Below are 126,860 nucleotides of genomic sequence, written 5' to 3'. Positions count from 1 at the left end.
GACAGCCTCACACCCACCACGCCACATTCAAAAGTCTGGGCTACATTTAACAGCATTAAAGGTCGCCCAACATTCCCTTCGTTTCCCCTGATGATCAACGGTTCACTCTGTCAAACACCTCAGGAGCGTGCAAATGTTCTTGCTGAATATCTTAAAGTTACCCTCTCAACACCCTTCCTTCATGCTCAAGAACTCTCCCTCAGACAAGAAATTGACCGTGCCATACTGCTACCCATGCTCGGCGTGGACAACATGTACACCTTGAGCGAGCTACAACTAGCCTTAACCCGCCTACCTCTTGGCAAGGCACCTGGAGAGGATGGAATCCCATATGAACTCATCAAATATCTTTCATCAACTGCACATAGTACTCTTCTAACCTATTACAACCTATGCTGGACTCACGGAAATATTCCCTCACAATGGCAGACTAGTATAATTCTTCTCTTCCTTAAACCAGGAAAAGACCCATCCCAACCTGCTTCATACAGACCTATCTCCTTACTATCATGCCTCAGTAAAGTCATGGAAAGGCTAGTACATACTCGCCTCCAATGGTACCTTGAGTATAATAACATTATACCGTCACTCCAAGCTGGATTTCCACACTTGATCAAATAATCAAATACTCTGCCTTGAACATGAAATCCGCACCTCCCTCAGAAGCAGCAATTTTTGTATTGTTCTCTACTTAGACCTTAAAGGAGCTTTTGATAGCATTCCTCATACTTGCCTCCTGGCAAAGCTTGCACGTTTAGGCGTACAGGGAAGATTACTTCTATGGTTACAGTCCTATCTTACGAACAGGACCTTTGAAGTCTATATACAAGGCGAGTTTTCCTTTGACATCCCAATACAAACGGGTGTCCCACAAGGCTCCATACTAAGCCCAACCCTTTTTGCTGCATTCTTAGCAGATTTGCCTAACACCCATCCTGTTCACCTCTCGGTGTACGCCGACGACTTAACATTGTATTATTCAGACAATGCCTTACCTAATACAGTCTCAACAATGCAAACAGCACTTGATCACCTCATAGATTGGACACAACAATGGGGCCTTCAAGTTAGTACTACCAAAACCTATTATCAGATTTTCACTAAAAAAAGACTTGCTCATCTACCCACCCTCACAATACACAACACTCCCATCCAACATGTACGAGAACATAAATACCTTGGCATGCACTTAGACACGCCCTCACTTACCTGGAAAGCACACATTCAACACCTCAAACTGACGACACAACCCCGACTCGCCATACTTAAAGCCCTCACTGGCACCACCTGGGGAGCATACCATAAAATCTTGCTCCGTTTCTATACAACCTACATTCGTAACCAACTAGACTATTGATGCCAAGCATATGCATCGGCTGCGCCTACTAACCCATAGAGCCTAGGTCATTCAAAACAATGCCATGCGACTTATATGTGGCGCAATGTGTTCCACACCTATCCTAGGACTTTACGAGGAAACAGTCCTCACAAGCTAACTACCAGACGAGACATAATGTGTACAAACTATCTGTCACACTGTAGCACTGCTCACCAGATACACCCATACAGATAAAAAATTAACCCAACAGTTAACCCATATAACTCCCGCTTTCCATAACTACGGGCTCACCATAGCCCGTGCAACTTGGAACTTTTTGTTCCTAGTAGCGAATCTTAAACAACAACAACAATTTAACCCGCTTTCCAACTAATCACTCGCAACCTTTCCTCACACGGGCTACCAGTAACCTCAATATAGACCCCTCTCAACTCCAAAACTCGGAAACCCAACTTACTGTTCCCCCCTATTCCACCTTGGCTTTATAGTAGTAGTAGTAGGCATCCTTCAGTCTCGGAAGGCTATGGAGTTGCGCCTTGACCGGGCGCAAAGCCTGGGTAGGTAGATATGGAGAAGCTGTTAACCATGCAGCAGGTCCCCCCTCTCCACGTTGCTGAAATTATCCAATAGAAAGACAAATGCCAATACACATGGTTCCAGCAACGTCGCAGGAGCTGCCAGAACGAGATCGACGTCAACAACGAACTGCCTTAGGGGCTCCAACTCCGGATTTTTCCTCGAGGTTGACTCCTGAAGCCTTTCCCAAAAAAGGGCTATGGCCGCAAGGCAGCGGAGGTTTAAAATAAGGGTTTTAAACATTCATGCATGCACCATGCTAATGGTGTACTGTCGTCACTCCTGCGCGAGGTTCGGAATAACATCCATCGGGCGAGTAGCTGTTGAGTCTCCATATTCTGCTCTTTGGCAGGGTCAACGATGCGCTTTGGCCTGCTCTGGGGAACGACGCCCGCCACTGCCCCCCGAATGAGAAGGCAGGAGGCAAACCGGGAGTCCCCCTAATATCGTCATGCACAGGTGTTGGCAGTGGTGTGAAGGGGGGGGGGGGGGTGGGGAGTAGGAGCATTACCTAGGGAGGGCGCAAATTTAAAAAAAATTAGCTCACACATAATGAAATGAATAGCTTTATCATTTCATAAGAAAATTTTTTGAAAAATATTGAAATAATGGAAAACTTGGCTTATTAGGCAAATCGGGCCTTGCATAGTAGGCCAAGAACTGCATGCATTCTGGCTACTAGGTACATTATATATATATATATATATATATATATATATATATATATATATATATATATATATATATATATTATTAAATATGACCGAAAAAGTAAGATTAATAATTCTAACACGAATTTTCTCAATCTTTCGTACATTACGCTTCACTGTTGGAGGTAAATCAAAAATCACTTCTCCAAAATTCATTTTTATTTCTAGTCTGACGCGACACGGGCGCGTTTCGTAAAACTTATTACATTTTCAAAGACTTCACAAATACACAACTGATTAGAACTTACGTATCTCTGATTTTATATCTACATTTGAGTGAGGTGGGAGGGGTGATGTGGCATTAACACAAGACAGAACAAGAGGGGATATTAATAGGGTATTAAAAGTATCAACACAAGACAGAACAGAAACAATGGGTATTGAATAGAAGTGTTTGTAGAAAGCCTATTGGTCCATATTTCTTGATGCTTCTATATTGGAGCGGAGTCTTGAGGTGGGTAGAATATAGTTGTGCAATAATTGGCTGTTGATTGCTGGTGTTGACTTCTTGATGTGTAGTGCCTCGCAAACGTCAAGCCGCCTGCTATCGCTGTATCTATCGATGATTTCTGTGTTGTTTACTAGGATTTCTCTGGCGATGGTTTGGTTATGGGAAGAGATTATATGTTCCTTAATGGAGCCCTGTTGCTTATGCATCGTTAAACGCCTAGAAAGAGATGTTGTTGTCTTGCCTATATACTGGGTTTTTTGGAGCTTACAGTCCCCAAGTGGGCATTTGAAGGCATAGACGACGTTAGTCTCTTTTAAAGCGTTCTGTTTTGTGTCTGGAGAGTTTCTCATGAGTAGGCTGGCCGTTTTTCTGGTTTTATAGTAAATCGTCAGTTGTATCCTCTGATTTTTGTCTGTAGGGATAACGTTTCTATTAACAATATCTTTCAGGACCGTTTCCTCCGTTTTATGAGCTGTGGAAAAGAAGTTCCTGTAAAATAGTCTAATAGGGGGTATAGGTGTTGTGTTAGTTGTCTCTTCAGAGGTTGCATGGCTTTTCACTTTCCTTCTTATGATGTCTTCGATGAAACCATTGGAGAAGCCGTTATTGACTAGGACCTGCCTTACCCTACAGAGTTCTTCGTCGACTTGCTTCCATTCTGAGCTGTGGCTGAGAGCACGGTCGACGTATGCGTTAACAACACTCCTCTTGTACCTGTCAGGGCAGTCGCTGTTGGCATTTAGGCACATTCCTATGTTTGTTTCCTTAGTGTAGACTGCAGTGTGGAAACCTCCGCCCTTTTCCATGACTGTTACATCTAGAAAAGGCAGCTTCCCATCCTTTTCCGTCTCGTAAGTGAAACGCAGCACGGAACTCTGCTCAAATGCCTCCTTCAGCTCCTGCAGATGTCTGACATCAGGTACCTGTGTAAAAATGTCGTCAACATACCTGCAGTATATGGCCGGTTTCAAGTTCATGTCGACTAAGACTTTTTGCTCGATGGTACCCATGTAGAAGTTTGCAAACAGGACACCTAGGGGAGAACCCATGGCGACCCCATCTACTTGCTTATACATGTGCCCATCCGGGCTCAAGAAGGGTGCCTCTTTAGTACAAGCTTGGAGTAGTTTCCTCAGAATACTTTCTGGCATGTCAAGAGGAGTACAGGCTGGATCACGATACACTCTGTCGGCTATCATTCCGATTGTCTCGTCCACAGGTATGTATATATATATATATATATATATATATATATATATATATATATATATATATATATATATATATATATATATATATATATATATATATATATATGTCGTACCTAGTAGCCAGAACTCACTTCTCAGCCTACTATGCAAGGCCCGATTTGCCTAATAAGCCAAGTTTTACTGAATTAATATATTTTCTCTAATTTTTTTCTTATGAAATGATAAAGCAACCCATTTCATTATGTATGAGGTCAATTTTATTTTATTGGAGTTAAAGTTAACGTAGATATATGACCGAACCTAACCAACCCTACCTAACCTAACCTAACCTATCTTTATAGGTTAGGTTAGGTTAGGTAGCCAAAAACGTTAGGTTAGGTTAGGTTAGGTAGGTTAGGTTGTCGAAAAAACATTAATTCATGAAAACTAGGCTTATTAGGCAAATCGGGCCTTGCATAGTAGGCTGAGAAGTGAGTTCTGGCTACTAGGTACGACATATATATATATATATATATATATATATATATATATATATATATATATATATATATATATATATATATATATATATATATATATATATATATATATATATATATATATATATGTCGTACCTAATAGCCAGAACGCACTTGTCAGCCTACTATGCAAGGCCCGATTTGCCTAATAAGCCAAGTTTTCCTGAATTAATATATTTTCTCTAATTTTTTTCTTATGAAGTGATGAAGCTACCCATTTCATTATGTAAGATGTCAATTTTTTTCATTGGAGTTAAAATTAACGTAGATATATGACCGAACCTAACTAACCCTACCTAACCTAACCTAACCTATCTTTATAGGTTAGGTTGGGTTAGGTAGAAGAAAAAGTTAGGTTAGGTTAGGTTAGGTAGGTTAGGTAGTCGAAAAACAATTAATTCATGAAAACTTGGCTTATTAGGCAAATCGGGCCTTGCATAGTAGGCTGAGAAGTGAGTTCTGGCTACTAGGTACGACATATATATATATATATATATATATATATATATATATATAACTTTAGAACACTTTCCCACCAGGAGACTCGAACCCTAGCCAGCACAGAAGCCTTCCAGCAACTGGCATAACAGGTACGCCTTAACCCGCTCCACCACCCGCTCAGACCCTTAAAAGAGATGGTAATTTCGGAGTATTTAAATACCCCAAAGATCAACACCTCCCAAGAGCACCAGAGCAAAGGTGTTGATCTTTGGGGTATTTAAATACTCCGAAATTACCATCTCTTTTAAGGGTCTGAGCGGGTGGTGGAGCGGGTTAAGGCGTACCTGTTATGCCAGTTGCTGGAAGGCTTCTGTGCTGGCTAGGGTTCGAGTCTCCTGGTGGGAAAGTGTTCTAAAGTTGTATACTTAACTCTCGTGTTTAGGAGAGTTGTGCCATATATATATATATATATATATATATATATATATATATATATATATATATATATATATATGACAATGTCAGACCACGGAGGAAAATGAAACAGGAATTTCCTTAAGTACTTTCGTATATTAAATACATCTTCAGAAGGAATATATTCCTTCTTCAGATTCCTTCTGAAGATGTATTTAATATACGAAAGTACTTAAGGAAATTCCTGTTTCATTTTCCTCCGTGGTCTGACATTGTCACATTCTTAATCACGTGTTTATTTTCGTGATATACACACACACACATATATATATATATATATATATATATATATATATATATATATATATATATATATATATATATATATATATATATATATATATATATATATATATATATATACACATATATATATATACACATATATATATATACACATATATATATATATACATATATATATATATGACAATGTCAGACCACGGAGGAAAAATGAAACAGGAAATTTCCTTAAGTACTTTCGTATATTAAATACATCTTCAGAAGGTCATTTTACAGATCGAGTGATGGGTATAAATAGGCAGGAAGGAGTGGTGAAGTAAGGTGAGGTACAACACTTGGACAACGCAGAAGGCCCATTGGCCCATCAGATGCACCCAATTGGCACATCCGATGTAGCACAATGGCCCATCTGATACAGCAGACATACAAGCATAATATATAGGTAATTATAACATAAAGAAGTAAATATATACAATAAATTAGTGAGACAAATGTTTTTCAATGATTCTACTTAAATCGCCCTTTAGCTGATCTATTAGAAATGGATCTAAGTTATATAGACCACTGCTAATATTCAAATTACTTTCTTTGGTGATCTGTATCAAAGCAGATTCAATTATGTTTCTGTTATAGGTGCTTTTACAATTTGTTATTGAAGAAGCACTCTCCCAATCAATTTGGTGAGCTTTTTCTGACAAATGCACAAACAAAGCATTAGACAATTGGCCATGTTTTACAGAGTATTTATGTTGCGATATTCTACATTTTAAATCTTTAGATGTTTGCCCGACATAGAACTTATTACATTCCTTACAAGGTATTTTATAAATGACGCAATTATCACTACGAGGGCTGTTCCTTACTAATAGCTTACCAACAGTGTTTTCGTAGCTAAACATTACATCTATATTAAAAAGTTTCAAGGCCTTGACAATATTCTCAAACCCAGAGAAATATGGTAAACATAACACATTCTTTGGGCGAATCCTTTCACTGCATACATTATTATAATATGTACGACGAGCTTTGTTACGACAAACTTCCAAAAAATTCAGTGGGTAACAAAGCTTAAGACCAATCGAATCAATATTCTTAAATTCTTCATCTAAGAATTCTGGACTCACAACTCGAAGAGCTCTTAGATACATTGAAGAAAAAATTGACTTTTTTACATTGTATTTATGCCCTGAAAAATAATGAACATAAGATAAATTGTTCGTAGGTTTTCTGTAAACACTAAACTTTAATGAAGAGTTTTCCCTATGAATAAGCACATCTAAGAATGGCAAACATTTATCAATTTCAGTCTCCATAGTAAATTTTATGGAGGTAACTTGGTCATTAAGTTTGGCTACAAATTCGTCTGTGTTTACATCTGAAGGCCAAATACACAAGATATCATCAACATATCTAAACCAAGGAATGATTCCAGGAGTTATTTTTGAAACGAATTTCTTTTCAAAGAATTCCATGTACAGGTTTGAGAGCAATGGCGATAGAGGATTCCCCATTGCCATTCCAAAAGTCTGTAAATAATACTCATTATTAAAGGTAAATTTACATTCTTTAATGCACAACTTAACAAGACTGACAATAATATCAGCAGAAAGAGGTAAGTCATGGCTCATTAGTTCACGAGCAAGATAATCGAGAATATCATCGACCGGTACCTTAGTGAACAAGGAACAAACGTCAAAACTGATTAACTTTACATCAGGAGTGACAGGAACACTATTCAATTTGTTAACTAAATCAAGAGAATTTGTCAAATGAGAAGAGATAGTTCCTAACAAAGGGGACAAGATTTTGGTAAGCCATTTGGAGAGTTTGTAAGAAATGGATCCCACAGAACTGATGATAGGTCTCATGGGATTGTTAGGCTTATGCGTCTTGACAAGACCATATAGATATGGTAATGAAGGTGATGAAGTAGTAAATTGATTAAGAAGATCTTTATGTTTACTTAACAACTTCCTCAAGCTACTATTGAAGAACTTGATGATGTCCTCAAGAGGATTTTTCCTAAGCTTAGTGTACGTTGAAGAATCAAGGAGGAGATCATTCATTTTCGAAATATATTCCTCCTTGTTTAAAATAACAATAGTGCTGGATTTATCAGCCTTTGTTATATGAATGGAAGGATCGGCTCTTAACTCCTGTAAGCTTCGTCTGAATCTTTCGGGAAAATTGCTTGTTTGGGGCGTCAACATTGAACCATAAACAATACCTTTAACCAGGTTTAGGTTTTGTGAAGACAGAGAGTTATGTTTTTCAAGCTGTAACAATGAACTAGCAATTTTAACTGCAGAAGGTTGATTTGAAATGGCAAAAGACATACCGTAACCCAAAGCAGTAACCACATTTTCACATATCGTTTTGGACGACAGATTCAACACGTTGTTAGGATTAGATTTCTTGTTCCAATCACTATTTTTAATCAAACTTTCTAACTTGCGCTTAAGAATTTTCTGTAACTGATTAATTTTTCCGCGTAAGTCACTATATATTTCATCCATCAGAAGATTTCAATAGTAAATCAATAGTAACATTTTTCCTCCGTGGTCTGACATTGTCACATTCTTAATCACGTGTTTATTTTCGTGATATACACACATATATATATATATATACATATATATATATACAGACACACATATACATATACACACACATATACATATACACACACATATACATATACACACACACACACACACACACATTTTCGTTTTTTTTCATTTTCGTAGGTTTTTGATCTGGAAGATCCTGTGTATCGAATTTACTCAGTTTCTATGATCGAGCCACAGAGATATTACAGGAAAGAGATAGTTGGGTTGACTGCATCTATCTGGACCTAAAAAAGGCTTTCGACAGAGTTCCACATAAGAGGTTGTTCTGGAAACTGGAAAATATTGGAGGGGTGACAGGTAAGCTTCTAACATGGATGATAAATTTTCTGACTGATAGAAAAATGAGGGCAGTAATCAGAGGCAATGTTTCGGAATGGAGAAATGTCACAAGTGGAGTACCACAGGGTTCAGTTCTTGCACCAGTGATGTTTATTGTCTACATAAATGATCTACCAGTTGGTATACAGAATTATATGAACATGTTTACTGATGATGCTAAGAAAATAGGAAGGATAAGAAATTTAGATGACTGTCATGCCCTTCAAGAAGACCTGGACAAAATAAGTATATGGAGCACCACTTGGCAAATGGAATTTAATGTTAATAAATGTCATGTTATGGAATGTGGAATAGGAGAACATAGACCCCACACAACCTATATATTATGTGAGAAATCTTTAAAGAATTCTGATAAAGAAAGAGATCTAGGAGTGGTTCTAGATAGAAAACTATCACCTGAGGACCACATAAAGAATATTGTGCAAGGAGCCTATGCAATGCTTTCTAACTTCAGAATTGCATTTAAATACATGGATGGCGAGATACTAAAGAAATTGTTCATGACTTTTGTTAGGCCAAAGCTAGAATATGCAGCTGTTGTGTGGTGCCCATATCTTAAGAACAACATCAACAAACTGGAAAAGGTGCAAAGACATGCTACTAAGTGGCTCCCAGAACTGAAGGGCAAGAGCTACAAGGAGAGGTTAGAAGCATTAAATATGCCAAAACTAGAAGACAGAAGAAAAAGAGGTGATATGATCACTACGTACAAAATAGTAACAGGAATTGATAAAATCGACAGGGAAGACTTCCTGAGACCTGGAACTTCAAGAACAAGAGGTCATAGATTTAAACTAGCTAAACACAGATGCCGAAGAAATATAAGAAAATTCACCTTCGCAAATAGAGTGGTAGACGGTTGGAACAAGTTAAGTGAGAAGGTGGTGGAGGCCAAGACCGTCAGTAGTTTCAAAGCGTTATATGACAAAGAGTGCTGGGAAGACGGGACACCACGAGCGTAGCTCTCATCCTGTAACTACACTTAGGTAATTACACTTAGGTAATACACACACACATATCCACTTGACTATCACGACCGGACAAAAACTGATGGTAGCCGAGGCTAATATATTATATATATATATATATATATATATATATATATATATATATATATATATATATATATATATATATATATATATATACATACATACACATACAATATTCCTTATGTAGATTTCTACTCATTCATTTATTCCTCAATCTGCAACCATTGGCAGGGTCATTGATCTGGCATCACAGGTAACAAGCTACACTCTTAGTGGTAACCTTATTCGACTAATACACAATCGACTTGAGAATGGTCCTGGACGGACCGAAACGTCGTCGTCCCTTCAACTTCTAGTGTGTGGTCTGGTCAACATACTTCAGCCACGTTATTGTGACTCATCGCCTGCGTAACCTTATTCCCTTGGCCTTCTTCCTGCCACCCGCCTGTATCTCGATAAAATCCTTGGTGAATCGGATACTTGTGATATTGCTCCCCTCATGTGCTTTTGTTCCCTTATTGGCATCCTTGGTGACAATTAGTGCCTTTTGATTATCCTTCGACTTTGATGTGCTGTGTAATATCCCCGGCTTAATGCTTTCTGTTCATAATCAATTACTTCCTTCTGCTACTGTAATAGATGATGGGAAATACCTCTGTCTAGGTTATGCATTGGCCACACATGCTTCTTAACTTGTGGGCACTTAAGGGATTGTTGTCGTTTTCCTTAATGCTCCACTTAGTTGTGCACCTTCTTGTAAACTGTAAATTTTCAGGGGGTTTGTATATTTAGCTTTCCTAATGTCCCTCTGGGTCATTTTGTTCATACTTTTAGGAAGAATAAATACTGAATGCATTATGTACACATTTATTTTTAGCCAATAAAACCAAGATTAGGCCATTCAAGTGAATGATCATTTAGGTTAAAAACAGACCACAATACAGCATTATTTCAGGGTAGTAGTTGGACACTGCCACTGATTAATATTTCTCGACTTAAATATACAATACCAAACAATTTCAATTATCTTCAACTGGCACTATAGAAACTTGGCATATGATGTAAACTTGAGAAACAGTTTTTGGAAAATTTTAAATTAAAATTCATTACTTTAAACTTTTCTACAAGTTATCCCATATGTCAAGTTCTGAATAGTACAGTATCATCAGTTTTGTGTATGATTTTTCCAAACCAATAGTGTATACATTATAGCAATCCAGCTGTAATTCATAATATATAGTTCATAGCATCCAAATTGTTTATTTTAACATAAGCCCTAAACTTTTCACAAACTATTAATCCTCTGTGTACAGGTAAAAGAAAAATATATAAAAAGAAATGAGACACGTATATCTTCCACTGTTTCCAGTTTCAAACATAGAGCAGAAGGATAATAAATGTCACATACTACCAGATATGATCTAAGTAAATAAATGTATTATAACACTTTCTGCCAAACTGACAGTAATGCCAACATTTTCCTCAGTGAAATTTAGCTTAGAATAATTACAGTATAAAAATATCCAAGATGGTTTTCATTTGAAAAGTTAAGAACTGAGTACAAACCCTGCTGCCTACATATTTATTTTGTCATAACCACATACAAAATATAATAAGATTTTGTCAATAGAATACAGATGTTGGAGTCGGACATCATAGTCATAAGACACCAGAATTGATGAGCTACTAGTATCCAGCTGGCCACTAAGAGCCAACACAACCATTATTGCCTATAAATTAACAGGCCCATCATGGGTAACCGTCCACAGGTTCAAGAAACTATCAACTAAGGGACTGGAACCCACTGACTTGTAAACCAAGTCTTAATTATATCAGTAATGTTTTTCTGATTATTGGACAGGATAGACTGTAGTGCAACATCCCATTTTACAATTGAGGCAAGCAGTGTAATGTAAAGTGTGGATGGAAGAAAAAAAACACGCAGAAACAAGACAAAGGCAGAGAGTGTCACTTGTATTTCTGTGTGTGATCTGACTTCAATATGTACTGTCACAACCATGTAAGCAATGACTCTAGAGTCTCAAGCTATATGGAGCATTTGAAAAAAGAAATGCAGTTCTATATTATGACAACCATTAGTTCAAATTTAACATCTGTTGCAATATAAACTCGAGCCATGTGCAGCTTATATGCCTATGTGAGTACAACAGAAACAGCTTTAACATAGAGAGAGCATCAGGACTTGGCATTAATCATCCCCCCCACTGCAGTTTCCTATAGCATACTTTCAACTCGAGAGCAAAAGAAGTTAAATTCACTGAAGGGTTAATGTACAAAACAGCTAAACATAGGGTTTGATTATGACTATGGCCTTGGAATGGGGTAAGCCAGTTTACAAAGCCCAGCAGCACATGAATAATTATGCAGAAAAACAGTCTTGACTGCAATTACTTTCACATAAAAAAAAAAAAAAAAAGCTTTTAAAAATTACCACTATCATTCAAACCTTCAAACAAAATGGGTAATTTTTGAGGTACACAAGTATCCATGATGAGCAATGTAACCTGGTAAACTCCCCTACACGTGATGAGCAATATAACCTGCTATATTTCCCGACGTGAATTCCACACCAATGACTGGAACACAGAAGCGGTGACTGAACACAATACAGTACTGATAAAAAATGATAACACAGGAGTATGGTTACAGCTTCAGGTAATCTCTACATTGTAAACTCGCCAACAGTAACACTTGTTGAGGACACCATGTATGGACAGGAACTATTCTCTGGATAACACTTTAATTAGAAAACTCATAAACCTGCTTGGATATGAATAAGCACTAGGAGCTAAATGTTAACTATAATAGGTTCTTATTCTTGCATGGTATACTCAACAGTACACTGACTGGTTCTCTGGCTGAAAGCAACAATGACAAATATTATATTTTATGTTACCTTGCTCCTGGGGGCCACCGAGTCACCCCGTGACTAGGGTAGAGCTTTAGCCAATTACATAGGCTGCAGCTAGAGGACTTTTCATAAATCTGATTCATAACTCACTATCATTTATGATACTGATTTTTTTCTCATTATTTATTACCTGAAATGATTGTAATTAATGACAAGGTTGAGATTTCAATCTTATGTAAAATACAGTACATAAACAAATTTGTACATTTTGTTGTATTTGAAATATTTGAATAACAATGCTGTAGAAAATTAAGTTAAATACTGTAATATTTTAATAACTAATATTCACATTTGTAAAAATAATTTAAATGAAATATCACCAGATACATAATTTTATAATCTCAACTAAGCATACAGTATATCTATTAATCTTACCAAAACTCGTTCATTTAAATTACAGTACAGTACTATATGTGAAAAAAAGAAGAGCCGCTAATAGATTCCAAAAAAGATACAGTATACTGTATGTATTTAGTCTTCAGTACACACTAATTACTTCAGCTATACACTTGAAGTTGTACAGTTGCTGTAACAAAATTATAATCATATAGCAATTGTATGTGCACAGACGACTCCACATTTACACTTGGAAACTGGGCTTGTAAATTTTATGTTGAAATTTTTCAAGAGTCTGAAACACCTTTTTAAAATTCATAAAGATAATATGCTTCCATGTGTAACACTTAAGTAGAGTTCCAAAACCACAAAAGTGCATCTCCTGGCACAAAATTCATAATACAGTACAATTATTGAACAATACCCAAGTTGTTGTTCTAACCATTTAAAACATTATGTTCTTGTACTGTATAGTGTTTTCCTGCTTAATCTTAAATTTAGTATATTAAACAAAGTTCTGCATAATGTATGGCATTCAGATTCCTTACAACTCAAGTGTATAAATTTTATTCTACTGTTGCTCTTCAACCAAAGGGATGTCAAGTTTTCTTGGCTGTGTTGATACAAAATATTTAAAGAGGTTTACACAAGCCATAAAACAACTCGAATATTAAGTCACACATATACCATTCATGGCTATTACACATCAGTGTAGCATAACAGCTGTCACAAAATTGTCACTGATGATGGATGCGAGTGATGAATTGACCATGAAGGTTACATACATAAAAATCACTTAAGTTGCATCCTTTGTAAATACAAAATTTGGCTAAATAGTCTCATCTTCATAAACAAATGCAAAGCATCTGTAAAAATATTACTGTCCAGCATGTGCATTCAAGAACAAAAATCTCCTGCACACACACTGCACGAAAATGTTATCTCCTTATCCAGAAATAACTTAGGGTTTGAAATGTGTAATCTACCAATTATTATGTAGTGTACTTCCAATAACACACGTCATTCTTTAAGTTAAATTTGTGAAAATATTCCCACTACATTAACATGCATACAATATAATAAAACCATAACATTAAATAATCATGATATATCTCCAAACATTACATTACTGTACTAAATTAAACCCAATGTCATGCCCATACTGAGTTAACACAAGCAGTGTCATTTACAGTACAATATATCATGAGGCAGATGATGCCATCTACACAATTTTCTTTGTGACAATAAATTCAACAACAATCACAAGTCACTTTCCTGATGACTTATGTGGCTAAATATTACTTGCCATGACTAAGACTAGGTATTAATTTGTTCATGGATACATTTGACGACAAATTAAAATTGTACAAGGCGTATAAATTAAATATATTGTACAATTATAAATAAAAAAAATATACACAAGTACAATAGAGTACAAAGTGTTTATTTTTTATTCAACAATTACCTTTTCAATGGTTACTGTTACAAATTTGTATAAAAATTGAATTTTATGGAGGGGGGTTACTTTCACTTTATATATATTATTTCATCATATATTTTCCATTTAATTTGCTCTTCTTCTGAACTTAAACTTACACCACTGACAGATTTGTATGACCCTCATTCTCTTCCTGAGTTCAATGGCTGCAGATGTGTCATACCTGCAGAAGCGACATGGATGTGCCACAGTCATTAATTTTGAGCTTGATGGATTATTCTGCAAGTCTGATTATATATATAATATATATATATATATATAATATATATATATATATATATATATATATATATATATATATATATATATATATATATATATATATATATATATGTATATTATATATATTTATTTTTTTGCTGGTTCATTTAGTTATACAGCATATGAAAGAGCAGTTGTTACTGTATATAAATTTTCTTTGTGGATCATGGCAAGTCACAGCACTGATATGGTCTCGCACTCATTCACAAAAAACAATTCTGTACTTGCATCATTCTTCATATGGGCAAGACTAATGATGCCAAGTATAAGTGCCACATTTAAACCCTAAAGTTTCATAATTGTATTTTCTAATTTTGACATTTATATAATCATTAAATGCAACAAAAATTGCCAGCTTATGCAATTTAATTATTTTGGTTCTCAACGTGCAGCTGAGCATCAAAAATTGTTGCTCCAGATTGAGAAAATCTGATTTTTATGACAATTTTTCAGCAGTCGATCTACGATGTATTGCAGGTGTTCAGGACATTGAAGAGCAGGGAAGACATGGAGAGCCCATCTGTGTCAAAACACGATCCAGCCACTGCAATGGGCCATTTAAGTGCAGCTCTATCCAACATGGTGTTGATGTTACTGTTTGACGTCTGAAAATTATAAATGTGCTAAGATAAATACAATACTCCTTCCATAAATCAGTTATGTTGCTGCTGTTGTTATTTTAATTTCAGCTACTCAGAACAAAAAGTTCCAAGTAGCACGGGCTATGGTGAGCCCGTAGTGGACTTACCTAGCACAGAAGCGGCAAGTAGCACGGGCTATGGTGAGCCCGTAGTGAACTTACCTGGCACAGGAGCGGGGCTGTAACTGTTGAGTTATGTTGCACAATTACTGCCTCTATTGAGGACCCTGCTCTCTCCTTTTCACTCTTATTGCATGGATAGCCTGTCTGATAGATTCTCTCTCAGTACATATAACATAATCCACAATGGTTAGAGATAGATGATTAAATATCTGCACACTATTAAATGTGACCTATACCTGTGAACTTGCATCAAGAACTGTAACAGGTGGCAAATGGCATAGATTTTCAGGATAACTGGAAATCTTACTTTCCTAATGTCCGAGTCATTTGTCTCTTGATAAAATCCTTTATGAACCTGATAGCACCAATAAAAAAATTCTAGGTTTTTACTGATAGTTACTTACTAAATCAGTGAGAATGGCCCAGTGAGGAAAGGATGGACCAAAAACTGGGAACTATTAATTAAAACCCCTTCTTCCTCACCCCACAACATGCGATTTATCAGCCCATTAAAGTCATACGTACTGTAAACACGACTTTTTTAATAAATTAATGAGTTTGTGAAAATGTTTAGGTACAGTATTATTACTGTGCAATTCTCTGTTTTGGGTCACTTTGGTATTTTATTTCACCACATGAAGTTAGATCATTTTTCTATAAAAATAAAATTTAAATATTAAGTCATTGCAGTAAAAAATTGTTTGTTTTTTTAGTTAGATGTTTTGGTAACTGCACTGCAAATGTAAATAAGCAGCTGAACAAATAATAAAAACAATTTTTTATTCCAAAAAAGTCGAGCTACAAATTTTTGCCATAAAATCATAAGACTACATAGAAATGTCGCTTACCTGTATTGTGCTCCCCATCCTTTAACAAAAGAGATCCGTATGGTACACATCCGAGTTAGTTGATACACAGCCTCAAAGCCTTGGCTGACACTCTGAGCTAGCTGATGTGCAAACTCTTGGTTATTGAAGATTTTTAGGTTACAACCTGCAGGAATGAACAAAATTAGATGGGTACAAATGGGTCTACAATGAACTAATTCATGAAATGATCTTCCATCAAAGAACCTTGTAATCTGTGTTCAAAGAAACATTTTAAAAAATTAAGTGAAGTTCAGAAGAAAATCAGGATACTGTAATTACAATACTTTATTCTTAGAATTTACCTAAAATAAACATTTTTTTATAGTCATCTGTCAGAAATTTCCAACACAATTTACTAACTCTTTAACATGATATGCCAAGAAACAATTGCCATTTCATGTTAAGAAAATACTAACCATAAATACCTTAGTTAACCATGCTAAGAAATTTGGGTTTCATGACTGAGAAAATGAGATACTGTTACGTCACCTGATTTGAATTTACCCATAAACTTAAACTGTACCATAAACAATCTTTAAAACACCAATCTGGAGACCAGAATGAATAATTAAATCACAAATAAAATCAAGGTCTCCTTCCCGTTGTCAATAAGGGAACAGGAACAGAACTGTTCCTGGGACGCATCCCTAGAGCGGCGGGGGGGGGCTTGGGGGGAGGGGGGGAAGACGCCATTATTCACACAGTCTGGCCAAAACAACAGGCTTGCACGAGCACAGAAAGGAGCCTCCCGCTGGTCACTGTTGCTGAACAATGCCAGTCTCAAATTTTCAGCACGACTACACTAAACCATTGTTATGTGCTTCAGTTCCGATTAATGTATATACTGTATATTATTTCATATTTGGCCATTAATGTTTATTGTTGACTGGTTATGATGCATGGGAAGCCACCTGGAATAGGTAAGCTTCAATTAACAATATTAATCACCTTTCTTATCATCATGTCTGCCACATGTTGTTATTGACTTTCTACAATGTAACCCTTTGGCAGGTGAATTGTGACAAAAGGAAATATTGGAAGCATCCTAACTGGGTTTCACATGACACGCGATGACGCCATTAAACTCATGGTCAACAAGAAGACTGAGCTTACGTGATCTGGATGGGTCCATTATTGTCAACCATATGGCATTCTACAAAACCAGCTAAGCCTAGATAAAATCATTATTTAACTGTTCATATAAATGTAGAATAACAATAGAATTTACCTATCAATTATTTTTGATTTGGCAAACCTTATAAATAACCCCCCCAGGCCTGTGAAGGGAAGCTACTAGTGGGACAATTATAAATTATACAGTCTACACTCTATAAAGTAATAATTAATGATAAATAAATATCATAAAACTTGCTAGTCAGTTTTCCCCACACCATCAAAACCATAAACATATTGTTAGGTTCTCAAGTTTATATCTTGGTTGATTGTATGCATCTCAACTTCTTAGAACACACCTAAAATACCTCCAACTGGTTTTAATTCTCTCTCCCATCTCTTTATTTACAATAATTCTAATTCTTTAGTGTTACGTTATTTAACGGGTAGCGTTAATTATCCACATGCACCATCTATATCCCTATGCACATCCCTCTATAAACCCTACAAAAAGAAAGGGTTAAGAACAATACACAGGAAACAGTATAAAATATATTCATCAACAGTTCTGTTAAAAACAGTTCTCCACATTTGTTTGAAGTATGTGCAGCCTAATTTATTTTAGCTATGTTGACTAATCACTAAAACATGACGAACAGATAGGGTTGAAGGAGAATCAGTGGATGGGAGAAAGATGGGAAGTAATGTATTTAAGGATGAAGGCATGAGAAAGGGGGAAGGAATAGAAGGGAATGATTGATCAAAGAGTTGGAGGAAGGAAGAATGTAGTTAGGAAGGGGGAGAGGATCAAGGGATGAGGAAGGAGAAAACGATGAAAGGGGGAGACAAAGTTATACACAGAATCATATGAAAACCGTCACTTGTAATAAAAAGTTTATAACTTTAGTATTACAGTAAAGTAATAATTAATATTACCTGGAGGGATCTTCACCACAGTTGCTGGATGCCATCCATAACGTTGATTACAGTTGGGACTCTGCACAAAGATGGAGGAGTCAGAGAGGCACTCTGCAAATACCTCTCCACCAATGTAATAAAGACGCACGCCCTTGCCAATGTGACGTCTCGTTTGCTCTACCACTGGATTTCGATTTACATTAGATAGGAGGCCTAAGCAGAAGCGTTCACTGTTGCTGGGGTCTGTAAGAAAGAGTTTACATTTAAAATGGTAATGATCATTTAAAGAAGAAATTTTCTTTAAATTTCTGATGTTTTGTCTCCTCTGGAAGTTTAAGAGCTAGGCTTTGGAATAATGTTCCTTTGATATTTCAGTTAACGACCAACTCGTTAACAATACAATACTGTAATAAGAATACAAAAATTTAAGTTCCATGACAGCGAAGGCCCACCAAACACACTTGCACAATTTCAAGCTTTGTACTTTCTTTTTTAATAGGTGTGTCAAACTGTTCCAGCAGGTGACCCTGTTAAGGTTATATATCTGGCACAGAATGATAGGACAAAGGAAGTTGCCTCATGGGGGCTTGAACTTCAAGAGGATGCTATAAGCAATGTAAAATACTGAGCATCATGGTAATGCTCTAAGCAATATTAATTATAAAATTCAAGCTCTGCAACCCAAGACCTGAAGCAGTAATGCTTCAACATTTTCCTGAAGATAAGGAAGTTTGAATGGATATAAATAGGGTCCACTCCTAAAGGTTGCACCATTTGAGTGATGGGAACCCTAGAATGTAAATCTGCCATCAGAATACATTTTCCATGTAATTACTGTATATGAAATATTACGGTGGCTGAAAAGCTCTGGAAACTAAAATCCTACACTTCAAAAGACATCATGCATGTTGTGTTGGGAGCTGAACCTACTTAAATGAGAACAATGGGGACAATCCTGACCCGACTATGACAATCCACCAACACCCATTAGTCACCCTGTACAGTTGGGTGAGGCTAGCCTCAAGCATTTGACCTTGGACTGACATGCATAAACCTTCGTTTATAGGTATAGATGCGTGGTGAAAAAGCATCTGTTGTGTGTTCTACACTGTGACTCCTTGAGCTTGGAGCTGTTGCCCATTGTGTCAGTTACATTGGACCTTTTAAAGAAGTGGTCTGGATTAATATAGTCTAATCTCTTCAGTATTTTAAAGGTCTCAAGAACAGCCCTGTCATGTATAATTTACAGAGTTGCTAGTCCTGCAGCTCTCCACTTTGTTATGAGAGTTGACTTGGTTCTGGTGGTGATTATCGTAGCTCTGCACAGAACTTTTTCTAGTAGTTTTTAGTTTTTTTACTGTGAGGTCTCCATGATTGCATACAGTAGTCCAGTTGGGGAACAAATCAAATATTTGTACAAAAGAATAACCACTTTTCTTTTGTACAAAAGAATACCACAGGTAGTATTAGGTGATAGAGCCACATATTATTTTTCATCACTTGCGGTTAAGGTGTAAATTTTCGGGTAAGCAGAGGTATCAACAAGCAATAGCAAAGCCTGAATTTCACTTGGCCTCATGCCATGTTCAGGAATTTCCTTGCAAAATACACTAGGAAACCAAGGAAGAAAAATATGCTGTGTAAATCATGCATTCTTCAAATTTAACATTCTTCATCTAACACAGGATATGCATGCTTCAAGGATTATTCTGTTACAATCCCTACTAGTGCTTGTTCCTTAACTCATTGCTAATGAGGTATTGTATGTAATTTTCCCTTAGTTTACTGATAAGAATCACAGTTGTCATGCTTACCCCAAAATAATGGCAACACTGGCAGCAAAATGGCCATTTTCACAAAGTTTAATGACTCTAAGCTTATCCTTAATTGATTGCATACCTTCCTTCCTCTTATCACCTCCATATTGATTACTATTTCTACCAAATATGCTTTTAGCAAAACATGATCTAAGTCAGTATTAAACAAAAAAGAAAGGAAAGAAATGCTTTCAGTAACAGTTTTAGGAGTCACAATTATTATGTGAAGGAAAACATAGATTTCATGGAAAACGATTACATTTTCACACCATTCTTAAGTATGTAATGAGCAAAACTGACCTGTGAAGCCATCAACAGTGAGTGATGGCTGTGATGCATGGAAAGTCTCACCAACGCGTGTGTTGAGCTCGTAGTAAGAAATTGAACACCAGAAGGCAGGTTCACAATACGTGACTGGCTGGGCATCCAAGGGGGGGCTTGGAGATACAGGGATCATACCTGCAGATAAAAAAATAAGTCAGAACTGCATTGTCAAAATATTTAAATGCACAAGAGTGGATTAATAAATATAAATTCCATATCTACTGCTGTAGACAAACAAGTTACACGCAGAGCAGGAATTTGTATGGAGCTACAGTACTAAGATATAACTGCTGTCAGACAATAACAATGGTATTTAATGCCACAGATCAGCTGTGCTTACTATGGGTGAGAGGTAAAATAATGTGTCAATATTGCATTGTGTAAATATATACCAAATAAATAAGAATTAGGAAGCACTAAAATAAATCTGTTGATCCCTCTTAACCCAACTCACTCATAACTATCCAATCTAGTCTAAAAATTTATTAAACTGTCTTTAAACTTTATTAAGATTAGCTGGCAGCTCATTCCACTCATACACAATTCTATTTGCAAATCAGTACAGTACTTCCCCTCTCCTAAAATGAAATTACTAAAATTTAACCAATTTGAAAATAGAAAATAAATACCTGTACAGTATTTGAAAATAACGAAAATCACTGCCTGTTAGGCAAATTGAGCCTTGTATACTAGGCCAAGTAGTGTGGTCCTCTGTCACCTGGATCATTTTAAACTTGGAAGGGTCTGGGATCAGTATAAGACTGGGAGGCTTGGGATCAGTATAAGACTGGGAGGCTTTGGATCAGTATAAGACTGGGAGGCTTTGGATCAGTATAAGACTGGATGGCTCTGTCTGGATCAGTATAAGAAGACTGGAAGGCTCTGGATCAGTATAAGACTGGAAGGCTCTGGATCAGTATAAGACTGGATGGCTCTGGATCAGCATAAGACTGGATGGCTCTGTCTGGATCAGTATAAGACTGGATGGCTCTGTCTGGATCAGTATAAGAAGACTGGAAGGTTCTGGATCAGTATAAGACTGGATGGCTTTGGATTAATATAAGAATGAATGTCTCTTTTTTATGCAGTTTTAAAGATTCAAATGCCTCTCTTTAACTACAAAGTTAAAACTTTGTAACTTTATGTTACAAAGTTTGCAACATAGTGTAATTACACTTAGGTCATCACAGAAGAGCATGCAAGCTACACATGTGTACACACCCACCTCAAGATAAAATGTGTTGCAAGGTGAACTGAATGAATGTCTCAGAATCTCTTAAGCTGATGATAATTGACTTGGAGTAAAAACCATCATTATATATAATAAGTGTATCATTAACGACTGTACCTCATTCTCCGAGACTGCCTCCAATTATTAATTCACGACAATATTAACACAACAATATAATATTGCAGCATATACACATTTTACTATATATATATATATATATATATATATATATATATATATATATATATATTTATTTATTTATTGCAGGTCCTGGAGTTTCAGTTTGTTCTTGTAATTACCTAAGTGTAGTTACAGGATGAGAGCTATGCTCATGGTGTCCTGTCTTCCCAGTATTTTTGTCGTATAACATTTAAGAGTGTGTACTGACCAATAGGCCTTCTGCAGCTTCCTTTAGTTCTTATGGTTCAAAGACATTGTTTTGCACCTCACACCTCAACTCCTTGTTGATATATATTTTACTTTCCCGAATATTTCTTTCTTTCTTTCTTGCCCGAAACGCATTGCGTAATAGTGGCTTTAGGCATTGTATGTACTAGCTCTATCTATATATCAATCCATTAATGTAACATCACTTGTATGTATGTACCTTACCTGAATAAACATATTTATTTATTTATTTATTTACTTTCGGTAATGTGTTAATTGGTAATGTAATTGGTAATTAATTGGTAATGTGTCACTAGCAAAACTGCCACTTCTCTACCTGTTATACAGGTTCAAATACCTCCAAGTTTTTCACAGATTAAGGAGCAAATCCAGAAGAAAATACACCCAAATATCAAGTCCCCACAGAGCCAAAGTAGCGGATGGAAGATCCACTTCGATATGGTACGAACAAGCCACTGGGTACTACTCTTTCAAGCCTGACAAAAAGATATCCAGAGACATTGCAGTAATCATACACAGACTCAGACTTGATTACAAGTGCTGCTGGGAGGTAATAAACCCAATAGGTTTTGGGTGAGGTGATTGACATTTGCACATGATAGAACATGAACCAATGGGTATAAAAACATAAGAATGGAAGTAACTGCAGAAGGCCTATTGGCCCATATTTCCTATTGATGCTTCTATATTGGTTCGGGTAGTGGGTAGAATATAGTTGTGCATTAATTGGCTGTTGATTGCTGGTGTTGACTTTTTGATGTGTAGTGCCTCGCTTTTTCAGCCATATTCCCCCCCTTTTTTATCTCTATTTTTATTTGTTCTCAACACATTTTATTCTTAATACTCAATTAGTATTAAGCTTTAGTCATTTAAGTTTTTCATGCCCGAAACGCTTTGCGTAATAGTGGCTTTAGGCATTGTATGTACTAGCTCTATCTATAAATCCATCAATTTTTGTAAAAATCTCTTGTATGTATGTACCTTACCTAAATAAACATTTATTTATTTATTTATTTATTTATTTATATACATGCGTTGCTGAGCCACAGCAATGCATGGCCGGGTACTGCTAGTGTGTGTGTTTACTAGTTGTGTTTTGCGGGGGTTGAGCTTTGCTCTTTCGGCCCGCCTCTCAACTGTCAATCAACTGTTTACTAACTACTTTCTACTTTTTTTTTCCACATCACACACACACACACCCCAGGAAGCAGCTTGTGACAGCTGACTAACTCCCAGGTACCTATTTACTGCTAGGTAACAGGGGCACTTAGGGTGAAAGAAACTTTGCCCATTTGTTTCTGCCTCGTGCGGGAATCGAACCCGCGCCACAGAATTACGAGTCCTGCGCGCTATCCACCAGGCTACGAGACCCCTTGATATTCCGCCCCTCCGTCCTCGTACCTCTCCCAAGTACTATATATATATATATATATATATATATATATATATATATATATATATATATATATATATATATATATATATATATATATATATATATATATATATATATATTATAGTGTGTGTGTGTGTGTGTGTCTTGCCAAACCTGTTGTGCAGTGCAATCTTGAAAAATTCAGATGAAGATTCGAACAACTTGTGCATTCATTATCAGGTATAAAACAGACATAAAACGCACACACGCTAAATATACAAGGATACAAGCCTTCCTCATTAAATTAGGAACAACATGTTAGAAAGGCTATAAAACCCATCTCCCTGAGTGAATGAGTGAGGCGTGTGGTGCACCACCTCAACATTGTCTTGTGAATGAGTGCTTCCAGGGATGGAGTAGTGCTTACAACCTTCATGGCCGGGAAGAAGAGCACCAATTATCGGGAGAAAGCGCAGAGCCATTATGACTAGGAGCTGGTAATGACCAGGAGAAACACACCTTGTGTGTCTCGAGCACTTGAGGTATGGTGGGTGCCTCCGCCACACAAAGGTGCCTCTACCCATAACTGTAGTTAAGCTGTCGGAAGGGTGCCCTGCCAGACCCCGTCATATGTCAAGGCTATTTAAATTTAAGCCGATTACGGTCATCTCTCTACCCAACCACTTAAAAGAGTGGTCGGTACAGCTACGATATCGTTCCTTGCAGGTCGGCGTTCGATCCCCGATGGTCCAAGTAGTTGGGCACCATTCCGCCCCTCCGTCCTCGTACCTCTCCCAAGTACTATAGAACCATACTGGCTTGGCACCTGCAGCTGATCATTACCATTATCTTGAGGTTATCTTGAGATGATTTCGGGGCTTTAGTGTCCCCGCGGCCTGGTCCTCGACCAGGCCTCCACCCCCTGGAAGCAGCCCGTGACAGCTGACTAACACCCAGGTACCTATTTTACTGCTAGGTAACAGGGGCATAGGGTGAAAGAAACTCTGCCCATTGTTTCTCGCCGACGCCTGGGATCGAACCCAGGACCACAGGATCACAAGTCCAGCGTGCTGTCCGCTCGGCCGACCGACCGTGCTTGCATGCGTATAAGACATGCGCACAAACTGACCCGCGCACACGATCAAACCAGGAAGATGCAAGAGGAAAAGCGGGTGTGTGTGTGTGGGTCCCTAACTGCCTACCCGAAAACAATTCCAACTCTTGTGATGATAATAAAGTCAAATTTGTCGGCTGTAAAACATAGGAGAAACGAGGCTCTGATACTCTGATTTTCCTCGTTGTGGCACGGCGCTCCCTCCCTCTTCACCCTCACCTCAACGCCACACTAAACACTACGCCTTCACACTAACTCTCCAACACTACACTACGCCTTCACACTAACTCTCCAACACTACGCTACGCCTTCACACTAACTCTCCAACACTACGCTACGCCTTCACACTAACTCTCCAACACTACGCTACGCCTTCACACTAACTCTCCAACACTACACTACGCCTTCACACTAACTCTCCAACACTACACTACGCCTTCACACTAACTCTCCAACACTACACTACGCCTTCACACTAACTCTCCAACACTACGCTACGCCTTCACACTAACTCTCCAACACTACACTACGCCTTCACACTAACTCTCCAACACTACGCTACGCCTTCACACTAACTCTCCAACACTAACTCTCCAACACTACACTACGCCTTCACACTAACTCTCCAACACTACGCTACGCCTTCACACTAACTCTCCAACACTACGTTACGCCTTCACACTAACTCTCCAACACTACACTACGCCTTCACACTAACTCTCCAACACTACACTACGCCTTCACACTAACTCTCCAACACTACACTACGCCTTCACACTAACTCTCCAACACTACACTACGCCTTCACACTAACTCTCCAACACTACACTACGCCTTCACACTAACTCTCCAACACTACACTACGCCTTCACACTAACTCTCCAACACTACACTACGCCTTCACACTAACTCTCCAACACTACACTACGCCTTCACACTAACTCTCCAACACTACGCTACGCCTTCACACTAACTCTCCAACACTACACTACGCCTTCACACTAACTCTCCAACACTACGCTACGCCTTCACACTAACTCTCCAACACAACGCTACGCCTTCACACTAACTCTCCAACACTACGCTACGCCTTCACACTAACTCTCCAACACTACACTACGCCTTCACACTAACTCTCCAACACTACGCTACGCCTTCACACTAACTCTCCAACACTACGCTACGCCTTCACACTAACTCTCCAACACTACGCTACGCCTTCACACTAACTCTCCAACACTACACTACGCCTTCACACTAACTCTCCAACACTACACTACGCCTTCACACTAACTCTCCAACACTACGCTACGCCTTCACACTAACTCTCCAACACTACACTACGCCTTCACACTAACTCTCCAACACTACGCTACGCCTTCACACTAACTCTCCAACACAACGCTACGCCTTCACACTAACTCTCCAACACTACGCTACGCCTTCACACTAACTCTCCAACACTACACTACGCCTTCACACTAACTCTCCAACACTACGCTACGCCTTCACACTAACTCTCCAACACTACGCTACGCCTTCACACTAACTCTCCAACACTACGCTACGCCTTCACACTAACTCTCCAACACTACGCTACGCCTTCACACTAACTCTCCAACACTACGCTACGCCTTCACACTAACTCTCCAACACTACGCTACGCCTTCACACTAACTCTCCAACACTACGCCATCAACTTGGAATATTCCTGTGTTTAAGTAGTCAGCGGTTAGTACCCAAGTTTACCCACGGTAGGAGAATGATTTCCAAGTTTACCCACAGTAAGAGAAAGGTTCCCAAGTTTACCCACAGTAAGAGAAAGGTTCCCAAGTTTACCCACAGTAAGAGAAAGGTTCCCAAGTTTACCCACAGTAAGAGAAAGGTTCCCAAGTTTACCCACAGTAAGAGAAAGGTTCCCAAGTTTACCCACAGTAAGAGAAAGGTTCCCAAGTTTACCCACAGTAAGAGAAAGGTTCCCAAGTTTACCCACAGTAAGAGAAAGGTTCCCAAGTTTACCCACAGTAAGAGAAAGGTTCCCAAGTTTACCCACAGTAAGAGAAAGGTTCCCAAGTTTACCCACAGTAAGAGAAAGGTTCCCAAGTTTACCCACAGTAAGAGAAAGGTTCCCAAGTTTACCCACAGTAAGAGAAAGGTTCCCAAGTTTACCCACAGTAAGAGAAAGGTTCCCAAGTTTACCCACAGTAAGAGAAAGGTTCCCAAGTTTACCCACAGTAAGAGAAAGGTTCCCAAGTTTACCCACAATAAGAGAATGGTTCCCAAGTTTACCCACAGTAAGAGAAAGGTTCCCAAGTTTACCCACAATAAGAGAATGGTTCCCAAGTTTACCCACAGTAAGAGAAAGGTTCCCAAGTTTACCCACAGTAAGAGAAAGGTTCCCAAGTTTACCCACAGTAAGAGAAAGGTTCCCAAGTTTACCCACAATAAGAGAATGGTTCCCAAGTTTACCCACAGTAAGAGAATGGTTCCCAAGTTTACCCACAATAAGAGAATGGTTCCCTAGACAACAGGGGAAACCATGGCTTGGCTGTCATGGAAAATTATAGCTGTTGTGATGGGGCAGGAGTGAGAGGTTACTTCCTGGAGCCGCAGAGCAGGTAGGCTACTGTGGGTTGACTGGTAGGAGGAGTAGGAGGTGCACATTCCACCAGCTGCCTCGCCGTACTGCCAACCGGTCTTAGGAGGTGAAGAGAATGATACCCCGTCTCCGTCAAGCCTAATGCAGGCAACAGTTACCATAATCTTCCACTAGTCTTACCGATATATATTTAAAACAAATGCCAGAACGGATTCATGCACTCCCATGCTCAATGTTTCCACCTGGCTGTGATCAAATTTGAAGATTCGTCAAACATTTAACTACAGATTCGTCAAACATTTAACTACAGATTCGTCAAACATTTAACTACAGATTCGTCAAACATTTAACTACAGATTCGTCAAACATTTAACTACAGATTCGTCAAACATTTAACTACAGATTCGTCAAACATTTAACTACAGATTCGTCAAACATTTAACTACCAAATTAAACAATGCTTTGTGTTTTACTTAATATATTAAGGAGGCCTGGTCGACGACCGGGCCGCGGGGACACTAAGCCCCGGAAGCACCTCAAGGTAACCTTAAGGTTGGTCAATAACTATTTCACACTGGACTTGCTAAACAAATCCATGTATACAAATCAAAGGTTTATTCATAAATGGTTGACATTTAAAACTGAATGAGTTTATATAAAATTATATTACAACATTTACACGAGATAAAGCCACAATAACACAGCGTAGATATTACCATAATGTAAACACTTAGGCAACAAGTGTAGTAAGGTTAGTACAGTTCTGTTAGCACAGTAAGGTAAGGTACAGTTAGTACGATAAGGATAAGCGAGGTATACCCAGCCACAATGGCAGTAGAGTACCTGAGGCAGACTGTTACAGGTATACCCAGCCACAATGACAGTAGAGTACCTGAGGCAGACTGTTACAGGTATACCCAGCCACAATGGCAGTAGAGTACCTGAGGCAGACTGTTACAGGTATACCCAGCCACAATGGCAGTAGAGTACCTGAGGCAGACTGTTACAGGTATACCCAGCCACAATGGCAGTAGAGTACCCGAGGCAGACTGTTACAGGTATACCCAGCCACAATGGCAGTAGAGTACCTGAGGCAGACTGTTATAGGTATACCCAGCCACAATGACAGTAGAGTACCTGAGGCAGACTGTTACAGGTATACCCAGCCACAATGGCAGTAGAGTACCTGAGGCAGACTGTTACAGGTATACCCAGCCACAATGGCAGTAGAGTACCTGAGGCAGACTGTTACAGGTATACCCAGCCACAATGGCAGTAGAGTACCTGAGGCAGACTGTTACAGGTATACCCAGCCACAATGACAGTAGAGTACTTGAGGCAGACTGTTACAGGTATACCCAGCCACAATGGCAGTAGAGTACCTGAGGCAGACTGTTACAGGTATACCCAGCCACAATGGCAGTAGAGTACCTGAGGCAGACTGTTACAGGTATACCCAGCCACAATGGCAGTAGAGTACCTGAGGCAGACTGTTACAGGTATACCCAGCCGCAATGGCAGTAGAGTACCTGAGGCAGACTGTTACAGGTATACCCAGCCACAATGGCAGTAGAGTACCTGAGGCAGACTGTTACAGGTATACCCAGCCACAATGGCAGTAGAGTACCTGAGGCAGATTGTTACAGGTATACCCAGCCGCAATGGCAGTAGAGTACCTGAGGCAGACTGTTACAGGTATACCCAGCCACAATGGCAGTAGAGTACCTGAGGCAGACAGTTACAGGTGTTACAAAGGAGCCCGTCTTGGGTGTGGATGAATAACCAGTTTGAAGGCTCGCGGCTGACGCAAATATCCCCCGCAGCGCATGCAAAACTTGTCAAGTTCCTGCGACGCTTAGAAACGTAAACAGGCTCACTTTCCCATCAATGTGAAGCGTTGCATCATCTGTCTGGCAGCGTGGCTCACCGGCCTAGTACACCACACTGCCAAACACCTGACAAATACTGTAGTACTGGCCTGGTCGAGGACCGGGCCGCGGGGACGCTAAAGTCCCGAAATCATATCTTGAAGATAACCTCTAGTTACTACGAGACGGCTAAGAAGGAAGTGAACGATATATAACGAAGCTGACGATAAACAACGAATCTGGAGACAGATACCGAAGCTATGAAAATAGGAGAAAAAAAACTCAAATGACAATGAAAAAAGACGGAGAATAGAACACATGATCACACCATACAAGATACAGAAGGCAATAGTCAAGGAGTATCACATAGTCAGACATTAAATAGAGTTCCATTAAAAACGGAGTAGAGAGGCTTTACAACACAAGACAAAACGGATTAGAACTCTGGTAAAGGCGACAACGCTAAAGGAAGATGCACACTTAAGATATGAGACAACCAGTGAAAACTTTAGCCCATCATTTAAAAGGATATGATTGTAGGTTAAAAGGAGAAGCAGAAGAGTATGGAAGAAATACAGGGGACACTGTCCTAAAAAGAACCAAAACATATTTTTATTTATTTATTTATTTATTTATTTATTTATATATATATATATATATATATATATATATATATATATATATATATATATATATATATATACAAGAGTTCTTACATTTCTTTACAGACACTAGCACGCATAGCGTTTCGGACAAGTCCTTAATCCTATAGTCCCTGGAATACGACCCCGCCAAATCGTTTTTACAACCAAGTACCCATTTTACTGTTGAGTTAAACAGAGGCTACAGTTAAGGATTTGCGCCCAGTAAATCCTCCCAGGCCAGGATACGAACCCAGGACAAAGCGCTCGCGGAACGCCAGGCGAGTGTCTTAACCACTACACCACGGGGACTGCTTCAAACGAACATACATCAAACTATTTCCCCCATGTGTATATTATGAGATCTTGCTGTCTCGTCTCCGTTCCCAGGTTACAAAGTTTGGCCGTTTTCTGAAGGAGCATTTAGCGTGTCTCTCACTATGTTGGCAGTGTCCATACCCTGGTGACCTTTCCTCGTCCCACCTGTACCAGGACCGGCCCATGTACTAGGAGCCAGACATGCTCCACTCATGTCCTGGTACAGGTGAGTCCACTCACCTGGTACAGGTGACTACCTGTACCAGGAACCAGGTAGCCACCACTGCCTGACCGGCACCTCATCACGACTCACTACTGAGGGAGCCCACCAGAGCACTCTCAAACACACGGTATTGCCCAACAATGCAGAATCCCGCACCAGACCATCATAAAAAGTGATCCAAGGAGTAATTATTCTGTTTGGTCCTCTCAGCTTGTAAGGTGGAGAGTGGCGAGGGGGAGAGGAGATGGGAACGTGGGGGGTTTGTTTTTTTGGTAGGAAGGAGAACAGGGGGGAATGGGTAGGGGGGGGGGGAGGAAGTAAGAAGAATGGTGGGCTACCGGGATACATTCCTGACCTAAGTAATGAGAGTGGGGGGGCATGTTGAGGCATGAGTGGTGTGGGGTATGGGGGGGTTCACAGGTGTTATCCCCCACAGGAGCGCTTCTAATGGTTATGGCTGGGTTAATGGTGGCGCTGAGGGCAGTTACACGCGGCCTTAACTACTCGCTCGCACCCACCATTACCTACCTATAATATTGGACTATACTGCACTGCCCACACACTCCTTGCCCACACTCTCCACTCATCCTCTGATAAACTGCTTCCCTTAAACCCTCGATATACGCTCAGGTTAGCCCACGCGATATATGGGCGACACTCACGCGATATACTACCAGGCTACCTCACGGGTATACTACCAGGCTACCTCACGGGTATACTACCAGGCTACCTCACGGGTATACTGCCACAGAGCTTGGGGATAACCCGGAGAGAGGACAAAAACCTGGAGAATATATGGAGCGCCTCCCCACACACCTATTAAACTTATTCTCTTATCTCTTTTTTTTTTTGACTGTTGAGCGGGAAACTAATATTAGCGGAGGAGGACAGTGTTATTACACTTGCCCCTTCCCCAGCACCCCCTTCCTCTCTCTCCTGCCCCTTCCCCAGCACCCCCTTCCTCTCTCCCCTGCCCCTTCCCCCAGCACCCCCTTCCTCTCTCCCCTGCCCCTTCCCCCAGCACCCCCTTCCTCTCTCCCCTGCCCCTCCCCCCAGCACCCCCTTCCTCTCTCCCCTGCCCCTTCCCCCAGCACCCCCTTCCTCTCTCCCCTGCCCCTTCCCCCAGCACCCCCTTCCTCTCTCCCCTGCCCCTCCCCTAACCTATTCCCACCTCCCTTCCCGGCTCACTACGACGGCCGCTTGACTCTCGGCTTATTTATACTCAACTAATGGGAGTAATTTTCATGTTGTCCCCGGTGATGTTAGAGGATTATCTGCTCCTCCCGGCTCTCCCACACCACACACACACACACACACACACCACACACACACACACACACACACACACCCACACACACACCCACACACACACACACACACACACACACACACACACACACACACACACACACACACACACACACAGAGTAAGCTTGGTTCTGATAACTCTAGTTTAGCCAGTATGGTAGTGATTTGTATTAGTTGTTACGGAATAAGGTAGGAGTGTGCTAATGACACGTCTACGGGCTGCACTCATGTATACACATTTATGGGTAATGCCTTTGATTTGGTTTGGTATGTAATATCATGGAAGGGAAATCATGCCTAACGTGTCTGCTGGCGGACCAAGCAAGCATAAGAAATATTGCCGGAACAACCGTGGACATCTTCAAGAGGAAACTAGATTTATTCCTCCAAGGAGTGCCGGACCAACCGGGCTGTGGTGGGTATGTGGGCCTGCGGGCCGCTCCAAGCAACAGCCTGGTGGACCAAACTCTCACAAGTCAAGCCTGGCCTCGGGCCGGGCTTGGGGAGTAGAAGCCCTGGAAACACAAACCGTAACTGACCCTATTTTCCGCTTGTTACAACTTGTAATAAAGTTGTTACATCTTGGCTTAACGTGTTTTTGACGTATTAGAACGTTGTTACAACTTGTTATATTGGTTCTTATAACTTGTTAGGTGTTAAATCTTGTTCGAACGTTGTAGCAACGTCGTAGTTTCGCTGTGTGTTTGGCGGGAGAACTCCCAGAACCCCATCAACCAGGTATCAACCAGGTAAGTGAGGCAAACACGACGGGAGAGAAGGCTGGCCAGACTCTGTATGACACAGTACCCCACAAACACTACTAAACAAATGAGAAAGGCAGGAGAAAGTAAGTAGAAGAGCAGGGACTGAGATAAGAGAGTACCTAACAGACAGGGGCCAGATTCACGAAGCAGTTGTGAACGTACTTACGAACGTGTACATCTTTCCTCAATCTTTGACGGCTTTGGTTACATTTATTAAACAGTTTACAAGCATGAAAACTTCCCAATTAGCTGTTGTTATTGTTATAAACAGCCTCCTGTGCTTTGGTGCTCATTAACTGTTTAATAATTGTAAACAAAGCTGCCAAAGATTGAGAAAAGATGGACAAATTCGTAAGTGATTGCGTAACTGCTTCGTGAATCTGGCCCCAGGAGTGAGAGTGTGAGGGGGCCACAAGTGTGACAGCGGTAGGATAACAAGCGGAGTAAACAACGATCGCTGCTATCGTCCATACCGCTGCTATCGTCCATGCTATCATTCATCAGTATTAATGACCTAACCAGAGGAGTGGCGTCCTGTATGTGCATTACACTGAGACAGATTACGACCCAAAGATTCCTTCCCTTCAGACGGACTCTGACAAGCTGCAGAGTTGGTGCGACGTTACGGCTAATTAAGGTGAGCCAAACGTGAAGAGGAGACCAAAAGAGCGGCACACACTCGAGGGAAACTATCTCCCTGTAACGACTAGAGGAGACGCGAGAGGCTCATATAAACAGCATAAGAACACAACAAATCCACACGGGCCGTTATCTTGAGGTTATCTTGAGATGATTTCGGGGCTTTTTAGTGTCCCCGCGGCCCGGTCCTCGACCAGGCCTCCACCCCCAGGAAGCAGCCCGTGACAGCTGACTAACACCCAGGTACCTATTTTACTGCTAGGTAACAGGGGCATAGGGTGAAAGAAACTCTGCCCATTGTTTCTCGCCGGCGCCTGGGATCGAACCCAGGACCACAGGATCACAAGTCCCGCGTGCTGTCCGCTCGGCCGACCGACTCCCCTTTACCGAGAGTTTGACTTTACCGTGTCGAGAGTTCGAACCTACCAGCTGTTGAGGGTTGTATCCTGCGATGGTCAGTAGTTGACCTAGTTACCCCATGTACTTTTGCCTATAACAACCCATGTTCATGCCCCTACAACCCACTTCCCTCCCCCACACCCGTTTATATTCTTGCGATAATGCACGCTATTCTCCCCCCATCACACTATGCCCTTCTCCTGCAGCACACCTGGAACTTACACTCTCCTCCGCCTTACACAGTGCTGCTCTCTCCTCCCCCACATGCCACCCCCTGACACCTCCACCTGTGAGCCAGACAATAGGTGGCATACTGCCGCTCCCACACACTGACCTGCCGCAACCATTATTAATCATCCCGTGTGGCGGGAGGCACTGGGCAGACCGCATCCTCCCCCCACACGGGAAGTGACTGCAGGGGCACACACACAGAGGGGAAAGGAGGGGGAGGATGAAGGGAGGGGAAAGGAGGGGGAGGATGAAGGGAGGGAGGGGAAAGGAGGGGGAGGATGAAGGGAGGGAGGGGAAAGGAGGGGGAGGATGAAGGGAGGGCGGGGAAAGGAGGGGGAGGATGAAGGGAGGGAGGGGAGAGGCAGGGGGACGTAAGAGGACAGTGATCTAGCCTTTGGGTTTAGTTTACAATATTGCCATATTTACAATATGAGCCGGTCGGCCGAGCGGACAGCACGCTGGACTTGTGATCCTGTGGTCCTGGGTTCGATCCCAGGCGCCGGCGAGAAACAATGGACAGAGTTTCTTTCACCCTATGCCCCTGTTACCTAGCGGTAAAATAGGTACCTGGGTGTTAGTCAGCTGTCACGGGCTGCTTACTGGGGGTCGAGGACCGGGCCGCGGGGACACTAAAAAGCCCCGAAATCATCTCAAGATTGCCTCAACTCAGCAACAGGACCGCTCCTGTGCCAGGTAAGTCCACTACGGGCTCACTATAGCCGGTGCTACTTTGAACTTGTTCCGAGTAGCAGAATCTATAACAACAACATGAGCAACAGGTCGAGTGGAGTTACAGCATCACAGGAATGGTACATTATTAGTCTGTTCATTATCCTTAGGTCACAGGATAGGCACCACAAGCCACACAATTTAAACTGTTGCTAAATCTACCTGGTGGGAATATCGTTGCTCACATAATCTCATCATTCCACGCAAACAAGCTTCAGCTCATGCCCAAGCACTTAGAGTGGACGGTAGAGCGACGGTCTCGCTTCATGCAGGTCGGCGTTCAATCCCCGAACGTCCAAGTGGTTGGACATCAATCTTTTTTCCCCCGTCCCATCCCTAACCCTTATCCTGATCCCTTTCCCAGTGCTATATAGTTGTAGTGGCTTGGCGCTTTCCCCCTGATAGTTCCCTTCCCTTCCCTTCCCCCCCCCTGATAATTCCCTTCCCTTTGCGCCGCCGTCACCATGAAGACAGTAGAACAGGAACGACAGTAATCGCAACTGTAATACAGAACAATCAAGGCAAGACACCTTGAAGACGGGAGTAATTACGGACGGGACCTTACTCTTCACTACTGTTTCAATACTTAATACTTCAATATTCAATACTCTTCAATACTTAATACTTCAATACTTGGGGAGTAGAAGAACTCCCAGAACCCCTCTACCAGGTATCTACCAGGTATCTACTGCCGTCACAACAGCAGGAGAACCTGAACCAGGCACTACCTCGGCCACTAGTGATGTATAGGGTAGAATACTGTTCTACCTTAGCGACGCCATTCACTACTGGAGAACCTCCTGACTTGGAGGACACAAGAACAAATCCACAAGGGCCGTGACGAGGATTCGAACCTACGTCCGAGAGGATCCCAGAGGCTGCCTTAATCGACTGAGCTACGACATGGTTATCTTGAGATGATTTCGGGGCTTTTTAGTGTCCCTGCGGCCCGGTCCTCGACCAGGCCTCCACCCCCAGGAAGCAGCCCGTGACAGCTGACTTAACACCCAGGTACCTATTTTACTGCTAGGTAACAGGGGCATAGGGTGAAAGAAACTCTGCCCATTGTTTCTCTCCGGCGCCTGGGATCGAACCCAGGACCACAGGATCACAAGCCCAGCGTGCTGTCCGCTCGGCCGACCGGCTCCCTCCCGGCTTCTATGGTATAAGAAACCTCCTTATAACCTTTACTGAATGAATCCATCCAATCGAAAATTTAAATTGGCGGCACCGTCTGAGATCCTTCAGTATGCCCTCCTTGGAGCGCGGGGAAAGGGGCGCATCATAGGTCACTTGCGGAAAATGTCTAAGAGACTCGATCCAAATTTGCACAAGACTTCAAAGCTCTTCCTAACCATCAGCAGCGTAAATATCTTCAAAAGGGGGTACCTGATCAAGTGGGTTGTGTTGCATACGCTAAACTGCATGCTGCAGGTGCATCTAACAGCCTTATTGACCAGAGCGTCAACTAGGAAGCCCAGTCAGGGACCGGGCTGTGGGGGATAATGATCCACGAAACCACATCAAGTTCATCTTATTCTTCTTATTCTATTAAGAAGTAATTACAATAAGAAGGCGCCAAGCCACAACAATGAAAGAAGACTTGAGATGACAATATCCTTCAGTGTAGTCGACTGTCTTCCTCAACCTCTCACAGTCACCTCGGCGCTCTTAGTCAAGATGTTTAATTCAGGTGCTACAGGTGTATCTCACCAAGTTAACACCTTGACAGGTGCTACAGGTGTATCTCACCAAGTTAACACCTTGACAGGTGCTACAGGTGTGTCTCACCAAGTTAAACACTCCTTGACAGGTGCTACAGGTGTGTCTCACCAAGTTAAACACTCCTTGACAGGTGCTACAGGTGTGTCTCACCAAGTTAAACACTCCTTGACAGGTGCTACAGGTGTGTCTCACCAAGTTAACACCTTGACAGGTGCTAGAGGTGTGTCTCACCAAGTTAAGACCTTGACAGGTGCTACAGGTGTGTCTCACCAAGTTAACAGCTTGACAGGTGTGTCTCACCGACCCCTTCACCACTCACTCAGTGCTACAACTCAGATGAAGACACTGGCCTTGGTAAAGCTCAGTGGCTCACACACATCTACACAAGATTCCAACATTTGCTACCTACTTCACGAGGAAATGTTGTTGGTGTGGCCAGTTTACCTGCCCCTCGAGTCATTAACCACAATCACAGTGATGCTTCACTTTCTTCTTCCTCTCGCGGCTGCTGATCTTAACGAATTATGCCTCGCCACTTCAAGTGTGGTCTCACACAGCTCCCCCGAGGGACTTCTCTCACATGGTTTATTTACCAATAAAGTTTTTGAATCTGATTACATTTGAATATTGTTCAAATCTCGCCTCATGGCGCTGACCAACTCAGGGACATATACGATTTACTTCGTGGTATTTTACATACATTTCTTGAATTATACCCCATTTGTCCGACCCAATACCCAATTTGGGAGTGGGGATAAGAGGGAGAGGCTGCGCCTCTTGCCTCTATTCCCCTGTACACCGGGCCAGAGTCACCACTAGAGCCGCCTCAGTAGTCGAGTCTCCCGCTCCCATATTGACCAGACGTTGTCCTCAACTTGCTCAAGTTCACTCTGGACGTGTGCCCACGGCCGGGGTGGGAAGGTGGGGGTGGGGGGGTGGGCCGGTTGAGGGGGAGCCGGTTGAGGGGGGGGGGGGGCCGGTTGAGGGGGTCGGGTGAGGGGGGGCCCCGTGAGGGGGTCCGGTTAAAGGAGCCGATTGAGGGGGGCCCGATTGAGGGAAGGGGGCCAGTTGAGGAAAGGGGGCCGGTTGAGGAAAGGGAGCCGGTTGAGGAAAGGGGGCCGGTTGAGGAAAGGGAGCCGGTTGAGGAAAGGGGGCCGGTTGAGGAAAGGGAGCCGGTTGAGGAAAGGGGGCCGGTTGAGGAAAGGGGGCCGGTTGAGGAAAGGGAGCCGGTTGAGGAAAGGGGGCCGGTTGAGGAAAGGGGGCCGGTTGAGGAAAGGGGGCCGATTGAGGAAAGGGGGGCCGATTGAGGAAAGGGGGGCCGATTGAGGGAAGGGGGCCGATTGAGGGAAGGGGGCCGATTGAGAGAAGGGGGCCGGTTGAGGAAAGGGGGGCCGGTTGAGGAAAGGGGGGCCGGTTGAGGAAAGGGGGGCCGGTTGAGGAAAGGGGTGCCGATTGAGGGAAGGGGGGCCGATTGAGGGAAGGGGGGCCGATTGAGGGAAGGGGGGCCGATTGAGGGAAGGGGGCCGATTGAGGGTAAGGGGGCCGATTGAGGGAAGGAGGCCGATTGAGGGAAGGAGGCCGATTGAGGGAAGGAGGACGATTGAGGGAAGGAGGCCGATTGAGGGGGGCCCGATTGAGGGAAGGGGGCTGATTGAGGGAAGGGGGCCGATTGAGGGAAGGAGGCCGATTGAGGGAAGGGGGCCGATTGAGGGAAGGGGGCCGATTGAGGGAAGGGGGCCGGTTGAAGGGGCCGATTGAGGGGCGCGAACAGCTTGGGCAGGGTACGGAGCAGCCGGCTGTGATGCTCTTAACTGTGTGTGAACACCAACCATTATACTAACGGTATGCCACAGTAGGTACGGGTACTGGCGGCCCATGCACAGGGGCGGGGTGGCAGGAGACAGGGAAGCGGGTGAGACCAGACAGACACAGACAGACACAGACAGACCACAAACTACCACAGGAGACGTGTGAGGGGGGTAGGGGGCGCGCATGCGTCTAGGGGGGAGGATAATGCACAAACACTGCAAGGATCAACGCCACCAACACTCAGATGGAAGCCTAACTGCCTCCAAGCAATGTTGTCCTCCAAAGGTGCAAGCGGAGGCTCTTGTAGGCAAGCACAGGTGAGGACGGGCTTTTCTGGAAGATGGTTGGTGATTCAGCTTAAGAAGCCTTATTTGTTAACAAGCTTGCCATGTTAAGCAGCAGACATTTACTGGTGACCGGTTTCTTTAGTTTTTTTATTCAGGTAACCGGCTTGAGGCTAGTGTTCCCTGGTTATAGCGTGGCAAGTAAGGCTATTAGTGTTAGCAGCCCGCAGGCATTCCCCTTCATAACCAGCTTGACCAGGTACTTCCTCCAGGAATTTATCAACTTTCCTCATAAAAAGAAGAACCCGCGGTTCCAAGAATATTTACATTGGGTAGAGGTACGAACCGCCGGGCAGGTCAGTCGCACACACACTCTTCCTTGGCGCTATTCTTCGTCCACACTATTCTTGTCCCCCGGGTCAGGACTTGAGTTACCAGGCTAACGTTATAACGAGGTCGGGGTTGTTACATGGGTACCGTTGTTACTAAGTTTCGTCCACTTGGTATGTTACGAGCGAGGTGAGGCCATGCAATATTTCGGACTCCTGCTAGAAGTGTCATGAAGTCTTGCCCGCGCTCTCTGACACACATGACACATCTCACATGTTGTCATGTGGTCTTGCCCGCGCTCTCTGACACACATGACACATCTCACATGTTGTCATGTGGTCTTGCCCGCGCTCTATGACACACATGACACATCTCACATGTTGTCATGTGGTCTTGCCCGCGCTCTCTGACACACATGACACATCTCACATGTTGTCATGTGGTCTTGCCCGCGCTCTCTGACACACATGACACATCTCACATGTTGTCATGTGTTCTTGCCCGCGCTCTCTGACACACATGACACATCTCACATGTTGTCATGTGGTCTTGCCCGCGCTCTCTGACACACATGACACATCTCACATGTTGTCATGTGTTCTTGCCCGCGCTCTATGACACACATGACACCTCGAAACCACTTCTTGTATGCCTACCTTATTTATAAGAGTCCTATCAAATGTGTAAAGATCATTCTGCAGCCTAAACTTGTATGTGTACACCGCAGATTTGGTTATAAGTATAGTGTGGGTTACCACGATCTAGTGCAGGGTGGTGAGTAGTGTCGGTGGAAGGTATGGACCACCTGTGGACCCACACCTGGGGGTCAAGAAGGTATGGACCACCTGTGGGCCACACCTGGGGGTTAAGAAGGTATGGACCAGCTGTGGACCCACACCTGGGGGTCAAGAAGATATGCACCACCTGTGCACCACACCTGGGGTCAAGAAGACATGCACTACCTGTGGACCCACACCTGGGGTCAAGAAGATATGCGCCACCTGTGGACCCACCTGGGGGTCAAGAAGATATGGACCACCTGTGGGCCACACCTGGGGGTCAAGAAGATATGGACCACCTGTGGGCCACACCTGGGGGTCAAGAAGGTATGGACCACCTGTGGACCACACCTGGGGGTCAAGAAGATATGGACCACCTGTGGGCCACACCTGGGGGTCAAGAAGGTATGGACCACCTGTGGGCCACACCTGGGGTCAAGAAGACATGCACCACCTGTGGACCCACACCTGGGGGTCAAGAAGGTATGGACCACCTGTGGACCACACCTGGGGGTCAAGAAGGTATGAACCACCTGTGGACCACACCTGGGGGTCAAGAAGATATGAACCACCTGTGGACCACACCTGGGGTCAAGAAGACATGCACCACCTGTGGACCCACACCTGGGGGTCAAGAAGGAATGGACCACCTGTGGGCCACACCTGGGGTCAAGAAGGTATGAACCACCTGTGGACCCACACCTGGGGGTCAAGAAGGAATGGACCACCTGTGGACCACACCTGGGGGTCAAGAAGGTATGAACCACCTGTGCACCACACCTGGGGTCAAGAAGATATGCACCACCTGTGGACCCACACCTGGGGGTCAAGAAGGTATGGACCACCTGTGGGCCACACCTGGGGTCAAGAAGACATGCACCACCTGTGGACCCACACCTGGGGGTCAAGAAGGTATGGACCACCTGTGGACCACACCTGGGGGTCAAGAAGATATGGACCACCTGTGGACCACACCTGGGGGTCAAGAAGATATGGACCACCTGTGGACCACACCTGGGGGTCACCAAGTATAACCGGTCATAAGACTAATTCAGCACCTTCACGTCTTGTGGCCACCATTCTTCCAGTTCACAAGCCGGAGGTAATAGGCAGGACACAGGGACCCATTCAAGGGTGAACACCTGCCTGGCTCTTCCTACGTAACAGGAGCCTCCGCCACACTTCTACAAGCAACAAATTATAGTAATTTTAGTTGCGAATTCACTGACGGTTCGTCCTCTCACAGAGACTTGCAGCTGGGCGGTATATATATATATATATATATATATATATATATATATATATATATATATATATATATATCTAGTGGATCAATGCTCCTGTATGTTATCAATGTTCCTGTGACTGATCAAAATCTGTTGTACGTGTTACACTTCGAAATTCAATATGTCGGAGATAAATGCTACACAAAGCTACAAGAAAGGTGTGGTTAAGAGTGGAATATGGTGCGAGTTATGATAGGTGAGCTGGCCGCCTTGCTGACACCCTTGTGTGTGTGTGTGTGTGTGTGTGTGTGTGTGTGTGTGTGTGTGTGTGTGTGTGTGTGTGTGTGTGTGTGTGTGTGTGTGTGTGTGTGTGTGTGTGTGTTTACTAGTTGTGTTTTTGCGGGGGTTGAGCTTTGCTCTTTCGGCCCGCCTCTCAACTGTCAATCAACTGTTTACTAACTAATTTTATTTTTATTTTTATTTTTTTCCCCACACCACACACACACACACACCCCAGGAAGCAGCCCGTGACAGCTGACTAACTCCCAGGTACCTATTTACTGCTAGGTAACAGGGGCACTTAGGGTGAAAGAAACTTTGCCCATTTGTTTCTGCCTCGTGCGGGAATCGAACCCGCGCCACAGAATTACGAGTCCTGCGCGCTATCCACCAGGCTTCGAGACACCCCTACACCCTCGAGACACACCCTCTGTGTGTGTGTGTGTGTGTGTGCGTGTGTGTGTGTGTGTGTGTGTGTGTGTGTGTGTGTGTGTGTGTGTGTGTGTGTGTGTGTGTGTGTGTGTGTGTGTGTATTCACCTATTTGTGCTTGCGGGGGGTTGAGCTCTGATCTTTCGGCCCACCTCTCAACTGTCAATCAACCGTAACTAACTACTAACTATTTTTTTTCTCCCACACACACACATCCAGGAAGCAGCTCCGTAACAGCTGTCTAACTCCCAGGTACCTATTTACTGCTAGGTAACAGGGGCGTCAGGGTGAAAGAAACTATGCCCATTTGTTTCTGCCTGGTCCGGGAATCGAACCTTATGCTTCATTGGCAGAGTAGGGGATATGGGTATTGAGGTGTGGGGAAAGGGGGGGGGAGGGGGGAAGGATTTTAAATTTCCTTTAAAATCTTGTATGTCGTTATCACGTCTCTTAATCTCACGATTTTCCGGATGGTAAGGTCTAGTTCACTCAAGTCTATCCTCGTAGATCAAATCCTTTCAGTTCAGGCACGAGAATTGTTATATATCTTTGGACTTTTCTTTTTTTCTGAATTTTCGTTTTTCAGGCGAGTGTGGTATGGTGGTGATGCACATACAGGTCTGTCTCCCTTGTGATGTGTATAGTGCCAGCACGTCTCTCACTGTGGCCCTCTGTATACTTCCCGAGAGGTACTCCCTCACCCACCTTAATGTTCGCCTCATACACCAGCCTGCTGCTCTACCCTGCGTCTCTCTAGCCTGCTGATCTAGCCTGCTGCTGTTCTAGCCTGCGTCTCTCTAGCCTGCTGATCTAGCCTGCTGCTGTTCTAGCCTGCGTCTCTCTAGTCTGCTGCTCTTGCCTACCCCACTCCAGCCTGCTCCTCTAGCCTGCGTCTCTCTAGACTGCTGCTGTAGCCTGCGTCACTCCAGCCTGCTCCTCTAGCCTGCGTCTCTCTAGACTGCTGCTGTAGCCTGCGTCACTCCAGCCTGCTCCTCTAGCCTGCGTCTCTCTAGACTGCTGCTGTAGCCTGCGTCACTCCAGCCTGCTCCTCTAGCCTGCGTCTCTCTAGACTGCTGCTGTAGCCTGCGTCACTCCAGCCTGCTCCTCTAGCCTGCGTCTCTCTAGACTGCTGCTGTAGCCTGCGTCACTCCAGCCTGCTCCTCTAGCCTGCGTCTCTCTAGACTGCTGCTGTAGCCTGCGTCACTCCAGCCTGCTCCTCTAGCCTGCGTCACTCCAGCCAGCTCTTCTAGCATGCGTCTCTCTAGTACGGCACCGTATTGAATGCGTTCTCACCATGGAGGAACATGCAGTCGGCGGCACATTCGTCACTCTCCTGCTTGATGTCTCCTGCAGCGGTGGTTGACACGCGCCACTCCGACTACTGAAGGGTAAATTACCCACGGCATCAATGCAGACGAGGAGTCACAATAACGGGGCTGAAATATGTTGACCAAACCACACACTAGAAACAATCAAGTCGACAATCGACTTGAGAATGGTCCAGGACGGACCGAAACGTCGTCGTCCCTTCACCTTCTAGTGTGTGGTCTGGTCAAATCACACACTAGAAAGTAAAGGGACGACCACGTTTCGGCTCCGTCTTGAACCATTCTCATGTCGATTGTGGACCATTCTCACAATCCTAGTGTATGATATACAAAATTAGGCTTAAGACAACGTATATTAGGCCTAGGACAGGTTTGGATATGTTAATTATTCCCATTTCTGCCACCTGGAGTAATCATACAGTGTGGGAACGTGAACTTTGACGAGTACAACAGCTCACTTTTGTACGTTCAACAGTTGCTATAGGTACTATCATTTGTGTACGAACCAGTGTATATTCCCCCCCCCCCCCCCGTGAAGGAGGCGTGACACCTATTACATCAACGTGATATCCCATTATCTTAGCACCTTGACTAATTTCAACAATAAATTATCCCATTACGGGCAAGTCAGTCCACTAAAGGCCAGTGACCCCCATTACACGCACACTACCCCATTAGAGGCCATTGCGTGCGAATCCCCACCTGTGAAGGGGAGAGGCGTGAGCAGGAAGGACTGTGTAATGCAAGATAAGACCCTCCCCTCCCCCCCCAAGATGAGATCTGGTGCACTCTGGCTGTTGCAGGAGGCAATTTGCACCCCGCCGCCGCCGCTGCACCCATCCATCACCCGCCGACACGACCACGCCAAAATTCTCACTAAAAAAAAAAAAAAAAAATGTACCTTTGTTAGTACTACGGCGAAAATGTACCTGTACTTAACTTGTTACTATGGCGTACCTACAACTGCACCAGAGGTAGTACCAATATATATATATATATATATATATATATATATATATATATATATATATATATATATATATATATATATATATATATATATATATATATATATATATATATATATATATTACTTGCATGACCAATACCTAACAATTGCCTGATTGACCCCCCCCCCCACAACAGTTACCTGTATGACCAACCTCAACAATTACCTGCATGACCCCCTCCCCCTCTTCCCCCCCCCCCCGTTACCTGCATGACCTCCTCACCCCCCCCCCCCGTTACCTGCATGAACTAAGTGCTCAAAATAGATGTCAAACACAGTACTGCATGTCCAGGCTGGAGCCCGAAGGTGTACTGAACTTGTATCTTCCTTTTTTTGGAGGAGGCCCTCTCGCAGAGTTAGGTACATTTGCAGCGATGGAGGAACTTGTAGGAGGAAAGATGTTCCTGCTGCGGGAGTAGTTGGCTGTGTCCTGTTTTAGGAGCTGTATAGTCTCCTTCCCTGGGCCCAACCACTTCTGTTCTTTGTTTACTAGGCAGCCTATACCCATCTCGTGGGAGGTGGTGGAAAGAGTCATATAGCACCCCGTATTCTCCTACCCCCAACCCCCCCAACACCCCCTCCCCCATCACCTCGACCCCCCCAACACCCCCTCCCCCATCACCTCGACCCCCCCAACACCCCCTCCCCCATCACCTCGACCCCCCCCCCCCACCCGTCTAATGTGACAGTGGCTCTCCTGGGGCTCCAAAGGCCTAATATGGTGACGATGTGAACTAGTACTCACCTAGTTGTGCTTGCAATGTGATCACTGAGAAAGTTAGGACAACGTCCACACCAGACACCCAAGTTATGGCCATTTATAGCACATGACGCTAAACAAAGGGTTTACCCAAACAATGACTCGTTTGATAATGCATCAAATGAACAATCCCAAATGTCTGGAATGCTTCCGGACGCAGGTTCGAATCCTAGTCACGGCCCTTGTGGATTTGTTCCTCTCTAAATCTCTGTCCACCACGGTGTGTCTCTTGCTATCAACCTCTTCCCACCTCACAACCACTCACATCTCTAAGCACATCAACCTTCTCTCACGTCTCTCCCTCTTACGGGCTCACCATAGCCCGTGCTACATGGACACTTCGTCCTGAGTAGCTAAATCTTTACCAACAACAACAGTCTCTCCCTCACCAGTGAGGCCAGCATCCAGGAGAGCTCTAAGTGCAGCCTACAGATACCAATGCTGAGGGAGTTACCAAGCAGAGGAAATAAAAGAATTATTAAAAAAAACTAATAAGATTGCAATAGTGGAAAGAAAAATAAATCATGTGATTTATTTCAAACAGTTTGTCAATATAAACATTGCATTCATATGACCTCAAATGCACTATTTCCAGAGTTCAAGTTCAAGTATGTTTATTGAGATAAGCAATAAATACATCTTAAAGGGATAGAGTAGCTTAGGCTATTTCTACCCCCCACACATATTTCCAGAGATATACCGGATAATACGAAAAAAGGGAGAGGAGAGAGTGAGGAGGAGAAGTAAGAACAACAAGGAAGTACCTGGAGGATAAGAATATAAGAATCATAAATGAGAATACTACTTCTTAATTATGTTAATGACCAAACTAGAGGAGCAGAGTCCTACATGTTGATATTAAGACGATGCAATATTAAAGAGAAGTGTCAAGACAGATGAAGAAAGTCAAATTCTACAAGATGACAAGCTAGTGAGTTGGTCTCAGAAATGATGGCTTCGTGTATTTCAACCCCAACAAGTGTAAGGTGATGTAAATGGGAAGAGGTGCCAGGAGACCACAAGAATGGTGCCAGAGACCACAAGAATGGTGCCAGGAGACCACAAGAATGGTGCCAGGAGTCCACAAGAATGGTGCCAGGAGACCACAAGAATGGTGCCAGGAGTCCACAAGAATGGTGCCAGGAGTCCACAAGAATGGTGCCAGGAGACCACAAGAATGGTGCCAGGAGTCCACAAGAATGGTGCCAGGAGACCATAAGAATGGTGCCAGGAGACCACAAGAATGGTGCCAGGAGACCACAAGAATGGTGCCAGGAGACCACAAGAATGGTGCCAGGAGTCCACAAGAATGGTGCCAGGAGACCACAAGAATGGTGCACAATGAAGGGAACTACCTCCCTGTAACGACTGGAGACTCGGGAGTGAAAATAACACCAAGTCTAACTTCGGAGACACATATAACATAATACCAACAAGATACAGAAAAAATAACAAAAAACTCTGTATTATCTAGAGCACATGGGAGAGATGCATAATAATTTAAACTTGGAAAATATTAGAGGGACTGGTTCCAAATCTGCACACGGAAATAACTCCACATGAGACCAGGAGGCATGGCAGGATGTGCAGAATAACCCCGTTGAAAGATAGAAGTGCAGTAGGTACGCTGAGAGAGAGCCCCTGTCAACATTAAGGGCGCAAGACTTTTCAACACTTCCACTACACATAAGGGGCATAACTGGCCGACCCATCACAGTGTTCAAGAGAGAACGCGATAAACACCTCCAAAGGATATCTGAATAACCAGGGGCCGATACATACGTCAGGCGGCAAGCAGCTGCGTCTAACAGCCTGCTTGACCAGACTACCAACCGGGAAGCTTGGTAAGAGACCGGGAAACGGGAACATTGATCCTCGGAACGAACGCCGGTTACCTTGCGTTGATTTCGGAGCTTAACGTCCCCGCGGCCCGGTTACCATGCTTCCTGGGTAAATACAATGATATGAACCTTAATAAGAAGGCAGGTACACCACTGTGCACCACGTACGTGAGACCAGTCCTGGAGTATACAACCCCATCGTCCAGCCATCATCTCAAAAAGCACATAAGGAAACATGAAAAGGTTGAGAGGTTTACAAGATGTCCCACAAGTGGGAGGGATGGTGTAGGAGTTGGGACTGCAGGAGCGGGACACAACGTTGCTTGAAAAAGAGGCGAGAGGAGATGTGACATAAATGTATAAAATACTCAAGGAAATTGACAGTGGAAAAAATTGATTTTCAGAATGAATAATAATAGAACAAGACCTTGAAAAACTAGATGAGCCACAGAGATGTTAGAAAATTTTCTTTTAGCATCACAGTAGTGGAAAAATGTAGTTAACTAGATGAACAAGCTGTAGAAGTGAGCTCCATTTATAATTTTAGAAGATATGATAAGGCAACGACCCTGGAAACACAAACTGTCTCTATTTTCCACTTGTTACAACTAGTAATAAAGTTGTTACATCTTGGCTTAACGTGTTTGTGACGTATTAGAACGTTGTTACAACTTGCTATATTGGTTGTTATAACTGCTTAGGTGTTAAAACTTGTTCGAACGTTGTACCAACGTCGTAGTTTCGGTGTGTGTTTGGCGGGTAGGTCATTGTTGTTGTTATAGATTAAGCTACTCGGAACAAGTTCCAAGTAGCACGGGCTACGGTGAGCCCGTAACGTACCTGACACAGGAGCGGGGCAAGTAGCGCGGGCTATGGTGAGCCCGTAGTGGGCGGGTAGATTAGGAATCATTGCATTAAATAACAGCCCGCTGGAGAGGCGAAGTTTAAGAGCTAAGGCTCGATCTTGAGTGTACAAATAGGTAAGCGCACGCACACATCCACAATGACTTGGAGATTGGTATCACAAGGAACCAGTATCCCGAAGCCTATGGCAAACGGATCTCATCCTCGGCTTATGCTAGGATGGCCAACATAAGAACTCCCTTGTATTCTGATCTGTGTAAGAAACCATTCGGAACCCTGAACACCACATATGCCAGACCAATCCTGGTAAATGCAGCCTTAGCCTGGAGCCCATATCTAGCCAAATACAAGACAACGTTGGAGAAAGTTGAGAGATATGCCTCCAGACTTGTTCCAGGACTATGAGTTGAGAGAGAGAGGGTTACAGGAATTAATCCTCGCGTCGCTGAAGACAGAAAAGTTAAGAGAGACATGATTACCATGGACAAAATTCTCGGGGGAATACGACAGGGCAGACAATGGAACATGGGTGGTATACGAACAAGGGAAGATAAAGTAGGTAAATGATTCAGAGAGATTAGAAAGATCTTTTTTTGGTGTCACAGTAGTGAATAAATGGAATATAGTAAAAAGTGGTCATTCGTTGCCTCGTGGTAATGGCAGACTTCACACACAGACTCAAGTGTATTTATGATAGAGCCCAGTAGGCTCAGGAACCTGTCTACCAGTTGACTGACATTTGAGAGGCGGAACCACAGCCGAAGCCCAACCCTTGCAGACACAATTAAGCAAGTCCGTACACACACACACACACAAAGTTAATGAAGACGCCGCGCCAATCCGCCTACAAAAACGCATCCAACCTTTTAACCCACATTATAAGCGATAATCAGGTTCAACAACAGCACATGTTGCGGGCGTAGAAAAAAAAGGTGACGGCGGGGTTCTTTGTGCAGGTGGCCTTCGTCAAGTTCAGCCACACGCTGTGTCCGCCACCACTCCAAGGCCTTCAAAACGCCCTCCAAAGGTCATATTTGGCTCCCTGGCCGACTGGACGTTGCTACCCCACTTTTCCACTAACAATATATACACACACACACACACACGCACACATGAACCAACGCACGTGTATACACGCGCTACCTCGCGCGCATGCATACACACGCTGCTGCGCGCGCATGCATACACGCGCCAAAACGACATCATCTCATCAGAACCAATGCTTAATTACCAGCTTCAAAGGCAGCGCTTACGGCAGCAGCATGAACAGTAGCGCTGCCATAAGTAACTACAACATATGCCAAAAAAGTAGCAACAGCAGAATCAGAAACAGTAGCAGAGTAAGCAGCAGCAGCAGCAGCAGCAACACCTGTGGACAGAACCTATAAATACCGGTGTCATCCCCGACACACTTAAGACACTCAACAACATGCTACTCCACAGGTAGAAAATAATAAAAAAAAAAAAAAAAAAAAAAAAAAAAAAAAAAAAAAAAAAAAACTCCACAAGCGGGACAAAAAAAAACAAACCCACTAGAGACCGACAGGACTAACATAATACAACTATTGGAGGAGAGAGAGTCAATGTTTACATAACCCTGGACAATACTGGTTCAGAACAGGGCGCTCCTGCCACTCACAGGAGCTAGACCATTATGACATGACCTTACGATGCCATCGAAGACCCGCAAAACGCTGCTGAAATACAAAGACCTCTTGAAAACTGTCGCCAAATGCGACCATGGTGTTAATACAGCCTATCCCCTCCAATAATACATCGTATTTTAAAATAAAAATTCCCAACGGTCAAAATAGAGTGTATCATCGCTCGCTAAATTGACAGGCTGTCCCATTTTTTATTCGTTGGTGCTAGGCTAGGCTAGGCTAGGCTAGGCTAGGCTAGGCTAGGCTAGGCTAGGCTAGGCTAGGCTAGGCTAGGCTCGGCTCGGCTCGGCTAGGGTAATTTAGTAAATCATTTTTATGATGATGTGTCAACTGGAGAGGACACGGTAGTTAGTACACACACAATGCGCACGAAAGTAATAACTGACCAATTTGGAAGAGGGATCTTTAAATTCCTAATGAACAAGATGCAAAAAGAGCAATTAGTCCACAGAGCAATATACGAATCCTCCACCTTGAAGAGCTCAGTCCTCCTAAGGTACTGTGCTGGCTCCAGTACTCTTCCTTCATCCTCATATCGCACATCAGCAACCACACAAACTAGAGTACCGTACGCAGGTGACTAGTACCGTACTTCACGTACTAAAAAAACCGCATAAAAGACCTGGGAATAATCATGCCGAAAGATTTGACTTTTAAAGAACACAATAAAGTAGCTGTCACTACAAGAAAAGTGATAGGCTGGATGACAAGAACCTTTTAACAAAAATATCAAACCAATGATAATACTTTACGACACTAGCGCTATCTACGGTGGGATATTGTTGTACTAACAGCCCCATTCAAACTTGGAGATGTATATGCGCGTCGTATGTGTTCTCTGTAATTCCTCCATTTTAGAAATCTGAAAAGGAGAGAGTACCGAGCAGTACTCTAAGACGTGACAGCACCAATGATTTAAATAGTATTAACGTTGCGTTGGGCCTCCTGGACTTGAACGTTCTCATTAACCATCCTATCATTTTCCTGGCCGCCGCTATATTTGCTCGGTTATGTTCACTAAATGTCAGGTCGTCAGACATCATCATTCGAATATCTTTTACATGTTGTTTTCCTTCTATGAGTAAGTCTGATTTGTGTTCTGTACCCTGTGTCTTGTTTAACTTCCTCATTTACACCATACCTAAGTATCTGGAACTTGTCATCGTTGAACACCATGTTATTTTCTCTTGCCCATTCGCCGAAGACTATTACTATTAGCTTGTAGTTTCGAAGTGTCTTCTACAGAGGAAATTTTCATGCTGATTTTTGCATCATCTATAAAGGATGACACGAAGCTGGGACTAGTATTTTTGTCTCATATCTGATATGAGAATGAGAAAAAGCAGTGGTGCAAGGACTGTGCCCTGAGGTACACAGCTTTTCACTGTGCTTGGGCTCGATTTTGTTTGACTGACTGTTACTCTTTACAGTCTGTTTGACAATTGAAAATACAACGCCCTACTTTACCTATTATTTGATCCCATTTCACGGGTTATCACTCCAGGGTCACACGCATCACATGTCTTTATAAAGTCTATACCTCGAGCATACCTGTAGGGGGTCTCGGGAGTTCTTCTACTCCCTGAGTCCAGTCGGAGCCAAAAGGCTTAGGTTATGATAACTTGGTCCAACAGACTGTTGTTTGGAGCGGCCCGCAGGCCCATATATCCACTACAGCTTGGTTGGTCCGGGTATATGTATGTATATATATGTACGCGTGTAAATCACGAAGAAATTAACACGTGATGAGCAATGTGATAATGTCAGACCACGAAGAAAGGATTAAGATAGGAATTTCCTTAAGTACTTTCGTATTTAAAAATACATCTTCAGAAGGAAATTCCTGTCTTAATCTTTCTTTCGTGGTGTGCCATTATCATACATATCTACGTATATATCTGCATTTAGTTTTTCTAATGCATCGGGGATCTTGTCATAATGGTTCACTAATTGTGAAAGAGAAGACCTTCCCGCTCTGAAGCCATGACGACCCGGACTGTGGGGTTCACTCTCCAGATACGGTTCTTAACCACTCTTTCAGAATCTTTTATTTTCTGCCACCGACCTGTTTCTTCTGTGTCTATGTAGCTGAACTATATCATTGTTAATAAACTACTGTTAAACGAAGAAGCCTAATCAGAGACCGGGCCGCGGGGACACTGATCATCAGTACTAATTGAAGGTAACCCCAAGGTAAGGCAGGAACAGTACTGGTCACAGTACCGCTCATAAAACACTGCTAACCATACTGAGAAGCAGCATTCTTCTGAGTTCTTGTCGCCAAGAACCTCAAATTACTCGGTCAACACAGTAGCTAGTACCCCACGTGTGGGTAACTAGCCCATGCCAAGTGAAGTCTGGTTAAGACGTGTAAATGTCTTAACCAGAAACATTCCTTAGCCACCCAAGAGGTGGCACGGGCATGAATAACCCGTTCAGTGTTTAACCTGAGTTGAACACTGCTCTGTCCTTTATGGTCACGCTGCCCTCATCACCTGATTATACTCCCACTCGTATTCTAAACCGCTGCCACTACTCCTCTTTACTACTTCAACACCTGCAACCTTGCTCTCCAACTCAGCCCCGCTCCTGTGCCAGCTAAGTCCACTACGGGCTCACCATAGCCCGTGCTACATGGAACGTTTTCTTACCAGTAACTTAAACAATAACAAGTTTATTGTTATTGTTGGAGGGCAATAACAATTGCCCTCCAAGCAGTAGGAAACACCCCCATCTTAACCTCTCAGCAACTAACCGACAAATCACTACACCATGAACAAATCCACAAGGGCCGTGACGAGGATTCGAACCTGCGACCGGGAGCATCCCAGACACTGCCTTAATCGACTGAGCTACGACAGGGTAAAAAGAGTTGAAACCGAAGTGCTACCGAACTTACTGGATCCCGTATTCACTACACCATATTTGATACAATACATGGTTCAGGGCGGAGGCATATTGAGCCATACCAGACAGCTATTAATTCCCCCCAAAACTCCTTCATGTAGATGTGTAAAGTCAGTAAGAAGTGACTACAGTTACGCTACTCCGGCAAGCAGTTCCTAAAATTAACAACCCGTGTTTTTCACTTCTCGCTTACGGTAATATTTTCAGGCCTATATATATAACTGGTCGAGATGGACTGGTCGACAGGATCTGGTCGAGATGGACTGGTCGACAGGAACTGGTCGAGATGGACTGGTCGACAGGATCTGGTCGAGATGGACTGGTCGACAGGAACTGGTCGAGATGGACTGGTCGACAGGATCTGGTCGACAGAAACTGGTCGAGATGAGAGCAGTACATATGCTATAATAATCTATAATATTCCAGGGGTTCCCAGCAAAGGTTAATTCAACATTTGTAAAGACGGTAATGGTCTTTACATCTAAGATAACCCAATTCATATCTTTGTCTCGTGTTGTGTACTGTGTTGATATATTTGTCATCTTATTAACATTCTCCCCTTGCTATCCTATTTGTATACTAGTATACTTCAAACGTGTCGGGTTTGAAGTATACACTTCAAACCCGGCACGTTTGACTACACTGCGTTATTGAAGCTTCAGTCACGCATTAATATATCTACTTTACTGAGAGCATCTCAAAATACTCTCAGCAATGGAGGCATGACAGGTGTCAAATACACACAAATCTCCGTGCATAAAATACGAAAAGTGTCACAAAAATATCTAAATATATATTTTTTTTAACTAATCGGAATCGGTATAGATAACGGTAGCGGAATCGACCCTTTTCAATGGTATTGGGATTGATATCGGAATCGTTAGAAATTTTAGTATCGAACCGTCACCTGAAACTAAAATTTGAATTCGTACACGAAGTGCCGGATCAGTAGGGTTATGGAGCATTTGTGGGCCTTTGGAGCATTTGTGGGCCTGCGGATCACTCCTAACAACAGCCTTAGGAAAAGGATGTTATCAAGTTATCAAAAGGCCGATCAATTTATCTCCAGAAAAGATTGACCTCCAGGTGGCCTACAAGGATCTTCTTGAGGTTATCTTGAGATGATTTCGGGGCTTTTAGCGTCCCCGCGGCCCGGTCCTCGACCAGGCCTCCATCCCCAGGAAGCAGCCCGTGACAGCTGACTAACACCCAGGTACCTATTTACTGCTAGGTAACAGGGGCATAGGGTGAAAGAAACTCTGTCCATTGTTTCTCGCCGGCGCCTGGGATCGAACCCAGGACCACAGGATCACAAGTCCAGCGTGCTGTCCGCTCGGCCGACCGGCTCCCTTCAATAGATAGACGTGTGGAAAAACCTCCAATCAGATGTAAATCAGATCTTTCTATGGGTTACTGAAAATAATATAGTTTTTAACAAAGTTCCAGCTCATGCGCTACGGAAAAAATTAAAATCTAAAAACGGAAACCACGTACAAAACTCAGTCAAATTATAACATAAAAAGAAAAAGGAAATGTAAAGGACCTGGGTGTACTCATGTCGGAAGACCTTACCATTAAAGAACACAATAAAGTAGCCGTCACAACTGTGAGAAAAATGACAGGTTGGATAACAAGAACCTTTCACACTAGAGATGCTATACCGATGATGATACTCTTCAGACGCTTGTGCTCTCTAGAGTGGAGTACTGCTGCACAATGACAGCCCCTTTCAAAGCTGGAGAAATTGCTGACCTGGAGAGCGTGCAGAGATCCTTTACTGCTAGAATCCACTCAGTAAAATATCTAAACTACTGGGACCGACTAAAGTGCTTAAATCTGTATTCTCTTGAGCGCAAGCTGGAGAGATACATAATAATTTACACGTGGAAAATATTAGAGGGGCTGGTCCCAAACCTGCACACAGAAATAACATCACATGAGACCAGAAGACCTGGCAGGATGTGCAGAATACCCCCGTTGAAAAGCAGAGGTGCAACAGGTACTCTGAGAGAGAACTCTATCAACATCAGAGGCACGAGACTGTTCAACACGCTTCCACTACACATAAGGGACATAACTGGCCGACCCCTCACAGTGTTCAAGAGAGAACTATCAACATCAGAGGCCCGAGACTGTTCAACACGCTTCCACTACACATAAGGGGCATAACTGGCCGACCCTTCACAGTGTTCAAGAAAGAACTCGATAACACCTCCAAATGATACCTGATCAAACAGGTTATAACATTGTTATAACAGGTTATAACAAAAGTTGCAAGTAGCACGGGCTATGGTGAGCCCGTAGTGGACTTACCTGGCACAGGAGCGGGGCTGCTGTAACTTTAAAGCAACACTGTAGTGCACACAGTGAGTAGAGGCGTGTGAGGAGATAATAAGAAGAGTGTGTAGGTCAGGTGAGGTGTAAGCAAGGCCAGACAAGATTCTATTGCCAACAGTCTCAACAGTTAACTTAGCTAGTGCAAGGGAGCCGGTCGGCCGAGCGGACAGCACGCTGGACACGTGTGATCCTGTGGTCTTGGGTTCGATCCCGGGCGCCGGCGAGAAATGATGGGCAGAGTTTCTCTGTTTCTTCTTTCAGAGTGTTCCTAAACACACACACACACACACACACACACACACACACACACACACACACACACACACACACACACACACACACACACACACACACACACACAGCATGATGGAGCCCAGTAGGCTCAGAAATCTGTACACCAGTTGATTGACGGTTGAGAGGCGGTACCAAAAAGCCAGAGCTCAACCCCTGCAAGCACAATTAGTTGAGTACAATTAGGTGAGTACACACACATACACACACACACACACACACACACACACAAAGTTGTGTATCATAGTTTCAAGTGTAGATATGATAGGGCCCAATAGGCTCAGGAACCTGTACACCTTTGTGTAGAGGTTCTATTTTGTGTTCTATTTTGCAGCTCTTTCAATTCCAGTGACATAGTCCGTGAGCACATTTTGGGTTGACACTGTAACTTGTTCACAGTTCCCCGACCTTTCTTAACAGTGCCACACACACACTGTCTCTTCCTCTACTGGTATTTGCTACTGGTGGACACCACTACATCTCTTATGACTCTAAACAATGTTGTCTCTATCAACCTAACACATGCCCGTCTCTCTCTCCACGGGTCTCTGCTTCATCTCATCACTCTTGAACAAATCCACTAGGGCCATGACGAGGATTCGAACCTGTGTCCGGGAGCCTCCCAGACACCTGGTTGATACCTGGTTGATGGGGTTCTGGGAGTTCTTCTACTCCCCAAGCCCGGCCCGAGGCCAGGCTTGACTTGTGAGAGTTTGGTCCACCAGGCTGTTGCTTGGAGCGGCCCGCAGGCCCACATACCCACCACAGCCCGGTTGGTCCGACACTCCTTTGAGGAATAAATCTAGTTTCCTCTTGAAAATGTAAGACACTGCCTTATGGGATTTGTTCATTTGATGCATCACGTTAGTGTCATCTGTGTGTGTGTCATCAATCTTGTTCGTGTGAGCAGCGGTGTTTGAGCACTAGATGTTAGACTAGCGCTAACACCATCAGTATGGGGTGCCACAATGCACTCTAGCAGCCTCCGCCTGCAACACTCAAACAATCCTGGTGACCAATTGGGTGTTAGGCTACAGGTGGTTTGAAGCATGCACGTATTGTTCTAGAGGGCCGGAGGGTGAGGTAGGTGGATGAGCAGGCAATTATGAATTTTAGCAGTTGCTTATGCAATATTCACGCAATTTTAGCAGTTGCTTATGCAATATTCACGCAATTTTAGCAGTGGATTATGCAACGTGCACGCAATTTTAGCAGTGGATTATGCAACGTGCACGCAATTTTAGCAGTGGATTATGCAACGTGCACGCAATTTTAGCAGTTGATTGTGCAACATGCACGCAATTTTAGCTGTTGATTGTGCAACGTGCACGCAATTTTAGCAGTGGATTATGCAACATGCACGCAATTTTAGCAGTGGATTATGCAACGTGCACGCAATTTTAGCAGTTGATTGTGCAACATGCACGCAATTTTAGCAGTTGATTATGCAACGTGCACGCAACTTAGCAATTGCTTAACGGAACGTTCTCAATGAGTGGGTAAGAGACTTCTGAGGATAATGGAATAGAAGTGTGAGTGTTTGGGTGAGGTGTGAGGATGACAGGAGCTCTCGGTGTGTGAGGAAAAGAATTAAATAGTGAGAAAGATTAAATGTATGAGTGAGATGAACGTTATGTAGCGAGGAGGTGAAAGGTAGGAATGGAAATAATAAGTGAACAAACATGCTTGCTTACATACATTCTGAATGCTTACATTCTGAGCATCATAAGAATTTAATAATAATACAGGAACATGTAGAAGGCCTATTTGGCCACGCGGGGTAAGTTGTATTAGGTATAAGTGATGGAGAGAGAGAGAGGGATAGTGGGCAGATGTTATAGATTCAGCTATTCGGAACAAGTTCCAAGTAGCACGGGCTATGGTGAGCCCGTAGCTTACCCGGCACAGGAGGCTAGTGAGCAGAGGACAGGTGACGGGTAAGCTATGTGTCTACACCGTGCACACCTTGCCCAGGCTACTTATTACTTGAGACGACTGGACGCTTGGAGTGTAACGGGGAGTGATATGGGACGGAAGATTAGGTAGCAGTTGTTAGGGATCTGTTGGAGTAGGGATGTGGGGTTGGGAGAGGGGATGTGACGGGAGTTGATAGGATTAAATACTCACTATGGGATAAAGGTGCAGCAGTTATGTGTGGAGAGACATGCAGATAATTCAACAAAAAATTAGTCTTGGTGTGGGGACTCTCTCCCATGTATATGTTTATCTCTCAGAATGTTTGGTAATATGTTTATTGTTTGTGATGTGTGTCTATGTATGTATTAACACGATGTACTGAACGGGGTGAGAATAGCTTGAGCTACCTCATCCCTTTGTGTGTATTTTACCTCAAAAAACTTATTTCAATTTCAATGTGTGGAGAGCAGGGGGGGGGGGGGGTGAGGGATAGGAATGCCAGAGGTACGGGAGAGGAGAGAGAGAGAGGATGGTCTGGTAGTAGGAGAGAGGTCAGGAGGGTGTGGCTTGGTAAATATGGGAGGGGAGGCTACGGTCAGAGATGGTAGGTGGTGGACTGGTTTGGTGTGTGGGGGAGGGAGGGGGGGGGGTTTGTTTAACTCGCCAGGAATTTGTAGGGGGAGGCCGGGAAGCCTGGAGGTGTTCATACATAACATGTCTGGCCACTGAGGAAAACCTGTCACCACACACACACACAATGTGCTCAACCCCCGCAAACACAACTAGGTGAGTACAATAAACACAGCCATCACCACTCTTCTCATAATACTTACACATGACACAATAGTGTCTTCCAAGTATAAGAAAGTTATAAGATAAATTTCTCTGCTGTCAGACACAGGACAAACAAGACCTTCATAGACCGGTGAAGTTTATGGAAGAGCAGCAACAACATCTTGTCAGTGAATTGGTCCCAGATACTACACTACTAGGGGGGGGCTCACACTACCACTACTCTGAGAGCACCACACTACTAGGGGGGGCTCACACCACCACTACTCTGAGAGCACCACACTACTAGGGGGGCTCACACCACCACTACTCTGAGAGCACCACACTACTAGGGGGGCTCACACCACCACTACTCTGAGAGCACCACACTACTAGGGGGGCTCACACCACCACTACTCTGAGAGCACCACACTACTAGGGGGGCTCACACTACCACTACTCTGAGAGCACCACACTACTAGGGGGGCTCACACTACCACTACTCTGAGAGCACCACACTACTAGGGGGGGCTCACACTACCACTACTCTGAGAGCACCACACTACTAGGGGGCTCACACCACCACTACTCTGAGAGCACCACACTACTAGGGGGGGCTCACACCACCACTACTCTGAGAGCACCACACTACTAGGGGGGGCTCACACCACCACTACTCTGAGAGCACCACACTACTAGGGGGCTCACACTACCACTACTCTGAGAGCACCACACTACTAGGGGGCTCACACCACCACTACTCTGAGAGCACCACACTACTAGGGGGCTCACACTACCACTACTCTGAGAGCACCGCACTACTAGGGGGCTCACACCACCACTACTCTCAGAGCACCACACTACTAGGGGGCTCACACCACCACTACTCTGAGAGCACCACACTACTAGGGGAGCTCACACCACCACTACTCTCAGAGCACCACACTACTAGGGGGCTCACACTACCACTACTCTGAGAGCACCACACTACTAGGGGGCTCACACCACCACTACTCTCAGAGCACCACACTACTAGGGGGCTCACACCACCACTACTCTGAGAGCACCACACTACTAGGGGAGCTCACACCACCACTACTCTCAGAGCACCACACTACTAGGGGGCTCACACTACCACTACTCTGAGAGCACCACACTACTAGGGGGCTCACACCACCACTACTGAGAGCACCACACTACTAGGGGGCTCACACCACCACTACTGAGAGCACCACACTACTAGGGGGCTCACACCACCACTACTCTGAGAGCACCACACTACTAGGGGGCTCACACCACCACTACTCTCAGAGCACCACACTACTAGGGGGCTCACACCACCACTACTCTCAGAGCACCACACTACTAGGGGGCTCACACCACCACTACTGAGAGCACCACACTACTAGGGGGCTCACACCACCACTACTCTGAGAGCACCACACTACTAGGGGGCTCACACCACCACTACTGAGAGCACCACACTACTAGGGGGCTCACACCACCACTACTGAGAGCACCACACTACTAGGGGGCTCACACCACCACTACTCTGAGAGCACCACACTACTAGGGGGCTCACACCACCACTACTCTCAGAGCACCACACTACTAGGGGGCTCACACCACCACTACTCTCAGAGCACCACACTACTAGGGGGCTCACACCACCACTACTGAGAGCACCACACTACTAGGGGGCTCACACCACCACTACTCTGAGAGCACCACACTACTAGGGGGCTCACACCACCACTACTCTCAGAGCACCACACAGGGACTCACACTACTCTGAAATATACCAAAGACTTCAAGCCAAGTCGGGCACATGGGACCAACATACAGGGACCCCCCCCCCCCACACATAATCACAAGCCAACAATGCAGCTTTACTAACAGCAGACAAGCCAAGCTGAACACTAACAGGTACATGGAACAAGAGCTGGCATTGAAAAGATTTGTGCCAGCCTATATAAGGCCTATATAACCCCCACCTCTTCAATTCTCAGCCCGTCCTCCTAAGGTTTCCCAACGTCAAGACGCTGGATAGTTTAAAGTAGTCTCTCCTAACCTACCTGAGGACCCAAAATAGAAAACGGGACAGTATGTCACTTTCGCCAGCCGCTTCCATTGTCTAGTGCGACATTTTTTTGGCCTTATGTAACGCATACGGGCGGAATGCGACGCTGTTTGTAAGAGGACAGGTTGCAATCCTTGCACCTCTCTCTTCCGGCGCGGGGAATAAACGTGTCGACAACATAACTCATGTGGTCCACTTTATCTATAAAACAATACTGTTTACCTTGTGATGGTCTCGGGGCTTAGCGTCCTCGCGGCCCGGGCGTTGACCAGGCCTCCTGGTTTCTGGACTTGTCAACCAGGCTGTTGGACGCGGCTGCTCGCAGCCTGACGAATGGGTCACAGCCTGTTTGATCAGGTATCCTTTGGAGGTGTTTGTCAAGTTCTCTCTTGAACACTGTGAGGGGTTAGCCAGTTATGCCCCTTATGTGTAGTGGAAGCGTGTTCAACAGTCTCGGGCCTCTGATGTTGATAGTTCTCTCTAAGAGTACCTGTTGCACTTCTGCTTTTCAACGGGGGTATTCTGCACATCCTGCCATGTCTTCTGGTCTCATGTGCTGTTATTTCTGTGTGCAGGTTTGGGACCAAGCCCTCTACTATTTTCCACGTGTAAATTATTATGTATCTCTCCCGCCTGCGCTCAAGGGAGTACAGATTTAGGCTCTTTAGTCGGTCCCAATAGTTTAGATGTTTTACTGAGTGGATTCTAGCAGTAAAGGATCTCTGCACGCTCTCTAGGTCAGCAATTTCTCCAGCTTTGAAAGGGGCTGTCATTGTGCAGCAGTACTCCACTCTAGAGAGCACTAGCGTCTTGAAAAGTATCATCATCGGTATAGCATCTCTAGTGTGAAAGGTTCTTGTTATCCAACCTGTCATTTTTCTTGCAGTTGTGGCGGCTACTTTATTGTGTTCTTTAAAGGCAAGGTCTTCCGACATGAGTACACCCATACCCTTTTTCGTTCTATGTTATGATTTGACTGCGTTTTGTACGTGGTTTCCGTTTTTATATTTTCATTTTATTCCATAGCGCATGAGCTGGAACTAATCTTCATTAAACATCATATTATTTTCTGTAGCCCAAAGAAAGACCTGATTTACATCTGAGTGGAGGTTTGCTGTGTCCCCTACAGGGGCTGACGTTGCAAATACAATAGAATTCCTTACACTACCTTGACAAAAGAAACAAACAAAAAAAAACTTAGGAAAGTAGAACAGGAGCAATACACAAAAGTTGTCAAAAGCTGCCTGCGGGCCGGTCTAAGCACATAGGCCTTCAGGCCGATCTAAACACGTAGGCCTGCGGACCGCTTCAAGCACGTAGGCCTGGGGACCGCTCCAAGCACGTAGACCTTCGGACCGCTCCAGGCACGTAGGCCTGTGGACCGCTCCAAGCACGTAGGCCTTCGGACCACTCCAGGCACGTAGGCCTGCGGAACCGCTCCAAGCACGTAGGCCTGCGGAACCGCTCCAAGCACATAGGCCTGCGGAACCGCTCCAAGCACATAGGCCTGCGGAACCGCTCCAAGCACGTAGGCCTGCGGACCGCTCCAAGCACATAGGCCTGCGGAACCGCTCCAAGCACGTAGGCCTGCGGACCGCTCCAAGCACATAGGCCTGCGGAACCGCTCCAAGCACGTAGGCCTGCGGACCGCTCCAAGCATGTAGGCCTTCGGACCGCTCCAAGCATATGGGTGGGAAGGCCAATCCCAGTAGCTCCATCTTCGTGATAAGTTATAACAAGCCTGGCCCCAGGCCGGTGTAGGGGATATGTCTCCGAACCCACTACCAATAAATGCGTAAATGAGTCAAACATTAGAAATAAACAAATCTTGTTGATCATTATACAATGAAGTATGGCACAAGTGAGAGTTTGCGGATCCTGATCTTGTACCAGGCACATGCCGGCGGTCTGAACACAACACTCACAATCATTGAAGAGTTGTGGGTACAAATACCTTAGATGATGCCCAATTCTATTCACTTGTGCAAACACTGTGTCGGAGCTTCATGTGACAATTCATTGGGAGTTACAAGCCGCGCATCACAAGAGCGTGCTTGAGATGCGAGCCTCGTTACATCTAGTCTATTTTTATACTGCCATCTCCCCGAGCCGTCTTCTTGATTTGCTTCACTATTTCACTCCTTTCACTTAGCATGAATGTACAGGTTTGACTGTGTATATTAATCATATCCACCTCTCTTGTGAGCACTCTCGCCTCAATGTCGGGCACAAGCTCCTCAATCCCGACTCATGCACCCATTCCTAACCTCTTGGATTCGTATATTGCACCCGATTTTCAAATTATTTATTATTTTCGCTTGCACTAACTCTGCCTGTAGTCTGTTCTATATGCTCGCTATCCTTGCTTTAAACAAGTTCTTCCTCACATCTCTCTGATATATAGGAAACTCAAATGGTCATTCGAATCGCCCCTTGTGAAAATATGTCTTCATTACTCGCCATAGCAAGTTCCTTAAAAATCTTTAATGTTGTTACCATATCCCCCCCTTCTATTCCATCTCTTCTCAAGTGCTACGGGGACAAGCTTCCTCACTTTCTGCACAACTCTGGAATAATAACACTCTGGTTATATAAGTTGTTGGTTATATAACTTGTTTGAGGGAGGGAAGTATCAGGAGAACGCGCCAAGCCATCACGACTATATCAACCCGTTCTCGCAAATTTAATAAGTCAATATTGACTTATTAAATATGTGCATAGATGACATACTTAACATAATAGATACCCTTAAAAAGATTCATAGAAAACACCGACCTTACCTAACCTTGTTAGTATCTTAAGATAAGCATCTTATTGCTTCGTAATTACAATTATTACCTAACCTATAATAGGTATAGGTTAAGTAATAATTGTAATTACGAAGCAATAAGATGCTTATCTTTAGATACTAACAAGGTTAGGTAAGGTCGGTGTTTTCTATGAATATTTTTAAGGGTATCTATTATGTTTAGTATATCACCTATGCACGTAGTTAATAAGTCAATATTGACTTTACGAATTTGCGAGAACGGGTTGCTATACAGCACTGGGAAGGGATCAGGATAAGGATTTGGGATGGGACGTGGGGAGGAATAGTGAATATTTGTGTTAGCGGCGGTACTCTTGAGAGTACTTCCTCACCTATGTCGAGTACTGTGGTCTGAAGGCCTAACTGCCAAGTTTCATAATCCATATTGTTATGTTGGCCAGAGTTAATGGTAGTGCTGTTAATACTGTGGTGTGTGTGTGTGTGTGTGTGTGTGTGTGTGTGTGTGTGTGTGTGTGTGTGTGAATGCCTTCAGTGCTTCGCTACAGGGTGTTATAGAGAGTAGAGAGGAAGAGAGAAAGGGGAGAAAGAGGAGAGAGGAGAAAGAGGAGAGAGAGAGAGAGAGAGAGAGAGAGAGAGAGAGAGAGAGAGAGCGAGAGAGAGAGAGAGAGAGAGAGAGAGAGAGAGAGAGAGAGAGAGAGAGAGAGAGAGAGAGAGAGAGAGAGAGGAGAGAGAGAGAGAGAGAGAGAGAGAGAGAGAGGGAGAGAGAGAGAGAGAGAGAGAGAGAGAGAGAGAGAGAGAGAGAGAGAGAGAGAGAGAGAGAGAGAGAGAGAGAGAGAGAGAGAGAGAGAGAGAGAGAGAGAGAGAGAGGGGAGAGAGAGAGAGAGGGGAGAGAGAGAGAGAGGGGAGAGAGAGAGAGAGAGAGAGAGAGAGAGAGAGAGAGAGAGAGAGAGAGAGAGAGAGAGAGAGAGAGAGAGAGAGAGAGAGAGAGAGAGAGAGAGAGAGAGAGAGAGAGATATATATATATATATATATATATATATATATATATATATATATATATATATATATATATATATATGTTTCATTGAATATGACCGCATATTCTGTATTTATTATTTTCTGGTTTAGGGCTTCTATCCCTCTAACTATTTTCTTAGCATCAGGGCTTAATTGAAATAAGAGTTCTCCAAAATCGATATGTTCTTGTCTTGTCCTTACTCTCATGGTGGGTAGACTCTACCCACCATGAGAGTAAGGACAAGACAAGAACATATCGATGCCAACACAGAAGACAATGTCCAACATAACAGGCCAATTACACTGGATTAATCTTTGTGTTTAGATAGGAGATGCCTCGTATGGGCCAATAAGCCTTCTGCAGCCCCTATGTTTATCCCTTATGTATCCCCCCATGTTTTCACCTTCATTGTATTATCACCTGACCTAATGCGGGTATAAAATCAACTAGTATTGTAAGATCTGTTCACTTGAGAATGAACCATGGAGGTTCGAAACGTCGTGCAAATTATACAAATAAGTGTAATACACTCTATAGTAAATCACTTCTTTTCTTCACCTTAAAAGTACGAAAATGAGTTTTGGAGAACTCTTATTTCAATTAAGCCCTGATGCTAAGAAAATAGTTAGAGGGATAGAAGCCCTAAACCAGAAAATAATAAATACAGAATATGCGGTCATATTCAATGAAACATGTTTGAAAGAAAACCTGCTGCCAGTATACACCAATATATATATATATATATACACAGGAAAGTGTAACGTTAATGAAATTAGGTGAAGGGAGCAGAAGGCTGAACACAAGGTGCCATCTGGGAGATGAAATCCTGCAAGAGTTAAATAGAGAGAAAGATGTGGGGGTTGATATCACACCGAACCTGACCCCAGAGGACCACATCTAAAGGATATCATCAGCGGCATATAGTAGGTTGACCAACATAAGAACTGCCTTTAGAAAATTGTATACGGAATCGTTCAGGACCCTGTATACCACTTATGTCAGACCAATCCTAGAATATGCAGCTCCAGCCTGGAGTCCATACCCAGTTAAACACAAGACAAAGAGAAGATTCAGAGGTATGCCACCAAACTAGTCCCGGAACTGAGAGATATGAGCTACGAGGAAAGGCTAAGGGAGGTGAATCTCACGTCCCTGGAAAACAGAAGACTAAGGGGAGACATGATAATCACCTACAAAATTCTCAGGGGAACTGACAGTGTGGACAAAGACAAACTCTTTAGCACGGGTGGAACACGAACAAGGGGACACAGGTGGAAACTTAGTACCTAGATGAGCCAGAGACATTAAAAAAAAATCAGTGTCAGAGTAGTTAACAAATGGAATGCATTAGGCAGTGATGTGGTGGAGGCTGACTCCATACACAGTTTCAAATGTAGATATGATAGAGCCCAGTAGGCTCAGGAACCTGTACACCTGTTGATTAACGGTTGAGACCAAAGAGCCAAAGCTCAACCACCGCAAGCACACACACACACACACACACACACACACACACACACACACACACACACACACACACACACACACACACACGCACACACACACACACAAACGTGAAGGGGTCAGAAGGAAGGGGTCAGGGAAGGTGATACTGGTAATAAGGAGCAGATGTAAGGAGCAGGATGTAAGGGAACCCCAGACAATGGCAGGTAGACTGAGACAGAGCATCATGACGTCACACGCTCCTTACCATCAAACGTTCCTTGACCCGGTAAGGAGCCCGTGACGTCACCAGGTGAATATATATACAGTGGTAATGGTGTGGCGAGGGGGGCACCACCCCCCTCCCAGCGCCCCCCCCCCCACAGTCAGTGCCCGACATAAATTATTCATGGTGGGTATCCCTTGTTTCTGACACGTACACATACACGGACCAGCGCTAACGCCAAACACACATACAAACAATGCTCCTATCGGCTTACTCCTGCACCTTACTCCACACATTAGTACGCCTGGCCTACACTCTCATCACACTCTTATTCATTCACTATTTCCCTCACACTGGCTATAACTTATTGACACACACACACACACACACACACACACACACACACACACACACACACACACACACACACACACACACCCAGCGTGTGTGTGTACTCAATTAGGTGAGTACACACACACACGGTTGGTCCTACGGTTGAGAGGCGGGACCAAAGAGCCAGAGCTCAACCCCCGCAAACACAATCGGGTGAGTACAACTAGGTGAGTACACACACACACAGACCTGGTTTCCCGGCCGAGGTGTAAACAAACTGGCAGTTTCCTTCACCCTGATGCACTGTTCACTTAGCAATAAATAGGTACTGTACCTGGGAGTTAGACAGCTGCTACGGGCTGCTTCCTGGGTGTGTGTGTGTGTGTGTGTGTTAAGAGAGAAATATATGTAGTAGACTTAATAGAACACAATAAATTGGTTAGACAGGCGGGGTCCAAGAGCTCAAGTCCTGCATACACAAATAGGTGAATCCAGCCATCACCCCCCCCCTCACCCACCTGAGGATATCTGCTCGCGACACCAACCTGTGGAAGAAACAATAATATTAGTTACCAAGTACAAGTGGCACCTCACCACCCACGAGAAGTGAGGGGAGAGACAAGTGAGGGGAGAGACAAGTGAGGGGAAGAGAGAACTATACAAGCACTTCCGCGCCTTAGACACAACCACTCATGTGGCAGGTAAGTCCACTACGGGCTCACCATAGCCCGTGCTACTTGGAACATGTTCCGAGTAGCTGAATCTATAACAACAACTTAAGACATATTACTATGGAAATACGGGAAGGTCGGCCGAGCGGACAGCACACTGGACTTGTAATCCTGTGGTCCCTGGTTCGATCCCGGGCGCCGGCGAGAAACAATGGACAGTTTCTTTCACCCTATGCTCCTGTTACCTAGCAGTAAAATAGGTACCTGGGTGTTAATCAGCTGTCACGGGCTGCTTCCTGGGGGTGGAGGCCTGGTCGAGGCCCGGGCCGCGGGGACACTAAAGCCCCGAAATCATCTCAAGATAAGGTGAAGGTCCACGAGGGAAGGTCAAGTTATAAAAAAAACATTCTAATATAAAGATTACATATCAAGACCAAACAAATTACAATGGTAATATTAATTATTCCCCCCCCCCTGTAATCTTACATATAATAAGGTAATTAACTTTTCTTCCAAGGAAGTAGAGCAACTTAATGTGAAAGTTTATGTACTGTCAAATTAATATAATTATATCACTAGGATCATTAATCTACAACAAAGGTATCACGTATACATGTACTTACAAGACCCCTGACTTGTATACTTATCAAACTCATCACTTGTATACACAGTATTCATCAGACCCATCACTTGTACAGACAGTGTGTGTGTATATGTGTATATCTGTGTATATGTATACAGACAGTGTGTGTCTGTGTATATATACACCCCAGCTACCCTGGGGTGTATATATATATATATATATATATATATATATATATATATATATATATATATATATATATATATATATATATATATATATATATATATATATATATATATACATCTCACTTGGATCGAACGCCGACCTGCAAAATGCGAGGCCGTCGCTGTACCAACTAGTCCAAGTAGATGGGGGGGGGGGGGGGCACTGGGGCAGTCTGGAGGTAATGGTCGTGCTGTGAACTGCCATCCCCCACTCCAGCTCCCAGCAGGGGTCGAGCCCCCCCTCCTCCTAGGGGTGGTGCTAGGAGCCGACCAACCAGGCCTCCACCACCCCCCGAGGTGTTACAGCGCCAATTATCATCATATGACAGTCAAGATGAGAGACCTAGGAGCCGCCCCCTTGCCCCAATCACCTCGTCCCATCTGTCACCTTCCCCAGGGGTGAACGTAGGCGGGTAACTACCCCATCACAAACTCTCACAATTCTCGTGACTACCTTTACATATCTTCACGGCCTTGGGGGCCTCCACCCCCCAGGAAAAGAAACACTCCCCCCCAGGAAAAGAAACACTCCCCCCCAGGAAAAGAAACACTCCCCCCTAGGAAAAGAATCACTCCCCCCCCAGGAAAAGAAACACTCCCCCCCCCAGGAAAAGAAACACTCCCCCCTAGGAAAAGAATCACTCCCCCCCCCCAGGAAAAGAAACACTCCCCCCCAGGAAAAGAAACACTCCCCCCAGGAAAAGAAACACTCCCCCCCAGGAAAAGAAACACTCCCCCCAGGAAAGAAACACTCCCCCCCAGGAAAAGAATCACTCCCCCCCCAGGAAAAGAAACACTCCCCCCAGGAAAAGAAACACTCCCCCCCAGGAAAAGAAACACTCCCCCCCCAGGAAAAGAAACACTCCCCCCTAGGAAAAGAATCACTCCCCCCCCCAGGAAAAGAAACACTCCCCCCAGGAAAGAAACACTCCCCCCCAGGAAAAGAAACACTCCCCCCCAGGAAAAGAAACACTCCCCCCCAGGAAAAGAAACACTCCCCCCCAGGAAAAGAAACACTCCCCCCCAGGAAAAGAAACACTCCCCCCAGGAAAAGAATCACTCCCCCCCAGGAAAAGAAACACTCCCCCCAGGAAAAGAAACACTCCCCCCCAGGAAAAGAAACACTCCCCCCCCCAGGAAAAGAAACACTCCCCCCCAGGAAAAGAATCACTCCCCCCCAGGAAAAGAAACACTCCCCCAGGAAAGAATCACTCCCCCCCCCCCCAGGAAAAGAAACACTCCCCCCAGGAAAAGAAACACTCCCCCCCAGGAAAAGAAACACTCCCCCCCCCAGGAAAAGAAACACTCCCCCCCAGGAAAAGAATCACTCCCCCCCCCCAGGAAAAGAAACACTCCCCCCAGGAAAAGAAACACTCCTTCCCAGGAAAAGAAACACTCCCCCCCCCCAGGAAAAGAAACACTCCCCCCCCAGGAAAGAAACACTCCCCCCCAGGAAAAGAAACACTCCCCCCAGGAAAAGACTCACCCCCCCCAGGAAAAGAAACACTCCCCCCCCAGGAAAAGAAACACTCCCCCCCCAGGAAAAAACTCCCCCCCCCCAGGAAAAGAAACACTCCCCCCCAGGAAAAGAAACACTCCCCCCCAGGAAAAGAAACACTCCCCCCCCCAGGAAAAGAAACACTCCCCCCCAGGAAAAGAAACACCCCCCCCAGGAAAAGAAACACTCCCCCCCAGGAAAAGAAACACTCCCCCCCAGGAAAAGAAACACTCCCCCACAGGAAAAGAAACACTCCCCCCCAAGGAAAAGAAACACTCCCCCCCCAAGGAAAAGAAACACTCCCCCCCCAGGAAAAGAAACACCCCCCAGGAAAAGAAACACCCCCCCAGGAAAAGAAACACTCCCCCAGGAAAAGAAACACTCCCCCCCAGGAAAAGAAACACTCCCCCGCAGGAAAAGAAACACTCCCCCCCAAGGAAAAGAAACACTCCCCCCCAAGGAAAGAAACACTCCCCCCCAGGAAAAGAAACACCCCCCCAGGAAAAGAAACACCCCACCCCCCCCAGGAAAAGAAACACTCCCCCAGGAAAAGAAACACCCCCCCTAGGAAAAGAAACACTCCCCCCTCCAGGAAAAGAAACACTCCCCCCCCAGGAAAAGAAACACTCCCCCCCCAGGAAAAGAAACACTCCCCCCCCTCTTCTCCTTTGCTGCTAAGAAATGAAGCTATTTTAACAAACCACGAAGGCAAACAAGGTGATTCTTTGCGGACACTGTTACTAAACGTCCCACTAACAATCTCACTCGTTACAGCTCTTGACTCGGATGAGTTGAGTAATACATGAATTTGTAATTATTTATTCATTTATAGTCATTCCACAGTCAATTCCCATCCACACTCCACCACATGGCTATAGGTCGCAACATAAATATGTGGTCAAGACGCAACATATGCGACATGTGACTAAGACGCAACATATGCGACATGTGGCCATGCGGGGTACAAACACTAATTGGACAAGGGGTTAATAATGTTTCATTAGAGGACATTGGATGAAGGCCTAAGATATGAAGCATATACCACAGCCACACCACATACCACAGCTACACCACATACCACAGCCACACCACATACCACAGCCACACCACATACCGCATAAGGCACACCACATACCACAGCTACACCACATAAGGCACACCACATACCACAGCTACACCACATAAGGCACACCACATACCACAGCTACACCACATACCACAGCCACACCACATACCACAGCCACACCACATACCGCATAAGGCACACCACATACCACAGCTACACCACATAAGGCACACCACATACCACAGCTACACCACATAAGGCACACCACATACCACAGCCACACCACATACCACAGCTACACCACATACCACAGCCACACCACATACCGCATAAGGCACACCACATACCACAGCTACACCACATACCACAGCTACACCACATACCACAGCCACACCACATACCGCATAAGGCACACCACATACCACAGCTACACCACATAAGGCACACCACATACCACAGCCACACCACATACCACAGCCACACCACATACCACAGCCACACCACATACCACAATCACACCACATACCACAGCCACACCACATACCACAGCCACACCACATACCACAGCCACACCACATACCACAATCACACCACATACCACAGCCACACCACATACCACAGCCACACCACATACCACATTCAGGGGGCCACACCATCCCCCTCTCAGTATCATCTAGCGTGATACTAGATGATACTAGTCTTGTCCTCCAAGTCTTTGTTCTCAATATCCCGGCAAGCACAAAAAAAAATAAAAAATAAATTATTTTTGTTGTGGTCAGATATCTCTGTATATATATATCAGTCGTTAATTAATAATAATTACTGCTTGCCTGCGCCCAAACAAGGAGGAAGACATTTTGATTCCGATTTGAATTATCTTTAGAAAACATTCAATGTCTTCGATACTTATCTCAAACGAATGTAACTGATCAACTCAATTTTTGTCTGTGATACCTAACGTGTTCACTCTCCTCGCTGCTCCAGTTGATGCACCAGTAATAGCTTTTTAATATGGCCCACAAATGTTTTCTCCAGAACACAGTTTTTCCTATATGACGGGCGCACACACACACACACACACACACACACACACACACACACACACACACACGCACACACACACACACACACACACACACACACACACACACACACACACACGCACACACACACACACACACACACACACACACACACACACACACACACACACACACACACACACACACACACGATGGACTACATCACGCAAAAATGCAAGAACGCAGCAAACAAGTTTGTCCCAGCCCAAAAGGAAAACAGTGAAATGAAGATGAGAAACCCATGGTTTAATCAGAGATGTAGGCTAGCTAAGCAGCAAAGTAAAAGGGCATGGAGAAACTATAGGAATAACAGGACACTGGAGAGCAGAGAAAGATACCAGAATGCCAGGAATGAATATGTCAGGATGAGAAGAGAGGCAGAAAGACAATACGAAAATGACATCGCAAGCAAGGCAAAGACTCAACCTAAATTGCTGCACAGCCACATCAGGAGGAAAACAACAGTGATGGAACAGGTAATGAAACTGAGGATAGGGGCAGACAGATTCACTACACATGACAAGGAAGTGTGCAAAGAACTCAATAAGAAATTCCAGGAAGTCTTCACAGTAGAGCAAGGAGAAGTCCCCCCAGACATAAGAGAGGGGATATCTAACCACTAGAGGAGTTTGTGATTACCAATGGGGAGGTGAGGAAGCATCTGCTAGATTTGGATGTGTCAAAGGCTATAGGTCCAGATGGAATCTCACCATGGATAGTAAAGGAGCAGAAGCTCTGTGCAGGCCTGCCACTATCCATGGTGTACAACAAGTCCAAACACTATCCAGTGACACCAGTGTTACCAGTGACACTATCCATGGTGTCACTGGTAACAAGTGATTTCAAAGTATTCAAAGGTATTCAGAGTTCAATCCAAGTAAATGCAAGGTGATGAAACTAGGCGGAGGAAACAGGATGCTAGACAGTCAATACCGAATGGGAGATAAAGTTCTTCACGAAACAGACAGAGAAAAAAGACTAAAGGGTTGATATTACTCCCAACCTGTCACTAGCAGCCCACACCAACAGAATATCATCAGTTCCACACGGAACGTTGGCTAATATAAGAAGTGCCGTTGGGAATGTGAACAAGAGTTGTTCAGTATCTTGTATATCGTTTATGTCAGACCAACTCTGGAATATGCAGCAGCAACGTGGAGTCCTTATCTCATTAAGCACAACACGAAGATGGTGAAGGTTGAGAAGTATGCCACCAGACTTGTCCCAGAGCTGTGAGGTATGAGCTACAAGTCTACAGGAGTTAAACCTAACATCACTGGAAGACAGAAGAAACAAGGGGAGACATGATTACCACATACAAAATCCTTAGGGGAATAGACAGAACTGACAAAGACAAACATTTACAAGTACAAGAACAAGGGGTCACAGATGGAAAATAAGTACACAAATGAGCTAGAGACAAAGGACTTATTTCTGTGTTAAGAGTAGTTAACAAATGTAATATATTAGGAAGTAATATAATGGAAGCAGACTCCAAACACAGTTTTAAATGAATATATGACACAGCCCAATAGGCTCTCGAATCTATACACCAGTCGGTTGAGAGGTGAGAGGCGGGACCCATGAGCGGTGGCTCATGGGGGCCAGATTCACGAAAGCACTTACGCAAGCACTTACGAACGTGTACATCTTTCCTTAATCTTTGACGGCTTTGGTTACATTTATTAAGCAGTTTGCAAGCGTGAAAACTTGCCAATCAATTGTTGTTATTGTTATAAACAGCCTCCTGGTGCTTCGGAGGTCATTAACTGTTTAATAATTGTAAACAAAGCCGCCAAAGATTGAGAAAAGATGTGCAGATTCGTAAGTACTTTCGTGAATCTTGCCCCTGGAGCAGCACCTCGGCCTGCAAACACATATAGGCGAATACACACAGGTACACATGAATATAGAGGGTGCCAGAAGAGGCAGGAAGGCCCAGGAGGTGACGAGTGAGGTGCCGTAGAGCCACGGGCGAGGTGGGGATAGAAGATAGCGCCAGGTGCACCACGAGCCTTCCACCCCCGAGGATAGTACACTCTTAGTCTGTCTTATATTCCTTGACCTTACGAACGCCATCACGACCTGCACTCAACTCTGCGTCATTGGATTACTCAATCCCCCGTCCCATCACCGATACCCCTAGTACTGTTATACACGGCTGAGGTCACACTTACACGGCTGAGGACACACACACGGCTGAGGACACACACACACGGCTGAGGACACACACACACACGGCTGAGGACACACACACACACGGCTGAGGTCACCAGCTTGGCAAATGAGTGAGGAAACACGTGGCGCAAAAGTTATCGTTCTTGCAAATTCCGCCACTACCCGAGATTTTCTTAACGAAAAACACAACAATAATAAAGCACAATACGGAGGAGGAACAACGTACGGAACAGGTTTGGCTGTGTTCATTAACGTAAATATTATAGAGCAGCACCACCTTGAGGAGCCGAGAGGATCTGGCCCAGCTTACACCTCATCTCTTCCCAGGCCTTCAGTGTCTAGCCCCTCAGCCAGGGGAGGGGGCTTCCTCGGCCAGGGGAAGAGGAAGGGGGCTTCCTCGGCCAGGGGAAGAGGAAGGGGGCTTCCTCGGCCAGGGGAAGAGGAAGGGGGCTTCCTCGGCCAAGGGATGGGAGGGGCTTCCTCGGCCAGGGGAAGAGGAAGGGGGCTTCCTCGGCCAGGGGAAGAGGAAGGGGGCTTCCTCGGCCAGGGGAAGAGGAAGGGGGCTTCCTCGGCCAGGGGAAGAGGAAGGGGGCTTCCTCGGCCAGGGGAAGAGAAAGGGAGGCTTCCTCGGGGCTTCCTCGGCCAGGGAAAGAGGAAGGGGGCTTCCTCGGCCAGGGGAAGAGGAAGGGGGCTTCCTCGGCCAGGGGAAGAGAAAGGGAGGCTTCCTCGCTCTGAGGTAGAGGAAGGGAGGCTTCCTCGCTCTGAGGTAGAGGAAGGGAGGCTTCCTCGCTCTGGGGTAGAGGAAGGGAGGCTTCCTCGCTCTGAGGTAGAGGAAGGGAGGCTTCCTCGCTCTGAGGTAGAGGAAGGGAGGCTTCCTCGCTCTGGGGTAGAGGAAGGGAGGCTTCCTCGCTCTGGGGTAGAGGAAGGGAGGCTTCCTCGCTCTGAGGTAGAGGAAGGGAGGCTTCCTCGCTCTGAGGTAGAGGAAGGGAATACACTCCAGCAATAACACACTAATTATTACATACAAAGTTACTATTTACAAAACTTTGTACACAACTTCCTCGCGTTTTACAGGAACCTGAAAATGAGTCAACTGCTCATAATACTTCAGCGATGTAATGGATAGTTATATATTTAATTCCGCGATATTACTGGTTAGTGAAATCTTTTAATTAGCAAGATAACTGTTTAACGAAGCCAATAAATCGCGGATATCGTGGTTATGGAAAACTTGATAATTAGGATCGCTGCAACTCGTACGATATATCAATATGCACAAAAAGTTGTACATTATAAATCGTCTTACCAAGAATTAGTATATTATACGTAGTCTTGCTTTCTTATTTTATATATATATATATTGCTTAAGCCTCGGATCTTCCTACATTATGGCGACCACCTGCCGCCTGCGACCACCTTGTTCTAGCGACCACTTTGTTCTGGCGACCACTTTGTTCTAGCGACCACCTGCCTCCTGCGACCACTTTGATCTAGCGACCACCTTGATCTAGCGACCACTTTGTTCTGGCAACCACCTGCCTCCTGCGACCACCTGCCTGCTGCGACCACTTTGTTCTGGCGACCACCTGCCTGCTGCGACCACTTTGTTCTGGCGACCACTTGCCTCCTGCGACCACTTTGTTCTGGTGACCACCTGCCTCCTGCGACCACTTTGTTCTGGTGACCACCTGCCTCCTGCGACCACTTTGTTCTGGCGACCACTTGCCTCCTGCGACCACTTTATTCTGGCGACCACCTGCCTCCTGCGACCACTTTGTTCTGGCGACCACTTGCCTCCTGCGACCACTTTGTTCTGATGACCACCTGCCTCCTGCAACCACTTTGTTCTGGCGACCACCTGCCTGCTGCGACCACTTTGTTCTGGCGACCACCTGTCTGCTGCGACCACCTGCCTCCTGTAACCACTTTGTTCTGGCGACCACCTGCCTGCTGCGACCACTTTGTTCTGGAGACCACCGGCCTGCTGCGACCACTTTGTTCTAGCGACCACCTGCCTGCTGCGACCACTTTGTTCTGGAGACCACCGGCCTGCTGCGACCACTTTGTTCTGGCGACCACCTGCCACCTGCGACCACTTTGTTCTGGCGACCACCTGCCTCCTGCGACCACTTTGTTCTGGCGACCACCTGCTGCCTGCGACCACTTTGTTCTGGCGACCACCTGCCTCCTGCGACCACTTTGTTCTGGCGACCACTTGCCGCCTGCGACCACTTTGTTCTGGCGACCACCTGTCTGCTGCGACCACTTTGTTCTGGCGACCACCTGCCGCCTGCGACCACTTTATTCTGGCGACCACCTGCCTCCTGCGACCACTTTGTTCTAGCGACCACCTGCCCCCTGCGACTACTTCCTCGTGGCGACCACCTGCCTGCTGCGACCACTTTGTTCTGGCGACCACCTGCCTGCTGCGACCACTTTGTTCTGGCGACCACCTGCCTCCTGCGACCACTTTGTTCTGGCGACCACCTGCCCCCTGCGACTACTTCCTCGTGGCGACCACCTGCCTGCTGCAACCACTTCCTCATGGCGACCACCTTGTTATGACAATCACTTTCTTCCGACAACCTTAAAATAACTGCTTATTAAAGACGACCACCTTCACTTGGCAAAAATGTCAATATTTCAACCCCACGTCCAGAGGTAGGGGGGGGGGGGGGCGCGAGGCCAGCTGAGGACACGGTCCCCCCGGGGGGAGGAGGGGGCAGACCAGTTGAGGACACTGATCGAGGGTGGGGGAGGGGGGGGGAGGAAGAGGAAGGGGGAGAGGGGGGGGACAAGTCAGCTGAGGACAAAGGGGTAAACTTTTGGTCGCCTTTCGTTGATTTCGGGAGTCCATGTCTCTGCGGCCCGGCCTCTGACCAGGCACCTGGTTGTTGATTTAGTCAACCAGACTGGTCGACACAGCTCCTCGCACCCTTACGTTTGAATCACAGCCTGGTGGATCAGGTATCTTTTGGAAGCTTCTCTTTTGAACACTGAGAGATCGGCGAGTGATGCCCCTTATGTGTGTGGTGTTGATAAAGAGTTCTCTCTCAGCGTACCTATTACACCTCAACGGGGGTATTTTGCACATCCTGCACATGCCTCCTCGTCTCGTGTGGTGTTACTTCCGTGTGCAAATTTGAAACCCGTCTTTCTAGTATTTCCCGTGTAAATTATTATGTATCTTTCCTGCCTGCGCTCTGAGGAATGCAGATTTAAAAATGTCAAGCATTCAAAATAATTTTAGATGTTTTATTGAGTTGAGGCTTTATTAAGTGGGGGACACAGCAGCTGAGGACACATGAGCCGGGGGGACACAGCAGCTGAGGACACATGGGCCGGGAAGAGATAGCAGCAGCAGCAGCTGAGGAGGAGGATCAACAAGGGCCGCAACAATACCAGACAGGAGACAGCCAGCATACGCAGCACCACTTAAGCCGGCCTCAGCACCAAGCACGGCACTAATCTATGATAATGAGACGAGGACTGATAGACCGATAAGCGCAGTAATACATACATATTACACTCGGGTCTTCTTTAAAACTCCTCCTGCCACTTTATGGCCGCCTTAGCCATCTCTTTGTGGCACGGTGTAGTGTATGGTGCTGGTGTATTGACCGTGATGGTGGTGTATTGACCGTGGTGGTGTATTGACCGTGGTGGTGTATTGACCGTGGTGGTGTATTGACCGTGGTGGTGTATTGACCGTGGTGGTGTATTGACCGTGGTGGTGTATTGACCGTGGTGGTGTATTGACCGTGCTGGTGTATTGACCGTGGTGTATTGACCGTGCTGGTGTATTGACCGTGCTGGTGTATTGACCGTGGTGGTGTATTGACCGTGGTGGTGGTGTATTGACCGTGGTGGTGGTGTATTGACCGTAGTGGTGGTGTATTGACCGTAGTGGTGTATTGACCGTGATGGTGTATTGACCGTGGTGGTGTATTGACCGTGATGGTGTATTGACCGTGGTGTATTGACCGTAGTGGTGGTGTATTGACCGTGGTGTATTGACCGTAGTGGTGGTGTATTGACCGTGGTGGTGGTGTATTGACCGTAGTGGTGGTGTATTGACCGTGGTGGTGGTGTATTGACCGTAGTGGTGGTGTATTGACCGTAGTGGTGGTGTATTGACCGTAGTGGTGGTGTATTGACCGTAGTGGTGGTGTATTGACCGTGGTGGTGGTGTATTGACCGTGGTGGTGGTGTATTGACCGTGGTGGTGTATTGACCGTGGTGGTGTATTGACCGTGGTGGTGCATTGACCGTAGTGGTGGTGTATTGACCGTGGTGGTGTATTGACCGTGGTGGTGGGGGACGGTGGAAGGTCTTGGTCCCCAACAGTTATCTTGGCAGAAAGGATAATCTCTGACCCTAACCTTAGACACACACATACAGTAACATTACTCGTCCATCAGGTGTCAATACCCAACCCGTTCTCGCACTTTCGTATAGTCAATATTGACTTATTAATATTAGTATTTAATAAGTCAATATTGACTGTAAGAAAGTGCGAGAACGGGTGTCAATACCCAGCTCTAAATGTCAACACACTCGCCTAGTATTACCTAAGCTCTCAACCGTGCATTTTACAGCATTAAAACTGCACCTGTCAATCTTCGCCTCCATTTTTGAAAGGCGATCTCCATCGTCTTGTAGTGATTTTGTGTTTTCTTAAGAATTTATTTCAAGTCATATTTTGTGTCATCTGCAAATCGGTAAATGCTGATGTTCAATTCTATGTCTAAATCGTTTATAATGGCACAGGTTCTAAGATGGAGGCCTTGGCTATATCTCCTATTTGGACCTGGTCTGTTTATGCTCACACGGGCCATGTCTGGTGTTCTCTTATACGGGCCACGTCGTGTTCTCTCCTCACACGGGCCACGCATCTCCTCACAATGTTCCCACTTCGCCAGTGAATTAAACTAGACACAAGTAATTATCCAAAGGCTAGACAGACATCACAGTACACTTTCTACACTACTGAGGCACCTTAGAGTTCCTGGGAGGAACTCTGGGGCCCCGGGCTCGACTCTGGGGCCCCGGGCTCGACTCTGGGGCCCCGGGCTCGACTCTGGGGCCCCGGGCTCGACTCTGGGGCCCCGGGCTCGACTCTGGGGCCCCGGGCTCGACTCTGGGGCCCCGGGCTCGACTCTGGGGCCCCGGGCTCGACTCTGGGGCCCCGGGCTCGACTCTGGGGCCCCGGGCTCGACTCTGGGAATCAGATTGAGCTGTGAGTACACGGGCTGGGCTCTATATAACACCAAATACTCCCAGGGTCCGCAATCTTCACCTTTCATTTAATGGGCTATTATTCCCCGGTTCCGCTTATACAATATACTGACTAAGTCTGCGTATACAACGATTGTATACAATGTTGTAATTAGCCAGTAATTGAGGAATGTCTCCCTTGTTGAGTGCTGACCTGTTGGTAGTAGCATTGGCTGTTGTAGTGTTGGTGATGGTATTAGTAATACTAGTGGTAGTAGTAATGGTGGGGGTAATAGTGGTAATGTTGGTAGCAGTGGTGGTCGTGGTAGTAGGAGCAGCAGCAGAGATGAGAGTAGCACTTGTATTAAGAGTAGTGTCAGCAGCAGTAGGAGGAGCAGCAGCAGCAGCAGCAGCAGCAGCAACAGCAGCAGCAGCAGCAGCAGCGTGTAGAGCACATGGGACAGACAAGTGACGTACCCTGCTGCATGTTAGTGAAGGCAAGCTGCTGGTGTCTTGAGAGAGCATCTAGGAGCGGGTGTCACCGCTTAAGATGCCGCCCTGCGCACCAAGGGCTGGCTGGCAGCGGCTCTGGCACAAGTCACACCGCAAGAGTGCTTCAGAGGCGGCAAGCACAGGTCCAAGGCGGCGGCACTGGCCCCACACACACACACACTGGGGCTTCACAGACACTCACGGGAAATACACAGACGGGTACAGAGCTACAGAGCCGAGCACAGACGGTTACAGAGCTACAGAGCCGAGCACAGACGGTTACAGAGCTACAGAGCCGGACACCATGACAACAGGAGCACTGGACTGACAAGGAGACGACTGAGGAACACCATAAGGTTCCCACACAAGAGGAGAGCGGCCCCATATCCCCCCTACACTTCTCTCTCTCTCTCCCACCCCCACTCCCACCTTACCCCAACTATGGGTACGAACACACCCGACCCCATAATGGGCCACTGCCCACACCACTAATCACCATACTTACCTACATCTCTCCTGGACGGAGAGCACGAGATAAGAATGTAGTAGTAACGGGTAATGAGAGAGAGAGAGGAGAGAGAGAGAGAGATGATGTGGGAATATGAAGGAGATGGGAGGCTCCTAGGACTCGGATATGGCAGGTGTAGACACAAGGAGACGGGGCGCGAGGAACACACACTCCTATATGGTCCTTATGTGCCCCAGCCATGTGGTCAGCCTCCTCTCTTTTCTCTCTCACACTCACACACATATAACTAGGGGGCTGGGGCGCCTCGCGGCTGAGTAGACAGCACTCTGGTGTCATAGCCCAATGGACCCCGGTTTGATTCCTGGCCGAGGTAGAGTTTGTTTCACCCTGTTGGTCCTGTTCACGTAGCTGCAGATAGGTACCTGGGAGTTAGACAGCTGCTACGAGCTGCTTCCTGGGGGATGTGTGTATGTGTGTGTGTGTTAGAGAGAAATACATGTAGTAGACACAATAAAGGAAAAATTATTAGTTAGAAACGCAGGACCCAAGAGCTAATAGCTCGATTCTGCAGATACAAATAGTAAATACACACACACACACACACACACACACACACACACACACACACACACACACACACACACACACACACACACACACACACACACACACACACACACGCACACACACACACAACCCCCTACAAAATTCTCAGGGGAATTGAAAGGGTGGACAAAGAAACTCTTTAGCACGGGTGGAACACTAACAAGGGAACACAGGTGGAAACTGAGTACCCAAATAAGCCACAGAGATATTAGAAAGAACTTTTTCAGTGTCAAAGAAGTTAACAAATGGAATGCATTAGGCAGTGATGTGGTGGAGGCTGACTCCATACACAGTTTCAAATGTAGATATGATAGAGCCCAGTAGGCTCAGGAACCTGTACACCAGTTGACTGACAGTTGAGAGGCGGGACCAAAGAGCCAGAGCTCAACCCCCGCAAGCACAACTAGGTGAGTACACACACAATATCATAAACCCATTACCACAAAGTGATGGAGAAAGTTAGGATAAATGAGAATAACGGAGCACCAGGGAAGGATAAACTTTGTAACGTAAGTACAATATAAGATTTAGTGGTGGAAAGTCATGCCTCACCAACTTGACACAAAGATACAAGAATCAGAAGGCTAGGTAGGCTGCATCTTCACTGACAGTCATAAAGCACTAGACAGTGTCCCTAGCGGAAGGGAGGCGTAAGAGATTAACAAACACGCTACGATAACTAGAAAAAACACTGACCTGGGTTAGAGAGTACCTGAATGACAGAAAACAGAGGTTGACACAGATGTGGAGCTGGAGTGATGACTACTGGAGTTTACCCACGGCTTGTTCCTAGGGTCACTACCGACTGGTCCTAATTTATGTGAATGATACACCCGACGGAGTGACCCCGTACATGTCAATGTCTCCAGATGTTAAACTACTGAGACACGCAAACAAGGAGAAGGAACGTCGATAACAGGAAGTCAATGACATCCTTCAGGAGAGGAGGTTACAATCGACTTGAGAATGGTCCAGGACGGACCGAAACGTCGTCGTCGTCCCTTCACCTTCCAGTGTGTGGTCTGGTCAATATCCTCCAGGAGAGTCCAGACGCGTGGAGGTCAGAGTTGATCCATAACACGTGGTGCACACGTGGCAGGGAGACCACCACTGTACCGGTGGACCACCGCTGTACCGGTGGACCCCCACTGTACCTGTAGACCCCCGTCCCCCTCACAGTACCTTACCTTGCGGTTGGTCACCTTGCGATGATTCCAGGGCTTAGCGTCCCCGCGGCCCGATCCTCAACCAGGCCTCCTTGTTGCTGGACGCGGCTGCTCGCGGCCTGACTTATGCGTCACAGCCTGCTTGATCAGTCTGGTTAAGGTGTTTATCACAAGTTCTCTCTTGAACACTGTGAGGGGTCGGCCAGTTATGCCCCTTATGTGTAGTGGAAGCGTGTTGAACAGTCTCGGGCCTCTGATGTTGATAGTTCTCTCTTGAACACTGTGAGGGGTCTGCCAGTTATGCCCCTTATGTGTAGTGGAAGCGTGTTGAACAGTCTCGGGCCTCTGATGTTGATAGTTCTCTCTTGAACACTGTGAGGGGTCTGCCAGTTATGCCCCTTATGTGTAGTGGAAGCGTGTTGAACAGTCTCGGGCCTCTGATGTTGATAGTTCTCTCTTGAACACTGTGAGGGGTCGGCCAGTTATGCCCCTTATGTGTAGTGGAAGCGTGTTGAACAGTCTCGGGCCTCTGATGTTGATAGTTCTCTCTTGAACACTGTGAGGGGTCTGCCAGTTATGTCCCTTATGTGTAGTGGAAGCGTGTTGAACAGTCTCGGGCCTTTGATGTTGATAATTCTCTCTCAAGAGTACCTGTTGCACCTCTGTTCTTCACCGGGGGTATTCTGCACATCCTGCCATGCCTCCTGGTCTCATGTGATGTGGGGGCGGGCGTGGAGTGGTGCACGAGGGGTCTCACTGGTAAGAGGAAGGTAAGAGTAACTAAGCCAGCAGACGAGAAGCAGACGAGCACGGGAACAGTACCTGAGTCGACCAGCGGGTCCACGACTATGGTTGCTGGGACAGCCGGGGTGAACCCAGTACTGTCCCGCCCTCTCTCCCCAGTACAACAAAAACCCCACCACACTACACCAAGGCCGGCCAACACGCACTAGTGTGCACTCCTCCACGCCAACAGCACACACACCTACACATTACCCACAACTACACCCACACAAATAAAGGAAGTGATCTGCGTGGTGACTGAAGATGGCAAGAGGTTAGAGACCCCGACAGTAATGTTTATATAAAGCTTTTCTCACGCCCTGTGGAACCCGTAGCAAAACTGCGACGCTTCACCAAGGTCACCCACGCCTGACCACCCCACACACACATCACTGCTACACAACTTGCAGAAACGGTAGGAGTGAAAGTGTTGGTGTGGATTAGGGACTACCCACAAGATAACTCATGCCACAGTGCGAGGAAGGTGGGAGTGAGGAGACGTCCGGCAGGGTCGTCCCACAGGGCTCAGTATTAGGGCTTTCATTATGAGCAAAACAAAAGACAAGCACGGTGAATGAGAGCGTGAGTAAACAGAGAGGGGGTCACCAGTGACTACAAGTTTAACTCAAACAAGTGCTAAGTACTGCGGGTGGGCGCTGGAGCCAGATATAACGTATCAATATGAGAGGAAACCTTCGTAGAGTGATAGTGAGAGGATCTGCCATCACTCAGTAAGAGAAGGGAACGAGGTATTCCCACAGCGAACACTAGACACACGCCACCAGAGGCCGCTGAATGATTTCCTCAAACGCTGCCAATAACATCTTACACGGGAGAGACATCTCCCGTCACGCAGGGTGCAGTCGCACCTCCACAGATCTCCAGTATCAGCTCTTAATACTGGTAATGGCTCAAAAGGGCCACCACTTACGGGCTATTCATGCCCGTGCCACCTTTTGGGTGGCTTAATCTTCATCCATTTGGTCCAGGAACATCTCCCGTCACGCAGGGTGCAGTCGCACCTCCACAGATCTCCAGTATCAGCTCTTGATACTGGTGATGGCTCAAAAGGGCCACCACTTACGAGCTATTCATGCCCGTGCCACCTTTTGGGTGGCTTCATCTTCATAACACATTCACAAGGGAGACATCTCCCGCCATGCAGGGTGCATTCGCACCTCCACAGATCTCCAGTATCAGCTCTTGATACTGGTAATGGCTTAAAATGGCCACCACTTACGGGCTATTTATGCCCGTGCCACCTTTTGGGTTGCTTCATCTTCATCTTAACACATTCATAAGGGAGACATCTCCCGTCATGCAGGGTGCATTCGCACCTCCACAGATCTCCAGTATCAGCTCTTGATACTGGTAATGGCTTAAAAGGGCCACCACTTACGGGCTATTCATGCCCGTGCCACCTTTTGGGTGGCTTAATCTTCATCAATCAATCAATCAATTAATCTTCATCAATCATAACATCTTAGTCTTATTGCCTCACAATCAGCCTGTCTTATGAAGCTCAAGCCGCACTTCATAACGATGGAAAAGTGATCAAATAGAGACATGTTAGGAACATAGAAGATACTCAGAAAAGACAGACTATTCAGCATGCGTGGGCCACTGAATGTAGGCAGATGGACAAATAAGCGAAGGGGCTGTAAGAATGTATTCATCCTAAGTATGACCAAGCACAAGTGTGTCAGGAATCATCATATAATGATACCTGAAGACCGAGACTCGCACGTTGGTGAGCCTGCGTGCGCGCGCGCACACTCTCTCACACACACACACACTCACACACACACACACACACACACACACACACACACAAACACACACACTTACTGAACTTTTTCAGTGTCAGAGTAGTTAACGGATGGAATGCATTAGGCAGTGATGTGGTGGAGGCTGACTCCATACACACAGTTTCAGGTGTAGATATGATAGAGCCCAATTGGCTCAGGAATCTGTACACCTGTTGATTGACGGTTGAGAGGCGGGACCAAAGAGCCAAAGCTCAACCCCCGCAAACACAAATAGGTGAGTATAGGTGAGTACACACACACAGAGGAGGTGAACAGAGGCATGAGCGTCCACAGAAGGCCTACCAGAACCGCTCACCCCCCATAACCCTAAACGTGGCCCAGGCTACTGAGCCTACACTATAAGGATCCCAACCCTACACACTCCATCTGGCGGAGGCAACACAGCCCCATACTGCACACCAAGACACATCCCAATTATGACCCCCTCCATAGCCGGATAGCACATCCTGTGCCCGCGCGCACACTCGCCCCCAGAGCATGTGCTGCTACCCAACTTACCCATCAGTAGGGACTCACTCTTACCCATATTCCCACTTCCTCCCCACCTCTGGCTCCCCCATGGGTGTACTCACCTAGTTTTACTCACCTAGTTGTGTCTGCGGGGGTTGAGCTCTGGCTCTTTGGTCCCGCCTGGCCCTCCCGCCCCCCCCCCCTTCATGGGTCGTGAGACCCTCACATGTCTCTCGTAGCTAGTGACCTCCACACTCTCCTGGGGCCAGATTCACGAAGCAGTTACGCAAGCCCTTACGAACCTGCACATCTTTTCTCAATCTTTGGCGGCTTTGTTTACAATTAATAAACAGTTAATGACCTCCGAAGCACCAGGAGGCTGTTTATAACAATAACAACACTTGATTGGCAAGTTTTCATGCTTGTAAACTGCTTAATAAATGTAACCAAAGCCGTTAAAGATTGAGGAAAGATGTACACGTTCGTAAGTGCTTGCGTAACTGCTTCGTGAATCAGGCACCAGTCTATTCACTGCACACTGCCCATATCTCCCCCCCCCCATCACCCCACCTTAAACTTCAAACTGTATCGCCCCCTCCCACCCCCCCGTCCCACCTGTCGGCTTCCCCTGGTTGAGGAAGCGGCCCCCCTCCACCCCCACCGAGGACCCACAAAAACAGGCTCGTCCCTATCCCCCTCACCCCCCCCCCTAGCTCCCATACCCGCCAACCACCCTATTAAGGACAACCTAACGAAAATATTACCCAAGATTACACTTACCGGAGGTCAATATAACCAGCTGCTCAAGACTGTGGAGGGCGGCGGCGCCTCCCTCCACAGTGAAACTGGCCGCAGGTCAACACTGTGAACAGGGGCCTTAACTGCCACATCTGTGCACACATTGACAGATGAGAGGCGGGACCAAAGAGCCAGAGCTCAACCCCCGCAAGCACAAATAGGTGAATACACACACACACACACAGTTGTGTGTGTTGAGTTGAGTTGTAGTTGAGAGGCGGGACCAAAGAGCCAGAGCTCAACCCCCGCAAGCACAAATAGGTGAGTACACACACACACACACATAGGGGCCTGGTAGCCTGGTAGATAGGCCGCAGGACTCGTAATTCTGTGGCGCGGGTTCGATTCCCGCACGAGGCAGAAACAAATGGGCAAAGTTTCTTTCACCCTGAATGCCCCTGTTACCTAGCAGTAAATAGGTACCTGGGAGTTAGTCAGCTGTCACGGGCTGCTTCCTGGGGTGTGTATGTGTGTGGTGTGGAAAAAAAACAGAAAAAAAGTAGTTAGTAAACAGTTGATTGACAGTTGAGAGGCGGGCCGAAAGAGCAAAGCTCAACCACCACAAACACAACTAGGTGAATACAGTACGAGGACAGGCTGCGTGAAATGCACCTCACGACACTGGAAGACATACGAGTAAGGGGAGACATAATCACCACCTACAAAATTCTCAAGGGGAATTGACAGGGTAGATAAAGATAAAATGTTTAACACTGGTGGTAAGCGAACAAGGGGACACAGGTGGAAACTGAGTACCCAAATGAGCCATAGGGACTCAAATGAGTCCCTAATGAGCCACAAGGAACTTTTACAGTATCAGAGTAGTTAAAAGATTATTAGAAAGTGTTAGAAAGTGAATTGGTGGAGGCTGAACCATACGCAGTTTTTTTTCAAATTTAGATATGATAGAGCCCAGTAGCCTCAGGAACCTGTACATCAGTTGATTGACGGTTGAGAGGCGGGACCAAAGAGCCGATACTCAACCCCCGCAAGCACGACTAGGCGAATACACGAGACAAAGGCTAACATTATGTTCTCAACATCAATCCATTTTTCTAGTTAAAAAAAAAATAATTGAAGAGCGTAGAGTATTGAAGAATGGAACAGCAGTTCAGGAAAAGGCAGCAGAAGTTGATGATAAGAAAACAGCAGTTGATGAGAAGGGAACAGCAGTTGATGAGAAGGGAACAGCAGTTGATGAGAAAGGGAACAACAGGTAATGAAAGTGGAACAGCAAGCGATGAAAAGGAAAGAGCAGGTGATGAAAGGGGGAAGGGGGGAGAGGGGGAACAGCCGTTGATGAAAGGGTTCTCATTAATAAAAGATGTGGATTGTGGCCGGGCGTCACTAGTTATTGAGCACTTGTATAAACAAGTTTTTACAAGAGGGGCGGGTAAAGGGTGGTGGTATGCCTGGCCCCTCCACGCTCCTCCGGCCTCAGGTAAACACTCTCACACCACAGCCAGAACACTTCTGGTAGCGGCCCTTACTCTCCGGTACGGTGGTGGGGGAAGGCCTTACTGTCCGGTACGGTGGTGGGGGGAGGGCCTTACTGTCCGGTACGGTGGTGGGGGAGGGCCTTACTGTCCGGTACGGTGGTGGGGGGAGGGCCTTACTGTCCGGTACGGTGGTGGGGGAGGGCCTTACTGTCCGGTACGGAGGTGGGGGGAGGGCCTTACTGTCCGGTACGGTGGTGGGGGGAGGGCCTTACTCTCCGGTACGGTGGTGGGGGGAGGGCCTTATGTTGGGGGGGGGGTGGTGGGGGAGGGCCTTATGTTGGGGGGTGGGGGGGAGGTCCTTATGTTGGGGGTGGTGGGGGAGGTCCTTTATGTTGGGGGTGGTGGTAGAGGGCCTTTATGTTGGGGGTGGTGGTGGGGGAGGGCCTTACTCTCCGGTACGGTGGTGGGGGAGGGCCTTACTCTCCGGTACGGAGGTGGGGGAGGGCCTTTATGTTGGGGGTGGTGGTGGAGGGCCTTACTGTCCGGTACGGTGGTGGGGGAGGGCCTTATGTTGGGGGGTGGGGGGGAGGTCCTTATGTTGGGGGTGGTGGTGGGGGAGGTCCTTATGTTGGGGGTGGTGGTGGGGGAGGGCCTTATGTTGGGGTGGTGGGGGAGGGCCTTATGTTGGGGGTGGTGGGGGAGGGCCCTTACTGTCCGGTACGGTGGTGGGGGAGGGCCTATGTTGGGGGTGGTGGGGGAGGGCCCTTACTGTCCGGTACGGTGGTGGGGGAGGGCCTATGTTGGGGGTGGTGGGGGAGGGCCCTTACTGTCCGGTACGGTGGTGGGGGAGGGCCTTTATGTTGGGGGTGGTGGGGGAGGGCCTTTATGTTGGGGGTGGTGGGGGAGGGCCCTTACTGTCCGGTACGGTGGTGGGGGAGGGCCTTTATGTTGGGGGTGGTGGTAGAGGGCCTTTATGTTGGGGGTGGTGGTGGGTGGGGGCCTTTATGTTGGGGGTGGTGGTAGAGGGCCTTTATGTTGGGGGTGGTGGTGGGTGGGGGCCTTTATGTTGGGGGTGGTGGTAGAGGGCCTTATGTTGGGGTGGTGGTGGGGGAGGGCCTTATGTTGGGGGTGGTGGTGGAGGGGGTCCTTTATGTTGGGGGTGGTGGTGGGGGAGGTCCTTTATGTTGGGGGGGGTGGGGGAGGGCCTTATGTTGGGGGGTGGTCCTTATGTTGGGGGTGGTCCTTATGTTGGGGGTGGTCCTTATGTTGGGGGGTGGTGGGGGAGGGCCTTATGTTGGGGGTGGTGGGGGAGGGCTTTATGTTGGGGGTGGTGGGGGAGGTCCTTTATGTTGGGGGGTGGTGGTGGAGGGCCTTATGTTGGGGTGGTGGGGGGGGAGGGCCTTATGTTGGGGGTGGTGGTGGGGGAGGTCCTTTATGTTGGGGATGGTGGTGGAGGTCCTTTATGTTGGGGGGTGGTGGGGGAGGTCCTTATGTTGGGGGTGGTGGGGGGGGGGGAGGTTCTTTATGTTGGGGGTGGTGGGGGGGGTCCTTATGTTGGGGGTGGGGGAGGTCCTTTATGTTGGGGGTGGTGGGGGAGGGCCTTATGTTGGGGCTGGTGGTGGGGTCCTTTATGTTGGGGGTGGTGGGGGGGTCCTTTATGTTGGGGGTGGTGGGGGAGGTCCTTTATGTTGGGGGTGGTGGGGGAGAGCCTTATGTTGGGGGTGGTGGTGGGGGAGGTCCTTTATGTTGGGGGTGGTGGTGGAGGGCCTTATATTGGGGGTGGTGGGGGAGGTCCTTTATGTTGGGGGTGGGGGAGGTCCTTTATGTTGGGGATGGTAGTGGAAGTCCTTTATGTTGGGGGGTGGTGGGGGATGGTAGTGGAAGTCCTTTATGTTGGGGGGTGGTGGGGGAGGTCCTTATGTTGGGGGTGGTGGGGGAGGGCCTTTATGTTGGGGGTGGTGGTGGAGGTCCTTTATGTTGGGGGTGGTGGTGGAGGTCCTTTATGTTGGGGGTGGTGGAGGAGGTCTCTTATGTTGGGGGGGTGGGGGAGGACCTTTATGTTGGGGGGTGGGGAAGGTCCAGATATGGGGATAGTGTTTTGGAAGGTTCATTTTCTGGGAGAGTGAGGGAGGGGGGAGGGGTAAATTTTGAGGCAAGAGGGGGTTTGAGAAGTATATTATTTTTAATATCTGTATGGTAGTAAGGTGTGGGGGGAGGAGGGTTGTAGGGGAGAGGGGGAAGAGAAGGGTGGGGGAGGAGATAAGAGGGGGTTGAGGGGAAGAAGGGGGTGGGGTGCTGAGAGTGGGTCAGCGTGGTGGGGGCAGGATGGGCAGGTCTCCGCTTGGGTAGGGAATAATTAGGATGAAAGGTATCATATCCCCCGGCGCTCATTTGCATATCTCAGCAGAGAATCATACTCGAATGTCACTTATACACCAGCCCCGTCCTTGCCACACATGGCAAAGCATTATGTATACCAACAATGATCTGCGTGCACACATATGACGCACAAGTGGCGCATGATACATATAACTGTAAGAGGAATGAGCAAAATAGGAATGAACTAGAGAAGGGGGAGGGAGAGTAAAACACTATTTTGCCTCAAAGGCAGACATGACAGGACACGTGTCGGCGAGGAATCATCTACAATAGTCGCCCTTACGGCTGTTAAGGCGAGGCTCAATGCGTAACACTCCAATAAGTAACACTCCAATAAGGGGGGTTTGCACTCCAATGTGCAAACACATTTGGTGCACGCACACACATAGGATTGAGCTCTGCCGGGACCAAAGAGCCGAAACTCAACCCCCCGCAAGCACAATGGTGAATACAGACGAGGGGCCTCGTGGCTGAGTGGACAACGCTCTGGGGTTGTAGTGGTAAGGGGCCCGGGTCAGATCCCCGGCAGAGGCAGAAACAAATTGGCAGAGATGATTTCACCCTGGTGCACAATTTCAAATGTAGATATGATAGGACCCAATAGGTTCAGGAATGTGTACACCAGTTGATTGACAGGTATGAGGCGGGACCAAAGAGCCAGAGCTCAACCCCCGCAAGCACAACTAAGTGAGCACCCACAAACCAGTTTTCTGGGGCAGTACATACCATTTTGCCGCATAAATCCCCTCAGGACATTATACAAAAACTAAGGTACTAAAAATCCCAGCGGCTTGGACACACACACACACACACACACACACACACACACACACACACACACACATAACTAATGTGTGATAAGACTAAACTGGAAAAGGTTCAAAGCCCACCAGACTAGTACCCGAGCTGAGAGGTATGAGCTACGAGGAGAGACTACGGGAATTAAAACCTCACTTCGCTGGAAGACAGAAGAGTTAGGGGGGACATGATCACCACATTCAAGATTCTGAAGGGAATTGATAGGGTAGATAAAGACAGTCTATTTAACACAAGGGGAACACGCACAAGGGGACACAGGTGGAAACTGAGTGCCCAAATGAGCCACAGAGATATTAGAAAGAACTTTTTTAGTGTCAGAGTGGTTGACAAATGGAATGCATTAGGGGGTGATGTGGTGGAGGCTGACTCCATACACAGTTTCAAGTGTAGATATGATAGAGCCCAATAGGCTCAGGAATCTGTACACCTGTTGATTGACGGTTGAGAGGCGGGACCAAAGAGCTAGAGCTCAACCCCCGCAAACACAACTAGGTGAGTACACACACACACACACACACACACACACACACACACACACTTCTCAACCGCAGCTCCACGGACCTCAAAGGTAACTACAAGTTACGCAAAAGACAGACTAATTCGAATTATATGTAAATGTATTTGAGTAATTTTCGTGTGTAATCTTTTTCATCTAATCATCAAGAGCAAAGGCAGACATCGTCTCCTTTCACTCGACATGAAATCGGTGTGTTGCTCTAACGTGGACCCGGAATTACTTCAAGGGAACGCCCTAAGGGCCCGTTAAGGATGGATGGCAACAGGAATGCCACAGAACCTGCAGTGTTCCTGATCCCTGTGAATCATCTCACAACGTTATCTTGAGGTTATCTTGAGGTTATCTTGAGATGATTTCGGGGCTTTTAGTGACCCCGCGGCCCGGTCCTCGACCAGGCCTCCATCCCCAGGAAGCAGCATGTGACCTATTTTACTGCTAGGTAACAGGGGCATAGGGTGAAAGAAACTTTGCCTATTGTTTCTCGCCGGCGCCCGGGATCGAACCCGGGACGACAGGATCACAAGTCCAGCGTGCTGTCCGCTCGGCCGACCGGCTCCCCCAGGGTAGAGACTTCTCCCTCACAAAGTTTACTGATAAAGAATGTTATAAGAATATATATGGTTGGTCATAATGAAAGTTCAGGATAATCCAATAACTGGCTGCTAGAGTTTAATTCAAGTACGTGCAAGGTAATGAACCAGAGTGTCGACTACAGCAGGCTAGAGACACATTACCTAATCTTGAGGTTATCTTGAGATGATTTCGGGGCTTTAGCGTCCCCGCGGCCCGGTCCTCGACCAGGCCTCCACCCCCAGGAAGCAGCCCGTGACAGCTGACTAACACCCAGGTACCTATTTTACTGCTAGGTAAAAGGGGCATCAGGGTGAAAGAAACTCTGCCCATTCTTTCTCACCGGCGCCCGGGATCGAACCCAGGACCACAGGATCACAAGTCCAGTGTGCTGTCTGCTCAGCCGCCGGCTCCCTTATCCTACATACACAATTCTCAGGAGAACTGACACGACGATCAAAGATTTCCTGATGTAGGTGGACAGAGGAACCAGGGACACGGGAGGAAAACAAGGCACCAAATAATATTCCATGTGGCGAGATGGAAGGGCCACAATACTGGAGCTGTAGAGCTAGACTCAACAACCACCACCATATATAGCTACGACAAGAGTCACATAGGCTCTGGAACCTGAATACCAGTTGACTCAAGGCTGTGAGGCGAGACCCAGGAGGCGACGCTCAACCCACACAACTATGTGTATACACGCGCCCTCACACCATATGGAACCTCTGACACACAAGACCCCAAGGTCGCCCTCGGTAATACCAAACTTCCGCCGGCACCACCATCCACCCCGTCAACCCCACCCCCGTCAACCACCCCCGTCAACCCCACCCCCGTCAACCACCCCCGTCAACCCCACCCCCGTCAACCCCACCCCCGTCAACCCCACCCCCGTCAACCACCCCCGTCAACCACCCCCGTCAACCCCACCCCCGTCAACCACCCCCGTCAACCCCACCCCCGTCAACCACCCCCGTCAACCCCACCCCCGTCAACCACCCCCGTCAACCCCACCCCCGTCAACCCCACCCCCGTCAACCCCACCCCAGTCAACCCCACCCCCGTCAACCACCCCCGTCAACCCCACCCCCGTCAACCACCCCCGTCAACCCCACCCCCGTCAACCCCACCTCCGTCAACCACCCCCGTCAACCACCCCCGTCAACCACCCCCGTCAACCCCACCCCCGTCAACCCCACCCCCGTCAACCCCACCCCCGTCAACCACCCCCGTCAACCCCACCCCCGTCAACCCCACCCCCGTCAACCCCACCCCAGTCAACCCCACCCCCGTCAACCACCCCCGTCAACCCCACCCCCGTCAACCCCACCCCCGTCAACCACCCCCGTCAATCACCCCCGTCAACCCCACCCCTCACCCACCCCCGTCAACCCCACCCCTCACCCACCCCCGTCAACCCATCCTCCACACCAGCCTGCCCTCCAAAACCATGGCTCCAAACCGCCTCTCACCAGCCAGACCAACGTACGTACGTACGTGTACGTGTACGTGTACGTGTACGCGCGCGCGCGCGTGTGTGTGTGTGTGTGTGTGTGTGTGTGTGTGTGTGTGTGTGTGTGTGTGTGTGTGTGTGTGTGTGTGTGTGTGTGTGTGTGTAGTCTTGACATGATACACGACACATTCTTGACACACACACATTCTACACTCATGACTTTAACACGATCAAGATCACAACTTCTCACGCTTGCACGCAACGTGTGAAGACACACGCACAGCAACACCCCCCCCCCCCATGCGTACAAACACACGCTAATGTTTGTGCACAACACCAGAGGGCAACATGTGCACAAAGACACAAGCTAACATGTGCAAACATGACACGCACACCAGGCAACACACAACACCAGCCAGGGACGCAACACAACACCAGCCAGGGACGCAACACAACACCAGCCAGGGACGCAACACACACAACACCGACCAGGGACGCAACACAACACCAGCCAGGGACGCAACACAACACCGACCAGGGACGCAACACAACCAGCCAGGGACGCAACACAACACCGACCAGGGACGCAACACAACCACCATCTGGAGCATGGTGTCCATGCTCCACTCCTGGAGATGGTCTCAGGAGTGCTCCTACTCCCCGAGTCTGGCCCCATGTGATAACTTGTTCCAACAGGCTGTTGCTTGGAGCGACCCGCAGGCCCACATATCCACTGTTGGTCCACCATCTCTTGCCAGGGACTTATCTAATTGCTTCTTCAAGACATTATCCTTCAAGAAGAACTTTCCTGGAAACGAGGAACATTCATTTAAGTTCCTCGTTTCCACTATAACTAAGTACCTGTAATTCATCAACCGTTAAACATCATGTTATTTTCCGTTGCCCAATCCAAGAATTTATTGATTGGACTTTAATTTCTTCATTGATTGACATGCCCCAGACTAGTGCAGACGGCTACATGTTTGGTGGCGGTGCCCTCCACTTCTGACACTCGCCTCCACACTGGTGCTGGCACACACTACCTACAAAAGGACAAAGTTGAGACGGAGACTTGGTGATGGTGTGGGTGATCCACACCAGCCAGTCAGCCAGTCGCTGGCTGGCTGGCTGGCTGGCTGGCTGGCTGGCTGGCTGGCTGGCTGGCTGGCTGGCTGGCTGGCTGGCTGGCTGGCTGGCTGGCTGGCTGGCTGGCTGGCTAGCTGGCTGGCTGGCTAGCTGGCTAGCTGGCTGGCTGGCTGGCTGGTTCTTCAACGGCACTTTGGACTCCACCCACTGAACACCTACGCCCCACACACATGAATGGACGCTCCGTCTCCTCAATAAGAACCATGAATGGAAAGGCACGGGAACATGAATGGACTGGGAACCATTTGAGAGGGAACAATTAATGTCATGCCACATGAATGGCAAGTTCACGGTACATGACTGGCATGACTGACACTGTTCCTCACAAGTGACCCTCTATGCATACTTGAAAACCAGGCTGATGGACCAGGAAAAAGTACTAAAATGGGCGAAGGAGTACCTTGAGGTTATCTTGAGATGATTTCGGGGCTTTTTTTTTTAGTGTCCCCGAAGCCCGGTCCTCGACCAGGCCTCCACCCCCAGGAAGCAGCCCGTGACAGCTGACTAACACCCAGGTACCTATTTACTGCTAGGTAACAGGGGGCATAGGGTGAAAGAAACTCTGCCCATTGTTTCTCGCCGGCGCCTGGGATCGAACCCAGGACCACAGGATCACAAGTCCCGCGTGCTGTCCGCTCGGCCGACCGACTCCCTACCTTTCAGGAAGTACCTTTCAGGAAGAAGGCAGAGTAAGATGAGAGCTATCTGCATGGAGAAAGGTAACGAGTGGAGTGCCTCAAGGTTAGTACCAGGGTCCATCCTGTTCCTTATAAATGTAAATGATCTAACAGAGGAAGCAAGCTCATTCTTATCCATGTTTGGACGATGTTAAACTTAATGAGATGAATCAGAACTGATGAGGACAGCAATACAAGATGAACTAGACAATCTCCAGAGGGGGTCTTAGAAATGGCTACTAGACTTTAACCCTGACAAATGTGGGGTTATGAGAATAGAAGCTGGATGAAGGGAAGGCAACTTTCGATTTCTGAAAAAGACTCATGAGTGAGCATAACTCGAGATCTGACACCAGAAGTATACACAAGGAGAATAACAAGGGCTGCATCTGTCATACAAGCAAACGTCTGGTTATCCGTCAGGAATTTTGACAAAGATCCCTTCAGAGCTGTTATCTTGAGGTTATTTTGAGATGATTTCGGGGCTTTTTAGTGTCCCCGCGGCCCGGTCCTCAACCAGGCCTCCACCCCCAGGAAGCAGCCCGTGACAGCTGACTAACACCCAGGTACCTATTTTACTGCTAGGTAAAATAGCACGATATACACGATAGCGGTGTATACATCCCCTGTGTGACCTGTTACCGAGTATGCTGCCCCGGTATGGAACCCCCTATCTAAACAAGCACAAAACAAATCGAGTTAAAAATCCAAGAATATGGAACAAGAAATCAAGAAACAGTAGAACGAGGGGACATAATTGGAAACTGAAAACATAAATGCATCACAGGGATGTCAGAAGGAACTTTTGCAGCCTAAGAATAGTAAATAGGTGGAACGCAGATGACAAAGTTTTCTAAACGAATTCGCCTCAGCTGTACATGTAGATACAAGTCAATTGGTGAAATGAGTTACTGAACTAATGATTGTCGACAGGCGGGTGTAAAATGCAGATGTTGTAGTGTGCAAGCTGAAGTAGGTAATTACAGCACACCCCCACACGCGGCCAACCACACATAACACACCAGGAAGAAGCCGCCGTCACCACCGCCCTCCCCCGTCGCTATAATACACACCACAACCACCAATAAACGTCACGTGGGCCAAGTGAGTGAGTGAGTGAGTGAGTGAGTGAGTGAGTGAGTGTGTGTGTGTGTGTGTGTGTGTGTGTGTGTGTGTGTGTGTGTGTGTGTGTGTGTGTGTGTGTCTGTCTGTGTCTGTCTGTGTGTGTCTGTCTCCGTTTGTGTCCGCGCTGTGAGCACTACGGTGCTAGCCCCTCGCTACCTCTTTCCTGTAGTGACCAACCATTCAGTTACAGCCAGGTCGCTCATGAGACAAGAAAAAATACATCTCAAAGGGCTAAAGTAGCTTAGACTATTTCTACCCCCCGCCCCCCTCCCTCCCCGGTGATGGTGTCATCATGGCACCAACGAGGCACTGGCACCTCAATAATGGCACTTCTCCTGAGTCATAAAACATCGTACTTAAACGATGAACATAAAATTATACCTGATATGAATTGGGTATAATTCGACTCTGCTGTGACTCATCGACTCACAAGATCGATGGTTCACAGCTCATTAAGGACTAACAATTTACAGCTCACTAATGACTAAATCCGCGGTAATTAGCTAACCCGTCCTAAAAGTCCATTCTATCCAGCGGTCGACCCCCAAACATGCAATCATCAATTTTAACATACTGTTCATTCAAAAACAGAACTTTTCTCAGATATATATATTAATATTATTATATACATTAGCATATTGTATATATTTAGGACCTGGTTAGGTTAGGTGTTTAGGTTCTGTTGGCGATTATTTGTATTTACAACCCGTCCTCGACTCAAGTCCATTACATTCAGCGGTCGACCCCACAGACGCATTCATAAATTTTAACATGCTGTTCATTCAAAACGGAAATTTTCTCAAGTATAAATTAATATTATAATATATTAGCATATTGTGCATATATAGGCATAGGTTAGATTAGGTTAGGTGTTCTGTTGTGTTAGGTTCTGTTGGTGATTATTTGTATTTGTAGTACGTGGGTGAAGCATTTATAGCGTTGTGATTCGAACAAAATTCGTCAGTAAAGCACTTGTTCCGGATATGTTCGAACGTCAGCAGTTGTGAGTCGTGTGTAAACCGCTTTTCATTCCATTAATGTATAATGACTTACTGTAAATATATAGCTCTTGAAATACACCACTCTCCTTAACTAGCTGACATTGTAACTATAAGGTGTGAAGGATAGATCATAGTTAATGTAATAATCTCCGTTGAGGTCTGATAAAGACCTTTTGTGCCCCTCTGTAATCCTTTTTGCGCTACCGCTCACAGGATGAGTATGGGGTGCACAATAAAGCAGCCTCCACCGGCGGCAACAATCAAATCGTCTTCCGGAACGGAAGGAAAACAAAGGCTAACAACTGCCAGATGGTTCACGACCCATTAAGGCTCAACTCTGAGGGTTGGACGAGACGGTGTCACCACAGCGGCTTTAATGTGCCACGCTGAAAAGAGAGACGTAACTTCACACGCGCGCGCTCTCGCGCTCTCATGGGTGTTGTTGTTCTTGTTGTTGTTGTTGTTGTTATAGATTCAGCTACTTGGAACAAGTTCCAAGTAGCAGAATGGTGAGCCCGTAACTTACATGGCACAGGAGCGGGGCAAGTAGCACGGTCTATGGTGAGCCCGTAGTGGACTTACCTGGTGTGCGCGCGCGGGGATGCATATGTACCATGAACAAATGACTATCAACGCCACACTTATCACTGTTATATCCCATTTAACCTGTCCTCAGGGTGGTTATCTTGAGATGATTTCGGGGCTTTAGTGTCCCCGCGGCCCGATCCTCGACCAGGCCTCCACCCCCAGGAAGCAGCCCGCAACAGCTGACAAACTCCCAGGTACCTATTTTACTGCTAGGTAACAGGGGCATCAGGGTGAAAGAAACTCTGCCCATTGTTTCTCGCCGGCGCCTGGGAATCGATTACTGACAATGTGTCAATAATGTTACATTATTAACAATGTGAAAGGCTGCGAGCAGCTACTTCCAACAGCCTGATTAACCAGACCACCAACCAGGAGTCCTGGTCAGAGACTACTAGGCCGCGGAGACGTTGACCACCGGAACCAGCAACAGGGAGATTAAGCTTCCAAGACTGGTTAAAGACACTAACCACCTTGGAGTAGAGAAAAAGCAGAGGGAATATGATCACAACATACAAGATACCGAGGAAAATTGACAAGATGGACAAGGGGGACAGCTTTTTTTTTAAATTGAGAGAAAATGGAACAAAAGGACACAGATTGACGGTGAAAACGCAAGAGACTTGTAGAAAATTAAGGAAATGTTCCTAAACGAACCGAGGGAGCCGGTCGGCCGAGCGGACAGTACGCTGGACTTGTGATCTTGTGGTCCTGGGTTCGATCCCAGGCGCCAGCGAGAAACAATGGGCAGAGTTTCTTTCACCCTATGCCCCTGTTACCTAGCAGTAAAATAGGTACCTGGGTGTTAGTCAGCTGTCACGGGCTGCTTCCTGGGGGTGGAGGCCTGGTCGAGGACCGGGCCGCGGGGACACTAAAAAGCCCCGAAATCATCTCAAGATAACCCATACGGCTGGTATATACTGAAATAAGTAACGGAGGAAGGCCCTTATCCGCAGCGATAAGGCCAGATTTGACGTAGTTTGAACGGGGACGAAATACTGTCATTACTGTTGCCATAGTTATGTATATGGGCCGGGGGGGGGGGAGGCACCCCTAGGAGAACGTTATCGTGTTATCATCGCCACCACTCCCAACATTCCTGGCCAGGTGGATCCTCGCCCAGCTCCTCCTGTTATCCTTGTCCTCTCGCTCCTCCTGTTATCCTCGTCCTCTCACTCCTGTTATCCTCGTCCTCTCACTCCTCCTGTTATCCTCGTCCTCTAGCTCCTCCTGTTATCCTCACTCCTCCTGTTATCCTCGTCCTACTACTATTGCTATCGTCTTCACTTCCCTCCTGCTACTCATGTATGATATCTTCATCAGTGACATTATGAAGGCAAAGGGAGATAACAAGTCAGAAGGAATCTACACTATAAGTAAAAAAAATGGAAGAGATAAGCAAATGTGGGATCGGATATAATACCATCGCTAACATAAGAGGAACATGTAAACAGAGTAACATCAGCGGCATATGTAAAGCTGGCAAACAATAGACCGGCATGTAGAGACCTAAATATGGACCCTTAAAACAGTCTATTTAGCCAGCAATGTGAGGCAAATATTAGGATACACAGACATGATCCTGGAAACACAAACCGAAACTGTCTGTATTTTCCGCTTGTTACAACTTGTAATAAAGTTGTTACGTCTTGGCTTAACGTGTTTATGACGTGTTAGAACGTTGTTACAACTTGCTATATTGGTTGTTATAACTGGTTAGGAGGTGTTAAAACTTGTTCGAACGTTGTACCAACGTCGTAGTTTCGGTGTGTGTTTGGGCCAGGGGGTGGGGGGGGGGGGGAGGCCTGACAGCTGGGTGGACAGCGCTTCGGATTCGTAGTCCTGAGGTTCCGGGTTCAATCCCCGGTGGAGGCGGAGACATATGGGCAAAATGTTTCTTTCACCCTGATGCTCCTGTTACTTAGCAGTAAATAGGTACCTGGGGAGTTAGACAGCAGCTACGGGCTGCTTTATGGGGTGTGTGTAACAAAAAGGAGGTCTGGTCGACGAGGACCGGGCCGCGGGGACACTAAAGCCCCGAAATCATCTCAAGATAACCAGATACAAGCAAGTGGAACGCCAGCAGACCTATATACACAAAAAGAAGACTAACTAACACACAGCATGAATACTCTACATACACAGTGTGAGGCACGCACATACTGCCCTGTCAGGCGCCTCCTCATCTCCTCACAACAACAACAACAACCTTATACATTCCTCCCCCCCCCCCCCCTCATCCAATGCACCTGAACGAGCCTCACTTCACAAGGAAACAAAAGCACAAGCACCCAAGATGCCACGCGAGGGGAAAAACAGCACCTTAAGCAGATTGAGAACTCCCTCCCGCTGATTACTCAAGTATTCGCGGCCAAGCAGCATTCCTGCGTGAGTGGCGGCGTCTCAGGCCCGTAGAGTAGTCGTGTGGCGGCGTCCAGGTGGTCACACACACACACACACACACACACACACACACACACACACACACACACACACACACACACACACACACACACACACACACACACACACACACACACACACACTCACACACACACACACTACCTCCCCCCACAACACGCGGCTCCTGGTAAAACACCTCAACACAGCCCCGCTCCTGTGCCAGGTAAGTCCACTACGGGCTCACCATAGTCCGTGCTACTTGCCCCGCTCCTGTGCCAGGTAAGTCCACTACGGGCTCACCACAGCCCGTGCTACTTGCCCCGCTCCTGTGCCAGGTAAGTCCACTACGGGCTCACCATAGCCCGTGCTACTTGCCCCGCTCCTGTGCCAGGTAAGTCCACTACGGGCTCACCATAGCTCGTGCTACTTGCCCCGCTCCTGTGCCAGGTAAGTCCACTACGGGATCACCATAGCCCGTGCTACTTGCCCCGCTCCTGTGCCAGGTAAGTCCACTACGGGCTCACCATAGCCCGTGCTACTTGCCCCGCTCCTGTGCCAGGTAAGTCCACCACGGGATCACCATAGCCCGTGCTACTTGCCCCGCTCCTGTGCCAGGTAAGTCCACTACGGGCTCACCATAGCCCGTGCTACTTGCCCCGCTCCTGTGCCAGGTAAGTCCACCACGGGATCACCATAGCCCGTGCTACTTGCAACTTGTTCCAAGTAGCTGAATCTATAACAACAACCACAACACTACCCCTCCCCCCCCTCACCATTACACAACACACCACTACTACCATACTAACCCCCACCCCCTCCTTGCCCCCCCCGTCACACACCCACATACAAATTACCACCAATCACTTCCCCTCACACTTAATAAAGCATTAATTATTACTAGTAGTGTTAACGTAATCACTTTACCATCGCTACCAATGCAAGTACCAACATGTTAATATCATAATAATTATATAGATGTTAGTTCAGGAACATCTCAGAGAGAGAGAGAGAGAGAGAGAGAGAGAGAGAGAGAGAGAGAGAGAGAGAGAGAGAGAGAGAGAGAGAGAGAGAGAGAGGAGAGAAAGGAGAGAAAGGAGAGAGAGGAGAGAGAGGAGAGAGAGGGAGGAGAGAGGGAGGAGAGAGGGAGGAGAGAGGGAGGAGAGAGGGAGGAGAGAGAGAGAGAGAGAGAGAGAGAGGGAGGAGAGAGAGAGAGAGAGAGGGAGGAGAGAGAGAGAGAGAGAGAGGGAGGAGAGAGAGAGAGAGAGAGAGGGAGGAGAGAGAGAGAGAGAGAGAGAGAGAGAGAGAGAGAGAGAGAGAGAGAGAGAGAGAGAGAGAGAGAGAGAGAGAGAGAGAGAGAGAGAGAGAGGGGGGGGGGGAGGGGGGTACCCCCCCCCTCCCCCCCCACCACCAACACTGCACACCAACACCTCCACCAGCACCTTCTCCCTCACTCCTCCCTATGTTACCACCTTGCTCCTCCTACACTATCATTCTCCACCGATGACCTGCTGCTGCTGCTGGTGGCCGCCGTCACCCCTGTCGAGGACCGCTGCTGCTGCTGCTGCTGCTCCTGCCAGAGCTCCCCCGCCCCCTGCTGCTCCCCCGCCCCCTGCTGCTCCCCTGGCGGGTCCTCCAGGGTCAAGGGGAAGGGACCTTGTAGGGATATGCCGCGTCACCCCTGGTGTTAAGCCCTCTCCCCTGACCTTCCCTTACCCCTCCCCTCCCCCCCCCACCGACACCTCCCTCACCTTTCGGATTAGGTCAGGAGCGTCTTCCTACACGCCACGGTCAAGGGGGCTCCTACACGCCACGGTCAAGGGGGCTCCTACACCCCACGGTCAAGGGGGCTCCTACACCCCACGGTCAAGGGGGCTCCTACACGCCACGGTCAAGGGGGCTCCTACACGCCACGGTCAAGGGGGCTCCTACACCCCACGGTCAAGGGGGCTCCTACACCCCACGGTCAAGGTGGCTCCTACACCCCACGGTCAAGGGGGCTCCTACACCCCACGGTCAAGGGGGCTCCTACACGCCACGGTCAAGGGGGCTCCTACACGCCACGGTCAAGGGGGCTCCTACACGCCACGGTCAAGGGGGGGCTCCTACTTGTCACGGTCAAGGGGGCTCCTACACGCCACGGTCAAGGGGGCTCCTACACCCCACGGTCAAGGAGGCTCCTACACCCCACGGTCAAGGGGGCTCCTACACGCCACGGTCAAGGAGGCTCCTACATCCCACGGTCAAGGGGGGGCTCCTACTTGTCACGGTCAAGGGGGCTCCTACACGCCACGGTCAAGGGGGCTCCTACACCCCACGGCCAAGGGGGGGCTCCTACTTGTCACGGTCAAGGGGGCTCCTACACGCCACGGTCAAGGGGGGGCTCCTACTTGTCACGGTCAAGGGGGCTCCTACACGTCACGGTCAAGGGGGCTCCTACACGCCACGGTCAAGGAGGCTCCTACACCCCACGGTCAAGGGGGCTCCTACACGCCACGGTCAAGGGGGCTCCTACACCCCACGGTCAAGGGGGCTCCTACACCCCACGGTCAAGGGGGGGCTCCTACACCCCACGGTCAAGGGGGGGCTCCTACACGCCACGGTCAAGGGGGCTCCTACACCCCACGGTCAAGGGGACTCCTACACCCCACGGTCAAGGGGGCTCCTACACACCACAGGTAAAGCACGGGGCTCTGTTATGATAGCCGATGTGAGTGAGACTCATGACCCGATTCTACAATTCCTAAAGCCTACACCTACCTCGAGAAATAATGTAGATTGTAATGCATGCCACTCAGCCCCGGGAGGCTGCCAGCCGTGTGTGCACTAGGTCAAGTGCTCAAACTCTCCCCAGGAGGACAAGCCCTACCGCTTGTGCACTTTAATCGTCTGGGAGTCGAACCCTGATGTTCAACTCGGCAAGATGGGACGGTAGAACCCAACGTCTACGGAGTACAAACGCGGTATCGCCTTAGTCTTACAAGTTAGCCACAACAAATGTCTTGGAATCTTGAGGATTCAATCATCAATCTTGAGAATCAATCATCATTGAATCATCAATGATGAGGCTTGTGAGGTAAGTGACTGGGTCACCCTCCTCCCTCCCTCCTCAGCTCAGCCCTCACCTCACAGTCGATGCTTCAAGTACTTTAATCCCACATTGTTAAAGGTTGGAATATATTTCTCAATGTTTATGGGTCAGACGCAGGAGCCTATTCTTGCGTGTGTGTGTTTACTACTTGTGCCTGCAAAATCGAGCTATTAGCTCTTGGACCCCGCCTTTCTTTGTGTGTGTTGGGGTTGGGGGAGTGTTGTGACTGGGGGAAGTGCTTGAGGTGGGAGGATTGTTGGGGGTGGAGAAGGATTGTTGGGGGTGGGGGAGGATTGTTGGGGGTGGAGAAGGATTGTTGGGGGTGGGGAAGGATTGTTGGGGCATGTGGGTGGGGCTGGTGTATGGTGGGGTGAGAGCACAATAACCATACACACACCTACATGTATACAGTCACCCAAGGTGTACATTACACTCGTATTGGTAGAAATAATTGTTCAGATGACTAAGGTGCTTCACACACAAATATCACGAGAACACTTCACTTTACTGTCATAAGTAGTGAATTCACTAAATAGATATATCAGGGAAGTCAATATCGCAAGAAAGATATCTAACAGCACCGAGGAAAAACAAATTAATTGGCAACGTTACAAAAATAAAATGGAGCCTAAGTTGTATAATTATATAAAGGTAATACACCTGTGTATTACCTGTGGTGTATTAAATACATTAATACACCTTTGTGTTGTCTCACACAGGTCTTTATATTCATAAGTACTGTAGTTATCCAGGCTGTCATTCACTGAGTTTATACACCAGCGTGACTGGGCCTCTCATTCACTGAGTTTAATATGATAAAAATGAACACAAATGGTTTAATATAAGGAGGAAAACTTACGAAGGTGCGCGAACTGTGGCCACCGTAACTACCCATCTACAGGCCAAGACGCTTATGGCATAGAGAGAACCTACACCAAGACGACAACATCAGCGGCGTCGGCCAGGGCTGCAAGAGCCAACGCTCCACCTCTGGATCCTCCCCCACAAACCTACCAATCCTCACATACAATCCCACTCCATCAACTACCCACATTCCTCCACAACTACCTGTCCCCTCACTGTATCATTCACTATCCACCATCACCACCCACTATCCTTCGTGTCTCCTCTCTCTCCCTTCTCCCCTCTTCTATAACCATTACCCTCAACATTCTCGCTGCCCTTCACTCCTATATTACTTTCCATGTCCCTTCAGCAATAATCAGATGCCTCTCAGTGGGCACCATTTCATCTTTAACAGTTACAGGTGTACAGCTTACATCTTTGGCTCAAGCAAAACCAGGTATTATTTGAAACAAGATGGAAGCAAAGAGATAAAGATGGAAGGAGATGGAGATAAGGGCAAATTGGGAAGGGAGTGAGGGGCTAGGAGGGAGTGAGAGGGCTTGGGAGCGAGTGAGAGAAGCTGGGAGGGAGGGGAGGAAGAGAGGATGGGAGTGAGAGGCTTAAGGTGTGAGAGAGGGTGGGAGGGAGGAAGGGAGAGAGGGAGAGAGTGTGGGAGGGAGAGAGGGAGAGAGGCTGGGAGGAGTACAACAAATACCACATTAGGAAAGTCATAAAGCCACACAGGACAGGGAAAAAGAGGCACAGAGCAGGAAAACTCTCCTAAAATATATGCAACAAAATGTAACAAAGTTCTGGTGACCAACTGCCAAAGGACGTCAACCCAAGACCAATGTGGTGGTAGCCTCAACCCAAGACCAATGTGGTGGTAGCCTCAACCCAAGACCAATGTCGTGGTAGCCTCAACCCAAGACCAATGTGGTGGTAGCCTCAACCCAAGACCAATGTGGTGGTAGCCTCAACCCAAGACCAATGTGGTGGTAGCCTCAACCCAACTGGCAATCCCCGACCGACTATCATGTCCTAAATAAACTTGCAGACCCATCGAATTACAGCCATGGAAAAGTGTTTTAAATATGCCAACGCGATATGCAAACCATTTAATCAACCAGATTTGGGGAGTAGAAGAACTCCCAGAACCCCATCAACCAGGTATCAACCAGGTAACCAGATGAGGTTTGGTCGCTGAAGGGCGGGTACGTTACTCGCCCCTGCTCCCGTAGGCTGACATATCTCACAGCTTAAATCAACATGTAGTATTCTAATGGGGATTGTATAGATGGTAGCGCTCGAAAATTAAGTCGATGCTCACCCTCCCCCACTCTTCCTCCGGAGATAACAGCAGCTTCTCAAGTAAACTGAGAGGAAGGGGGGGGGGGAAGAAACAGGGGTAAACCACCAGCCAATGAGATGATGTGAGGGTGGCCAGCAATCCCTATAGTCAAGGTTATCATAGTATTCAACCCATATATGTGGTCAACCTCAACTCTTCACCCTACCTAGTTACCCCACTATCCCTGCGCAAGGGTCTCCTGATAGTGTTCACCTTCCATATATGACCAGTGGTCAGAGACCCTCCCACATCAAATAGTGAGTCGTGGTCTACCCTCGAGTATTTGGTCATGATTAAATCCCTTTATAGTGTGGATTCTCCAGTGTTAAGCGATGATGCTGACTGACCCAAGTTGAGATGATGCTCTGTCTCTCTCTCTCTCTCTCTCTCTCTCTCTCTCTCTCTCTCTCTCTCTCTCTCTCTCTCTCTCTCTCTCTCTCTCTCTCTCCCTCCTTGTTGAGAGCTGATGCTGTCTCAGGTTGAGGTAGAGATGAGGCTTTCTCTCCCGTGTTGAGACAGGGAGATAATGTTATCTCATGTTGAGATGATGATGTGTCTGCCGTGTTGAGGTGGAAATGATGCTCTCAACCCCCCCCCCCCCCGTGTTGATAGGTGATGATGATGCTGTCGCTTGTACTGAGGTTATGCTGTCTCCTTCGTGTTGAGTTGGAAATGTTGTTGTTTCTCCCGTGTTGAAATGATGATGTCTCTCCCTGTTCAGAGGTGATGTACGGCCTCCCTCATCCCACACACACACACACACACACACACACACACACACACACACACACACACACACACACACACACACACACACACACACACACACACTAAACCCCCAACTACAACAAATGCCCGACAATCAGAGCCAATTAATAGACGAGGGCGATTACGTGGCTCTTCCGCAAACCGCAGAGTCCAAACACACATTTCCCGCAAGCGGTGACATTCGCGGACAATACATGAAAGCATCTCACACCAAAACCCTTAATGGCTTACATACATACATGCAGAAGACAGTAGAAAGGAGCATGAGAGGAGGTGAAATACTAACAAGAAGTGATGCTGAATACGAGTTACCTGAATAATTGGGAGGGGGCGAAGAGGCGGTGTCCATCGTGAGGGTGTGTGGTGCACGAAGTGGAGACTGCTGTGTGCTATATACCCATCACACAACCACCTGGGGGGGTGGTGGTAGAGGTGGTGGTGGTGGTGGTGGTGGTGGTGGTGGTGGTGGTGGTGGTGGTGGTGGTGCTGCCGCTGCTGCTGCTGCTGCCTCTCACGACCAACACGTGCACACACCTGCCTCCATCTACCACGTGTTCTCCCCGCTGGCAAATTGCCTACCCGCTTAGTTCCTTGACTCGGTCCTATCTCCTTACCCGCAGGCAGGCAGGCAGGCAGGCAGGCAGGCAGGCAGGCAGGCAGGCAGGCAGGCAGTGTGGCTGGTCGGGCAGGTGGAAGCAGCAACAGGTAGTGGCCCGCGTGGCGGAGGCTGCCCACTACTAGTGGTGTCCCTGGAGCTAACAGCCAGAACAGTACCACCAGCTCCGGCAGTGGCGGCTCTAGTTGCTAGGCGGGGGTCTCCTGCCCCTCGACCCCCACCATGTATCGCTCGCCCGGCTTGTCTAGGAGGTCAGGTCACCTCCAGCTGGGGAGGGGGAGTGAGAGGGGGCGCGGGAGCTAGCACCCACAGGATAACACAGTCCCACACCCACGCCTCAACACATGTGGAGTCCGCCGCTCCCAACCCGACACTTTCAATTGACAAAAGTCAGCGTCACCAGCCAGGGTAGAGTGTAACACACACTTGTGGTTAGCAGTTACTCTTCAGCGACACACACACACACTAGCACACCAATGAGGGGTGTCACTTCAGCGAGGCACTGCTGGGCGGTTGTCTACTAGACGGGCATCAGGAAGGTGGTAAGCGCACACACTCACTCTCTCTTGGAGCCGCACTCACTTAATATATCACAGAATCACAAGAACAAAGGTAAGTAGTGGCACACAACACACACTCGGAGCCGTCAATCACGTAACGGAACACACAAAAACACACCGGGTGCCGTCAATCACGTAACGGGAGACATACACTTCCTTGAAGACGTGATTCCTGTGCCAGCCCTCCACTCTCACTTTCTGCTCCTACTCAAGTCTCCAACGAGATGGTGGGCTGCCAGCACGCGTACACACTAGCCGGCCTCGTAGCCCTCTTACACCTCCACTACACCTTCTAACCTGATACCTGATACCTGGTATCCATACACTCCCCCACTTAACATTCCTCTTAAAGATAATCTCTGGAAAAAAGATAAAAATGCAAATACAAACAAATATTTGATTGAAATGTATATGAATTATGAGTCAATACCTGAAAGGTTAAGTCATTTACACTATGTACCTGGTCAAGCTGGCGGCTCATTACCCCGTGAGGAGATGACCCGCCCAGTGCCAAGCTGCCAGTGATGTGTTGTGGTGCCACCACTGGTCATGGTGGTAGTGGTTGTGGTGGTGACACAGCATTGTGGTAGTGTAGGTGCAAGTGGTGGTTTATGGGTGGAGAGGGTACCAGTGGTGGTGTTAATGGTTGTTTATAGAGAGTAGTTGGTGGGGTGATGGGTGGTGGTAATGATGGGTAGTGCTGTGATGGGGTGATGTATGGTGTGGTGATGGGTAGTGGTGGTGGTGGTGGTGGTGGTGGTGGTGGTGGTGGTGGTGGAGTGGTGATAGTGGTGGTAGAGTGGTGATAGTGGTGGTGGCGACAAGATGAAGGCAGGGGCAGGAGGCGGAAGATTCTCACCAGCATTCCAGTGGCAGACTGGTACATCAACACCAGGAGCGCCTCAAGTCTCACTCCTCCACCCCTCACATCCTACTGCCCCTCCCACAACTCCCCACAACATTCCTCCAAGTCCCACAACCAAGCACCCTCCCCCCCACTGTCCTCAGCATCCCCCCACTTTCCACAACCTCTCCCCTCCCCCTGTGCTGCTCTCACAAGACGCTCTCCTCACTTCTCCCTATAACAGGTGCCACAATCCACCCTAAACATTTTCTGAGAGTTCTTATCTCTTGTTTGCTAAGAGTGTTCGCTAGGTGAGAGCTCCCAGCTGGAGAAGAGTCACGCTCACTCCACAACTGGGTGCCAGCCATGGTGGCTAGGACACGTCTCTCTCTAGCTTCACAGGTCAGTGTGGCACAGCACGGGAGCCACAGTTGGAGGCACTGTCACTGGTAGCAGCAGCAGCAGCGACCCCTGGGATGGTGTCAACAAGCCGGCCGAGTAGTTGGGTGCTGTGGCGGCGGGCGCCCATCATAACTCATTCATGTGTGTTGGCCAAGTTATGGCCCGTGTAAAAACTGCATAGTTGAGCCGCACACTCGCTGCCTCCTCCCGTGTCTTCGCTACCCTCGCCACCAAGTAATGAACCACTGTGTCAGTGGCTGGCACAGTAGTAGGCCGTGCCTGGGCACGGTGAACATATCGGCTCACCAGTCCGGCACCATCAATACCAGCAACATGAGCGACCTAATACCATATCGCACAGTATTACATCACTACTCACACGCTTCACTCACACTCGCGTGCGCACACCACCTTGTTGGGCACCAGGTGGGTAGCTGGGGCACCAGCCTCGCCACCCGAGGACCCGTATGCTGGCAGCAGCAGCAGCAGCAGCACCTGCTCAAGGGGTACCACGCTGCCCCGCCAGGAATGTCGCCCCCCGACACAATGCAGGTGAGTGTGCACTGATTACCGGCGGGTGGACAGGTGAAGGGCGGGTGGACCGGGCCCAAGAGCCGGGCATCACCCACCAACTGCAGCAGAATGTCGCGGGTGAGAGATGGGCGGGGTGTGGGCGGCGGCCAAATGAATGGGCTGGCCCCACACGTGGACGGGACAGCTGGAGGTGTTGCTTACGCTGCTTGAGGTAAGAGGGCGTAGGCGTGTTGTTAAGGCGCGCGCGGGTACCAGTGCCGCAGATGGCGGGTGATGCGGCTGCGGCCAGGAGGCTGCGGCTCGTCCTGCAGCAAGTGGCGGTGTTGAGCTGAGCTGGTCAAGGCGACTGCCTCAGCCAGACTAACTCCAGCCAACCCATGCCCTCCGCTTTATGGGTGCCCGTACCCACCACCCTGTGTGTGTGTGTGTGTGTGTGTGTGTGTGTGTGTGTGTGTGTGTGTGTGTGTGTGTGTGTGTGTGTGTGTGTGTGTGTGGTGTGTGTGTGTGTGTGTGTGTGTGTGTGTGTGTGTGTGTGTGTGTGTGTGTGTGTGTGTGTGTGTGTGGCTGTGTGTGTGTGTGGCTGTGTGTGTGTGGTGTGTGTGTGTGTGTGGCTGTGTGTGTGTGGTGTGTGTGTGTGTGGTGTGTGTGTGTGTGGTGTGTGTGTGTGTGGTTTGTGTGTGTGTGGTTTGTGTGTGTGTGGTTTGTGTGTGTGGTGTGTGTGTGTGGTGTGTGTGTGTGGTGTGTGTGTGTGGTGTGTGTGTGTGGTGTGTGTGTGTGTGGTGTGTGTGTGTGGTGTGTGTGTGTGGTGTGTGTGTGTGGTGTGTGTGTGTGTGTGTGGTGTGTGGTGTGTGTGTGTATTCACCTAGTTGTGCTTGCGGGGATTGAGCTAAGCTCTTTCGGCCCGCCTCTTAACTGTCAATCAACTGTTACTAACTACTATTTTTTTCTCCACACCACACACCCAGGAAGCAGCCCGTGACAGCTGACTAACTCCCAGGTACCTATTTACTGCTAGGTAATAGGGGCATTAGGGTGAAAGAAACTCTGCCCATTGTTTCTCGCCGGCGCCCGGAATCGAACCCGGGACCATCGGATCAAGCGCCCAGCGTGCTGTCCGCTCAGCCACCCGGTGGCTGTGTGTGTGTGTGTGTGTGTGTGTGTACTCACCTAATTGTACTTGGGGGGGTTGAGCTCTGGCTCTTTGGTCCCGACTCTCAACCGTCAATTAACAGGTGTACAGCTTCCTGAGCCTATTGGGCTCTATCATATCTACATTTAAAACTGTGTATGGAGTCAGCCTCCACCACATCATTGCCTAATGCATTCCATCTGTTAACTACTCTGACACTGAAAAAGTTCATTCTAACGTCCATGTGGCTCATTTAGGTACTCAGTCTCCACCTGTGTCCCCTTGTTCGCGTACCACCCGTGTTAAACAGTTTATCCTTATCAACCCTATCAATTCCTCTGAGAATTTTGTAGGTGGTGATCATTTATCCCTTATTCTTCTGTCTTCCAGTGTCGTGAGGTGCATTTCACGCAGCCTTTCCTCCTAACTTATGCCTCTTAGTTCTGGGACTAGCCTAGTGGCATACCTCTGAACTTTTTCGAGCTTCGTCTTGTGCTTGACAAGGTACGGGCTTCATGCTGGGGCCGCATACTCCAGGATTGGTCTTACATATGTGGTATACAAGGTTCTGAATGATTCCTTACACAGGTTCCTGAAGGCTGTTCTGATGTTAGCCAGCCTCGCATATGCCGCAGATGTAACTGTCTTTATGCGGGCTTCAGAGACAGGTTTGGTATGATATCAACTCCTAGATCTTTCTCTCTGTCCGTTTCATGAAGTACTTTATCTCCCATTCGGTATCCTGTGTCTGGCCTCCTGTTTCCACCGCCTAGTTTCATGACATTGCATTTACTCGGTGTTGAACTTTAGTAGCCATTTGTTGGACCATTCATTCAGTCTGTCTAGGTCATGTTGTAGCCTTCTACTATCATCCTCTGTTTTAATCCTCATCATATTTTTTGCATCATCAGCAAACATTGAGAGGAACGCGTCAACTCCGTCTAGGAGATCATTTACGCATATCAGAAACAGTATAGGTCCAAGGACTGGTCCCTGTGGGATTCCACTGGTGACTCCCCGCCACTCCGAGACCTCACATCTCACAGTGACTCGCTGTGTCCTGTTGCTTAGGTACTCCCTTATCCAGTGGAGTACCTTCCCTTTCACTCCTGCCTGCATCTCCAGTGAGTGTGAGTGGGCGTTTGTTTACTGGAGGCGGTAAGGAGCGCATGTGAGTCGCACTTAACAGTAGATATTTGCATGTGTACCATCTACGCAGCAGCAGTAATATCAGTCGTATCAGAGGCGGCAGCAGTCACATTAGCCGCATGAACATGTGCATTACCAGCAACATAACGAACATATCAACATGAGCAGCATCATTATCAGCCACAGAACCAGTTGGGCTAGATCTCAGCCCGTCCTCACAACAAATCTATTACCCTGAGAAACAAACCCACCCTCAAACCACCTGGATAATTATCTAGATATTTGTAATGGCGCGAAAGTATATTACGATACCAGTAAGAGTCTACATGTAAACGAGCAAGTGAACCTTTGTCCTCAACAGAGAATATTCTTAAGTTGTAACTTTATTGCGTTATAACTCGTTGGTTTAAAATATAAAAAAAATATATGCTGAACATGTCTTCTTTGAAACATGTTCAGAATTTGGGTTTACGTAAATGAAATTACAGAGTACACGCAAATAGTTTTTGAATTACACTTTCAAATTTTCACACTAACAAGGCTGTAAGTCTTCATTGCTAGTTCAAGCTAACTACCGTACCACTCGTCAGGCGTAATTGGGATCACGCTAACTACCCTCCCACTCGTCAGGTGTAATTGGGATCACGCTAACTACCCTCCCACTCGTCAGCCGTAATTGGGATCACGCTAACTACCCTCCCACTCGTCAGCCGTAATTGGGATCACGCTAACTACCCTCCCACTCGTCAGGCGTAATTGGGATCACGCTAACTACCCTCCCACTCGTCAGCCGTAATTGGGATCACGCTAACTACCCTCCCACTCGTCAGCCGTAATTGGGATCACGCTAACTACCCTCCCACTCGTCAGCCGTAATTGGGATCACGCTAACTACCCTCCCACTCGTCAGCCGTAATTGGGATCACGCTAACTACCCTCCCACTCGTCAGCAGTGGCCGCCAATGTGCCCAAAGGTGTTATTAATATCTCAATCACTAAAGAAACGTTTGGTGCTCGCTGCTGTCCTTGACACACTGGTCGACACGACTGACGGCTCACGCTGAGTGACCGTCATAAGATATGAGCGCGATAAGTGTAGAGATACGCCATCTTGCTGGGAATGTTGCTGGCTCAGAGATGACCCCAGCCTCCTCGCTCCTCCACACTGCCCGCCACCACATTTCTTGACACTCAAATTTCATTTCTTAATTCGCTCAATATTATTGGGTTTATAAGAGAATTTGTTCAATATAGTTAACATCAGTAGATGTTAATTGACTGCTGGTCATGTGGAAGGTTGGGAACACCACAGGTGTGTGTGTGTGTGTGTGTGTGTGTGTGTGTGTGTGTGTGTGTGTGTGTGTGTGTGTGTGTGTGTGTGTGTGTGTGTGTGTGTGTGTTGCTAGGAGACGGGAAGCTGTCCCAGCATTTACCCCATACTTCAACTATAATGCTCATGTCTCTTTTGACATTTTCATCATATCTTCAATAACAATTTACCTTCGATATATGACATGAATTACAATATTTGACATTGCGCGCGCATAGACACACACAAGTGGCTTTCCCGGCCCTATATACACGAAGGTGAGACCCTACTCTTCAATATGCAGCCCCAGCATGGAACCCTTGCCTGAAAAAAGGTCCAGGAGACACTATAAAAGGTCTAGATATGCAACGAGGGGACCGAGTGGTGAGGAAAGACTGAGAGCGCTGGACCTTACCACGTTGGAGGGAAGGAGGTATAGGGGGAGGGGACATGTTAACACCATACAAGATTCAAAGGAAAATTGACAAAGTAGACAAAGCTAGTGGTCAAAGCTAGAAACAGCAGAACGCGGGGGTCAGACGATAGAAACATGAGAGGCAAATCTTAGGCTCATATTGCAGTACATATTAGTATCATACTAGGCCTGGAAGAGGTTTAGATTATTGCCTTAGACGCCATAGTACACATTGTGTACATATACTCTCCCCACATGTTATGTGAACTATGACCTTTGCTCAACACATGGAATACATACGTCTTGTTTACATCGTATAAGACACATCTACTTTACAATATTACAAATTTTGATGTCTCATCACACACATTCTGGAAGTGTCTTTCCAAGTGGGTTTGTGAAAGATCTTTTTTGTTTTTTATTTGTGCATGTAAGAACAACACAGATTGGGTTGGTGGGGGACGAGGACTCGCATCCTATACACACACACACACACACACACACACACACACACACACACACACACACACACACACACACACACACACACACACACACATTCAGTGTCAGAGTAGTTAACAGATGGAATGCATTAGGCAGTGATGTGGTGGAGGCTGACTCCATACACAGTTTTAAATGTAGATATTATAAGAGCCCAGTAGGCTAAGGAATCTGTACACCAGTTGATTAATAGTTGAGAGGCGGGACCAAAGAGCCAGAGCTCAACCCCCGCAAGCACAACTAAGTGAGTACACACTAACACAGTGTATGTTGGTAACAAAATCTGGGACTGAATTTCCCTAGAGTTTGAACAGTTTGGTCAATCTATCAGTATAGATTTGATTCCCGTTAAGAGATTCCCGGTTCTAAACTGACCGCCTGTAATATGTACAGTAATACGAGTACGTATTGCCCTAAGTAACGTACACTAATTATAATGTACTCGGAATGCTTGTATCACGATAGATAATTACCCCAATGAGGTATAGGTCTATCATTTATGTCTTCTGATTGGTCGACTCAAAGCACACGATATATATATAAGACAACAGTACTCTGCTTCTCTAACTAAACTAAATTCTTAAATGCGTCAGAGTCTGTCCCCTCCCCCCCCTATCCCATCGCCCCCCTCCCCTCTCTCAGCTCCTCCACCTTTCCACCTTCCCATCTCCCCTCACTTCCCCTATCTCCCATTCTTCTACCATTCCTCACCTCTCCCACCCTATCTCCACCTGTCTTCCCTCTGTCTCAGAAATATAACGCTAAATTCATAATACTTAGTGAATAAATCTAGGGAGTCTGTCAGCCACCTTTCACCGGTTCTGGGGAAGAGGGTTATCTTGAGGTTATCTTGAGATGATTTCGGGGCTTTTTAGTGTCCCCGCGGCCCGGTCTTCGACCACGCCTCCACCCCCAGGAAGCAGCCCGTGACAGCTGACTAACACCCAGGTACCTATTTTACTGCTAGGTAACAGGGGCATAGGGTGAAAGAAACTCTGCCCATTGTTTCTCGCCGGCGCCTGGGATCGAACCTAGGACCACAGGATCACAAGTCCAGTGTGCTGTCCGCTCGGCCGACCGGCTCCCTCGCTCGGCCGACCGGCTCCCTGGTCTGGGCTACTGGATGGCTACTGGACCCGTCTATCTTCGTCCCATACCCTAGACCATTCACCCTACAACGTTGGTGAGACTAGCCTCAAGCATCTGACTTTTAGTGTACAACAATACTATTGTGGAGAATGTGCGGTTTGAACTCCGTGTTTCCTCCACGGTTATCAGTCTCATACTTTATATCTTTAATGATCAGGTTATTATCATCAATCGTTATCGTCCTGTTACAACTAACTGTTCGCTTTGTTAAATGGGATAATGAACACAGTGGGTAGTTATTTACCACAGAAGAGGCAGCAACAGTAGCAGTAGCAACAGCAGCAACAGTAGCAGCAACAGTAGGAGCCGGTGCCGGTCGGCCGAGCGGAGCCGAGCCGGCCGAGTGGAGCCGGTCGGCCGAGCGGACAGCACGCTGGACTTGTGATCCTGTGGTCCTGGGTTCGATCCCAGGCGCCGGCGAGAAACAATGGGCAGAGTTTCTTTCACCCTATGCCTCTGTTACCTAGCAGTGAATAGGTACCTGGGTATTAGCCAGCTGTCACGGGCTGCTTCCTGGGGGTGGAGGCCTGGTCGAGGACTGGGCCGCGGGGACACTAAAGCCCCGAAATCATCTCAAGATAACCTCAAGATAACCTCAAGTAGCAGCCGCCTCACCAGTAGCAACAGGTGCAGGCGGCGGGTGAGATGTGTACATGAGTGGTCAGCACACAGGTGGCTGCCGCGGTCAGGGTCACCCATCAGGCTCCCCCTACTGCAGCTTCAGCACCTCTGACCCTCCACTATCACCCAACACCCCAGTCATCCACTCCCATCACCCCCACAAACTGGCCCCAAGAGCAAGCACCGCAACTTATGCACAACAGGATCAAACTCACATACCTGACTGCCCTTCACGCCGGCACCTGGCACACCCCTGGCTGTTGTAACCCTTACGTGTTTAAGTAGGGTGTATGCGAGTAGGGTGTATGCAAGTTACTAAAGCCAAGAAAAGTGTAAGTGTTTGTGGTGTATAAAAGAACCAGTTTACATTGCGGTGAGTCATACAAGGTATACACCTGTATCATACAACACACAAGCCCAGAAGTGTGGCAGTTGAGGTGCAGTGCCACAGTGTGCCAGAGTGTGACATAGTGTCAAGGAGTGCACATACGTTGTCTTCCTTCTGGCCCGGCCTCTTGGAAGACGTCAAGGGGCCAGAAGAGACCTCTACACCTCAGTACACAACCTTAAGGAGTCCAGGAAACCTCTCACTACACCTCCCAATACCTTTCACGGCCAACTGCTACTGCGGCGAAACTTTAAACTGAACGAAAAAATAAAGTTTCTGTGTTAGGAAGACACGGTTGAACAGATTATCTATGCACGTATCGATTATCTGTGTACTCAAACATTATGGAATATATCATGATTCTCAATGTCTTCACCATGTAAGGCAAGCTCTTGTAACTAGAAATTGGGTTGCTCTTTTTGCTGGTGGGCAAAATGAACATAAAACTAGTCCTACATGTTCGTGTACGCTTCTGACGGACCCAAGTTCTAAAATGTGTTCACCATTTTAAGATGATGCCGGTCGCTGGGAGCCTGTCGGCCGAGCGGACAGCACGCTGGACTTGTGATCCTGTGATCCTGAGTTCGATCCCAGGCGCCGGCGAGAAACATTGGGCAGAGTTTCTTTCACCCTATGCCCCTGTTACCTAGCAGTAAAATAGGTACCTGGGTGTTAGTCAGCTGTCACGGGCTGCTTCCTGGGGGTGGAGGCCAGGTACCTATTTTACTGCTAGATAACAGGGGGGCATAGGGTGAAAGAAACTCTGCCCATTGTTTCTCGCCAGCGCCTGGGATCGAACCCAGGACCACAGGATCACAAGTCCAGCGTGCTGTCCGTTCGGCCGACCGGCTCCCATCGGAACGTCATTGTAACAGTGACACACATGGATAGAGGAGCCTTGCCAGGCCCTCTCCACATTAACGGTGAGACCCATGCTACATTAGGCAGTCACACCATGCAACTCTCACCTCAACAATGACAAGGGAAACTAGAAATTATCCATTATGTGCAACGGGTCTCGCTTTTTATTTGAAGGATTGAGAGATGGACCTAAACACAGAAGAGAAGTTGTCGGAGGAGAGGGACTAACTGTCGACGACATATAAGGTTCTGAGGGAAAATTACAAATTAGACCAAATAACATTCTTAGAAGCTAGGAACACCAGAACAAGGGGAAAGGGGGAGGTGGTGGAAACGAGAAACGGAAGTTCTCATTTGTTAGACAAAATGGTTCGTTAGAGCCGTCAGTAAGTGAAATCCGCCTGAGAGAGGAGTCACTGCTTTAATCTACGAACGTTGGGAAGGCGGGGCCAGGAGCCTAGCTCAACCCTAACACCACACCTAGGTGAGTACGTACACGCGTATACAGACACGTCCATACATACACATACACACACACACACACCCCATTCATAATTTTAAAATTTGATCCGATAGGGAAATAGGTCAGAAGTCATGATTTGTACAAAATAGGCAGAGATTCTTTCACCCGATGCCGCTGTTAACCCGGCACTAAATAGGTACCTGGGAGATAGAAAAATACCACGGGATGCAGCAACACGTCTTCCAGAAAGATGTGTAGTGGATGTGATAGAGGAAATAGGTTGAGAGTCAGTAAATCGGGCAACTGACGTCAAGAAAGGCGGAGTCCAAGAGCTAAGAGTTCGATCCTGCGAGAGCAAATAGTAAATACAAATAATAATTACTCTGAAGCAACAAATACAGTTATGACGAGTGATTCAGCCCAGCCTGTACATGTACCAGAGGGTCCAGCCCAGCCTGTACATGTACCAGAGGGTCCAGCCCAGCCTGTACATGTACCAGAGGGTCCAGCCCAGCCTGTACATGTACCAAAGGGTCCAGCCCAGCCTGTACATGTACCAGAGGGTCCAGCCCAGCCTGCACATGTACCAGAGGGTCCAGCCCAGCCTGTACATGTACCAGAGGGTCCAGCCCAGCCTGTACATGTACCAGAGGGTCCAGCCCAGCCTGCACATGTACCAGAGGGCCCAGCCCAGCCTGCACATGTACCAGAGGGTCCAGCCCAGCCTGTACCATGTACCAGAGGACCCAGCCCAGCCTGTACATGTACCAGAGGGCCCAGCCCAGCCTGTACATGTACCAGAGGGTCCAGCCCAGCCTGTACCATGTACCAGAGGATCCAGCCCAGCCTGTACATGTACCAGAGGGCCCAGCCCAGCCTGTACATGTACCAGAGGGTCCAGCCCAGCCTGTACCATGTACCAGAGGATCCAGCCCAGCCTGTACATGTACCAGAGGGCCCAGCCCAGCCTGTACATGTACCAGAGGGTCCAGCCCAGCCTGTACCATGTACCAGAGGATCCAGCCCAGCCTGTACATGTGTCAAAGGACCCAGCCCAGCCTGTACATGTACCAGAGGGTCCAGCCCAGCCTGTACCATGTACCAGAGGATCCAGCCCAGCCTGTACATGTACCAGAGGGCCCAGCCCAGCCTGTACATGTGTCAAAGGAACCAGCCCAGCCTGTACATGTGTCAAAGGACCCAGCCCAGCCTGTACATGTGTCAAAGGACCCAGCCCAGCCTGTACATGTACCAGAGGGCCCAGCCCAGCCTGTACATGTACCAGAGGGTCCAGCCCAGCCTGTACCATGTACCAGAGGATCCAGCCCAGCCTGCACATGTACCAGAGGGTCCAGCCCAGCCTGTACATGTACCAGAGGGCCCTGCCCAGCCTGTACATGTACCAGAGGACCCAGCCCAGCCTGTACATGTACCAGAGGGCCCAGCCCAGCCTGTACATGTACCAGAGGGCCCAGCCCAGCCTGTACATGTACCAGAGGGTCCAGCCCAGCCTGTACCATGTACCAGAGGATCCAGCCCAGCCTGCACATGTACCAGAGGGTCCAGCCCAGCCTGTACATGTGTCAGAGGGCCCAGCTCAGCCTGTACATGTACCAGAGGGCCCAGCCCAGCCTGTACATGTCCAAGAGGGCCCAGCCCAGCCTGTACATGTACCAGAGGGCCCAGCCCAGCCTGTACATGTACCAGAGGGCCCAGCCCAGCCTGTACATGTACCAGAGAGCCCAGCCCAGCCTGTACATGTCCAAGAGGGCCCAGCCCAGCCTGTACCATGTACCAGAGGGCCCAGCCCAGCCTGTACATGTACCAGAGGACCCAGCCCAGCCTGTACATGTGTCAGAGGGCCCAGCCCAGCCTGTACCATGTACCAGAGGACCCAGCCCAGCCTGTACATGTACCAGAGGACCCAGCCCAGCCTGTACATGTGTCAGAGGGCCCAGCCCAGCCTGTACATGTACCAGAGGACCCAGCCCAGCCTGTACATGTCCAAGAGGGCCCAGCCCAGCCTGTACACATGGAAGGCTTCACAGTAAGGACGAGGCTGAAGGTAAACAAACATATCGTGATGGACCGCCAGAAAGTTGATCTTTGTATTCTTGAATTTGTACAAACCGGAAGTGTTTATGTTGCTGTAAGACCTAACCCTCCTAGGCCTAATATACGCCGAGGCCTAATACAGTACATGTATGTACTACATCAGGCTTAATATAGTACAGGTGACCCTGGGGGCGGGCTGGGTGACATTGAGGGCTCGCTGGGTGACACTAAGGGCGGGCTGGGTGACACAGAGGGCGGGCTGGGTGACACTAAGGGCGGGCTGGGTGACACAGAGGGCGGGCTGGGTGACACAGAGGGCGGGCTGGGTGACACTAAGGGCGGGCTGGGTGACACAGAGGGCGGGCTGGGTGACACAGAGGGCGGGCTGGGTGACACAGAGAGCGGGCTGGGTGACACAGAGAGCGGGCTGGGTGACACAGAGGGCGGGCTGGGTGACACAGAGGGCGGGCTGGGTGACACAGAGGGCGGGCTGGGTGACACAGAGGGGCCCGGCAATAACGTCATCCACCCCATGATGAGTTATACCGAGTGCGTCATAATGTTAATTCACCCTACCAAAAGCGCGGTCTCTGAGCTAATGTGCTGACATCAGCATAACTCCAGTCACTCCAATCCCACCACACACAGTTACCTTAATGAGTGAGATTACCCAAGGTGTGTGTGTGTGTGTGTGTGTGTGTGTGTGTGTCTGTGTGTGTGTGTGTGTGTGTGTGTGTGTGTGTGTGTGTGTGTGTGTGTGTGTGTGTGTGTGTGTGTGTGTGTGTGTGTGTCTGTGTGTACTCACCTAGTTGTGCTTGCGGGGGTTGAGCTCTGGCTCTTTGGTCCCGCCTCTCAACCGTCAATCAACAGGTGTACAGATTTCTGAGCCTATTGGGCTCTATCATATCTACATTTGAAACTGTGTATGGAGTCAGCCTCTACCACATCACCCCCTAATGCATGTGTGTGTGTGTGTGTGTGTGTGTGTGTGTGTGTGTGTGTGTGTGTGTGTGTGTGTGTGTGTGTGTGTGTGTGTGTGTGTGTGTGTGTGTGTGTCATCCATTCCTACTGGTGACGGCACTGACTGCTGACACCACACCGTCGGTATGCTCACTCCCACAAACTATGATCCCGTAAGGAACACTTACTCAATATTTACAAAGGCCTTTTCCCAGATAGCAAAGGGGATTGGCCAATGGTGCTGTGGAGCCGGCGAGAGCTCCTGAATAAGGTTACTTCCATTACCCAACAATGCCTCGACTCCACCAATGTAAATCACATATCATATTTTGTAAAACTTTGTAAAATCTCTTTATGTATGTACCTTACCTAAATAAAAATTATTATTATTATTATTATTATTATTATTATTATTATTATATGGGAAATGCGACTCTCCACCACTTACACACGTCCTACACACGTGTGTAAGAGATAAGACACGTGTGTGTAAGATATAGACGTACGTCTATAAACGGGATAAGAGAAATGTGACGAATATCAGCAAGTCTTCTCAATGAACTTTCAGATGTGCTTCAAACTAGTCAATTGCAGACGAAAAAGATGGGGGAGGGAGGGGGAGGGAACTAAAGTGGGAGTGAGAGGGGCAGAGGGAAGGAGGGACGCAGCCCTCCCACTAATCTGACTTACACTACCTACTGGCCTTTCCAAATCTCCGTGGTCGGTGTATCACAGGTTAATAATAACACCATCGGCGTGTGCAACAGCGCCAAATACATTAAGGGGTCACAATATTACTGGAGAGCACTGTGGCCACCACTCGCATACGTCGCTGGTCAATACTCTTCCCTCCAGCCACGGCCAAGTGACCGCTCTTCTCTCACTCATAACACACCTTCAGCTTTGTGCGTGTTCAAAGTGGGAGGGGGAAGTGGAAGGGGAGGGGGGGGAGGAGGGGGGGAGGAGGGGGGAGGAGGGGGGGAGGAGGGGGGAGGAGGGGGGGAGGAGGGAAGGGAGGGAGGGAGGGAAGGGAGGGAGGGAGGGAGGGAGGGAGGGAGGAAGGAAGGAAGGAAGGAAGGAAGGAAGGAAGGAAGGAAGGAAGGAAGGAAGGGAGGGAGAGAGGGAAGGGAAGGGGGAGGGAAGGAGGAAGGGGAGGAAGGAAGGGAAGGAGGAAGGGGAGGAAGGGAGGGAGGAAAGAAAGGGGAGAGATGAAGGGAAGGGGGATGGGAGGGAAGTCTGCCTCCAATACTTACCTTCGTATCTCTTATCTTTTCCTCACTCTTCATTAAAGACATTGAACAGTGTCCTTAATGTCAGGAAGAAGGGAAGGGGGGGGGGGGGTGATGGCAGGGTTGTGTCATTAAGGTGGATGACGGGTGACGGGGGGGGGGACACGGGTGAGGGGGGGGCGGGACACGGGTGAGGGAGGGGGGGGCGGGACACGGGAGAGGGAGGGGGGGGGCGGGACACGGGAGAGGGAGGGGGGGCGGGACACGGGTGAGGGGGGGGGCGGGACACGGGTGAGGGAGGGGGGGGGCGGGACACGGGTGAGGGAGGGGGGGTCGGGACACGGGTGAGGGGGGGGGGACACGGGTGAGGGAGGGGGGGACACGGGTGAGGGAGGGGGCGGGACACGGGTGAGGGAGGGGGGGGGGGCGGGACACGGGTGAGGGATGGGGGGGGGTCGGGACACGGGTGAGGGGGGGGGGCGGACACGGGAGAGGGGGGGGGGCGGACACGGGTGAGGGGACACGGGTGCTCTTATCAGGGGATCAGATGCAAGTCACAAGTGGTGGCTTATCTGTGTGCTGAGACTGTGAGCCTCTGTCATGACCACCATGGTAGCTGATCTTGCCCGCCCTCCGCGGATTGGTGGTGGGCGGTGGTGGGTGTAGGTGGTGGGTGTAGGTGGTGGGTGTAGGTGGTGGGTGTAGGTGGTGGGTGGTGGTACTTACCTACCAGTGGCTACAGGAAGCTAGGTCTAGCTCCTAATCCCTCGTCTACTACAACGTATAATTGAACTAATCTGACGTTCAAATTCTTTGTCGAATCTGGTCTTAAAGTTGCGGGTAGTGGAGTGGGCTTGTGCTCTATCACCTCTCTCACTGCACTGTACTTGTTCACCACCTGTACCGGCTACGACCAGTACTGTCTTACACTTACACTGGGAGGCGGTCGGCCGAGCGGACAGCACGCTGGACTTGTGATCCTGTGGTCCTGGGTTCGATCCCAGGCGCCGGCGAGAAACATTGGGCAGAGTTTCTTTCACCCTATGCCCATGTTACCTAGCAGTAAAATAGGTACCTGGGTGTTAGTCAGCTGTCACGGGCTGCTTCCTGGGGGTGGAGGCCTGGTCGAGGACCGGGCCGCGGGGACACTAAAAAAAGCCCCGAAATCATCTCAAGATAACCTCAAGATAATCTCAAGATAACTCCTTCTACTTAAATAATTGAGTGCCCAGCTTCCACCCGTGTCCTCTTGTCCTAATTTCTCTCAATTCACAAAAGTTATCCTCGTCCACCTTATCTATCCCCCTCAGTATCTTGTAAGTTGTAACTCTTCCTTACAACCCCTAAGGTTGAAAATTTTAGTTCCATCAGCTTATTCACGCAGCTTAATCTCCTTCCTCTAGCAATAATCTTGTTGCAAACCATTGTACTACTTCAATTTTGCTCTTACGCCTCACAAGGTGCGGATTCCATGCCGGTGCTGCGTGTTCTAGTACAGGTCTAAGACACGTGGTGTACAGTGGCTCGGAGTCCCCATTTAGGTGTGTAACGCGGCCCTATGGTGTCGCTGGTGACTATAGGGGGGGGGGCTGTTGATGTGTGGGGGGGAGGTGGCAGGTTTGGGGGAGGGGGGAGGCGAGGGGAGGGGGGAGGCGAGGGGAGGGGGGAGGCGAGGGGAGGGGGAGGCGAGGGAAGGGGGGAGGTGAGGGAAGGGGAGGGAAGGGGGGTTATCTTGAGGTTATCTTGAGATGATTTCGGGGCTTTTTAGTGTCCCCGCGGCCCGGTCCTCGACCAGGCCTCCACCCCCAGGAAGCAGCCCGTGACAGCTGACTAACACCCAGGTACCTATTTTACTGCTAGGTAACAGGGGCATAGGGTGAAAGAAACTCTGCCTATTGTTTCTCGCCGACGCCCGGGATCGAACCCGGGACCACAGGATCACAGTCCAGCGTGCTGTCCGCTCGGCCGACCGGCTCCCTACAGGGGGGAAGGCGAGGGAAGGGGGGGAAGGCGAGGGAAGGGGGGGAAGGCGAGGGAAGGGGGGGAAGGCGAGGGAAGGGGGGGGAGGCGAGGGAAGGGGGGGGAGGCGAGAGAAGGGGGGAGGCGAGGGAAGGGGGGGAGGCGAGGGAAGGGGGGAAGGCGAGGGAAGGCGAGGGAAGGGGGGAGGCGAGGGAAGGGGGATGGGGAAGGCGAGATATGGCGGCCTGGAGGCTGAGAGCAGCCATCAGGAGGTAAGAGAAGGTCCGGGTAGAGTGGGTAGCAGCACCGAGACTCCCGCTATCATGGAAGGGGGGGAAGAGGAGGGGGAGGAGGCGTAGTAGAAGGGGGGGAGGTAGGGAAGGCGGAGGCAGAAGAATAGCAAGGGGGGAGGGGGAGGGAGGGGGGGAAATAAAACTAGAAGAGAACTTAACTAAAATAAATATGGCGCCAGAGCACATCGCCCCCTACTCTTGCAAAAGCTAATATAGGCAGGGAAGGCCAGTGTGGCGGTGAGAACCCGCTGGTAACGCGGCCATTCCCAGGCAACCTCCGACCTCCTCACCATATACACACACTCGCTAGTATCACTCGTCTGATCTTAAGTCTCATTTACCGGATCAAGATGCTCCCCAGCCTTTGCTTTGCACAAGCGCACTCGACTCTATTTACATGTCGCATAGCCCTTTTTCCCATGGTTGAGGATGCTGTACATGTGTGTATATTTGTGTGTGTATGTAAATACGTCGGCAGGGCAAGTGTGCAGTTCCTGGTCAGTGTAATGTGGGTGATACATCCGTATCGTTACCCGCCGGCCTCCGTCAAGAGGCTATGGTGTGTGTGGTGCCATACTTGTGCACTATTACTCCCCCTACACGTGAACGCTCTACACCACCCTCTCACAACACACACTTTATTACCACATAGAGGTCACCATAAGCTCCAACATCTCTCCAAGTGGTTGCGAACCTGCAGCAGGGAATACGGAGAGCACAGGTACTGGAAGCCACGGGGTAAAGGAACTACACAACACCGTACATGTTGTTCCTTTAAGATCCAGCTACTGGGAACCAAAAGTTCCAAGTAGCACGGGCTATGGTGAGCCCGTAGAGGACATACCTGGCACAGGAGCGGGGCTGTAACCGGTTACAGTTACCGTACATGAAGGAGAGAGGATTAAATATCCAGACGGAACCCGAGGTGCATTCAGAATGACAATGTAAACAATACAGTCCGTAACCCCCTCCCCCCCCTACACCACGGCGGCCACTGTATACTCATCTTTCACATTTTCGCCAGAGGTGAAAAGTACCGCGGGAGGAGAGGAGAGCCAAGAAAGAAGACCAACACACAGAAAGGGTGGATAAGGGACCAAGGGACCACGAGAGGGAGAGCATGGAAGAGTAAATTGAGACAAAGTGTGGGGGGGGGGGTGTAGAAATAGCCTAAGCTACTCTATCCCTTTGAGATGTATTTATTGCTTATCTCAATAAACATACTTGAACTTGAAGACAAAGTGCACTTCGCGATGAACGTCCAGCTGCTGAAGAAGACTGGGGCCAGATTCACGAAAGCACTTACGAACCTGTACATCTTTTCTCAAACTTTGGCGGCTTTATTTCCAATTATCAAACAATTAATGAGCTCCGAAGCACCAGGAGGCTGTTTATAACAATAAGAACAGTTGATTGGCAAGTTTTCATGCTCGTAAACTGTTTAATAAATGTAACCAAAGCCGTCAAAGATTGCGGAAAGATGTATACACGTTCGTAAGTGCTTGCGCAAGCGCTTTCGTGAATCTGGCCCCAGGTCTCCACTATAAGACACACCCCAGACCAAACTGTAATTATTCGTATACATCTGTAAGAAATAATGGCTCACAACCACCAAACGAACGAGAGAGAGAGAGAGAGAGAGAGAGAGAGAGAGAGAGAGAGAGAGAGAGAGAGAGAGAGAGAGAGAGAGAGAGAGAGAGAGAGAGGAAGAGAGAGAGAGGAAGAGAGAGAGAGAGAGAGAGAGAGAGAGAGAGAGAGAGAGAGAGAGAGAGAGAGAGAGAGAGAGAGAGAGAGAGAGAGAGAGAGAGAGAGAGAGAGAGAGAGAGAGAGAGAGAGAGAGAGAGAGAGAGAGAGAGAGAGAGAGAGAGAGAGAGAGAGAGAGAGAGAGAGAGAGAGAGAGAGAGGAAGAGAGAGAGAGAGAGAGAGAGAGAGAGAGAGAGAGAGAGAGAGAGAGAGAGAGAGAGAGAGAGAGAGAGAGAGAGAGAAAGAGAGAGAGAAAGAGAGAAAGAGAGAGAGAGAGAGAGAGAGAGAGAGAGAGAGAGAGAGAGAGAGAGAGAGAGAGAGAGAGAGAGAGAGAGAGAGAGAGAGAGAGAGAGGGGGGGGGGGAGGGAGGAAGAGAGGAGAGGAGAGAGAGTACATCAAACCACCAAGCTCAAGTATGTTTATTGAGACAATAAAATACATCTTAAAGCGATAGAGTACCTTAGGCTCTTCCTACCCCTCATAACCATCAAACCATGACCTGACAGTTCTCACGCTGAAACAAAAGAGCTCGGATGAAGTAGAGAGGCAGAAAGAAGAACTTCAATTATATATCAGATATATTTTGCCGAAAGCTCAAGATAAATCAAACTCCTACACAACCATGCAAGAACGAACGTATGACTCAAACCGAAGAAAAGGAACCACGACCATGTTGCTGGAGGTGGTGGTCAAGGCCCCCGGGCCCACACCACCTGGGTAAACTGCTACATAGATTTTCAAGGAATGTAATGGACATCCACAGGTTCCCACCCCTGACCTACACATCTTGGTCTACAGGTTCCCACCCCTGACCTACACATCTTTGACCACATCCCTGGCCTACACACCCTATACTACAGGTTCCTACCCCTGACCTACACATCCTGTACTACAGGTTCCTACCCCTGACCTACACATCTTGGACTACAGGTTCCCACCCCTGACCTACACATCTTGGACTACAGGTTCCCACCCCTGACCTACACATCTTGGACTACAGGTTCCCACCCCTAACCTACACATCTTGGACTACAGGTTCCCACCCCTGACCTACACATCTTGGACTACAGGTTCCCACCCCTGACCTACACATCTTGGACTACAGGTTCCCACCCCTGACCTACACATCTTGGACTACAGGTTCCCACCCCTAACCTACACATCTTGGACTACAGGTTCCCACCCCTGACCTACACATCTTGGACTACAGGTTCCCACCCCTGACCTACACATCTTGGACTACAGGTTCCCACCCCTGACCTACACATCTTAGTCTACAGGTTCCTACCCCTGACCTACACATCTTGGACTACAGGTTCCCACCCCTGACCTACACATCTTGGTCTACAGGTTCCCACCCCTGACCTACACATCTTGGACTACAGGTTCCTACCCCTGACCTACACATCTTGGACTACAGGTTCCCACCCCTGACCTACACATCTTGGACTACAGGTTCCCACCCCTGACCTACACATCTTGGTCTACAGGTTCCCACCCCTGACCTACACATCTTGGTCTACAGGTTCCTACTCCTGACCTACACATCTTGGTCTACAGGTTCCTACCCTTGACCTACACATCTTGGTCTACAGGTTCCTACCCCTGACCTACACATCTTGGTCTACAGGTTCCTACCCTTGACCTACACATCTTGGTCTACAGGTTCCCACCCCTGACCTACACATCTTGGACTACAGGTTCCCACCCCTGACCTACACATCTTGGTCTACAGGTTCCCACCCCTGACCTACACATCTTGGACTAAAGGTTCCCACCCCTGACCTACACATCTTGGACTACAGGTTCCCACCCCTGACCTACACATCTTGGACTACAGGTTCCTACCCCTGACCTACACATCTTGGTCTACAGATTCCTACCCCTGACCTACACATCTTGGACTACAGGTTCCTACCCCTGACCTACACATCTTGGTCTACAGATTCCTACCCCTGACCTACACATCTTGGACTACAGGTTCCTACCCCTGGCCTACACACCCTATACTACAGGCCCATATCAGTGCCCTACACACGCCTCTAGGTATTATATCAGTATGCTCATTGTTCAGATGCAGATGTTCAAGGCACACACAGGATAAGCTTAGCCAAGAAAAGCATCTTGTCTATCAAGACTGGAAATCAAGACCACGATGCCAGTACTCAAGCATGTAAGAGTGGATGGGACAACTGGATATTCCTGGAGAGCCAAAAACACTAAGACGTTCTGCTATACAAACAGCCGACTACGCACACCCGAAAGAGGTTCATAACTATGTAATGAAATGTTGAGTGATTGGTTGTCAAACAGGCCACAGATCACTATTAGCTTGGCTAATAGTGATTGGCACTATTAGCGTCTTAGCGTGGAATCACATCGCGTGGAAATCAGTAATAACACGTTAAATTGGAACCAAACATCAGGCATACAATATTCTTGATATACATGAAGGATTTAAGTGCAGGCGATGAGTCACAATAACGTGGCTGATGTTGACCAGACCACACACTAGAAGGTGAAGGGACGACGACGTTTCGGTCCGTCCTGGACCATTCTCAAGTCGATTGTGATGAGGAGGATTATATCTTACTTACCAACGTTTCCTGCTGCAAAGCTGACGAAAAGAACATAACTGAAGGAATGCAGGAATGAAGGAATTGCGTGACCCATCTTAAACACTGCTTTAATGTCTGCTTCCGGAGCGGGAAAGCCTGAATATGAGCCAAAGCAACATCTCGACCTCACAACTCATTAATATACATAAAGACATAGTCCCGACATGTAAGATACCTCGTAAGAGCTGAGAGAGCAGACGATAATGGCTCTGGAGAACAATGGTGGTGAAGCCAGAGCTGCAGACGATACACAACGAGACAAGAACTCACTCTTCTAGTGTAAGTCAACCAGTTAGTTAGTTACCTTAGACTAGGAGGCGTCTGAGGCTATCTTCTAGTTACCTCAGACTAGGAGGCGCCTGAGGCTATCTTCTAGTTACCTCAGACTAGGAGGCGCCTGTGGTTATCTTCTAGTTACCTCAGACTAGGAGGCGTCTGAGGCTATCTTCTAGTTACCTCAGACTAGGAGGCGCCTGAGGCTATCTTCTAGTTACCTCAGACTAGGAGGCGCCTGTGGTTATCTTCTAGTTACCTCAGACTAGGAGGCGTCTGAGGCTATCTTCTAGTTACCTAAGACTAGGAGGCGTCTGAGGCTATCTTCTAGTTACCTCAGACTAGGAGGCGCCTGAGGCTATCTTCTAGTTACCTCAGACTAGGAGGCGCCTGTGGTTATCTTCTAGTTACCTCAGACTAGGAGGCGTCTGAGGCTATCTTCTAGTTACCTCAGACTAGGAGGCGCCTGAGGCTATCT

General features: G+C 47.4%; 3 protein-coding genes across 4 annotated transcripts; 1 reads left to right on the top strand and 2 right to left on the bottom strand.

The window, feature by feature from the left end:
• Window positions 1-10,777: 10,777 nt before the first annotated feature.
• LOC138359880 (mothers against decapentaplegic homolog 3-like) lies at window positions 10,778-107,616 on the bottom strand. 2 transcript variants are annotated; one of them, XM_069319668.1, is made up of 6 exons: window positions 107,305-107,616; window positions 104,624-105,846; window positions 20,732-20,890; window positions 18,633-18,857; window positions 16,563-16,707; window positions 10,778-15,556 (listed from the first exon to the last, which is right to left on the bottom strand). In XM_069319668.1, exons 2-6 carry the CDS (start codon window positions 104,658-104,660, stop codon window positions 15,433-15,435), a joined length of 690 nt encoding a protein of 229 aa, XP_069175769.1. In that variant the 5' UTR covers window positions 104,661-105,846; window positions 107,305-107,616; the 3' UTR covers window positions 10,778-15,432. The 2 variants fall into 2 exon arrangements, with proteins under 2 accessions (XP_069175769.1, XP_069175768.1); XM_069319667.1 differs by having other exon boundaries at window positions 107,469-107,616.
• Window positions 107,617-115,683: 8,067 nt separating this feature from the next.
• Window positions 115,684-117,303, top strand: LOC138359785 (adhesive plaque matrix protein-like). The gene has a single exon (XM_069319487.1). The coding sequence runs from the start codon at window positions 115,684-115,686 to the stop codon at window positions 117,301-117,303; it is 1,620 nt and encodes a 539-aa protein (XP_069175588.1).
• Window positions 117,304-117,472: 169 nt separating this feature from the next.
• Window positions 117,473-117,841, bottom strand: LOC138359784 (uncharacterized). The gene has a single exon (XM_069319485.1). The coding sequence runs from the start codon at window positions 117,839-117,841 to the stop codon at window positions 117,473-117,475; it is 369 nt and encodes a 122-aa protein (XP_069175586.1).
• Window positions 117,842-126,860: the final 9,019 nt, after the last annotated feature.

This window comes from Procambarus clarkii, chromosome 93, assembly GCF_040958095.1.
Source record: "Procambarus clarkii isolate CNS0578487 chromosome 93, FALCON_Pclarkii_2.0, whole genome shotgun sequence".
In the NCBI taxonomy this organism is placed as follows: Eukaryota; Metazoa; Arthropoda; class Malacostraca; order Decapoda; family Cambaridae; genus Procambarus; species Procambarus clarkii.
This window is presented reverse-complemented; position numbering and strand designations above follow the sequence as displayed.

Bases quoted from the DNA above. Each gene is read 5' to 3' on its own strand.
- LOC138359880 (XM_069319668.1), bottom strand. From the start codon at position 104,660: ATGGACACCGCCTCTTCGCCCCCTCCCAATTATTCAG. The intron at 20,891-104,623 runs GTAACTCGTATT...TTTTATCTGCAG, and splicing joins GCCCCCTCCCAATTATTCAG to GTATGATCCCTGTATCTCCA. The intron at 16,708-18,632 runs GTAATATTAATT...TCATTCCTGCAG, and splicing joins TGTGGTGAAGATCCCTCCAG to GTTGTAACCTAAAAATCTTC.
- LOC138359785 (XM_069319487.1), top strand. From the start codon at position 115,684: ATGTACCAGAGGGTCCAGCCCAGCCTGTACATGTACCAGAGGGTCCAG.
- LOC138359784 (XM_069319485.1), bottom strand. From the start codon at position 117,841: ATGGGGTGGATGACGTTATTGCCGGGCCCCTCTGTGTCACCCAGCCCG.